Genomic DNA, 144,179 nt, shown 5'->3' on the forward strand with positions numbered 1-144,179 from the left:
AGCTGAAGATGATGAGGATGACATGCTGACAGCACGAAGCAGAATACTGATGAGTATGAGTAGGCAGGAAAAAAGGAAAAGTTAAACTAAAAAAAAAAAAAGGCTGCCACTACCTATTCACCTTCCACTTCTCACCTCAGAATCTAAACGTGGTTACCTTTGAGTAGAGAGTCCCACTCGCCTGGCTGCCCCACGCAGGCAGCGTCACCAGCAGATAACATGCACTCTCTCCCACCCAACTGAAACCACAACATGAATTTGCAACAGGGGAGGAAACAAAAAAACCTTCCAAGTCCCTGCTTTTTTTTTTAAAAGAACTTTCAAAAGGATTTTTTTTTGTATTTTTATTTACATTTTATATTTTGTACCTGTTGTTAGGGGTCAGCCATTTTTAATGATCTCAGGATGATCAAACCAGTCTTTGGAGCATTCTCTGTCCTACATTGGACTTTTCTTGTGGTGTGACCATGTTCATTATAATCTCAAAGGAGACAAAAACCTTATAAAAAAACAAAAACAACAACAACAAAATATTATTCCAAACATTCCAGTAACTTTTTGTGTATGTACTTAGCTGTACTATAAGTAGTTGGTTTGAATGAGATGGTTAAAAAGGCCAAAGGTAAAAGGTTGCTTCTGTTTCCTTTTTTTTTGTCTATGGAGTTGCTGTTTATTTATTTATTTATTTATTTGGTCTGTTTGATCTATGTGTGAAACAATGTTGTCCAACAATAAACCAGAATTTCATTTTGCTGAGTTGTTCTAACAACAACAACAACAAAATCAAAATAGGGTACTTACATGTTTAACTTTGATCTCTCTCCTCTATTTGTCCTCTCTTTTCCTTCTCCCAGCCCTATGGCTTATGGGAGTGTAAAATATGTATAGAGATGCATAAAGAATTTCCTTTTCCCCAGGAGGCAGTTTATTGAGAAATACAACCTTTCAACCATGAATGTAACATAAACAAACAGATGTATACCTATAGGTGTCTATTTGGGAATTAACGTCCATGTAAACCTGGTACCTGCCTTTTCCTTCTGTTAATGGGTGAGAAGTGAACTCTTTCCTGGTACCATCTCCATTCCCTACTCCTCCCCACTAAACCATTTAAACCGTACTGCCATCTGTGAATATTTTACATGGAAACTGAACAAAGGACAAAAAGAGGTAAGCCATGCTTATATCTGAGGAAAAAGTTCTAAAAACATGTACAAAGTTCTGGGCTGGAGACAAGTCCACAGGTCATATTCTGTGCGTCTTAAACACCTAAATCTCTCTTGCAATCACACTTAACATTAGTAGATTTTTGTCACCTAGTTCTTAGGCCTTTATATTTTTCTCTGGGATTTCTGATCCCTCCACCCTTTCCTTTCCTTTTCTTTTTTGAGAGAAGAGCATTACAGAGACTATCAAATGGTCAAGATTTCTAGTACAAGGCACATTTTTACTTTTTTTTTTTTAGAAAATTATTGTACAATACCTCTTCACAGAACAAACTCATTTGGACAAAGCCCAGTGCTGGTCTGAGGAGGGACTGGCTATATCTTTCCTCAAAGAGGCCAATTTAATTCTCTAGCTTAAAATGGCTTTAGCTTGTCGGCTCTGAGGCAGCCTCTTCTTATTCCCCAACTAAATACCTATGAAAAATGGAGAAAAATGTGAAAACTTACAATAGAAAGCCTAGAGGGAATAATCCTCCTGATGGAGTTGGACCAAGGGAAATCTATGTGAGATTTCCCTCAGGGCAAACTCAAACTTGGTGATGCAGCAGAGTGAGCAAAATAAAGGTGGGGCTGGAGAGTTGCTGAGAGTTTATCCCAGCCCTGCTGTAGTGTTTCAGTTACTCTGGTTACATAACAAATCCCCTCAAAACTTGGTGGTTTGAAACAATAATAATCATTTATCATCATTCATGATTTTTGTAGGTCAGGAATTCAGACAGGATGCAGTAAGCACAGCTTACTCTGTGAGCTCTAGAGCCTCAGAAGAAAGACTGGAAGACAGGTATTAGAATCAGTGAAAGGCCCATTTGTGTCATGTCTCTCACATCTGATGGCTGATGCTGGCTTTTGACTGGAGGCTTCTCTGGGGCTGTCAGCCAGACCACCCCACAAGGCTTGTCCACGTGGCATGGGCTTCCTTTCAACATGGTGTCTGAATTCTAAGGGGAGATGTCCCAAGACAGAAAGAGAGCTAGGCAAAATTTGTATTGTCTTTTAAAAGTCTGGACTTGAAACTCACACAATGTTACATTCAGCGCATTTTATTGGTCACGACAGGTATAAAGGTTTGTTCAGGTCCAAGGTAAGGAACACAGATCCCCCACTCCTTGGAGTATCATCATGTGTTCTAAGAAACCATGTGAGATGAGAAATATGTTGGTGCTGCTATCTTTGGAAAATAATGCAACTTGCCAAGATGGGTCCAGGTTAGAAGGCCTGGGTTAGGATTCATATTCTGCCACTTACTGAGTATGTGACAGTAGCAGTTTATAGGATTGAAGACAAAGCTGAAATCCCATTAGGAGGAGGGCATGGGGAAAGCAGAAAGAAGACTTCCCACATTTCTGAACCTGATTTTACATGCACCAAAAGGCAACATAGTAAAACTCTGCATTCATAATATCCTACTAATGAGATGGGATTTTCATGGACCCAATGGCTGTACTTCATACTTTTTAGACACTACAGACATAGGAAAGTTGCCTATTTGTTCACTTCTCTTTCTAGAAGAAAAGAGAGCAAAATACTAACACTGGTTTTCCTAAGTGGTGATACTAAAAGTGATTTTTTTTATTTTTTAAAAGACCTTTCCCAAATCTTCTATCATTTCATAATTCAAATAAATGTTGGGGAACATGACCTCCTGAGACAATTGTCCTTTTACATCAATAATGCTGATGAGTACCATTCTCACCAGCACACTCGCCCCAGCACTTCAATGGGAAGAAATGGTCTGAACCAAACTCTGGAGCTTTTTTTCCGAGAGATAGAGAGAGAGAGAGAGAGAGAGAGAGATTGTTGGGTTTCTCTGGAGATTAAATCTACAGAATTCCTAACATGCAATAGTGAAGAGGTCAGTGTCATGGCCCAGGTTGGAGTGACCCTAGTGACTGACCCCCTCAAAAACCCCAAGCCCCTCCACATTCACCTGATGATGTTTGCTGGAGAAACCAGTGAATTTCCCAGTGACCTAGCTCCTGTAACTTAAATATGGCTTCTGTAATTTCAAAAAAAATCACTGTAGCCCATAAAAAAATGCAGGGCTGGGGAGGAAGGAGTGTGTGCAAGACCTCAGAGCACAACCAAATGGCTGAGCCAAGCTGCACCCCAGCCCTCCTCCCTATTTCTAACTGCACAACCAGAGGTCTTCAGTGAGGGGGAAGTACAATAAGAAAACACCTGTGAATTCCTTGCAGAACTCCCCCCGGAGCTACATTCCACCCTCTGCTCTTTTATAAAAGTTCCATTTGTTCCATCTCTAACCTCAGGGCATGGACAAATGTATGGCAGCAGCGGCCTGATGCAGCTTCTCTGCTCTTGGCTGTGTTCCCTGCACCAATTAATCACCAGACCCCAGACTGACAGGCCCAGCTCTTTGCGGCTGCTCATCCTCTCAATGTCCCAATGATTCCTCTAAAGTCTCCTCCAAATGCAAGAATTTCTCAATGTTTTTATTCCAACCCAGAACTCCAACTCACATGTTGGCTACTGCACACAGAAGGGCCACAGTTCCCTCCACACTGCTGACTGTGGTTATTAAGGAACCTTGATTATCTGATCTGCATCCAGGCTCTGTTGTACACTAGCTCTGCCACCTTGGATCTGTCACTTGACTTCCCTAAGCTTCCTCTCCCTTATAAGGAGGGTAATAGTAACTGCACTGAAGACTCCCATCTTCAGGGAGTCATTGTCATAACCCAAGCAGGGATTCTTAACCTTCCTTTTTTCTTTTTCTTTTTCTTTTTGTCAAAGATCACTTTGGAAGTCCAGGAAGCTACATATCCCTTATGTGTTTCTACTATAGAAAGCAGAATGGAGTTACCTTAAAAAATTAAAAACAGAACTTCCTTTTGACCCAGTGATTCTACTTCTAATAATTTATCTGAAAAAAACACTGAAAATTCAAAACACTAATTTGAAAGAACATATGCACCCCTGTGATAATTGCAACATTATTTATAGTAGCCAAGATTTGGAAGCAGCCCAAGTGTCCATCAGTAGATGAGTGGATAGAAAAGCTGTGGTACATTTACATGATGGAATATTATGTGGATGTAAAAAAGAAGAAATCTTACTCTTTGTGATACTATGGATGGACCTGGAGAGCATTGAGCTAAGGGAAATAAAACAGTCAGAGAAAGATAAGTACCATATGATTTCACTCATATGTGGAATCTACTAAATGAAATGAACTAACAAGCAAAATAGAGACAGACTCATAGTTGGAAAGCAGGTTGACAGCTGTAGGGAAAGTTGGAGGACTGGGTGGGGGTGGAGGGACTTAGGGAAAAAGGAAGAAAAGAGAAAGAACTCAGGGACATGGACAACAGTGTGGTGATTGCTGGGAATTGCTGGGCCAGGTGAGGTGGGGGAGGGTATGGGGGTATAAATGGTGATGGAAGGAGACTTCACTTAGGGTGGTGAACACACAATACAGTGTATAGATGATTTGTGGTAGAACTGTATACCTGAAACCTGTATAATTTTGTCAACCAATGTCATCCCAATAAATTCAATAACAAGGAAATAATAAATGTATAAAATACATAGAACTGAAAAGAAAACGAACCATATTAAAGTATAATTATTAAAGTATTAAAGGCAGTTAATATAGAAATAAAGGTGTTTTTCTTAGTGCCTTAAACGACAACGTATAGCAGTTAATCTAAAGACTATGGTGATTTCAGGAAATCAAGATGGCAGAGGAGTGAATGGAAGTCATAGTGACCCCCTCCCAGGACCAATATGGAATTACAACTAAATTGAGGAGATATCACCTGGAACAAACAACTGAATAATAGTGAGAGAGGAGCTGTATAACTTCAGACAGACAGAAGAATTAGCTTTAGCACAACCTAACTGGTAAGGAGTGTGGTAGAGACTCAAGAAGGTGGGCAGGGGTGCCCATGGGCAGCAGACCAGAAGGAGAGTGAAACGGCCAGTTGGATCCCCCTGAGAAGAGTGGGGTCTAAACCATAAGTGGGGATCTCCAGCCTACAGCACCAGAGCCCAAAAAGTACACAGATAACAACCAGCTGTGAAAAGTGGAAGGACTGCTCTCTGCCAGAGACAGGTGACTGGAGACACAAAGAGCCTTTTACACAGGCAACGCACACATTTTTTATTTGCAGCCACTTACTCTAGTCTCCGGCAATGGCAGGGGCAGAGTGGGCTAGAGATGCCTGAGGAGAGACTGGGGAAGGAGAATTTAGGGAGAGAACTGAGAGAGAAGCTGGTGGGATCCTGATGCTGACTCATCCCCCATACTGCAGCAGCCATCTTGCTCAGGCAAACCACTCCTCTGAGCAGCAGCAACATGAGAGGATACAATAGCCCCACCCCCAGGAGGGACGTGGCCCTGGCCTGGTGATGCTAAAGCCTGACTTCTGCGTACAGAGTGGCAGCCACGGATAGTAGATCCCTGGCTAAAGGGGGTGCAGAGTGGGCTAGAGACACATGAGGAGAGACTGGAGATGGAGGCTTTAGGGAGAGAACAGAGAGAATAGCTGGCAGGATCCTGGTGCTGACTCCTCCCACATATGGCAGCATCCATCTGGCTCAGGCAGACCACTCCCCTGAGCAGCAGCAACATGAGAAGACCCAATGACCCTACCTCGAGGAGGGACTCTGCCCTGCCCTGTGGAGTCTAGGCCTGACTACTGAGTGCAGAGTGACTAGATTAACAACTGAAGGAGACAGCCACAGGTAGTAGATTCCTGGAAGTCTCAAACACACTGCCTAAGGTCAGAGAGGGTCAACATCTGACATCAGCAGAGGCAGATTCAGAAAGAAAACACAGGAGTCTCCTACCATAGAAATTCACACCACAAAGTCAGTAAATCAAGACAGATCAATTTAAGAAGCAGAAGCAAAAAAGAAGAATCTCACAAATAATGGGAAGACAAAGAAACACCTCCAATTGAAAAGAAAGGAAGAATCTTTCCAGAAAAGAGAACTAAATGAAATAGAGGCAAGTAAACTATCAGATATTAAGTTCAAAACAATGGTTCTAAGGAAGCTCAATGAGCTCAGTGAGCTCACAGAGAGTTACAAAAAACTACAGGGAAACTATGTCCTGCAAACTATATCAGCATGAAAAAGGACATAGAAACTATTAATAAGAGACAAGAGGAAATGAAGAATACAATTTCTGAATTGAAGAACACAGTAGAAGGAAACAAAATCAGGCTAGATGAAGCAGAGGATAGAACCAGTGAGCTATAGGATAAGGTAGAAAAAAGCTTCCAGAGAGAGCAAGAAAATGAAAAAAGACTCAAAAAGAATGAAGAGTCATGTAGGGAAATGCAAGATAACCTGAAAGGTAATAATTTCTGTATAAAAGGGATACTAGCAAGATAAGAGGGTGAGGTAGGGATAGAGAACATGTTTGAAAAAGTAATTATGGAAAACTCCCCAAATTTGAGGAGAGAAAAAGTCCCACAAGTCCAGGAACCACAAGTCCGGGACCCTCTGGTCCCATTCAAGAGGAACCCAGTGAGGCCCACTCCAAGACACATCATCATTAAAATGGCAAATATCAAAGACTAAAAGAATCCTAAAGGCAGCAAGGGAGAAAGAGGTAGTAACATACAAGGGAGTCCCAAGATGGCTAGCAGCTGACTTCTCAACAGAAACACTACAAGCCAGAAGGGAGTGGCAAGAAATATTCCAAGGAATGAAAAACAATGGCCTACAACCAAGACTGATCTACCCAGCAAGGCTCTCAATTAAAATGGAAGGCAAAATAAGGAGTTTCCCAGACAAAAGAAGACTAAAAGAATACATCTCCACCAAACCAGCACTGCAAAATATGCTAAAGGGATTAACTTTAAGAAGATGAAAAAGAGTCTATGAATACCTTCTTCCTTTCACAGTCACCAATACTTGATATTACCAATATTTTAATACTTATTAATCTGATTGTGACAATGATGTGTTATTTTAATCGTTCCTTTATTATTTGTTGAAACTAAACCTGTTTTGTGTATTTCTTGCCTATTTCTATTATGTTTTAAATGCTTTAAATGACTTTTGGTATTCTTTATCCATTTTTTGATGAAAGGTTTGTAGAATTTTCCTAAAAAAACCCCTAAAACTATTAACCCTTTTTTAGATGTGTTGCAAATACTCTCCTATTCTATTACTTGTCCTTTAACTTATTTTATGTATATTACTGTATAGTCTTAAATGTTTAATATAGTCATACTGTCAATATTTTACTTTATAGCTTCTGGGTTTGAATATTTTACTTCAGAATAAGAAAAATATTATTTTTTATTTTCTCCTAAAACTCCTTAGATTTTAAATATTGATTTTTAACTCACCTGAATATTTCTTGTATAATGTGTGAAATAGGGCTCTATATTTGTTTTATTTCCAGTAATAGTGGTCCATGCACCTTATTTGTTGAATAAACCTTATTTTTGCCATTGATTTGAAATATCAGTTTAATCATATAATACATTGTTAGACATTTATATATGTTTGTTTCTAGAATGCTCATTTTATTTCATTAATCTCCTTGATTATTTCTGTGCTGATGTCATGTTTTTAATTGCTGAGACTTTATAATGGATTTAAATTTTTTAATATTTTATAATGGATTTTGACATTTAAAAATAAATAAATAAAATCAATCTGCATTTAAAAATAAAAAAGGAAGAAGGAACTCCTACCTTTTGTGACAACATGGATGGAACTGGAGAATATTATGCTAAGTGAAATAAGCCAGTCGGTGAAAGACAAATACCATATGATCTCACCTATAAGTGGACTCTATTCAATAAACTAAACTATAAAATAAACTAATGAATAATATAAACCACAGGCAGGGTAAAATGGAGCCTACTGTAAAGGACCAGAGGGGATGGGGGATGAGGACAATGGTGAAAAGAAAGGAAAATGACTAGACAAAGAACATGTACGGATGACCTATGGACATGGACAATAGTGTGGGAATTGAGTGTAGGTGCAGAGCGGGGGGTTTGGGATGGGTAGAGGATGGCAAAGGGGGAAAAACTGAGACAACTGCAATAGAATAAACATGATTTTTAAAAAAAATTAAAAAAATAAAAAGAAGAACAACAACAAAAAGACTATGATGATTTCAAACTAGTTATGAGCCTAAATGATATGTTCAGATACTCATAAGAATTATGATGTGATAAGGAAATACCTGTGATTTTGTTAGGTGATTAAGTCACAGGTGACTTTGGGACTGTGGTTTGTCACTTGAATTCATATTTGAAGAAAATGCTAAATTTTAGTTTTTAGTGAAAAAAATTTTCCATTCAAGTTCATAGTAATTGGAAAACATATCTACATGTTTGTGGGGGTCCATAGAGTTCAGCTCAAGAAGCTCTGATAGAAATAAATAAAATATTATATGTGAAAATTCTTTGAAAACTGGTTTGATGCATGTAAAAGATGGAGAAATATCACACATCCCCCAAGAAAAAAGAAAATCCAACCAGGTTTGAATTTTCTTGAATCTTTGTATTTCTTCTCTATTGGTTTCCTTGAAGAATTTTTTTAGAGGTTGGTTTGGAGTTGGCTGGGAGAAAATGACCCTTCAAACACACAGGTCATTAACATCCACCTGAGGTCTGAGGAATCACATCTCAGAATTAGTCCATGATACGCCTTATTGTCAGGTTAAGCAAGTATGTCTCTCACAATAGTTTCTAACTCACCCACTTCAGAATGACCCAGGAGGGGGTAAGGTTGGGCAACGTACAGTTAAAGACAGATCTTTCAGGCCATGCCCCAGTCCTACTGAACCAGAGGAGTGCCCAGCTGATTTCCTTTTTCTTTCTTTCTTTTAAAATGAATTCTTGATAAGTCTAAGGCACATTCAGTCTGAGGACCTCTGATTAAGGAAAATAGCATCTTTTTTATTATTTTTCTTGCCTGGAGAAGGAGAGCTCTTATCTGGACAGTATGGAGGATGGGCAGATGATCTTCTGGAAATTTCTCAGTGTAATTATTACACAAGTCCACAAACCAGAATCTATGCTCCAAGGGAACCCTGTAATATTCTTCTCAAACATCTACCTCAGTTAGGATGGTTGTAAAATTAACATCTCCATTCATGGTGGAGTCCCAGTGCCATTATCAGTCTAGCACTGTGGGGACCCTCCCAAGAGTCAAAGGGGAAAAAAAAAAGCAAATCCTCCTTCACCATAAGTAAGCAAACCACCAATAGCCTGTGCCCAGCATCCTACAATTAAGGTATATTTTAAAGTGTCAGGAGAGATGCCTCAATCCTGAGATATGCCAGGTATTAAGTGTTGGTTAGGGGGAAGCAGAGGGGACTGAGAATTGAAGGCAGGTACACCCTACCATGAGAAACCTGGATCCATTTCGGTGGCCCTTTTCCAATACAAAGAGTCCATTGCGAGGACTGTTCCACACCACGTGTACAGAGCCTCCAGATGTCTTCCTGGTCTCAGAGATAGGGCAGGCAGAGCAGAAAGGAGAATATTAAAGGTAGAGCATTTTCTAAGGCATTGTTGCTGGGTTCATTCTATGCAAGCATTTTGTTTTCTACTTAAGGACCTTATGTGGAAGAGAAGAAAGATTTTTCTACTTCCAGAGAACGATGGAGATAGAGAGGCACTGCTTGTTTGAGAACATCATTTCCCCTTGAAGGAGTTACTGGGGAAATTGAATATGGATCCTTTGTAGGAACCATAGCAGAAAATGTTGGTAGGAGAGTGCTAGACAGTATTCTTCTCTGATGCCACCTTCTTGAAGATTTCAGCAAGCTCTTGGGAATGCTGCCTTCTTGTGGGCACAACCAAGAGTACCTTGATGTGATGGTTAGGGATGGTATGTCCAAGCTCTTGATAGCACAGACATTTGCAGGCTCCTCTAATTGCCAGGCATTTTGAACACTGAGACCCATGGCAACAGGGGGAAGGAGCTCTGAGCAGAGCCTGCTTCTTGGCATGCAATGCTGCATCCACACAGGTTCCACCCTCCACTTCATCCCAGCAACCTTGTTCTTCTACTTAGAGGCTGTCTGTTTTGGAAAGAGAATCTGGGTGACATATTGGAGGTGGGGCTCAATTTTGCCTGTTTCCCTTAAATTCACATAAATCTGGGCTCCTTTACCTCATTCCCTCTGAAGGATGAATGCTAAATACTTGGGCCTCCCAGTGGCTTCCTGCCTGGTTAGTCACACCCATTCACTTACTTATTGTCTATAACTGCTTTCTAGCTACAGAGATAGAGTTGACCAGTGGTGATAAAGACACTATGGTCTGCAAAGGGGAGTGTTATTTTCTACCTAGCCCTTTGCAGAAAAAGGTTTCCAACCCAAGGTTTACATAATGAAGACATGGGTCAGAGCAGATGAAATATAGGGGATTCAAAGAGTTAAAAGAGGACAACTGAATTTATGGTCTTAGCATAAAAGCAAGGGAAATAGCTTGTTTGCAATGCAATAATAACACGCACTGTACATTTTCTTGATGTGCAACTACTGGTCACACACTTTAAATGCATTCTTTCTTTGCAATTCCACAAAGGGGTGCTAATTGTGATTGCCGTTGCACAATGGAGAAACTGAAGCTGAGAGATGTTGAGTTATTGTGGTAATCCAGCTAGTAAATGGTAGGGTGGGAATTAGAACTCAAGGAGTGATTCCACAGCCTGCAGTCTTGAACATGAGGTCATCCTGTCAGCTGGGCCTTTGTCATATGACTGCCTAGGAATGGCTGTTTCCTCAACTTCCCAGCTCAATGACATCCTAAAGCATTAGCACTGACTAGTAGTAGCAGCAGTTTTACAGGAAAGTTGGATTCCTTAGATCTTAAGTGGGTCCCTGAAAATGCACTGGTAAGTGATGGTATGGGGAGGCCTTCCATGCCTAATGGTAATTGCTTCCATCCCCATATCATTACTAGCTCTTACAAAGAAGGAAACCAAGTGTCAGTGACACTGCTTTTTGTTATTTTGAAAACTTGTTAGGGGATGAGGTGGAAATATCAAAAATTTAACCCCAAATTGGCATAATAAATAACACTTTATAAAAATATTTTTGCATCTAAAAATCTCAGCCAACTTCGCAAGCAGTTACTATTTACTATGACATTTTTCCCTTGGTGATCATAATGGAGTGTGGCTGCTTCGAGACTTGAAGAGTCCCTTTAAGTTGTGTAATTTTTTTCTGGTTCTTTCTGGCTAATGCAAGCACTTTATTGGTACTTGAAAACAAATGTTGTGCACCCATTTCTCTTTGTGTAGATTGACATTAACCTATGTTAATATTTCAGGCACAGACTAGTTTCAAAAGGCTGTTGTTTGTGCTACTGGGCATAATTAAAAGAAAGAAAAAATAACCCCCAAAGGCAAAGTAATAGCATAATAGCACTTAATTCACAATCTCCTCGTAAGGATTGATGAGCTCAGATACACAAGACATTTAGCTTAGTGTTGGCTACACATGGTGGTTCCATGCTCAGCTTTTCTTTAACAAGGAAGTTGGAGGACTTCGGGCCAAGATGGAGGTGTAGGTAAATACACTTTGCCTCCTCACACAACCAAAACAAGGACAACAACACATTTAAAAACAAAATATAACCAGAACTGCCAGAAAATTGAACTGTATGGAAGCCCAGCAACCAAGGAGCTAAAGACAAAACATTTATCCAGACCAACAGGAAGAGCAGAGACTGGCTGCTGGGGCAAAGTGAATACGCCACAAGGTGGTTGCTAGCAGACCGGGTAGTCCCACAACTGCATCAGATAAACCATGTGGAACAGCTGGGGAGCAAGACAGACCGTGCAATCCAGGGTTCCAGTGGAGGAAAAGAAAGCCTCAAAACCTCTGGAGGTAAAAACTTGTGGGGGTTGCAGTGGTGGAAGAAACTCCCAGACTCACAGGAGAGTCCATTATAGAGACCCATGCGGTCCTAGCACATACACAAACCCACCCACCTGGGAATTAGCACCAGAGGGCCCACTTTGCCTTTGGGTAGCAGGGGAATTAACTGAGAGCCTGCAAGAGCCAAGCAAGCAGCATTGTTCCAAGACTCCTCTCCCACACACAGCATCACAATGCAGTGACCTGGGTTGCCCTGACCTGGCGAATACCTAAGGGTCCGCCCTTCCAATGTAACAGGCATGCTAAGACAAAGAAATATGGCCAAATGAAAGAGATCAAAGCTCCAAAAATAGAACAGATAACCAGCCTATCAGATGCACAGTTCAAAACACTGGTAATCTGGATGCTCACTGAATTGGTTGAGTACAGTTGTAAAATGGAGGAAAAAGTAAAGGCTACACAAAGTGAAATAAAGAAAAATATACAAGGAACCAACAGTAAAGGGAAGGAAACTATGACTCAAATCAATGATTGGGAGAAGGACGAGAAAAACATGCAACCAGAACAGAATGAAGAAACAAGAATTCAAAAAAAATGAGGAGAGGCTTAGGAACCTCTGGGACAACTTAAGCATTCCATCATCTGAATCATAAGAGTGCCAGAAGGAAAAGAGGAAGAGCAAGAAATTGAAAAAATAATGAAAGAGAACTTCCCCAATCTGGCCAAGGAAACACATGTCCAGGAGACCCAGGGAGCTCAGAGAGTCCCAAAGAAGTTAGATGCAAGGAAGCACACACCAAGGCATATCATAATTACATTACCCAAGATTAAAGATAAGAAGAACATCTTAAAAGGAGCAAGAGAAAAGGAGACAGTTACCTACAAAGGAGTTCCCATAAGACCATCAGCTGATTTCTCAAAAGAAACCTTGCAGGCAAGAAGGGGCTGGCAAGAAGTATTCAAAGTCATGAAAGCCAAGGCTCTACATCCAAGATCACTCTATGCAGCATAGCTATCATTTAGAATGGAAGGGCAGATAAAGTGCTCCCCAGATAAAGTAAAGTTAAAGGACTTCATTATCACCAAACCCTTATTATATGAAATGTTAAGGGAACTTATCTAAGAAAAAGAAGACCAAAACTATGAACATTAAAATGACAACAAACTCACAACTATCAACTACTGAACCTAAAAAACAAAAACAAAAGCAAAAACAAACTAAGCAAACAACTAGAACAGGAACAGAACCATAGAAATGGAGATCAGAGGGAAGGGGGAGGGGGAAGAATGGGGGAAAAGGTACAGGAAATAAGCAGCATAAATAGTAGGTACAAAATAGGCAGGGGGAGGTTAAGAATAGTATGGGAAATGGAGAAACCAAAGAACTAATAAGTATGACCCATGGACATGAACTAAGGGCAGGAGGGAATGCTGAGGGGTGGGGCGGTGCAGGGTGGAGGGGAATAGAGGGGAGAAAATATAAAAAATAAATAAAATTTAGGGGTTAACCTGAGATCAATCTGTCATGGGTTCAATCTTATTTTACCTCCATTTTTTCTCATTAACATATTTCTTTTCTTATACAAATAATAACAGCTGAAACTGAATTTAAAGATTTTATATCATCTATAAGAAATAACATATTTTTGATATTGCAAGCACAACTACTTAAATGTAACTGGATTCTGACCCTTGATATCAGATTATATAGTCAGCTTCTTACAACTTTAAATGGAAAGCAAAACAACTCTCTTATATATGGTGACTCTAGGGAAAATAAATGATAGTAATTATGCCTCAGGCCAGTGATTTTACAGACTCAAGGTAGAGATATAATAAAGTGAGCAACTAGGCCAGAATCCTCAACTAGGCAAGTCACCTTGGTTTTACTCCAGAGCTGTGCTCAAACACAGGGGGTTATTTATCCTATACGGATAATAAAGACAGGCATAAAAATCTACTCCTGTGATTTAGACAAAAAAAACAAACAAACAAACAACGAAAACTTCACATAACAGGCATCAGAAATGCCAGACCAGGATTGCTACCCTTGAAATGAAAGAAAGGGTTGGGGATAAAAAAACGAACTCACTGAAGAAAATAATAATAACAATTAGGATCCTGTTTAGCTCCATGTAGCAGAAGGAAGCACAAGTAATGTACCTTAACTGAATACAAGGGGGACCCCCCAAAAAAACTAATTATATTCTGGAGAGTGGGCCCCTTGTACTACAGGCTTTCCTGGCTAGATGTGTTCTAGAAACCCATGTCCATCAGTGCATCAGCTGGCATTGTTGTGAGAGGCTGTGTTCAGCTTCAGTTAACTTTTTTTGAAGACTCTTTCAAGGCTTTTGCCTATTTCATGATGGGTGATTTACAAGCGCACCTGCCTACACTGCACTGAGTGTTGAGCAGATTTTTACCAAAAACAGCATGACTCCTGTGCCCCTCCCTCCCTGCTTACCCAATCTTGCCCTGAGCAACTTTGTTTCCTGGACAAAAAGAAGTCTTCCAAGGGGAATATTTTGCTGATGTGGAAGAAGTGAAACAAAATGGCAAAAATACTAACAAGCATCAAAATTGACCAGCTCAAAAACTGTTTTTAGCAGTGGAAAATATGTCTCTATAGGTGTATTACATTAAATGGAGAGTACTTTGAAGTTGACTGAAGTTTTTGAAGATGCAAGAATAAAAACACAATAAAATTTTTTTTAAAAAACAAGAAAGTTGGACACCTTCACATCCCATCAACTGATAATTATGACCATGACTGACCATGACTGAGCCCCAACTTGGTGCTAACTCTGCATGAGGAGCTGTGGCCTCCACATGGTAAAAAGGGGAGAGAAAAACTCCTCATCTATATTTATTTTTAATCTCATTCTGTTAAATTATTCTTGGCATGTGCTTTCTAATGTACATATTATATTATCCAGTAATTATGAATATTTATATTAATAAGCAGATGTTCCACAACTTTATAATGAAAGGGCATATGGACAAAACTCACCATTTTACATTGCTTATCCCAGCATTTAAGTAGCACTAGACAGTTCAGGGGTCCCAGAAAGGAATGCCTTGGGGACCAGTGACACAGTGAAGAGCACACACCTCTGCCTAAAGTGACAGCTCTGCAGAGCTCCCACCACTTGTTCAGGCCGAGTGTCACCAAGTAGAAATGAGAACCCAGCTTGGCCTGATCTATATACTTTTCAAGAGAAGCTGAAAAGTTAATTTTTATGTGAAATCTTGCTATTTATGAGTGAAATTTCACTATACGTAAATATAGGAAACTTTTTAAAGCAACACAGTGCTGGCCAAAAAACTACATCTGTTGGCCAGATCTGGACCGCCAGTTTGCAAACTTTACCCTTGATGTTAAATCCAAAAATTTCCATGGTTAAATAAATTTGCAAAATGCAACAGAAAGAGGTTCTTCTTAAATATTCTTATGCAGATGAGCACATTAAATGCTCTGAGTAGTGCAAGAATGGATCCTGTTTAAGCTTTGTTAAAGCCACTTCACTCCCACGTTACAATGACCTACAGAAGCGTGGTTGCCAAGAATACACACTGAGAAATGCTGTACTGTCTCATTTAACCCTGCCAATAATTGTGCAAAGAAAGTATTACTATTTAAATTCTTCCTTTATATACAAAAATAATTGAGGGTATGAAGAAAAATTTTAGCAGTCATAAAGCTAGTGAGAGACAGATTCTGTCTCTGACTTTAAAGCTAAATCTGTTTCCTTACATTTCATAACTAAAGTCCCCCCCAAAAGAGCCTGTGGACTTTGTGTTTTTTCTATGACTAGTAAAATAACAATTTCAAGAGTCGGGATCTGTTCTTTGGTAAGATTGTTTATAAAAAAAACCCATAGCCTGTAGAAATATATCAAATGACACTGGTTCCATAAGTCACACAAGCACAGAGGTCTCAATTAAAAGCCATGTGTTCTGATTAACATCACCTCCCCTGGGGAGGTTTAGTGGATCCCCTCCTCAACACCCTACCCTTGCCTGGGTGTTTTGAAATGACTCTTCTGGCCCTCTCTTCTCCCTCCCTCCCTGAACTCCATCACCTTTCTCCCGAACCAGCTTGCCAGCCCTGGTTCAGCTGGCCTTGCCCAGCTCCCTCTGCAGAAACCCAAGTAGGAGCCAGAGGGAGGGGTAGGTCAGAGCCTGGGTTGAAGAGGGAGGAGGCCCGGGAGGTCCTGCTGTGTGGGGCAGGGGTCTAGAAACAGGCAAGGATGGCTGGGGTGGGGTTGGGCTGAAAAGGGGTGAAGGAGGCCTGAATTTCAGCCTCGACTCTGTTACACCATTTGGACACCAGATGCAGAATGAGGGCTGCCATTTGGACAGCCTTAAACCAAATCCCATTCCCAGGAGTGAGACATCTATCCCTGCTATGTTTTAAAGATCCCCACAGAGGATCCTTCATCTCAAAAGGGGAATTCACTCCTCCCTTGGCAATGGCTCCCAGGCTTAACCAACCAGTGTTAAGAGGAGAAAGTTCACACTCAGCTTGCACACTCTTCCTGCTATGTTTCTTTTCAGTGTCCCTAAAGGACATGAGTCTCTACACTCCACATAATTAATCTTTGATAAACTTGAGGGCAACAGAGCATCAGACAGAACTGAGTTGAGTCTCAGAGCAGTATTATCTTAGGTAAGTTATTTAACATTTCTGTGCCTCAGTTTCTCCTATAAAATAGGATAAAAACACAGCACCTCTGAGAAAAATGAAAGCATACATCCATGCAAAAACTTGCACATTAATTGCCCCAAAGTAGAAACAACCCAAGTGTCTATCAACATATGACTGATGGTATATCCATACGATAAATACAATCATAAAAGCAATGAAGTACTGTTACATGCTCCAACATGGATGACCCTTGAAAACTTGCTCAGTTAAAGAAGCCAGTCACAAAAGACTATATATGGTATGATTCCATTTATGTGAAATGTCCAGAATATATAAAGACAGCAAATAAATTCATGGTTGCTTAGTGCTGGTGGGAAGGGGGATGAGGAGTCACTGCTAATAGGTATGGAGTTTCCTTTTGGGGTGATGAAAATGTAAATTGATTGTGGTTATGATTGTAAACTCTACAAATATACTAAAAACCACTGAATTATATACTGTCAATGAATGAATATATGGTACATGAATTATACCTCAATGAAATGGTAATTTAAAGAAGAAAAAACCATAGTACTTACATCATAGGGTTATTGTAAGAATTAAATAATATAATGCCCAGTAAGCACAATGCCTGGTAAGCAATCAATAAATGCCATCTTCAATAATAATAACAATATCAACAATAATAATATGTTTCTATTCTATGTTATAGTATCATATAAAACAATGATCATATGGAATATATAATTATACTAAATATAAATTATCATAAAATAATTATAATAAATTATTTTCATCCTCTGTTGTCTCCTCCTCTTAAAACTTTCTGATTTTGGAATGGTCCTCCAATTTTTTTTAACCTTATTAAAATTATTTGTGAATATTTTGAATATTATGTTATATAAAACATACTATCATAACTATGAGTATTACTCTTTGAGATTGCATGAGAATACATACTTCATGCTATATGAAGGTATATAATACATAACGTTGTATACAATATAATTATTATGAAATGTTATATAAGTATTAGTAGTGTTCACCCTGTGACTTTCTCTTTAACCTTTCTGATTTTAGAATGGTTTCCCCAGTTCTTTGAACATTTTCTGGCCCCTGACATATTTGGAGAGAAAATAACTCTAAATTTGCAGAAATTAAATTACAATCATGACTCTAATTCAACTGCCTCGTGTACTTTCAGCCAGAAAACAGGAAAAAAAAAACCCAAAAAAACACCCTAACAAAAACCCAGCGGCGACCTCCTTCAGCTAGGAGCGCAGAGGGAAACGATAGCGAAGACCAGCGCTGGGCATCCGGGAGAAGCAACCTATCTTGTCTGACCCGGTTGCCCGCCACAGCGATCCCGGCGAAGGGCCCTCTCCTCCCGGTTCCCTCCCGACTCCCCGAGTACCCTCGGTAAGGGGATCTTGCAGTCTGCGTGTCTGGATCCCCGCCTGCGCTCTCCTACTCCGGTACTGGGAGGCGCTGAGGTGTGGGCGTGCAGGTGTTCCATTTTCATTAAAATGGCCAACCCGGGCCCCTACTTGGTCTGATAACAAAAACATCCTTGAAGCTGCGTGTTGGTCTTGCGTGGCCACGCTGGGGACAAGACAACGCTCTACCCAGGGGAAGCTGGCCGCCTGACATCCCCACCGAGCTGGGCCACTATTCATTCGGTCACGGGTGAGCGCAGGACTTCTGAGAAATCCCCGCTGGTCCAAACTGCAGCAACTTCGGCACTTTCCGAAAGTGCGATGGGGCCTTTGGAAGGCGGCAGCAGCAGCCCCTCCTCCGTGAGCCTGGTGGAAGGAGACGTCAGTGTGTTTTCAGAAACGGTGGCACAAGGGCGTTCTGCAGAACAGACACTAGCTGGACCTGAAATTTCCCCGCCGTCTAGTTTTGCTTTAATTCCTGCTAACCAGAGACCTGGCAAGAATTAGTTTTCAAACTTGATGAACAAATTAATCTGGGTGGAAAAAGGAAACATCCTTCTTTTGCAGATATCTTTGGGGTTCTTGGAGGCTGTGCCTGACACAGTAACAACTTTCTGATACAGATATTCTCTCTATATTTAAAAGTGTTTTTGAGGGGGAAAAGAATATATTTATGAAAGCCCCCGCCCCCACCCTTCCCCGCCGAAAGGCTGCTAGAAGCAAAATAGTGTAGAGGAAAAGGTTTGAAAAATTGGAATCACAGAACATCGGAGCTGGGTTATGCAGTTAGGATGAGGCCCCAAGTAGCTCTTGCCGCTTCTCTTTGTGGATGCGGAACAACCAACACAGCCAGGACACAGGGCACAGGGCAAAGGGCTGATGATTGGTGGGTGGCACTTAGTTCCTTTTTTGCATTCTTAGCTGGGCATCTTTAAACAAGGCACCGTCTTCCCAGCCATTCATGGGAGCTCTGGATGGGGTTCACTCCTCCTCCACCCTACTCCCCGACTTAATTTTAAATGTGAGGCTCAGAGATATAAACTGACCTCCTCAAGGTCACACAGCCAGACAGTCATAACATTTTTCAGGGTGAGTGGAATCCTGACAGCTCTCCCTAACAGTGCACCTTGAACCCAAGGAGGAGCTGTGGTTGCCTAATCCCTACCAGACAGCAGCATCTACAGAAGTTCCACAGTGAAAACCCTTGAGTTCTCAGATAAAAAGAGAAAAACAATGGGAGGAATCATTTCAACATTCTTTGATGTTATATAGTTTTGAAAAGAGGAGAAATAAAAGTATTGGACAAGAAAATGGGGAAATTTTAATGAAGATTTAGAAAGAATGAAGGATTGTAAATATTGTGATGTATATAGTGAGTATGGATTCAGTCCATATATTTGGAGTTCCTGAAGCATTATCTGTCTTGATATAACTAAGCCAATTCAAGTATAATTTTATGCCCCTGTCCCCTCATATGGCAGGAGTCTTATTCTCAGTCATTTTGGGGATTCATCATTCTTGATTCCTAGGTCTCACTCTGTGCTAAGAGGTGGCTTGGTGGGGGAACTCTGGCTGCTGGACCACAGAGGTGGTCTTGGGGGCACCACTGTCACTGTCCACAGAGGTTGGTTCCAGAGCTTGTGAATGCTTCATTATGAAGCTTGGAAAATAGGGCTCATTTGCTGGGCTGTCTAAGATGCTCCATTGAGCCATTTTTCTCTGGGACTCTGCCATTTCCTCAGGAAACTGCCAAGAAGCTGAACCCTGGTTGTTGTTGCTACTGACTCCACAGGACCCTTTCCTTAGCGCCTCTCCAAGACCCCTCTCCAACCCCATCCTCTTTGCCTCTACCCTCAAAAAAGATAGGCTCAGTCTACTTTCTGCCTTGCCACAAAATTTTGTTAGGGGCTTAGTAGTCTAGAACCTGCTATCTGCTTAAATGAAGAAAAGAGTAAAGGAAAAATATATAGAGAGAAAAAAAATGAGTATGTCACACTATTTATGTTCCAGTCCCATGAACACAGGATTTTGTTCCTGGACAAGACTCTGAAATTATTCATCTTAAGTCCCTTATTTTGCAAACCAAGAGACAAAATAATTGAGCTGGTCAGTGTGAAAGGCAGGATATAAAAAGAAAATTTTCCACGAGGATAAGTTCACATCTTAAATGTGTCTCAGTAGTTTATACTTCAACTAATTCCAGGCAAAATTGCTTTTAAGTTAAAAATAAAAATCCTTTTGTCAAGTGAATAAACATCCCCAATCTTACCTGTTTCATGTGCTTAGATTTAGGGATGAGGGATTTCTCAGAGTAGTTCACTTGTTTCCTAAAGAATTATCTTTGTTGGCTATAACATGCTCTTTGAGATTGTTTTCCTCAGTAACGTTGCCATAAGGAAGGGTTTATGTGATTGTTGGTAGTGCAAGCAGATACTGAAACATGTCTCTCTGGGGAGTTGTTTTCTTAACTGGTTTCACCACTCAGATATCAGCATCCCTCAGCAATAAGATAAAAACACTATAAGCTCCACCCCTGCCCTAGGTTGGCAATTAATATCTGAATATTCTTCAATTAATCATATTTGATTCACTTACAAATTTAGTGAACTGAATGAAAATGTGGACTTATTTGATACTGAAGGTAGCAGTCAGCTTACAAATTCTTGGGTGTGCATCTCCTCTGCAGCCGAGATGGAATCTAAGGCAGGTGTCCCATACAGCTAAGAGATCTTGTGAATATCATCAAACACCTCAAAGTGGACATTTTGTGGCGTCCATTTGGCTTAAGAAGTGGGAAGCATTCCATAACAGGGCTTGTGAAGCCAAGGGAGGAGGGAGAGAGGTAAGAGATGGTGCTAAGAATGATCTCGTTGCCCCTTCTCCATGCTCACAGCTGGACTGTGAGAACCAGAGCAAATTCTAGGCAAAGAACTTACTATGTAGGAACTTATTATGTAGGCCTGATATGACTAGCTTTCTCCTAAGTGAGAATCAAATATAAAAATAATGGATGCCTGCTTTTATTTGGCATTATATTTGGCCAAGTACTGATAAAAACCTTATCTTGTCAGCCCTCACAATCATTCTATGAAGTCAGCATTGCTGCTATACCCATTTCACAAATGGGGGAGCTAAGCACAAAGGAGTTGGTACTAGCTTTAGGTCAAAGAGCAGCTGTTACTAGGACTCATGTCTCTCTGACTATCCAGGCAGCAGCCTTCCCATGCAGGAGACATTATACCTGCACATTGTGCCCTCCATGGTAGAGAACATCTCATGACAAATTCAGCTGATAATAGACTCAATATGAATTTGGGACTATTTGGCCTCCTTGGACTTCAGACTTAACTACATGTGCCAATTTGCTCGGGGCATTGTGAAAGAGTATTTCTCAATTCCACTTAATAACAGTTTAAGTCTTAAAAACACCCCTCAGGAATTATTTTAATGACTTCCAAAAACAACATATGAGATGATGTCCAGAAGAATGGAGGGAAAATTAAAATATGTGTGGAGAATGGAGGAAAGCATACAGATAACATATACCTGGCATGCATGAGGATGTTGTGGCCACCCTGTATAAAAATGAACACAAGACATGTGAGAACCCACATTTATAGACCCATCTTATCATTCACTCACTTATTTATTGATTCAACAATTTCTTATTGAGCACTTATCACATGCAATTAAAAGCATGAATTCAAGCCAGACTGCTTGGATTGGAAATCCGGCTCTGCATCTTACTGTCTGCATGATCTTGGGTACATTACTTAGTCTTTTACTGCCTTAGTTTTCTCATCTACAAAATGGGAATTACTCTCTCTATAATTCTCAGGTTCCTAAATCATAGTGAGGATTACATGAGTTAAATATTAAGTGAGCTCATATACGTTGCTGGGGCCAAAATCTTACGAGCATTTTTCATTTTACTCTTTCCCCTTTCTCCCTGCCACCCATACATAATCCTAAATCCATCTACTTTTCTCAGTTCCACTGCTACTTTGTCCTTGCCTCCACTTTTACTTTCCTGGACCATCACGATGACCATGCTTTTGCTTCTTTCTCATCTATTCTTCACAGTAATCAGATAAACTTTAGTAAAACATAGATCATCACATTGTGCCTTTCAAAACCCTCCCATTGGTTTTCCATTGTATGCAGAAGAAAGTCCAAACTTCTTACCATGTTCGAGGTAGAGAGTTACCAGGTAAAAAACACTTCCCAGTTAAATCTGAATTCCAGGAAAACAGAATAAATGTTTACTGTAAGTGTGCCCCAAATATTGCATGGGGCATAGTTATAGTATTAATACTACAAATTATTCACTGCTTACCTGAAATTCCAATTTAACTGAGTGTCTGGAATTTATTTATTTATTTCCAAATCTGATAGCCTTACTGAGGAGGGCATCTGAGATGGAGCTCTGCTCATCAAATCGCACTCACTCTCCCAGGCTTATAGGCTTTTCCTCCATATCTCTTCCTCTCTCCTGTCTAAAGGATTTCTCCTTGCTCTTCTGCTTAGAATCTTCTGCTCCTATGTATTCCCATGACTGACTGCATCTTGTTACTCAGGTCTTCCCTCAAATGTCATTTCCTCCAAAAGACCTTACCTGACCACTCAACCTTTACTTGAGGAGTGCAGGGGAAAGGTGATTCTTTCTTTCTTTCTTTTATTATTTCAGTCAGGTTTATTGAGGTATAAGTGTCTTGGCGAGCTTGGGCTGCTATAACAAAATAGCATGGCCTAGATGGCTTATTAACAAAGAAATTTAATTCTCACAATATTTTTTTGTTTTTATATTTATTTTTATTTATTTTTAATATATTTTTAATTAATTAATTTATTTTTCCAAACATTTGTCTCTGCCTTCCCCCCAACACTTTCCCCTGCCCCTCCCCCCTTTCCCTCCCTCAATCCTTCCCCATTTTGGTTTTGTCCATGTCTTTGCTATATGTTCCTTGACTTGCCCCTTCCCTTCCTTTTCCCCTGCCCACCCCTCCCTCCTTCCCTCTTGTCTCTGTTGGTTTCTTTTCCTTTTGGTGGTGCTGGTCTTATTTTCCTTGCACCTTTGTTTTGTTAGTTAGGTTCTGCTTATAGGTGAGATCATATGGTATTTGTCTTTTGCCCCCTGGCTTATTTTGTTTAGCACAATGCTCTCTAGTTCCATCCATGCTGTCGTGAAGTTTAGTAGTTCTTTTTTTCTTTCTGCTGCATAGTATTTCATTGTGTAAATGTACCATAGTTTTTTGATCAAGTCATTTACTGATGGGCATTTAGGTTGCTTCCAACACTTGGCTATTGTAAATTGTGCTGCTATGAACATTGGGGTGCATAGGTTCTTTTGAATTGGCATTTTGGTATTCTTAGCGTATAGTCCGAGCATGGGAATCACTGGATCAAAAGGCAGTTCCATTTTCAGCTTTTTGAGGAAATTCCACACTGCTTTCCACAGTGGGTGCACCAGTCTGCATTCCCACCAACAGTGGACTAGGGTTCCCTTTTCTCCACAGCCTCGCCAGCACCTGTTGTGTGTTGATCTTTTTATGATGGCCATTCTGACCAGTGTGAGGTGGTATCTCATTGTGGTTTTGATCTGCATTTCTCTGATGTCTAGTGATGCCGAGCACCTTTTCAAATGTCTCTGCACCCTCTGTATATCTTCCTTGGAAAAGCGTCTGCCCAGGTCCTTTGCCCATTTTTTGATTGGATCATTTGTCTTCTTGTAGTGGAGTCATGTGAGTTCTTTATATATCTTGAAGATCAAACCTCTATCTGATGTATCATTAGCAAATACATTTTCCCATGCGGTTGGCTCGCTTTTCATTTTGCTGATGTTTTCTTTAGCCATGCAGAAGCTTCTTATTTTGATGAGGTCCTACTTGTTTATTCTTTCCTTTATGTCCCTTCCTTTAGGAGACATATCAGTGAAAAAATTGTTGCGTGGGATATCTGAAAGTTTCCTGCCAATATTTTCCTCTAGGACTTTGATGGTGTTGCAACTTATATTTAAGTCTTCTATCCATCTTGAGTTTATTTTTGTGTATGGTGTCAGCTGATGATCCAATTTCAATTCTTTGCATGTAGCTGTCCAGCTCTCCCAACACCATTTGTTGAAGAGGCTACTATTGCTCCATTTTATGCTTCTGCCCCCTTTATCAAATATTGGTTGCCCAGATAGACCTGGGCTTATTTCTGGGCTTTCTATTCTGTTCCACTGGTCTATGGGTCTTTTCTTGTGTCAGTACCAGATTGTTTTGAGTATAGTGGCTTTGTAATATAGTTTGATGTCCAGCATTGTGATCCCTCCTACTTTGTTTTTCCTTCTCAAATTTGCTGCGGCTATTTGGGGTCGTTTATGGTTCCACATAAATTTTTGAAATGTCTGTTCTATTTCTGTGAAATACGTCATTGGTATCTTAATAGTGATTGCATTGAATCTATAAATTGCTTTGGGTAGTATGGACATTTTGATGATATTAATTATTCCAATCCATGAGCATAGTATATGCTTCCATTTATTTGTGTCTTCCTTAATTTCTTTCTTCAATGTTGTATAGTTTTCCTCATACAGTTCTTTTACCTCCTTGATTACATTTATTCCTAGCTGCTTTATTTTTCTTGCTGCTATATCGAATGATATTTTTTTTCTGATTTCTTCTTCTTCTATTTCATTGCTGGTGTACAAAAATGCCTTTGATCTCTGAATATTGACTTTGTATTCTGCTGTTTTGCCAAATTCACTAATTAGATTGCGTAGTTTTTTGGCAGAGTACAGCATTTTCTATGTACACTATCATGTCATCTGCAAACAATGATAGCTTTACTTCCTCCTTTCCTATTTGAATGCCTTTTACTTCTTTTTCTTGTCTGACCGCTGTGACTAGGACTTCTGATACCATGTTGAAAAGAAATAGTGAAAGCAGACATCCTTATATTCCTGATCTTAGTGGGAAAGCTTTTAGTTTTTGCTCATTGAGTATGATGTTGGCTGTAGGTTTTTCATATATGGTCTTTATTACATTGAGGAATGCCCCATTTACTCCCATTTTGCTGAGTGTTTTGATCATAAATGGGTGCTGTACCTTATCAAATGTGTTTTCTGCATCTATCGAGATGATCATGTGGTTTTTGTCTTTTCTTTTATTTATGTGATGTATTACATTTATTGATTTTCATATATTGAACAATCCCTGCATGCCTGGGATGAATCCCACTGGATCATGGTGGATAATCTTTTTAATGTGTTGCTGGATGAGGTTTGCCAATATTTTTTTGAGGATTTTAGCATCTATGTTCATCAGCGAAATTGGCCTGTAGTTTTCTTTCTTTGTAGTGTCTTTATCTGGTTTTGGGATTACGGTGATGCTGGCCTCATAAAGAGTCTGAGAGTCTTCCCTCCTCTTGGATGTTTTGGAATAGTCTGAGGACAGTGGTTAGCTCTTCCTTAAATGTTTTGTAAAATTTCCCTGTGAAACCATCCGGCCCAGGGCTTTTGAGTGTCAGGAGATTCTTGATTACTGCTTCAATTTCCCCAGCTGTTATTGGTGTGTCAAGCTTTCTGTTTCTTCCTCCTTCAGTGTTGGAAGATTATACTTTTGTAGAAATATGTCTATTTCATCAAGGTTTTCAAATTTATTGGTATATAATTTTTCATAGTAGTTTCTGACAATCCTTTGTATTTCTGTGGTATCAGTTGTTACTTCTCCTCTTTCGTTTCTGATATTATTTATTTGGGTCTCTCCCTTTTTTTTCTTGATGAGTCTTCTTAAAGGCTTGTTGATTTTATTTATCTTTTCAAAGAACCAGCTTCTGGATTGGTTACCCTTTGAATTTTTCTTTTCGTCTCTATGTCATTCAGTTCTGCTCTAATCTTGACTATCTCCTTCCCTCTACTTGCTCTGGGATTTATTTGTTGTTGTTTCTCTAGTTCTTGAAGTTGTAGTGTTAGGTCTTTTATTTGAAATGTTTCTATCTTTTTTCAGTAGGCCTGTATTGCTATGAACTTCCCTCTCAGGACTGCCTTTGCTGTGTCCCATAGATTTTGGACTGCTGTCTGTTCATTTTCATTTGTTTCCAGAAACTTTTTGATTTCTTCTCTTATCGCATTATTGACTCACTCATTGTTTAATAGTCTACTGTTCAGTCTCCATGAGTTTGCAAGTTTTTGAAGTTTCTCTTTGAGGTTGATTTCCAGTTTCAATCCCTTGTGGTATGAGAAAAAGCTTGGTATTATTTCAATTTTCCTGAATTTGCTGAGGCTTGCTTTGTGTCCTATCATGTGGTCTATCTTTGAAAAACTTCCATGAGCATTTCAAAAGAATGTGTATTTTGCTTCTTTGGGATGAAAATTTCTATATATGTCATAAGTCTATTTGATTCAGTGCGTCATTCAGCTCCATAATATTATTGTTTATGTTTTGTTTGAAAGATCTGTCCATTTTTGACAATGGGGTGTTGAAATCCCCTACTATCAGTGTGTTGCTGTCTATATCTTTTTTGAAGTCGTCAAAGATTTTCCTTATATATTTGGGTGCTCCTATATTGGGTGCATATAAGTTTACAATGTTAATGTCTTCTTGATAGATTCTTCCTTTAAATAGAATAAAGTGTCCTTCTGGTCTCTTTTTATGGCCTTTGTGTTGAAATCTAGTTTGTCTGATATATGTATTGCTACCCCTGCATTCTTCTCTTGCCCATTTGCCTGGAATATTTTTTTCCTTCCCTTTACTTTCAGTCTGTGTAGGTCTTTTGCTCTGAGGTGAGTCTCTGGTAGGTAGCATATGGGTGGGTTATGTTTTCTTATACATTCAGCTGTCCTGTGTCTTTTGATTGGGGCATTTAGTCCATTTACATTGAGAGTTATTATTGATAGAAACTTATTCATTTCTTCTCTTTTTACCTGTGTTTTTCTTCTTCTCACTTTTTTCCTTCATCTCCTTAAACCAGTCCCTTTAGCATATCTTGTAGTGCTGGTTTGGTGGAGACATATTCTTTTAGCCTTCTTTTGTCTGGGAAACTCCTTATTTCCCCTTCTATTTTAATTGAGAGCCTTGCTGGGTAGAGCAGCCTTGGTTGTAGGCCCTTGCTTTTCATTCCTTGGAATATTTGTTGCCATTCCTTTCTGGCTTGTAGTGTTTCAGTTGAGAAGTTAGGTGCTAGCCATATCAGGACTCCCTTGTACGTTACTCCCTGTTTCTCCCTTGCTGCCTTGAGGATTCTCTCTTTGTCTTTGGTATTTGCCATTTTAATGATGATGTGTCTTGGAGTGGGCCTCATTGGGTCCCTCTTGAGTGGGGCCCTCTGTGCTTCCTGGATCCATGAGACATTTTCTCTCCTTAAATTGGGGAAATTTTCCATCTTACTTTTTCAAAGAAGTTCTTTATCCCTTGCTCCTCTTCTTCTCCTCGTATTCCTATTATGCAGATATTGTGTTTCTGGTTGTCCTGCATTTCCCTAAATGTCTCTTCATTCTTTTTGAGTCTTTTTTCCATTTCTTATTCTTTCTGGGAGCTTTTTTCTACCTTATCCTCCATCTCGCTGATCTGATCCTCAACTTCATCGAGCCTGCTTTTTATTCCTTCTACTGTGTTCCTCAATTAGAAATGGTATTCTTCATATCCTCTTGTGTCTTCTTGATAGTTTCTATGTCTTTTTCCAGGTTGATATAATTTTCTGTAAGATCCTGATAGTTCCTCTGCAGTTTCTCATAGTTATCTTTGAGCTGGCTGAGCTCATTGAGCTTCCTTAGAGCCGTTGTTTTGAATTCAATATCTGATAGTTCCCTTGCCTCTATTTCATTTAGCTCTCTATGTGGGGATTCCTTCTTTCCCCTCATTTGGTGGGAACTTCTTTTTATTCCCATTTTTGTGAGAGTCTATTATTTTTTATTTATTTATCTATTTATTTTTGCTTCTGCTTCAATTGATCCATCTAGATTTCCTGACTTTGTGGATTAAACTTCTAAGGTAAGTAGGCGGGTCTTTTTATTTATTTATTTATTTATTTATTTATTTATTTATTTATTTATTCTTTACTTTTCTTTCTGGGTCTGCCTCTGATGATGTCAGTTGTGGACCCTATCTGTCCTTGGGTCATTTGTTTGTGTCTTCCAGGAATCTACTGTCTGTGTCTGACTCCTGCTTTTGGCAGCTGTGTGATCCCTTCAGCCAGGGATCCATTATTTCTGCAGATGACTCTGCACTCTCAAGTAGGCTCACTTGAGCACATTTGCAGGCCTGGGCAGGATCCCCCACCGGCTGGGCACACCCGTGCTCTGGCCTGGGCCGGTGGCCTCGCCATCCGCGGGCTGGCGTACTCGCCCGACCTCATATGCTTGTCTGCCACTGGGCACATGCCCCAGCACTGGTCAGTTTAGGGTTTTCTGTTGTGTGCTTTCCCCACTTTTGGCTCTTCAGGGGCGTGGCCTGCCTGCTCAAAATGGAGACTATGGAAACAGGAAGAAGTCAGCTCCAAACTCTCTGGTTAATCTTGTCTCCAGTCTCTCCCCAAGGGTCTCTGGGCAGCTCTGTGACCCCTTAGGCTAGGGATCCACTATTTCTGTGGACTGTAATCACACACCTTCTGGCTCCTCTGCTGCTTCTGCTTCTTTGGGGGCATGACCTGCACAGATGGGGACTATGGAATAGGGAGGGACTCTGCTCCAGGGATTTCAGATAATCCTCCAGTTCTTTCCCCAACCCCTCCGCCTCCATTCTCTCCTCAAGGGTCTCTATGCAGCTGTGTGTCCTCTTTGTCCAGGGATCCTCTATTTCTTCCAGCCAGTCTGCACTCAGCCCCTAGACCACACACACACATGCAAGCTGTGTGAGGAGCATGCAAAAGGCAGGTTAATTGATTCTCTTATGTCTGGGCGAGGTGGTAGCTGCAGAGTGGGAGGTGAGTTATGACTGGGGCTCTGCTGGCCACCATCTCTGTTCTCTTCACAAAGTTTTCCTCGCCAATCTTTTCTCAGGCACCAGCCCACTCTGCTGCTGCCTCTACCCAGAGATCAAGGAAGGTGGCTGCCACTGCAAATTTTTGCATGGCCCTTTAAATGTCTCTTTACATCTCCAGCCTCCTGTCTGTCAGAGAGCGCCCCTAAGCTTTTTGGGGTTGCATTTTGTCTGTGCGTTTTCCTGGTTTCAGCTGCTGTAGTCTAGGGGTCTCTCTTTATGGTTCCGATGCTGTTCTTCTCAGGGAGATCCAACTGGCTGTTTCAATGTCCCTCTGGTGCTGGTGCCCGTGGGCACCCAGCCCACCCTCTCAAGCCTCCACCACAATTCTCACCTGTTTCGATGTGTGAAAGTTGATCCCACTCTCCGTCTGAGGCTCCAAGGCTCCTCTACCTCTATTGTTCCATTGTTTTCCAGGTAATTTCTCTACTATTTAGTCGCAATTCCAGTTTGGTCTTGGGAGGTCTGCATGACTCCCATTCACTCCTCCGGCATCTTTTTTCCTACTTCTCACAATTCTTAAGACTAGAAGTCCGAGACCAAGGCATCAGCAAATTCCATGTCTGGTGAGGACTTGCTTCCTTGTTCCTGTCTTCTTGCTGTGTCCTCAACATGCTGGGAGGAATAGGGAGAATTCTGGGGACTTTTTGATAAGGGCACTAATCCCATTCATGAGGGCTCCACCCTCATGATCCAATTGCCTCCCAAAAGTCCAACCTCTAAATACTATTACATTGGGAATTAGGTTTTAACATATTAATTTGCCAGGGGCACAAATATTCTGTTTATGGCCTTCATATACAATAAAATTCTTTCTTTTTTGGTGTACGATTCTATCAGCTTTGACAAATGCAAATGCTCATGTAACCATCAACACTATCAAGATATAGAACAGTTTCTTCACCCCCCAAAATTGCTCATGCTCCTTTCCAGTCAACCATTGCCCCTATTCTCAAACCCTGGCAACCACTGACCCCTTGTCTGCTGCCTGTCCAGTTTTGCCTTTTCAGGAATGACATCATAATGGAATCATACAAAATATAGCCTTTTGAATCTGGATTCACCCATTTAGCACAGTGCATTTGAGGTTTATTCATGTTGTTGCCTGTGTGAAACTTAGTTCCTTTTTATTGCAGAATGACGCTTCATTGTATAGATAAACCACTGCTTGTTTATCTGTTTACCAGATGAAGAAAATTTGGGGTTATTTTCAGTTTTATGAATAAAGCCACATGAACAAAGCAAATGGTTATGACACATGTTTATTTGTACACAGGTTTTTGTGTGAGTCTAAGTTTTTATTTCTCTAAGTACCTAGGAATGGAATTGCTGGTTCGTAAGGTGAGTATGCTTTTAACCCCATAAAAAACTATCAAAATATTTTCCAAAGTGGTAGTGCTATTTAGCATTCCCATCAGCCACATGAGGTTACAGTCATTCTGTAACCTCATCAGCCATATTGTTAGCTTTTTAAAAAGGCATTTTAATACTTGCATTGTAGAGTCGCATTGTGGTTTTCATTTTTATTTTCCCTAATTGGTTAACTTTTTACTTGACCATCTTTTTTTGTGCTTAATCACTATCTGCATATCTTCTTTGATGGACTGTTCAATTTTTTGGTCCACTTTAAAAATAGGTCACTTGTTTTCTTGTAATGAGTTTTGAGAGAACTTTCTATATTCTGAATACAAGTCTTTAATAGATACAGATTTTGCGAGTACTTTCTCCTTGTCTGTGGCTTTATTCATTTTCTTCTTGGCTGACCACTGAATCTTCAGTAACTTCTTCGCTATAACATTCAAGTGCAGGATGGTTTTATCAGGTCCACACTGCTTACCCCTTTCTGAAATGATCTTGTTCGTTATGGGGCACTGATCACAACACAAGTGTCACAGGGACAGGGACCTCTATCTGAATCACCACTGTATTTTCAGGACTTAGATCTGTACCTGGCACATAATAGGTACACAAAAAATACTTGTTGAATAAATAGTAATTACATCCACTAATACTTCCTGAGTACTTACTAGGTTCTTGGCACTCTGCTAATTACTTCTTATGAATTATCTCATTTAAACCTCAAAATAATGCTGTGAGATATGTTCTATTATTGCCTCCATTTAATAAGGATGTGCTAAAAAATAATGACAAATAATATGGTGGTCATTAAGCTATCTTAGCTCCAAGTCTTCCATACTCTGCTTTGTGATGTTGGGGCTAGGACTCTTTCAAGCCCCACCCGTGTTTGACCATCCACTTCCTGTTAGGTATGCAAGTAGGAGACACTAGAGGGACCTGGGAAGATGGAGGAGGGAGAAGGACATGCTGATGCTGGTTTTGCTTGCTGTTGCTGCTCGCATCTCTCCAGTATGGGCTTTAAACTTGGCACAGTCCATTGGTTCCAGTAGCAGGAGTTGGTTCTACGTAGCATATATTTCCATTACCAGAACCAGGTGTGCCAAACTCTCTCAGAGACACCAGAACCTGCAGGTATCCCCTCTTCAAAAGACAGTTCCAGTGATGTGGGTCTCCTCCCACAAGCCTCTATGTTCCCTACCTCCCCTTCTTTCTCTTAATTGGTTCTTAATAGAACCTCTTTCTTCCCCCAACACTTGGGGTGGTAGCAAGCTTCCTTCAGTACTACTTCTGTACTAGTACTAGTGTTCCTTTTCTGCCTTTCTGTTTTCTTATACAGGTTAATAATACTTTCTGTTGAAATGATTGATATCTAACTGATGCTGGAAACTGGGTACAAACAATCAATGAGCATCAGATTGATAGCCAAGCAGGAGTGTGATGTTTACTAAATTAGCTTCAATGGAAGGAAGAAAGAAATGCCTCTAGAGAGAAAAAAAATAAAGCAAAGACCAATTTGGCAGTTATTATTAAAATCTACTACAGTACATTCCCAGAAGACTGGAACATATTATATGACTTTGGCAACTCCCACATGGAGCCGAGAAGGGACCATTCTTAGAAAAGTGATGTTGGAATAAACAATCCAATAAATGTTCTTTGCATTATTGTTTCAGATCCAACCCGAGTACGGCTTCTTGCATGAAACCTACTGTGGCAGACGCCATCAGATGCTCTCTAGAACTGCAAAGCTCCTTATTTCTAGTCAGGGTTCCATGAGAGATTATGGAAGAGCCAGAATTATAGTCTCACAGTGTGGCTATGTAAGGGAACAGGGGGTGTGTACTTATGACCTAGTTCTGGCCAATGAACTAGAAGAAAGCATTTCTAGAAGAGATGTCTGGAGAAAAGTTTGTTGAGAGATGCAAAGACACTGCTCATTAAAAGCATCCTTCTTTTCTTTGCTGTTCTATATACCTCCTGCTTCCTGGTCTTGAGTGTAGCTGAGATGCTTGGAGCTGTGGTTGCCATTTTGGACAACAATGTGACATGCCCAAAGATGAAGAACAACTGAGGATGACAGGAAGAAACTATGTCGTTGATGACATTGTTGGGATGCTAAATCAACCTAGGAATAGACAGATTCAGACTTCTTGCTAAGAAAGTAAACCACTGTTCAGGTTTCTGTTTCTTGTATCTAACTGCATTTTACCTGGTACACCACTGAGCGCCCCCCCCCCCCACCAGCTGGAAGTACATTTATCTTGAATCATTAATCCTTTTTATGAATTTCTCTATAATTTTACTATAGGGTCTGATTAACTTTTATATATTAAAAAGTTTTATAAATGTACCTATTTTTTCTTATTACACATACATGCAATCATTCTACATGCATGCTTCTGTTGATCTTTTCACATGTGTTTTGAAGATCTTTTTTTTGTTCTACACACAGATATACCTTATCTACTTAGCCTTTAATAGTATAGATTTATCAGAATTTATTTAATTATTCATTACTAAAGAACATTTGTGTTGTTCCAGTTTCTGCACATTACATAAATTCCACAATTAGTGTACATACTTCTTTCTACCAATGTGCAAGTGGGATAGACACCAAGATGTAGACTGTCTGGCTAAATAAATTAACACATTTAGAAATTTAATAGGCTATACCAAATGACCTCTAATTAGGTAGTAATAATCAATAGAAGTTAAAATCTTGCAACTGCTCTTTCTTTGACTTCGTTTATCTTCTCAGGTATGGAAAATAGCAGTAAGGAGCCTTCCAGCTGGTCAGAACAGTGCATTGCCCTGGTTTGTTACCTGCCACATTCTATCCCATGTATGGGACAGTGAGACGATGAGTGGCAAGAGCACAAGTTTAACCAGCCAACCAGTGGCTCTGGCATAGTCCAGCTGTGTGACCAAAGCAATGGTACTAGGCTTCTTTGAGCTTTTGTTTCCTTAGTTGTGAAACTGGATAAGAAAACTTCCAGGATACTGAGGCAGCAGATATTGTTTAACCAACCTATTCACCTTACAATGTTCTCCTCCCTCTATCCTTTCCTGTCTTTCTTCAGTCCTTAGAGATCTATGGGAAACTTACTGTATTTATACCCCACATAGGACTGGTGTGGTGAGTTTGAAATAAAAATGAGCATTGATCTTCTGTAAAGAATTTCATCCTCTGCTACTGTTTGCTTCTACACATTGGTGGATGTGTCAAATTCTTCTCTGAATCAGGCCAGCATTCTGAGCAAATCCTACCCATATTAGGTTCCCAATTAGTAACTGTTGAACAGATATATCAAATCTACTTCAACTATAGCAGTTCTAGAATGAGACTCTTTTGGGAATCAGGGGTTTCCAAAAACAAACAAACAAAAACAAAACAAAAAAACCAACAAATCCCTGATTGCCATTTTAACAATATGATAATTGAGGTGTTATAATTTCAGTCCAGGATATAGAGTTCTCCATAAAACAAAAGAAAATTGGTGTGGCTCAGTAGATTAAAGCATAATTCCATGAACAGGAAGGTTGCGGGTATGATCCTTGGTCAGGACACATGCCTAGATTGCAGGTTAAAACACCAGTTGGGGTGTATGGGAGGCAACTGATTGATGTTTCTCTTTCACTCTCTCTGTCTCCCCCTGTCTCCGTTCCTCACTCTCTAAAAAGCAATAAAAAAGTCCTTTTTCTTTTTTATTATTAATAAAAATAATAATAATAATAAAAAGAAAAAAGAAAAGAAAATGTCTAACATCAGCACTAAGAAAAGGCGGAGTGTGTTAAAGTTCATAAGAATCCTTTGCAGTGCCAGGGAGAAAGAAGTGCAGCAAAAATGTAATGCCATTTTCAGAGAGGTCAGATTCAGGAAAAAAACTGACTAATGGATCTACTGAAGAAAAACACACAGGGGCCTTCAGAAATGCAAGAACAGAGTAACCTAAGTGTCATGTGCCATCCTAAGATCAAGTAAAAGGGCTTGGATAAAAAGATGACTTTATAGCTCCAACTTTGTGGAAAATGCAACTTGTCCAGGGAAGCATTATATTCAGGCAGATGAAATGGACAGATTCTTCATGAAAAACACCATGACATTTAGAAAAAAATGTCAACATTTCAACGAGGTGAAGAATGCACGGATAAAGGATGGAAAATTTAGCATATTATGAAAAACTCCATGTTGGCATTTTAATAGTTTGAATTTTAAAATTTACTTCCCTCAAAATAAACTTTTCAGCACAGATTTAAAAAGAAATCAAAGGTACAAACTTAAAAACTTAAAAACAATCAAACAGAAACCTCATAATATAAACTGGAATTAAGCTTACACTTTGAGAAACAGCTAAATTCCATTAAACATTTATTTTATTGAATGCTTTTATTATAATGATACATACAATGCAAACATATAACTTATATAACAGATATATAATACATAGTAAAGCATATAATTATATCATTGATATATGATACATGATATGAACATAACAGGAAATAATGTAATTTAATCTTGTTACATTAGTAATAGCTAATACTTATGAAGTGCCTTCCATGTATCAGACCCTGTTTTCAGCATTAAAACCAGTAGGTACCCGTAAGTTTACTAGAGAAAACAGATTTAGAAATGTTGTTACATGTCCAAGGTCATGCAATTGGCAAAGGGGAAACCTGGCATGTTAACCATGGTGATATGAACCCAGATTTGTAACTGTTAAATTTTATTTTATTTTTTAGTGATTTTTATTTTATTTTTATATATATACATATTTTATGGACTATGTTATTACAGTTGTCCCTTTTTTTCTCCCCTTTATTTCCCTTTGCCCTGCACCCCACCTCCTGCCAGTATTCCCTGCCTCTTAGTTCATGTCCATGGGTCATACATATAAGTTCTTTGGCTTCTCCATTTCGTATACTATTCTTAACCTCCCCCCTATCTATTTTGTATCAACTATTTATGCTTCTTCTTCCCTGTACCTTTCCTCATACTCTCTCCCCTCCACCTCCCCACTGATAACCCTCCATGTGATCTCCATTTCTGTGATTCTGTTCCCATTCTAGTTGTTTGCTTAGTTTGTTTTTGTTCTTTTTTCTTAGGTTCAGTGTTGATAGTTGTGAGTTTGTTGTCATTTTAGTGTTCATAGTTTTGATCTTCTTCTTTTTCTTAGATAAGTTCCCTTAACATTTCATAAAAGGGCTTGGTGATGATGAACTCCTTTAACTTCACCTTATCTGGGGAGCACTTTATCTGCCTTTCCATTCTAAATGATAGCTTTTCTGGATAGAGTAATCTTGGATGTAGAGCCTTGGCTTTCATGACTTTGAATACTTCTTGCCAGCCCCCTCTTGCCTGCAAGGTTTCTTTTGAGAAATCAGCTGATGGTCTTATGGGAACTCCTTTGTAGGTAACTGTCTCCTTTTCTCTTACTGCTTTTAAGATTCTCTCCGTATCTTTAATCTTGAGTAATGTAATTATGATGTGCCTTGGTGTGTGCTTCCTTAGGTCCAACTTCTTTGGGACTCTCTGAGCTCCCTGGGTCTCCTGGAAATGTGTTTCCTTGGCCAGATTGGGGAAGTTCTCCTCCATTATTTTTCCAAATAAGTTTTCAATTTCATGCTCTTCCTCTTTCCCTTCTGACACCCCTATGATTCGGATGTTGGAATGTTTAAAGTTGTCCCAGAGGTTCCTAAGCCTCTCCTCATTTTTTTGAATTCTTGTTCCTTCATCCTGTTGTGGTTGCATGTTTCTCTCTTCCTTCTGCTCCAAATGGTTGATTTGAATCCTGGTTTCCTTCCCCTCACTGTTGGCTCCCTGTATATTTTTCTTTATTTCATTTTGCATAGTCTTCACTTTTTCCTCCATCTTGAGACCACACTCAATCATTTCTGTGAACAACCTGATTAGCAGGGTTTTGAACTGTGCATTTCATAGGTTGGCTATCTCTTCATCACTTAGTTATATCTTTTCTAGAGTTTTGATCTGTTCTTTCATTTGGGCCATATTTCTTTGTCTCAGCAGGCCTGTTACTTTATAAGGGGCAGAGCCTTAAGTTTTCGCCAGGGTGGGGCAACCCAGGATGCTGCATTGTGACTCTATATATGGGGGAGGGGTCCAAGAGGGAACAGTGCCACTTGTTTGGTTCTCAGCTGGCTTTCAGTCACTTCTCCTGCTATCCACAAGCAAATTGGGTAGCAATTTGGGTGGTGATTCTTGGGTGTGTGGGTCTCTCCAATGAACTCTCCTGTGAGACTGGGAGTTTCTCCCACTGCTGCAACCCCTATAGATTTTTACAGCCAGAGGTTTTGAGGCTTTCTTTTCTCACGATGGAACCCTGGATTACATGGTCTGTCTCACTCCCTGGCTGTTCCTCCCAGTTTATCAGCACGCAAATGTGGGACCACCCAGTCAGCCAGCTGCCGCCTCACCGACCTGGCTCTCTCGCCACCACCTTGTTGCGGGTCCTCTCCACCTCAGCTGCTGGTCTCCGCCCCTCCTACAGGTCTGGATGAATGTTTCTTCTTTACTCCTTTGTGGTTGGACTTCCATACAGTTATATTTTCTGGCTGTTCTGGTTATTTTTTGTTTTTAAATTCGTTGTTATACTTCTTTTGTTTGTGCAAGGAGGCAAAGTGTATCTAACTCAGCCTCCATCTTGGCTGGAAGTCCTCTATCTGTTAAATTTTAAATGTGAAGTTCTATGCTGGGCATTATGATGCATGCCGGACTTTATGCTAACGCATCCTGAAAGATGTTACAGTTTCGTTGGGCAGAATTATCTATTCTGCCTAGTGTTACAGCAGCACTAGGCAGAATAGATAATGTACCAAGCAGAAATTCTGGTGGGTGGCAAGCAACAGGAACTAACTGGCTGATTTAGGTAGTAAAGGAAGTTACTATAAGAATGTTGATAGCATCACAGAATCACTGGAAAGACTGATAAGAAGCCTTAGAAAGTGGGTATAGCTTAAGTGAAACTATCTGAAAACAAATTCGCATCATAGAATCTTCCTTTAACCAGATATAACAATATCTAATTTTGAAAGAAGAAAAAAGCTGAAAATGTAAGGAAAGTCTTAGTTTGTTAAACAGATAGTATTCAGTGTTTGACCTCACTGAATATATGGTTTGAAAGTTTCATGACTGTGTAGTGTGATTGAGAATAAAAAGGAATTATAAGGGTTTGGTTGATTTTCACTTGAGGATATTGAGAGACTATATTTGAAATGTTTTATTGTTATCATACAGCTGTTAGAGATTTCTGGATTTGGGAAATATGTAAAGCACAGGATTGATGAAGGACCATCACAGTCTCCCAAAAGTGTGAGTCTCCCTGACTTTATTGAATATCTAAGAAATGCCTCTCAATATTGATAAATGTCATAGGACAAACATGTGATCTTTCTGATAAAAGAATTATTTCTTTACAGAAATTATTGTGGCACTAAGACATAGGCACATAAGACTAGTATCAGCTCATGGAACTTTTGAAGATGACCTAGGCACAATGATGACATAAAGGAATGATTCTCTTCCTGGCTTTTGGTCTCTGCCACCCTAACCATCATACATATTTTATGGACCTGCCAAGAGCATTTTTCTCCTTTTTCAAATAGTACAAAGATTAAATTCACTTCTCATTATTTTTAGCACACACAGATGGCTTATCTGCTCTGGGGATTTGATTGTATTTTCAAGCCCCTACTTGCAACTTCTCAGAACTTAACTAAAAATAATCACCAAGCTTCAAATCAAGATTTTCATATCAGGAAATATTCCCTGACTTATGGGCTGTTCATGTTGGATGTAACTGACAAAATTTCATCACTCATCATAGGCTGGCTACTCTCTTCCCCTTTCCCTGTGCAGGGCTCAGAAATCCATTTCAGATGAGATTATAACAACATAGCTTTGTTAAACTTGGCAGTCAGGAGCTAGCACTAACCTTCAGTCTCTTAGACCAGTCAGTGAGCCCCAATGCCTGGCTATATTAATTGACATGGTGTCCCTCTGAACATAGAGCTATAGCCTGAATTGCTTTTGGTGAAATTCTGTTCTGGGCAAACACTGGGATTCACACCACTAATTGGACCCATGCAGAAAATTGCCTCTCTTCTGAGAATTATTCTTCAAATGCTGGAAGACATCAGGGTATCTCCAAAATCCAAAATAAAAAATGCATTCTAGTATATATGCTATGAATTTAAAAGTCCTTACTATTTCTCTTACCAGTGAGTCCCTTAATCAGAATAATTGAGTTTCCACCATCCCTTTCTCTTTTGCTTGTCTTCACATTCTGTTTCAAAGTATCCACATCAACAATATAAGCAACACAACTGAGAACAACTTCCTGCTCCTGACAGGAAGAGGAAAAAATCCCCTTCTTCTCTAGCAACAGGAGGAGTAATCTTCAAAGAAAAGAAAATCCTCTGGATACACTTCTCTGGCTCGGAAAGAGCAGAACTAGAACACAGATCATCTGATGTTGGATCTATTGCATATGCTGCATGTACAGCAGCCAGATGGGTAATATAAAAAGTGAGCCAGATGATATTTGCCCTATAATGGTACCTGTGGCCAAAACAGTTACTATTCTCCAGATATTCTGTGTAGTCCCTTATATTTCCCAGGCTCTTTGGCAGTTAGGTTAAGGCCATGTGACTAGTTCTGGCCAACAGGCTATACATGAAAGCTGTTGCATCACTTCTGGGTCAAGGTCATTAATCGCTGGGAGACCACCTCTATTTCCTTTTTCCTCAGCTGTGGAGACTTTGGAGGTCCTGTCTTCCATGTAAAAGTGAGATGGTTCCTGATCTACATTGTACAATATGTAAAGTAGGAAGAAATCTTTATTGTTGGGCTACTGAGATTTTCAAGTTTTGCTCAGAGTGGCAGCTAATGTTAATTACCTAAGTGAGCATCTGAAATTATATATTTAAACACAGACATACTTTGTTTTTTAAACATATAAGACATGTTCCTCATTGTCCCAACAAAATAGGCTTTTTCTCAAAAGAACTAATATTTGTTTTGGATAACAAATCATATATTGGATAAGGAATTAATATCCAAAACATATAAAGAATTCATACAACTCAATAACAACAACAACAAAACGCCCTCAAAATTCAATTCAAAGTGGACAAGGCCCTGACTGGTGTGGCTCAGTTGGTTGGAGCGTCATTAAGTAAACCCAACGGTTGTGGGTTCAATTCCTGGTCAGGACACATATTTAAGTTGAGGGTTTAGTCCCTGGTTAGGGTGCATGTGCGAGGCAACTGATCAATGTTTTCTCTCACATAGATGTTTCTCTTCTTCTTCTTTTTCTCCCTTCACCTGTCTCTAATAATCAATAAGCATGTCCTCAGGTGAACATAAAAAAAATTTTTTTAAAGTGAGTGAGGAACTAAATAGGCACTTTCCCTAAGACATCCAAATGGCCAAGGGGTAGATGAAAAGATGCTCAGCATCATTAATCATCAGAGAAATATAAATCAAATCACAATAAAATATTATTTCACATCTGTTATGATGGTTGTCCTTAAGAAGACAAGAGATAACAAGTGTTAGCAAGAATGTGAAGAAAAGGAAATGCTTGGGCATTGTTGGTGGGAATGTAAATTAGTACAGCCACTATGAAAAACAGTGTGGATGTTCTGCAAAGAATTAAAAATGGAACTATCTTATGATCTATCAATTCCACTTCTAGTGTATATCCAAAGGAAATGAAAACAGGATCTTGGAGAAATACTGGCACTTTTGTATTCATTGAAGCATTGTTCACAATAGCCAAGATACAGAAACAACCTAAGTTTTGTCCATTAATGGATAAATGGATAAAGACGATGTGATATGTGTGTGTGTGTGTGTGTGTGTGTGTACATGTTATTATTCAGCCATGAGAAAGATGGAAATCCTGCCATTCATAACAACATGGATGACACTTGAGGACATTATGCTAAATAAGAGAAGTCAGACAGAGAAAAATGAATATTGTATAATTTCACTTATATGTGGAATCTAAAAAAGCTGAACTCACCATTCCAATCAAGATGGCAGAGTAGGTAAATGTTGTGCTTGCTCTATCCCATGACCACATGAAAATTACAACAAAATTATAGAACAATTAACCTGGAGAACCACCCAAAGACTAGCTGAACTAAAGTCCTGTAACTAAAGATATAAAAAAGAAACTACATCAAGACTGGTTGGAGGGGTAGGATTTATTCTTGGGATGCAAGCTTGGTTCAATACCCACAAGTCAATTAATATGATATACCACACAAACAAAAATCATATGATCAAATCATTAAATACAGAAAAAGCACTTGACAAAATCCCATATCCATTTATGATAAAAACTCTCAGCAAAGTTGGAATAGAGGGAACATACCTCAACATAATAAAGGCCATATATGACAAACCCACAGCCAACATCATACTCAGTGGAGAAAAGCTAAAGGCATTTTCTTTAATATCAGGAATAAAACAAAGCTGTCAAATATCACCAGTCTTGTTAAAAATAATTTTGGAAGTCCTAGCTAAAGTAATCTGATTTAAAAAAATAAACAAAAAGCATAAACCTGGGAAGGAAGAAATAAAACTCTCATAATTTGCAAATGACATGATACTATATATAGGGAACCCTAAAGATTCCACTTAAAAAACTACACTACATTAGAACTGATTAATGAATTCAGTAAAGTAGCAGGATATAAAGTTAATATTCAGAAATTAGTTTCATTTTTATACATATTGTATACATTATATACAATAATGAACTATCAGAAAGAGAAATTAAGAAAACAATCCCATTTATAATTGCATCAAAAAATTCCTAGGAATAAATTTAACCAAGGAGATAAATGACTTGTACTTGAAAATTATGTCATTGAGGAAAGAAATTGAAAATACAAATAACCGCAAGTATACAACATGTCATGGATAGGAAGAATTAACATTGATCAGATGTCTATATACCCAAAGCAAACTATAGGTTCAGAGTAATCCCTATCAAAACATCAATGATATTTTTCACAAAACTAGAACAAATAATCCTAAAATGTACATGGAATCAAAAAAGACCCCAATTAGCTAATGCAATCTTGAGAAATAAAATAAAATTGGAGGTATCACACTACCTGATATCAAATAACAGTGCAATGATATAGTAATCAAAACAGCTTAGTACTGGAATAATAAAAACAGACATGTAGATCAATGGAACAGAATAGAAAACCCAGAAATAAACCCACACATATATGGTCAAACTAAACTATGACAAAGGAGGCAAAAATATATAATGGGCTAAACACAGTGTCTGCAGTAAATGATGTTGGGAAAACTGGACAGATGCATGCAAAAAAAGAAACTAGACTTCCTTCTTACACTGTATATAAGAATCAACTCAAAATGTATTAAAGATTTAAATATAAGACCTGAAACCATAAAAGTCCTAGAAGAAAACATAAGCAGTTATTCTCTGACATTGTTCTTAGTAATATATTTTTTCTGATATAAATTCTTGGGCTGTGGAAACATATGAAAACAATAAACAAATGGGAGTACATGAAACTAAAAAGTTTTTGCACAGCAAAGGAAGCTGCTAACAAAATACAAAGACTATTGATGAGGAAAAGATATTCTTTAGTGAGACATTCCATTAGGAGTTAATATCCAAAATGTATAAAAAATTCACACAATTTAATAGCAAAAAACCCAAAAAATACAATTTAAAAAATGGGCAGAGGACATGAATAAACATTTCTTCAAAGAGGACATGCAGATGGCCAATAGACATATGAAGACACTCAACATTACTAATCATCAGAGAATGCAAATTGAAACTACAATGACATATCACTTCACACCCATCACTATGGCTATCATCAATAAATCAACAAACAAGTGTTGGTAAGGATGTGGAGAAAAGAAAGCCCTTGCACTTGTTGGTGGGATTGCTAATTGATGCAACCATTGTAGAAAGCAGTATGGAGGTTTTTCAAAAATTTTAAAATAAAACTACCTTATGACCCAGCAATTCCATATCTAGGAATTTATCTGAAGAAATTCAAAAAACTAATTAAAAAAGATACATGCAAACTTATGTTCATTGCAGTATTATTAACAACAGTGAAGATGTGAAAGCAACGTAAGTGCTCATTAACAGAGGAGTGGATAAAGAAGTGATCATATATACAATGGAGTATTACTTGGCCATATAAAAGAATAAAATTTTACCATTTGTGATAGCATGGATAGATCTAAGAGATCTTATGCTAAATGAAATAATTCAGACAAAGAAAGACAATACCATATGATTTCACTTATATGTGAGATCCAACGAACAAACAAAACAGAAATAGACACATAAATATAGAGAACAAACTGATGTTTGTTAGATGAGAGGGTGGTTGGGGGTCTAGGTGAAGAAGATTAAGAAGTACAAATTGGTAATTACAAAATAGTCATGGGGATATAAATTACAGCAAAGAGAATATACTCAATAATATTTTTAACAAATATATATAGTGCCAAGTGGGTACTAGACTTACTGAGGAAGTCACTTTGTAAATAATATAAATGTCAAATCACTATGCTGTACACCAGAAACTAATTTAAAAAAAATTGAATGCCAAATGTAATTGACAAATAAGTAAATTAAAAAAATTAAAAAGCTGACCTCACAAAAATCATAGAATGGTGGGCACTAGGTGATGAAGGTAGGAGAATTAGGAAGATGTTGTTTAATGGTACAAACTTATAACTAACAGATAAATTAAGTTCTGGAGATCTAATGCACAGCATAGTGATGATAGTTAGCAATACTGTATTATAAGCTTCAAAGTTGCCAAGAGATTAAATCTTAAATTCTCTCACCACAAAAAGGAAATGATAATTATTGTGATGTGGTGAAGGTCTTACCTAATGCTACAGTGATGATCATATTGCAATATATACAGGGTGAGGCAAAAGTAGGTTTATAGTTGTTCATATGGAAAGTAATACATTAATTAATAAATAATAATACAAGAATAAACTCTGTTTTGTATACTCACAATTGTAAATATACTTTTCCCTCACACTGTATGTGTTAAATCAACATACTATACATTTTAAACTTATACAATATTATATTATGTCAATTATATCTCAATTAAAAATTTTTAACAAGAACTAATAATGATAGCTGATAATATTTATTTTATCATCACAATATCACTTATTATCCCCAATTTACAAACCAGGAAACTGAGATGTAGTGAAGCTAACTTGTACATGTCAAACAGCAAGTTGAAGAAGGGTTGTCAGACTTGACAAACACAAATATGTGAGATATACTTATATTAAAAGTTATTCAATGTTTATCTCAAATACATATTTAATTGGGTTTCCTGTATTTTACCTGGCAACCCTAAGAAAGAGGGGCTACAAGAATTTGAACCCAGATAGTCTAACTCCCAAGTCCATAAACTTAATCATAAGCTGCTCTCCTTCTCAGGCTATTTTCAGTTTTATTTAAAGCATAGGTAAAAGAAATATTTCATTTTCTTCTCAAATCTATTTTTGACAGTGAATAGATAAGAGTAGAACAAGTAGAATGATAAATGGTCAGTGCCTTAGAGCCACACGTCAGACACACAACAAGGAGTGGTGGGATTGTGATAAGTTTGAGATCATGTGCTCTATCTAAAGATAGTGTATTTCAGACTTCTGTCCAAGATGGAGGCATAGGCACATACATGTTGCCTCCTCGCACAACCAAAAGAAGGACAACAACGAATTTAAACACAAAAATCAACTAGAACTCCCAGAAACTCAACTGTATGGAAGGAAGCTTGACAACCAAAAAGTTAAAGAAGAAATATTCATCCAGACTGATAGGAGGAGCAGAGATAGGACAGCTGGGGCAGAGAAGATGAGTGGCTAGGCAATGGCTGGAGGACATATGCCTGCGGATAAACCAGGAGGAACAAGAGTGGAGTGAGACAGACCATGCAACCCAGGGTTCCATCGTGAGAAAAGAAAGCCTCAAAACCTCTGGCTGTAAAAATCTGTGGGGGCTGAGGTGGCTGGAGAAACTCCCAGCCTTACAGGAGCATTCATGGGAGAGACCCTAGAATGTACACAAACCCACCCACACAGGAATCTGCACCAAAAGGGCCCAATTTGCTTGTGGATAGCAGGAGAAGTGACTGAAAGCCAGCTGAGAACCAAACAAGTGGCACTGTTCCCTCTTGGACCCCTCCCCCATATATAGAGTCACAATGCAGCATCCTGGGTTGCCCCACCCTGGCGAAAACTTAAGGCTCTGCCCCTTATAAAGTAACAGGCCTGCTGAGACAAAGAAATATGGCCCAAATGAAAGAACAGATCAAAACTCTAGAAAAGATATAACTAAGTGATGAAGAGATAGCCAACCTATGAAATGCACAGTTCAAAACCCTGCTAATCAGGTTGTTCACAGAAATGATTGAGTGTGGTCTCAAGATGGAGGAAAAAGTGAAGACTATGCAAAATGAAATAAAGAAAAATATACAGGGAGCCAACAGTGAGGGGAAGGAAACCAGGATTCAAATCAACCATTTGGAGCAGAAGGAAGAGAGAAACATGCAACCACAACAGGATGAAGGAACAAGAATTCAAAAAAATGAGGAGAGGCTTAGGAACCTCTGGGACAACTTTAAACATTCCAACATCCGAATCATAGGGGTGTCAGAAGGGAAAGAGGAAGAGCATGAAATTGAAAACTTATTTGGAAAAATAATGGAGGAGAACTTCCCCAATCTGGCCAAGGAAACACATTTCCAGGAGACCCAGGGAGCTCAGAGAGTCCCAAAGAAGTTGGACCTAAGGAAGCACACACCAAGGCACATCATAATTACATTACTCAAGATTAAAGATACGGAGAGAATCTTAAAAGCAGTAAGAGAAAAGGAGACAGTTACCTACAAAGGAGTTCCCATAAGACCATCAGCTGATTTCTCAAAAGAAACCTTGCAGGCAAGAGGGGGCTGGCAAGAAGTATTCAAAGTCATGAAAGCCAAGGCTCTACATCCAAGATTACTCTATCCAGAAAAGCTATCATTTAGAATGGAAAGGCAGATAAAGTGCTCCCCAGATAAGGTGAAGTTAAAGGAGTTCATCATCACCAAGCCCTTTTATGAAATGTTAAGGGAACTTATCTAAGAAAAAGAAGAAGATCAAAACTATGAACACTAAAATGACAACAAACTCACAACTATCAACACTGAACCTAAGAAAAAAGAACAAAAACAAACTAAGCAAACAACTAGAATGGGAACAGAATCACAGAAATGGAGATCACATGGAGGGTTATCAGTGGGGAGGTGGAGGGGAGAGAGTATGAGGAAAGGTACAGGGAAGAAGAAGCATAAATAGTTGATACAAAATAGATAGGGGGGAGGTTAAGAATAGTATACGAAATGGAGAAGCCAAAGAACTTATATGTATGACCCATGGACATGAACTAAGAGGCAGGGAATACTGGCAGGAGGTGGGGTGCAGGGCAAAGGGAAATAAAGGGGAGAAAAAAAGGGACAACTGTAATAGCATAATTAATAAAATATACTTTTAAAAACAAATAAATATATTCCATTGTATACTACTCAGCTATATGAAATGATAAAATACTGCTATTTGTGACAACACAGATGACCTTTAGAATATTATGCTAAGCAAAATAAGTCAGACAGAAATAGTTAAGAACCATATGATTTCACTCATATGTGAGATATAAAACTGAAAGCAACAAATAAACAAAGAAGAAAACATAAACAAAAACTCACAGACACAGATAACAGTTATCAGAGGGAAGAGGGTGAGATGGTAATAAAAGATAAAGTAGCCAAATATATGGTGGTAAAAGATGATTTGACTTTGGGTAGTGGGAACACAGTGCAATCCACTGATGACATATTATAGAATTGTATACTTGAAACCTATGTAGTTTTATATACCAATGTCAGTCTAATAAACTAAATTTGAAAAATAAAAAATGAAAAGTAAAATAAATATAGTGTAGATTATTGTCATGTAAGAATGCAGGCTTCTTCTAAAAGAAGGAATAAATTTAGAAATTTTGGTAAAATATTCTCATTTTAAGATGTTGGTATATCAATTAAAATAATTATAATCCTGTCTGAGTCCACATAGTTCAAGCCATAGAGCAGGTCTGTAGGCTGAAATCAACCTGTGAGTCACCAGGTGTGACTTTTGCGTTTATGTGGAGAATCTTTCCAAGCCATTGTTGCATTTGTCTTTAAGTTGCTGGGAAGCCTCACCTTCCACAGACTTCCTTTGCAGGGGCTAGTTTTAGGACTACACTCTAAAATGTGAAATCATTATTAGGTATGTATTTAATTTAAGTCAATAGCTAGTTGTTAAACATTGGGACAAGGCATTGTGTAAAAATACTACAGTACTGCAGCCACCAGCAAGCTACAATTCCCTCTTCCTTTCTACCTCATACATAATAACCAGACAAATAAGTAGAATCCCAGGCCAAATTGGGGCAAGCCTTTAAGAGATGAACAGAGCCAGCATAAGGCGCATTTGATCAAAGGAGAGAAATCTGGCTGAGTCAATTTGGAAAGATTTCATTAAGAAGGTGACACGTATCAAAGACCTTGGATGGGCAGGATTTCAGTAAACTCTTGGAAAGATACTTAAAGGAAAGGGAAGAGCATAAAGGAGGCCATGGACTTCAGAAAGTTCTCAGTTGCTAGAGCAGAAAATGCCCTTAGAAGTTGGAGTGAGATCAGGTTGGAAAAGTAGGTTGAGGAGGACCAGGCAATGAAAGGTTAGAATCCAAATAATACATTCTCATGATATATCCTACATCATGTATCTTGTACCTTATATAATCTGAAGCAGTCACTGAGAATTTCTCAATTTTCCCATGTCGGTACAATAGCTACTCTGCATCTGGCAAAACTGTGTCAGAGAGGTTAACTAGTTTTCTCTAAGGTAACAAATCAGAGGAAAAGGTAAGATCAACATACAGCTGATCTATGTTAGTGGTTGGCAAACTTTCTATCATGGGCCAGAAAGCAAATGCTTTCAGCATTTTGGGTCACACTGTCTCTGTTGCAACTGCTTGGCTCTGCCGTTGCTGGGTGAAAACAGTTACAGATGATATATAAAAAAATGAGTGTGGCTGTATTTCAATAAAACTTAACTTATAAAAATAAGCAGCACACTGGATTTGGCCATGGCTGTAGTTTGCTGACAACTGGTTTAAATTTTTTCATAATGTTGTTTTGTTAGTACTTTGGGAATTTGTTTTGTTCACTGTGGTATTACCTGTGCCTAGAACAGGGCCTGAACTATAACAAGGGTTTAATGTTTGCTAACTGAAGAACGACACATTCCCTGAAAGTTAATATACTGATAAACATCAACAACCTGATTTAATACATTTGGCCTAGAAGTCGTCCTTTCTACTGCCCTCCCCCTCTAGCAATATTCAGCTGCATCATGTCCTATTGCTATAATTTTTTAAAGGTTTTCTTTTTCTTTTTTTATCATTCATTTATTTATTTAAAAATATTTTATTATTCTATTACAATTGTCCCAATTTTTTCCCCCTTTGCTCTCCTCTGCCCAGCCCACACCCTGTTATCAGTTAATCCTCTATTGTCGGTGTCTGTGGGTCATTCAGACATGTTCCTTGACTAGTCCCTTCCCCTTCTATTATTTTATAAATATCTTTCTTCACATTCACTGTCCCCATCATCATTTATTGCCTTAATTGTTTCAGTAAACTCTTATCTCCACATATATCCACTCTATCACCATCTAATTCAGCCTCAACATGCAAGCCCAATCTGAACAGCAGATGCACCCTACTTACAACTCAGTGGAACCTCACGTAATTTGGAATAAAAGCCAATCTACTAGCCTGAAGCGTTCACTCATAATCCAGAGGCCCCTGATTACTCTCTAATCTCATCTGTGACATCCCCTGTACCCTTTTCACTCTAGTCAATAGTGCTCTCTTCTCAGATGACATGAGGCTCTTTTGTGCCACAGGACCTTTTCATAGTTTCTGACTCTCTATCTCTCTATTCCCCTTACTTCCACCTATCTAGTTTAAAGCTTTTTCAGCTTTGAAAGCTCAGTTTCCTGGCTCTCTGAACCACATCAGCTACCCTGCCTGCTTTCTTACAATAACATCATAGTCTTTGCTACATTTGTACCCAAGGAATGAATTCTCTGGCTTACTATTTAATGCCTGTATTCCTGCTGCTTTTGTTCTTTGTGGATATCCTTGTACCCAGCACAGTGTCTTTCATGTAGTAGGTGCTTATAAGTAATTGTCTAATAAAGGCATAACATCATGGAATCAGTTTTGGAAAGGATCTTGGAAGTTTATCTAGTTGAATCTTCTGCCCAATGCTACATTCTCAACAATTTAAGTGGATTGAAAAGGTGCTGAGCCTGTTCCTTGGCTTCTGCCATTGAAAGCAGCCCTATTTTATTTATTTTCTGCACTCTAACATGTACCTTTGTGGAAAATGCTTATCACAGTCCCCAGAAGTTAAGGCTATGGCAGCTGTGGATGTCTCTCCTAGAGTCAGTGATATCCTCCCTCCATTTTCATAATTTTCAATTTTTCTATAGATAGGTATCACTCTTATGATAAGTAAAAATCTAATAACATTATCTTAAATTTATATATTGCTTTTCCTTCCAAACACGGTGATGCTTGTTCAAAGTTAATTATTCAATGTCTAGTTATGAAATATCACAAGCATAAAAAACAGAGTGAAAAATAAAACTATCCACTGCTCATACCTGGTACTTGAAAAATAAGGGGCTTTTATCATAAACAGATCGACAATCAATGGTTGCTGGAGAGGCTGTGGAGAAAAGGGAACCCTAGTACACTGTTGGAGGGAATGCAGACTGGTGCAGCCACTGTGGAAAACAGTGTGGAATTTCCTCAAAAAGCTAAAAGTGGAACTGCCTGTTCATCAAGTGCTTCCACTGCTGGGATTATACCCTAAGAATCCCAAAACGCCAATTCAAAAGAACCTATGCACCCCAATGTTCATAGCAGCACAATTTACAATAGCCAAGTGCTGGAAGCAACCAAGTGCCCATCAGTAAATGAGTGGATCAAAAAATTATGGTACATTTACACAATGGAATACTATGCAGCAGAAAGAAAGAAGGAGCTACTGTACTTCATGACAGCATGGATGGAACTGGAGAGCATTATGCTAAGTGAAATAAGCCAGGGGGTTATATGATCTCACCTATAAGTGGAACCTAATCAACAAAACAAACAAACAAGGAAAATATAACCAGCAACATTGAAAGAAAAAAGAAACCAACAGAATCAAGAGGAAAGGAGGGAGGTGGGGGCGGGGAAAGGGAAAGTAAGGGCCAAGTCATGGAACATGTATAAAGGACCCATGGACAAAGCCAAAGTGGGAAAGGATTGAGGGAGGGAGGGGGGAGGAGAGGGCAGGAGAAAGTGGTGGCGTGAAAATGGAGACAAATGTATTTGAATAATAAAAAAATTAAAAAAATATAGGACTTTTGTTACCCTTAAGTAATAAAGGAGCAAAAATTATTTTATTCAATTTCATTTTGCAGACGGGTTAATTCGAAAATATAGTTTAGATGACACTTCTGTGGTGATATAGTTAGAAAGTGAAGGAACTGGGATTATATTCCACATGATTCAAGTGTCCACACACTGCCTCATCTTGCATTCTCCCAGATTCACTGATACACAAAGAGTAGCTCTCAATTTCTGTTTATACTATTGCTGAAAAGTGGTGAAAATTAAAGTCTTCTTGAGAATATAACATAAATTGAGCTCAAATAGACAGTAACCTTTTCTCTTGAGACATCATCAAATATAATGATCCTTTGGGAGAAGCCACTATTTCCTGCACCTCGCAAAAGGAAAACCTGAAACAAGCACAGTGCATGGCTTTCTCTGGCCACTCATGGCAAGCCTGCATTTCGAGGTGATTTTGCTGCCAGTTAGACTTTTGCTGTGTTTTGCTGTATATAAAAGGAAAATCTCAATCCTAGCTTTTAAGTTTCAGATTTTAATATTACTTTAAATGAACTAAAGGACAAAGAAAATGCTCTTCATGGGTAATCTATTCTTTCTTGTGTGATCTTATTTATCACAAGGTGAGGGCCAGTTCCTGAAATGCTCATTAGGGTATCTTGCAACCCTGTTTGAGGTGTCAGAAGTCAAGACAGTCTCTAACAGTGTGAGAGAGTCTTGTTGATGAAAGGTTAAGTACAGTTACTTTAAAGCATACCATTTCCCCTCACTGGGGATGTGTTAACCCTAGCTAAACTCACTAGTGCCACCTATTGGAAATGTATGTTTTAACAAAAATGAGATTCTAGGCTTATGGTCTGCATTATTAGAAAATGTCTCCCTGGATGGCAATTTTCCTGCCGAAGAAAAACAAAATTAAGCCAGCTTGCTGAAAGAAACTTAGGTGAACTGTAGGTATTTTGTTTTGGGGGAAAAAAGGCTTTCATTTTTTCAGCTTGATAGCAAAGAAAATATTAAATAATAATGAAATTTGAGGCCAACAAATATATAGTTCAGGAATAGGCTTTTCTACAAGAGGGTAGATGACCACCCCAGTGGAAACTGTTTCTGGGGGTGGGAGCATACAGAGCGCCTCTCATAGGCTGGAGGCTTTGTTTTCTGAGCTCTCTTATAGAAGGACCCATAAATCTGGAAAAGAGGCAGGAATCACCGCTGGAGAATTTATCTACCCTTTTACAGAAAGTAGAAAGTGCTCCTTTTTTTTTTCTTCCCTCCTACTAATCAACACAATTTCTTGTTCAAATTATGAAATGTCCTGTCTCACCCTTGTCCCCACTCTCTTCTACCAATGAAGTATTTTTAACATGTGGCATGAAATCTGTACAAACATACTTCAGAGGAGGGAAATGGTATGAAGAAAATAAGCAAAAAATAGAACAATATGTACATATGATCTGTGTGTGTTAATAAAAGAATAAGGAGGAAAGAAAATAATTCCGGCAAGTGGCATAAACATTTTCCTGAAAGAAATAAAGTATAAAACAAAACAAATAACTATCAACAGAAGTTATGTTTAGAGAGAAGGGTAGGGAGAGAGGATTTTGCTTTTCTTGTATGTTTTTGTACTTAAAATTTTTCTAATATACCTATATTACTTTTTTTTATTAAAGAAAAATGCCAAGGCAAAGCTAATCTATGCTGCAGGAATTCCTGATCAAGACTGCCCTTGGACGTGGGTAGCGCTGAGTAGGGGCCAAGGAGGCTCTGGGAGGTTGACGATGTGTTTCATGATCTGGAAGCTAGTACCAGTAACAAAGGTGTGTTTGATTTGTGAAAATTCATCAAGCTCTGTATTTCTGATTTGTACACTTTCCTTCATGTGTGCTCAGCTGGAATAAAAGTTTGAAAACTGATGTCCAGCCCTAGCTGGCGTGGCTCAATGGACTGAGCGCTGGCCTGTTAAGCAAAGGGTCACCAGTTTGATTCCCAGTCTAGGGCACATGCCTGGGTTTCAGGCCAGGTCCCCAGTAGGGGGCACATGAGAGGCAACACACACATTGATATTTCTCTCCCTCTCTTTCTCCCTCCCTTCCTCTCTCGAAAAATTAATACATTTAAAAAATTTTTAAAAAGTGATATCTAGAGGAATTCTTGGGTAGTATGATTATTTTTTCTATTTTTACCTTTTTTTTCTTTCTAGTTCCCTGTATTAAACTAATAGATATTATCAATATCAATGAAAATAAACTCAATTTTGATTTTCTTTTTCTAAATGTATGTTTCAAATACATCTGTTTACACATTGTTATACTTAATGGAATTAGAAAAAGACTCCTTACCACCTGTGCTGAAAGTTCCCATATAGAAATAGGAGCTCTCCTTTGAGGAAGCCTTGCTGGTGTCATTTGGTCTCATGTCCTGACAGGGACACATGGTGGGGCCCTCAGCTGACATGCTCAGGCTTTCCATCCCCAGTGCAAAAGCTCTGTGTGCTGTAATGGGAGGCTGCTTAGCGACCAGCAAGGCACAGTAACCACACTCTGAATCAGGCAAACTCTCCTGTTCCTCAATGGCTGCCTGTCTGCTGGCATCCACAAATTCAGATGACCTCTTTATCAGCGAACATTTGATGAGCTTGAAGGTATTCTGACAGATAAGTTTTCAAATGACTATGGCTGCCATGCCTTTATTTGTAGCAGCCACATATACCCTGCAGTTGGGGAATACATGCGTTGTTTTCTATCAGCTTCTGATTAGATGAGGAACACTGAAGACCCACATAGGCTTACAAGGGAACCGCGTGCTTGACAAACATCACATTCACCTGTTGTTTGCTGAAAACCTGCATGTGCCATGTGCTGGAGTTGCACTGTCCTATGCAGGAGGGCATTTGATTTCTACTCCACATTATTCTTGTTACAAGAAAGGAGATAGGTCCTCAGACAGTTGATAACCTGCCCAACGTCACACAGGTGGTATGTAAGCAGCAGAGGTGGGATTTGACTTCAGATCTTTGTTATTCTGAATGCCTGCTTTCTTTCTTAATGGGATACTAATGTATTGTGCTTGCCTTTGCCACTTTTGGAAGATTTGTAGTGAAACAATTTGGAGGTAACAATTGGTATATTAAGTACATATGGGAAACATAGGAACTGACTACTTCACAATCAACTATAGAAGGTTGAGAGCTTAGGAGGCAAACTCTCTTTACTCTAGTTTAAGGTGACTAGATGGGTCATTGTGATGAGTACATCATTTGAGATTCCTAGGGGCAGAAAGAGGCTGAAAAATGTGTTCTAATAAAATTGAGTCTGCTGGTCTCTGCAGTGGTGGTAGTGGGATGATTTTGTAGAATAGAGATCTATTGGCTAAGGTTGGAAGAGCCGGCTCAAGCCATGTCAAAGATGCTAGGGAACCATATGGAGAGAAAACCTCCTTTGGGGGGGTGGGCTGTGAGGTGGTGATGCTGGTAGGAGCCCACTTTATTTGCTTCGTAAATATCCAATCTAAAAGCACAAAGTCCTAGGCCAAAATATCTTTCCAATGGGCGAAATTTGTGTACATACAAGAGCTGGGTATCTAATGTGAACAGAACATATTAATCTAGAAATGGTTTATTTTCAGGGTTGTGGTCATTGGTAGAGGTTGGCTATCTAAGATGCCAGAAAGTGAAAGGAGAAATAGGAAAACAAATATTCATTCTGCTTAATCATTTCTTGGGGAATGGGACTTGTGTGTGTACATATTTTACAGTATTTTCATCGTTGCTTGGCTTGGCATCTAACTCAGTGGCGGTACGAACATTAGTAACTTCAAGGTCAAGAGGTAGTTTGGTTCTAGAAGTTGCCAAAGGAATCCTGATGCCCACAGAAAGATGACAGTTTTGAATAGCGTATTTCTCAATGCAAGAGGTAATATTAGGTAGACTTTACGGAGTTTACATAACGAAGAGCAATTCTATTAACTAAAATGATTAATTCTCATCAAACAGAACTGTTACAAAACATTACTGTCTGGGTTCATATGACATAGTCAAGGTTTTTCACAACTTCTATTTCCAATCACTCTTTTGACAAAGCCAGAGGTTTTGTTTATTTGTTTGTTTTTTGAGGGGGTGGTGGTAAGCAGACATTAATATCCAGAAGAATTCATGAATGGAGACTGAGTAGGCGGCCATCCTAAGTGTGAGATATGTGGCACTGATGTGTGGCAGGAAAAAGACAACAGCCCTTCTGAGGAGTGGAGGCCTCCCAGTGATCTGGATTGACAAGAAACACCCTGGCAGTACAAAGCCTGGCTTGTCCTCTTCAGAGACAATAGTGCATTTAAGAGGCTTACTGCATCAAAATTCTAACTTACTCCTTTAAGACATTTTCAAATTTTGCCTTATAGATGACAGGAAAAGTGAGTAGAATAAGCCCATTTTATGAACTCCCTTGCAAAGAAACAAGCCAATTTACTTTGAACATGCTATCTGCCTCATGTATATTCTTGAAAGGCGTAACAATTTAGTGAGACCATTTTCTGATTATTAAAAAAATAGTGATAGGAATATTAATAAAGCAATGAAATCCCAAACTGAAAGGTCTAGATTTGATTTCTGATCCTGCCAGTTACCTCATGATTCTAAATATGACACCTATACTTTCCTCATTTGTAAAAAGAAAAAATAGTAACTATCTCTGAGCCTATTTCTCAGGGTTGCTGTGAAAATCAAAACAATAATGTATGCAAAAGCAATTTATTACAAAGAGTTTCAGAAATAGAAATGACCATTATTACTAACATTCCTATATGGACATTTTTGCCTTAGAAGATTATTTTGGGGAGGAAGGTTGAATCAGTAAGTCAAGATCTTTTGTTTCCAATTAATCTCCTTGTTGGGTTATTGAATCTCTTCAGCTTTCTAATCACTTGGTTAAATTATCTGCTTCAAAATGACTGCAAGAATATTAATAATAGTTAATCTTAGGGTGGCAGAGAGGGGATCCATAATATTTAACTAGATTCTTAAATCATCTTCATTTTCCAAAATGAGTACATTGCACACTGATACGCTTTTTTTTTTCCCTCCCCTCTTTGGCCAACTTAGTGAAAATTAATTGTCAAGATTGCTGTAATTTTCTACACAAAAATGAATTGCATTGGCTTTAGCACCAAGGACCTAAGACCTCAGTTGCAAACAAATAAAATTCTAAAACGGGAAGAAAAATGCCATGTTAACATTTAACAGCTGCAGTTTTCTTTGAATGCCAGAATACATACGATCAGGTATATGGCAGCCAAAACAAACGGCACATTAAATTTGGGTACAGATTCCATGTATGTTATATGAATTCATGTTTACAGAGCTTTGTTGGAGAAGAGGGCAGACATTGAAGGGAGGAGGTGCAGACAGCAAAGTTCCTCATTAATTGTTTTTTTCCTCTTTCTTCGGCTTGGCATCATTCAGAATTAAGTGGAAATATCACAGTGGACCCTAAACTTATTTCCAGCAGAAATGCACCATCCTCACACTAGTCATAAATGGGAAAATGAGAGTGTCCCATTTAAGATTTCAAGAACGGATTATGATAGATGCCTAGGAAAGGTTTAAAAAATTGGTCAATGTCCTTGCTCTTGTAGAAATGATTTTGGGGAGTCACTTGGTCAGCATCAGAAAGGGAACTTGTCTCTAAGGCCTGAAAGGTAGACACTGCCCTTTCTAAAGTTTGCAGGCATTTAAGGCAGTCCCCCTTAGGAGATTAGACAGCACACTCCAACATTCAGGGAAGGGAGCATAAGAAAACATTTTGTTTGAGAATCTTCCAGATCCCTAGAAGTGACAGGATGAAAAGTTGGTTGGGATCTTAAACAGTAATAGATGTTTGTGACCACCTTGACCTAGAGTGGGAGGACTAGCTTCTAACCTGGGTAAGGGCTGACCATATGAATGGTGGCTATTTTGCTGTGAATGGTCAGCTTTGTGCCCTGCCCCTATAACATCCAAGCTAGGTCCACCTGACACCCCCCCCCCCTGCACTCACCATGTCAATGCTTCCCCCTGAGGTGGTTTCTGGAGCTCCTATCACAGGAAGTGGGGGCTAGGGAGGGTTTAGAACACGTGGCCTGGAAATGAAACTTGGAGCCTCCCAAACTGAAGAAGGGGATGGTGAAATCATAGTTACATGCTTTTTCTAATTATTACATATGGCCCTCTCTAACTTTTAGGCTTTTGAGACAACTCTTATACTGGCCCCTTTTAAATTCTATTGCTTTCAAACTCTTCCCTGAAATTCTCCCACCTCACAAGGCAAGTGGACTTGAAGTGATGCCCAGGCTGATGGACTACAATGTAGTGTCTGCACAAGGTGGTATATTAAATAGCTTGACATGTTTTCACAAAACCAAACTGTAACCACCCCTCCACCAAAACTTAACTCGTTTATTGTAATGCAGTGTTACTTACCCACATATTTTAAATGGCTGTTGTGTATAGTTTAAAAGATCATGGCTTATAGTTACTCAAAGAGCACCTATTTCGTGTTTAACTAACCACAGAAGTGGCTTCCTTTGACAATGCAATCAATTATCAAATATATCGTTTATGGACCAATTCCTCCAGGTACTTATTCTGTTTAACCTTAAGCTGTCTCTGCCAATAGTCAAAATAGTTTTTCTAAGCAGCACCAAGACCTTAGTAGATAAAAGGTAGAGCATGTATTTGGTCTATGACCTTGATTACAACATGTTTTGATGTGATGATATGGGTTTTACCTTGACTGACATTTGTTTGACCATGACCACAGATGATGGTTTCACATCAGAAGAAAATCATTTACAAGGGGAAAACATCCCTTGAGTTTAAGTCAACACATTGGGAACCTAGACTATAACTAAGTTTTTGGGAACTCCATAGTAATAAGTCTCATGGGACAAACATGTAATATCAAGGCTAATGTATATTTAAATCAAGCCAAAATCACTTCTAAGCATCCACTTTGAGTAGGAGAAATCTAAGAACCTTGGTAAACACTGTTTCTTACTCTGTATACCACAGTTTTAACAAGGTCTAATCAATATTTGTATTCCATTTATCAAATGTTGAAAGTTCTTTCAGGGCGCCATGCAATCACACCTAAGTGTTTGCCCTTCTCCAGGTTTAACAAAATGTTTCAGACACAGACTATCAAAGAATGAGGTCTATACAAATGTCTCCCTCTGATAACAGGACTCATGGCGTTGTTAGTGGCTCCAAGTCCCGGGAAAGTTTCCATAGCCTCTCACTGCCCTCTACTACATGACTGCAGGAGGTTGGAGACGCTCCAAAGAGATCAAGGTGACCACTCTTGCCCTTCCAGCATGAGTCCTTGAGAAGCCTTTGTGCTAGCATTTTTCAATCCTTGATGGTGACTGCCAAAGGAGGTTCTTGTTCCAAAGGACTACCATAGTGCAGTTCACACAAGAAAGAGAAGGATATTCTTGTGCTAACACAACTCAGGTGCCATGGGGTTCCAAGGGTGGGTAGCTTAGAGTCTTAGCAGAAGCATGGACTTTGAAGGGTGCTTTATGGAGCCAGAACAGCAGTCTCATGCAGCTTTTCTGGCAGAACTCTGGCCTTGGGGGTTGGACAGTGGTTTTCTGCTGTGTCTGGAGCAGGTACCTTGTTACAGAGGCAGTAAATCTGGGCTTTGATGTTCTGAGAGCAATCAGCTCTTGCCCTGCTGGTGGACTTTTCTGCATTGGTTATTCTACCATGCATGATGGTTCTCCTTGAAACCTGGAGCGCAGCTTGAAATTCTAGGGCTACAGCTGGATTCATTGATATAGGACTGTTAATTATTACTGTTGCTTTAGAAAAAAATGCAATTGTTTATCCATCCCCTAATATACTTCACTTTTAGCATCAGTTTTCTTAACTGTAAAAGAGCAGATTTGAATGAAGTCATCTTTATTCCATCTTACTTCTAATTTTCTTTGATTTTATATTTAGAGTCCCTATCTCCCCTCTCATAATATTTTCTCTAAATTCTAGTTTACCAACCTGTGCAGACATGCCAGGATGTTCCAGAGGAGCAGGTCCTGAAAGCTCAAACTTACTGGCCATAGGTCTTGTTATCCTGGAGTAAATGTCATCTTTTGCAATACAAACAACTCAGTCTCTGAGCCTCACTTTTATTCACACAGAACCTCCATTTGCCAAAGTTCTCCCTGCAATTATTTGAGGAGATACATTCACCTCCATGGTATGTGAGTAGCTTCAAACTCTAGTCTTTCCTGAGCTGGGAGCTTTGGGTGGTTGGTGGCTGCCTTACTTCAAGGCCCTGTGAAGAATCTGGTCTGCTCCTCAGGGAACAGGCTCTCACCTTGTTCTGCTACAAACAGGGATCCCTGCCTGCCAAGAGCCACACTGAGCCCTCAACACACAAAAGCTGTACAAGAGCCTGGGGTAAGAAGAGAAGGCGTTTGTTCATTCGTGATGCTCTGTTAGTATTAGGGAGGCCCCAAGCAGGGATCCTCAACTGCTAATTTGACCCAAAAGTTAGTGAAATAGTATGTTCAGTATTTACTCACAGCCCTCCTCCTTTTTCTAAAAAAATTAATTAATTTATTTTTTCAAATACATTTGTCTCTGCCTTCCCCCCACCACTTTCTCCTTTCCCCCTCCACCCTCTCCCTCCCTCAGTCCTTCCCCATTTTGGTTGTGTCCATGAGTCCTTGCTATATGTTTCTTGACTTGCCCCTTCCCTTCCTTTCCCCCCACCCACCTCTCCTTCCTTCCCTCTTGATTCTGTTGGTTTCTTTTTTCTTTCAGTGTTGCTGGTCTTATTTTCCTTGCATCTTTGTTTTGTTGGTTAGGTTCCCCTTATAGGTGAGATCATATGGTATTTGTCTTTTGCCCCCTGGCTTATTTCACTTAGCATAAGTTTCTCCAGTTCCATCCATGCTGTCGCAAAGTGCAGTAGTTCTTTTTTTCTTTCTGCTGCGTAGTATTCCATTGTGTAAATGTACCATAATTTTTTGATCCAATCATCTACTGATGGACAGCTCTTCTTTTTTAAGACCTGGACATTTACTCCGAGAGCTCCTCCAGGGATGTTGCTGGAGGAGTGGTCAACATGTCCTACCTTGAACCTCTTTGTCCTGCTGATGGCTTGGTTTGTTATTCAGTTTGTTATGCCACTTTCATTTTTACACTGACATGAGTCCTCTTGGTTGTAGGTTAAAAGACCATATTCAAAGAAAATGTGGGGCTCCTTCCTTTGTTTGCCAGAGAGGTCCTATCATGTTGGGATACCAGTAGTGGACATGGGCATGACCCAGGCCTAAAAGAGAGCCTGGCTACATAAAGACTTTGGAAACATTGGTAGCTCTGTGGTCATTTTGTTACAGGGGTATCTGGTGAAATTGCTGGGGAGAAGTGAGGGATCCCTGAGGTGGTGCAAGAGCCTGCCTAGGCCCTGGGGAAGGAAGGAGTTGGAGAGGGCCTGGAGATGGCGGGATTGAAGCTGGAGCCTGGGGCCTGATAGATTTCTATACCCCTGGGCAAAGGGTAAACAAACACCAGCAAATAACACAGCAGAAAGAAGTTTGCACAAAGTTTGTACCAGGCTAGTAGAAATGTTTAGAGAGAGAGAGGAAAAAAACATCCTATTTGCTTCTAGAGTGCATAGGATTTGAGGCCTGAAGATTTCAATGGAGGGCAGGCAGAGTCTTGTCCCTTTTCCTTCCCTTTGCTCACCCTGTTGGGGATGGGAACCAGAGTGTTCGTGGGCCAGCAGGTCCTGGCAGCTATGTGGCCAGAAAACAAGCCCTGGAGCCCATCTAGGCCAACTGATACTGTGTGGTACTGCTCAGCCAGGGACATAGGCACACCAGCAAACCCATGGCCAAAGGGACAAGGCACAGGTACTGGGCCATCAAGCATGAATGGAGAAAAGGCAGTGCACAGCAAGTAGGACTCTGGAGAGCATGTAGACTCCAGAAAGATTCCTGAAGCTGGACTGTGACTGAAACCAGGTAAGCTGCCTAGATAATTATACTGCAGCTGCCTGCATTTCCCAAAGGACGATTTTAAATGAAAGAAGGGATTCCAGGTACAGCTTTAAACTAATCTGGCAAAGGGTGGCAGTGTTATTTTTCTTTGGGTGTTTTAAAATGAACAGACTCTGAGACAAAAACCTGCCATTCTCCCAAAATTGTGTAATTTTTGAATAAACAATTGCTTTCTTTTTTTCACCAAACCTCTGCCTCTGAAGTTTGTCTATTAGGTGACAGGCAGTAGAACCCCAATTACTGTTCAGTAAGAATTTTTCTACTCAACATTCTTTGTTCCATTCTTCTAATAAATCTTTTAGTTTGCATAGCAGTTTTCCTTTTAGTGACTGATGGACCAAGAACCAGTTTTATTTGGCCACAGGCCTCAGCTGGGTGCACACATACAATTTTCTATGGGTCCTTAGAGAAGATCTTGACATTGTCCCTGCCCCAGAGCAACAGGGGTTAGTGTTTGGTATGTGGCCACAGGTTAGTCCTAGAATGGAAGGGTAAGGAAAGGAATAGGCATGGTTTCAATGGGTCGATCACAGAGATGCTCTACTCTAAGGAGCCTTATAAGTGTGGTCATTGTTTAGCTTTCTGCCTACTTCACTCTTCCAACATCAATCCTATTAAATTCCCACTATGTGCTATAGTGGGCTACATTATTCTTCTGGGCACCAGGATGGTGGTGAATGAGTTGTAGTGGCAAAAATGGGAAACCTAATGGTGTGCAAGTACAGGGAGATCTTGATTTTGGACCTCAGAGCAGCTTAATCATTTACGAAGGAATATCTTACATTGAAATGTTGAAAGACTACCAATATGCAGCATGTCACAACTCAGTAGTTCCAGAACTGCAAAAATGAGGCCTTCGGATGTATTGCTCTTGGTGACCACCTATAATAAAGAGCGCACTAGAAAGAAATCTCTGATTTAGGAGAAAGATGAGATAACATCTTTTAGGAAAGGAGACTAGGGAATCACCTTTGATGGGGACCCTTAAGGAGAGAGTAGGCATCAGTCTGGAACTGCCACACTGGTGCCCTGTTTGGCTTATGCCAGACAGTTGTGTGGATCAGCATGGAATGGACTCTGAGAAGCAGGACTGAGGGCACTCAAGTTCCTGTCACTGATGACCAAGGGCCCGACTTTAAAAGATGAGGGTGAAGGATAAACTTATCTAACTGACCGCTACAGACATTAAACTTAACTCCAGAGCATTCAGGATCACTTATTACAAACTCAAAGTGTGCCCTCTCTGAGGAGCTGCTCAGTAAGAGGTGTAAGTGGTTCCAAGTAAAAGCTGGGGGATAGCCTAGGGACAAATAAACTTGAAACATGCTGTGCTGATAAAGTCAACTGAGTTTCCACAGAACTCAGAGTTTTCAGTGTGAATGAATACGTAGTTTCTGAAGCACTAGCGTAGGGGCAGGAGAGAGAGACTGGAGCAATTTGTAAACATTTGGAAAAATAGAAGTTTTCCCTAGAGGCACCTACCCAAGGGCAGGTATTCTTGGCAAATGTTTTGGAAAACACTGGCTTAGGACTATGGGGTCATCAGGCTTTAGTTGTCTTTTAGAGCAAAATTAATGGAGAGAAAAATGCCATTTTCTCTTGTTACTGAGACTTGCATTTTCATTTGAAGAAATTTCTTTTCTTTAGTACTTTAACATTTTTGAAACTGCCATGCTGCACATTAGAGAAAATGTCTTTAGTAAAGTGAAACAGAAATTCAAAAAACAAGTAAAATTAACAACAACAGCAGCAGCAACTCCATTAGTACCTTGTAATTAAAAAATACATGTTCTTATTAAGCTTAATGGGAGTCACCAAAAAATAAAAAACAATCTTAATTTTGGATAATGTAGTAGTTTTCTTTTTAAAAATATTTCTTATTTGCATTGTGAGTAAATTTTTTAAGTAAGCTAGACATAAAGAACTCTATCCATCTGTATTTACAGCTATCTATCTCTCTATGTATATCTATCAATCAATCATGTGTGTGTACTCCACAGACAATATACTTGTATGTAACACTAAAAAAGAATTAACAGTAAAATATAATTTTGGTGGAGACATGTAAAAACAAAATAGTGTAAAATACCTTTAGAAAGGAGGAAATATACAGTACAAATTAATCAATTAAAACATAAATATGATTTTATGATATTTAAACCGTAATTATTAATATATTATTAAAGGTTTGGTGAGACTGCAGCAATTCAGAAGCTACCTGGAGCCCTGGCTAATGATGTGATTTCCTGGGCACCAGTCCCAGAGATTCTGATTCCGTAGTCTGGGGTGAGGCCTGGGCACCTGCATCTTTAACAAGTTCCCAGGTATTTCAGATGTGAGGGTGCTACTTTGAGAGAAATTAGATTGGAGGTTAAGAAACAATATGGGTACAGGAAGTGTACAACTAAGACTTTGTATATGACACTCAACTGCATGCAAATTAAAGTGGCCAACATAATTTTGAAACACATTTAAAAATATGTATGCTTTATTATAAAATGTTTCTAGGTAACTTTGATTTTCAATTTTTATTTATTTTTAGAGAGGGGAAGGGAGGGGGGCGGAGAGAGAGAAGAGAAACATGGAGAGGTTGCCTCTCACACACTCCCAACCGGGGACCTGGCCTGCAATCCAGGCATGTGCCTTGACTGGGAATTGAACTGGCAAGCTTTCGGTTTGCGGGATGATGCCCCACACACTGAGCCACACCAGCAAGGACTAGGCAGCTTTGGCTTTGTGAAGGGCATTGCACAATTAGTGGTTGTGGTAGGAAGAACAATCTGAACACGTGTTCTTCTATTATTCTCTTCCGATGACAGCTGATGTGTTTCTTGTGTCCCAAGTTTATCTCCATGGGAAGGAAAAGAGATTGGTCAACATTTTCAGTTTCAGGAACATTTTACATCGGCTTTATGTGTTGAGTTTTATGATATCTAATGTTGCAAAACATTTTCCTCCATAAACTCAGTTAATAGGGCAGATTATATTGGCACTTCTGACAGATTAGATAGGTTTTTCTCTTAGCCTTCAAAGAAATGCAGCAAGAGCACATGGAATGAAGCTTTTTAAATGTCATCCTAACAGCAGGTTCTGGGATTTGCCCCTAACTTTACAGCAGCAATATGAAAGTGGACAAGTTGCTGGGGCAATACTAGCTTTCAATAGCAGTAACTCTTGTGTACACTATCAATGAAAAAGCAGTCCCTTTTCTCTGAGAATAAATATGGCCATTGCTGCCTTGTATGAAGCCATCACTCTATCAACCAAAAAGGAAGATGCTTACATGAACCCTGAGATTATTCACCACACAGAGTGAATCCTGGGCTTCTTTAATGAAAACAAAAAAAAAACCCTTTAGAAGCAGCATCTTTCTACCCAATCAGTTATATATTTTTTCTTTGCTCTGAACCTGATAATATTGTGAGAAAAAAAGTGGTAACAGAAGGACATAAGAGCTTAGAATATATAAGATAAAAAAAATTGATGGTGGTGCTCTCCCCCCAAAAATAAATGGACATACTGATTAGGGACTCCATTTTGTGTCTCATCCATCCTGCCTGATAAAATCTGATGAAAAGTATGATAGTTGAGGGAAGATTTGTACTTTCCCAGCATTATAATTTTCCTTCTCCAATACTGTAATTTTTGTGGAAATTGTTCAAATAACCATCTATTTTGGAAAATACTTTTTTTCTTTGTCTTAAGAAACTGTTATCTTGGATTATTTTGATCCACTCTTCTCCCATCATAGTGCAGATATTGTCATAGGAAATCAAAGTCTGCACAAGCAGAAAACAATGGCTAAGTGTCTGAAGACCTATCTAAATTTCCTCGGACTGACTAAGCTGCATTGTTTGAATCATCTAACCATTGTTTTATATATTTTTAATTGAAATTTTATTTTGAGATAAATAAAGATACATGTTTGGCTGTAAGAAATAATACAATAATACCAATTCTATGTACCCTTTATCCAGCTTTCCCCAATCTTACATTTTGCAAAACTCTGGTATAATATCATAATAGACCATTGACATAGATTCAATTCAGCAACTGTACTCAGAATTCTCCACTTTTCCTTGGACTCATTTGTGTCTCTGTGTGTATATTTAGTCTTATACAATCTTATCACCTGCTTAGGTTCATATGTCCATCTCCACAGTCAAGATACTGAACTGTTCCATCACCACAAGGGTTCATCCAGTTATCTTCTTACAATGCTCTTATCTTTCTTCTCCCTTCCTCCTGCAGTTCCTAATCCCCCTGGAAACCACTAATATGTTCTAAGTTTTTAAAGTTTTGTCCATTCACAAATTTTATGTAAATGGAATCATTAATTTGTAAACTTTAGGGATTAATGTTTTTTCCACTTAGCGTAAACCCCTCAAGATTCACCCTGGTTGTTGCTGTATCAATCATTTGCTCCTTTTTATTGCTGAGTAGCATTCCCTGTAATGTATGTACCACAGGCTGTTTCATCAGCCATCTGCTGAAGGATGCCTGGGTTGTTTCCAGTTTGGGGCTATTATGAATTAAGTTACATGAACATACAGGTACCAGTTTTTGCATGAAGGTAAGTGTCTTAGTTTTTCCAGGCTGTCATAACAAAGCACCATAGACTGGATGGTTTATAAACAACAAATACTTATTTCTCACAGTTTTGGAGGCTCTAAGTCAGGAATCGGGGTGTCAGCGTGGTTAGGTGAAGGCTTACTTCCAGGTTGCAGACTGCCATATTCTCACTATGTTCTCATGTGGACAGCAAAGAGGGATAAGAATTAACCTTAGGTATTGATAATTACCTTCCAAATTTCCAACCTCCTAATACACTAGGGGAGTAGAACTTCAGCATATGAATCTGGGGGGACATGAACATTTAGTCTGTAACAATAAGTTTTCATTTCTCTGGGATGTATGCCTAAAAATTCAATGTCTGGGACACATGGTAACTGCAAGTTTCATTACATCAGATGTTACCAAACTGTTTACCAGAGGGAGGGGAACATTCCCACTAGCAAAGTGTGAGTGATCCCATTTCTTCTTGTGCTCATGTAGCATTTGGCGTTGACACTATTTTTTATTTTAGCCATCCTGACAGATATGTAATGATAGCTAATTGTGATTTTTTAATGAAAAATAGAGGCATTTATTGGGGAAGATATGAGATATAAGATACAGAGGGCAATGACTTCTCAGTCCCCTTCAAAATAGGTACCTTGGGATCTCACACAGTTCTCCCAATCACCATCAGCTGCACTATCATATTTTCCTGAGTCTCATCTAGGTCTGAAATCTCTTCCCTTTCAAAGGTGATGTTAGTTTTGGGAAGAGTCAGAAGTTGCAGTCAGTAGCTAAATCTGGGCTGTAAGGGGACAGGTAATTTGATGTTTTGCCAGAAAACTCTGCACAAGATGTGATGTGTGAGCAGGTGTATTGTCATGTTGAAGCTGCCAATCATTACTTGCCCATAACTGCAGCCTTCTGAATCATCTGAATAGTTTCTGCAGAGGAATGTTCAAGCATAATGTAAAATTTGATGCAGATTTGTTGCTGTACTCACTCAGTCATTTTGAATGCAATAGCCACACAGTACACAATCTCACTCAATGATGTCTACCATCACTACTGACTAGTACAGTGAAGTTGTCATTGTTACACCCAGTCCACTCATCCCAGTTCTCTCTCCTTGGCTTCCAGGTTACATCAATATGGTGCAAAAAATTCTCATTATATTAATAATGGCTGGGCTTTTTTCCAGACAGAATATATATATATATATATATATATATATATATATATATATATATATATATATTTTCATGGAGATAACCAAGTGGCTATATCTGTTCACTTTCACAATGGATCTGCAATAGCAAAGCTATGAAGTACAACTGTTGTTATATATGTAGGTCTTTTAGTAGTCTCCTTTTGGTTTCATTGATCTATTTGTGTATTCTTATTTCAATAACAAAATTAATAATTCTGGCTTATAATAATAATTAGCATAAGGTAAGGCAAATACTTCCATCTTGTCCTGATTCTTTAGAAATGTTTTGACTATTCTGGATCTTTCCCTTCTGTAGAAGTTCCTTTTTTAATTTTTTATTGTTGCTTAATGCTAACTGTGATTTTAATTTGCATTTCTTTAATGGCTAACTATATCAAATATCTTTTTGTATGCTATCAAAAGATCCTCTTCAGAAAGAGATAAAAGGCATCCAAACAGGAAAGGAGGAAGTAAAACGATCATTGTTTGCAGATGACATGATAGTGTACATAGAGAACCCTGTAGACTCCACGAAAAAACTCCTCAACCTAATAAATGAATTTGGCAGAACAGCAGGATACAAAGTCAACATTCAGAAATCAAAGGCGTTTTTGTATACCAGCAATGCAATAGAAGAAGAAGAAATCAGAAAAAAAAATACCATTCGATATAGCAAGAAAAAAAATAAAGTACCTAGGCATAAATTTAACCAAAGACACAAAAGACCTGTATGCAGAAAACTATACAACATTGAAAAAAGAAATTAAGGAAGACACAAATAAATGGAAGCATATACCGTGCTCATGGATTGGAAGAATTAATATCCTCAAAATGTCCATACTACCCAAAGCAATTTATAGATTCAATGCAATCCCTATTAAGATACCAATGACGTATTTCACAGAAATAGAACAGACATTTCAAAAATTTATATGGAACCATAAACAACCCCGAATAGCTGCAGCAATTTTGAGAAAGAATCACAAAGTAGGAGGGATCACAATACCGGACATCAAACTCTACTACAAAGCCACCATACTCAAAACAATCTGGTACTGGCACAAGAACAGACCCATAGACCAGTGGAACAGAATAGAAAGCCCAGAAATAAGCCCAGGTCTCTATGGACATCTAATATTCGACAAAGGGGGCAGAAGCATAAAATGGAGCAATAACAGCCTCTTCAACAAATGTTGTTGGGAGAGCTGGGCGGCTACATGCCAAAAATTGAAATTGGATCATCAGCTGACACCATACACAAAAATAAACTCAAGATGGATAAAAGACTTAAATATAAGTCGCAATACCATCAAAGTCCTAGAGGAGAACATTGGTGGGAAACTCTCAGATATCCCACGCAGCAATTTTTTCACTTATATGTCTCCTAAAGCAAGGGACATAAAGGAAAGAATAAACAAGTGGGACCTCATAAAAATAAGAAGTTTCTGCACGGCGAAAGAAAACATCAGCAAAATGAAAAGGGAGCCAACCGTGTGGGAAAATATATTCGCTAATGATACATCAGATAGAGGTTTGATCTCCAAGATATATAAAGAACTCACTCGACTCCACTCCAAGAAGACAAACGATCCAATCAAAAAACGGGCAAAGGACCTGGGCAGATGCTTTTCTAAGGAGGAGATACAGAGGGCCCAGAGGCATTTGAAAGGATTCTCAGCATCACTAGCCATCAGAGAAATGCAGATCAAAACCACTATGAGGTACCACCTCACATGGGTCAGAATGGCCATCATAAACAGATCAACAAACAACAGGTGCTGGCGAGGCTGTGGAGGAAAGGGAACCCTAGTCCACTGTTGGTGGGAATGCAGACTGGTGCACCCACTGTGGAAAGCAGTGTAGAATTTCCTCAGAAAGCTGAAAATGGAACTGCCTTTTGATCCAGCGATTCCCCTGCTGGGACTATACCCTAAGAACACCAAAACGCCAATTCAAAAGAACCTATGCACCCCAATGTTCATAGCAGCACAATTTACAATAGCGAAGTGTTGGAAGCAACCTAAATGCCCATCAGTAGATGATTGGATCAAAAAACCCTGGTACATATACACAATGGAATACTATGCAGCAGAAAGGAAAAAAGAACTACTAAACTTCGAGACAGCATGGATGGAAATGGAGAGCATCATGCTAAGCGAAATAAGCCAGGGGGCAAAAGACAAATACCATATGATCTCAGCTATAAGCGGAACCTAACCAACAATGCAAAGATGCAAGGAAAATATGACCAGCAACACTGAAAGGAAAATGAATCAACAGAGACAAGAGGGAAGGGGGGACGGCAGGGAAAGGGAAGGGAAGGGGAAAGTCAAGGAACATATAGCAAGGACTCATGGACAAAACCAAAGGGGAAGAGCTGAGGGAGGGAAGGAGGGAGGGGGCAAGGGAAAGTGGTGGGGGGGAGGCAGAGACAAATGTATTTAAAAAGTAAATAAATTAAAAAAAAAAAGAAAACTATTATATAAAAAAAAAAGAAAAAAAATCCTCTTCAGTGAAATGTTTGTTCATATCTTGACCCATTTTCTAATTGAAGTGCTTATTTTTTTAATCATCTAGTTTTGAGAGGTCTTATATAGTCCAGATATCAGTCCTGTGTTAGATGTCTTCCAGTCTGTAGCTTCTCTTTTTACCTGCTTTACAGGGGCCTTTGCAGAGCAAAGTTTACCTTCTATTTTAAAGGCATCTCTCTAAGGAATTAAAGTAACTGTTATGCTAATTTTTAAGGTGTTTTTTTTATTTTTTAATCCTCATCTGGGATTATGTTTTTTTTTTTTTTATTTGCTGAGAGACAGAGAGAGAGAGAGAGAGAGAGACATCAATCGGTTGCTTCCCAAATGCACACCAATGAGGGGTTGAACCAGCAACCTTCTGATGCACAGGATCATGTTCCAACCAAGTCACCTGGCCACACCTACACTAATTTTTTTCTTGTCCTAATTAATATTGCTGTTTACAGTATTCTGTGTTTCTTTTTATGATCTATACCTATAGAATAGAGAGAATGCTTTTTCTTCAAGGGAGATTATTGAGGAAATAGTTTTAGAACACAATGAGAAATTTCTTTGAGTGAATTTAACATGCTGTCTCAGCTTTAGCAGAACTAACCATAAAGATTCTTCTGGTCTAGAAAAAGAAAATGGACATGATTTCAATAGAGAAAACATGCTAGTGTCTGAGATGTTGGTGTGCTGGTAGGTGTCATCTGTATAGAGAGAAGAAAATGCTTTGTGGAGTAATATAAGATCAAACAGAGTGTTCAGAGAGAGAAAAATCTGGTGATGCACAAATAACTGGGAAAGGGCTGATTATCTAGACACTTAGAAGTCCAGAACCTCAGTCCATCACAGACATTACTCAGAGAGGAAAACTAGTTCCAGGGAAGCAGGAGGCAAGCCAGTCCCTGCTGGAGCATTCACTTGCTCTGGATTTGGGGTTGTATGTTGGCAGAGGATTTAATTAATCTACTTAGATTTAGATTTCAATATCCTGTCCCCTATTCTAAGTTCAAAACTGCTAAAGGATATCATATTAGATATTCTTTTAGTTACTAAAACTATTTTAATAAAATCAAATTTGTGGTGTATTTCTTACCATACACTCTATGAAAATGTAAACATATATAGTGCATATCTAGATAACTTTACCACTTCTTAGCTGCATTAATAATATAAATTAGATAAAATATGTGAATATTATTCTAATAAGACTTTCTCACTCTTTAAAATGCTATTGAGAAGTGTGTTAGTCTGTCTTAAGTCAGGTGCTATAATTTTCCATTCTTTCTCAATGTGAAGACTGACCTCTAGTGTTCCATTCTTTTAAGAAATAGTAGACTAAGTCTGGTTATGAGTAGGTATGTGGATAAGAATTGCTTCAGAGATCAATTCCACAAACATTTGTGACACACTGACCATGCACTGATCCCCAATGATGAAATTCTGCCTGATTTTAGAACTGCTTCAGATAGTGCCAGTCATTTCCAATGACCTCTGTTTTATACACATTATCAAACTGAAATACAATATTATGGAACTAAGACTGTAAAGCAATAGCTGGTATGTCACTAAGTCAAATCAAGATGTAAAGGAAAATCTGGACTGTCCTGTTCACATATTTTAAAGTTATTTCCTAAAATGTTCACTTTTATAATAAACCATTCTATTCAGGGATCAGTTCCCAACAAAAAGAGTTTCAAAGATATCATTTCTAAAAAAACCCAAATATTTAGTAACATGGATGGCAGTTTTTCAAGAGAATGGTCTAATGAGCTTTTAAGTCTTTTATTCGAGAAGATTTCAAACACTCACAGAAGTGGAGAGAATGGCACACTAAACCTTCTTGTGCCCACCACCCAGCTCCAGCCATTATCATGATTCTGCCGATCTAATTTCATCTGTACTTCCCTTTTTTACTCCAAGTGATGTTTTAATCAGCTTAATGAATTGTCATGTTTGGAACATTAAAATGCATCTTTCAGTGCTTAAAACCTTCTTTAAGACATCATCCAATGTACTGAACTCTATTTGAGTGGGAGGAAAGAAAGAGGTATAGCAGATAACTTTTACAGGCCAGTAAAAGAAAGGAGCTGTAAAGCTGATATAAAAGTTAGTGTTCAGCTAACTACTAACTATTACTAAGGCAAAAAAAAAATGATGCCATCAAAAGACAGACAATAAAAGAAAGAGACATATGGAGAGATGGAGAGAGGTAAGAAGGAAGAGAAAGAGGAGGGAATGAGGGAGATCTAAAGAATAAACAGAGCTCTGGCCAGTGTGGCTCATTCAGTTGGTTGGGTGTTTTACTGCAAAATGAAAGGTCACTGGTTTGACTCCTGGTAGGGTGTGGGACATGGACAAGAGGCAACTGATTGATGTTTCTCTCTCACATCAATGTTGCTCTCTCTCTTTTTCTCCCTCTCTTCCTCTCTCTCTTAAAAAAAGTTAAAAACAGGAATGAACAGAGAAATGTCTTTTATATAGCCATTTCCTCCAAGACACCTTCCCTAATAGAATTAATCACTTTTTTCTCAGCTTGCTTTTTATTATTCCATTCTGCTTTATTTCAAATAAAATGCTGTGAAGATTTGTTTTCCCCAGCAGTTACATGCTTCTGGAGGGCTAGACTTATGTCTCCTCTCTGTGTATTGCCTTCTTCCCCTGGATAATTCCAACAGACTTCCATTGTGTCTCCCTATGTCTATATTGACCATTATTATTTCTCAGACAGCAGTCAGGCAGATCCTGGAAAAACCTGACTTGGACCACATCACTCCTTTATTCAAACTCTACAAAGGCTTCCCATTTCACTCAGACTCCTTACGATGGACTCAAGCCATCATGTATCCTTTGCCACGGGACCTTTGTACAACCTGTTTCCCTGCCAGGAACATTCTTCCCCCAAATGCTCACTTGTTTAATTTACCCAGCATTTTCTAGTTTTTGCTTAAATATTTTTTTTCACTTCCCTAATCCAACACATCTCACCCTTCCCTTATCTACTGTACTTTCTCCACAGCAAGTATCACCAAACGGTCTTTCTACCCCCTTGGAATGTATGCTCCATGAACAGAACCTGTCTTCAGTGCCTTGCTTAGAACTTTCATATAGTAGATATTCCAGAATGATCCATGCGATGAAAATTAAATGAATCATGTCTCACATAGTGTGCTGTATATAATAGGCACATCATAACTGTTTGTTGAATGAGCCAATGAGTGAATTCTGACCCAAACTTATTCTGAATAACAAAGCTGCCTAAGAAAACAGGGGAGAAATACTCAAAAAGTGAGGTCAAATGAAAGTAAATTTTAGAACACAGAGCAAGGCAGTGACTTCGTCAACTCCGCAAAATTGAGTTGTAAACCTACAGTATAAATCCTGAGAAATCAGTAAAATGTTTGACCTTATTCTTTTCCAGTGTCCACTTCTAATGCTGAAAGTTGCATTCTATGATTTTCCTTAAACTTGTTCTTGTACAAATCCATCCCAAAACTGTCATACCCTCAAGTAGGGGTTTCAAAGCAGGCTTCTCCCTTACTAGATGTTTTCTGTTTGTTTCTCCTGTTAAGTGGCAACAGGCACTTAATGTTTTCATCTTGGTCACCCTGTGGCAATTGCCTTGGGAACAAAATAACAAGTGTAGAAACATCCAGGAAAAATCACAAAGGCCCTTCTTCAGTGGGTGGCCCCTATCGCTTTAATTCTTCCTTGTAATCCTTACAAACCCAAAGCCCTGTGAACTATTAAATTACTGTGGGGATTTCCTCTGGGCTCGTCACCCCAGCTGGTCTCAGGATGTTCTCAACAATAGACAGCTTGGGTAATATTCTCTGAACACCTGTCACCTACTTCATACAATAATTTACATAGAATGTAAATGCAATGGCCTATAATCAATTATGCAATGATCAGTTTGGCACAGGCCTCCTTTAGAGCGAGTTGAATATTCCCTTTGCAGGCACATCAGAACAGAGCAGACAAGAAAGGGCTTGAGAGATGGTTGCTGGCTCTGTACTTCCAGGTTCAGCTAAATGAGTCTGGGAAAATGGAGGTGATCAGTGGGTGGAGGAAAGATTTGTGTGATGCTACAGGCAGGGGCTTTGGGCAAGGCCTATGATAATCATGCTCTGAAATGAGAGTGCATGTCTGTGCATGTGTGTGTACACTCAGTGAGCAGTTTTGTTCTCCTCTGATGTTATACTAAGTGATATAGACTCTTGGTAACCTTCCTCATTGTCTTTACTTAATGCCTGGCTTGTCCAGGATAATCAGCTGTCCCTGTTACACAAGACTGATGGGACATAGGACGTTCATGGGTAAAGTCCTGGGCAAACAGTACAAGTTGGTCACCCTGTGTCATAGAAGTCGATACTTATATGAAGTCTATTTTCAACACATCAGTATGTGTACAACTGACCTGTGATGTCAAGAAGGACTAAAGCCAATGTTATGGATATTCAGGTCTCCAGAGGGATAATTCTAGAGCCGGTTGTGTTTCAGGGCTAGGGGCAGACATCATGACAGAGGACAGCATCTGTTGAGAAATTTAAAACAATAATACAACTGACTGAAAGCCAGCTTGCTTTGAATTACCAGCCTGCACAAGCAATTCTCAAAAAAGTCAGTTGACTCCTATTGCACCCTTATCTGGTTGTACAGGAGGGGTTTTCTTTTCAATTGAGGGCTTGCTATATTTATGTTAAACCCTTTACATGCTTTTATCATTTAACCCTCCCACCAATTTATAAGGAAGTACTCTTATTTTCCCAACTTTGTAGGTAAGGTACTAAGAATTGAGGAGTCTCTTGCTTAGGACACACAAACAGTGGTGGATTATCTGAATCCCAGGTCCCTTTGAGGTAATTCTCCTAACTGCATGCTCTGCTGCCTTTGCATTTAGTTCCCACACACAGACCAGGCTGAAAGCTAACCCTACATTCCATACCCAAATGGTGGGCAAGGAGGTGTCACTGGTGATTTGGACATAGGGGTTGCTTAACAAATATTTATTTAGTAAGTGAGTGCATGGAGAAATATACTGGATGAAAACTCTGGTGGCTTCACAAAGTTACCAGTTTCCAGGGAGCTTCATATTCAAGAAGGACAGAATCTTCTTTGCTTTTCCGTCAGTTGAGGGTTGCCACAGTGCTAAGGGTTTAGAACATGAAGACTGACCTGGTTCCTGTCCCTGTCACCCCTCTTTCTAGGAGAGAGGCTTATACTACAACTTTGTGTAGTTCTGGGGATGAGCTGGACCAGGAAACGCTAATGCCTTTGCAAGGTTCTTCTGCAACTACCTTATTTCATATTATAAACATATGGAATCGAGGTCCCAAAACAGGCAGCCTCTAAAGATTGGATGTAGGCACTGAGGCCATCATGAATGGGGTTCTCAAAAAGTAACACTTCCTGCAAATATGACCTAATATACAACAAGGTTGATGTTCCCTGTTCTTCCTTTGGACAGTCTAATTTTTGGAGACTTTTCCATGATTTTAGAGGTGGGCTTTAAACGGGAGATTGCATATTGATGTTCTGTGTCTTACATCTGCTTAGTACACATGTTTGGCCTAAAGTGTTCCAAAATTTTTAGAATTAATTGATACTTTAAAGAATAAGAAGACTGCATGAAAACTTGCATTTCTGACTTCTCCTGAAACATTAGAAGAGCTAGACATACACCTACCAAGCACTACTGGCTGAGGCTACTACTGGCTAATTCCTGTAGACAGGGATGTGTCTGTAGTTTCCATGGGTCCCACCATGCCCTCTCATTGACTCAACTCACTTCACTCATTTTTGTCACCTCTCTACTCCTGAGCTTGTAACCTTTGCTCCAGATTTGTACTATTCTAGCCACTAACCACCTATGACTAGTTAAATTTGTATTTAAATTAGTTAAATTTAAATAAGATTTAAAATTTAGTTCCTCTGTTACACTAACTACACTTCTAGTGCCCCTTAGCCGTATGTGGTTAGTGGTTCCCATATTGGGCAGCATAGGTTAGAACATTCCCATCGTTAAGTGAAGTCTGTGAGACAGTGCTGCTCTAGACGTGAACTATTTCAGAGTCGTGGCTGGCACCACTTACCCAACAGAAGTTAGACCAAACAGATTTTACACCTTGAAAAAGTCCATTATGGCAAGAGCAGAAAGAACAAGGAAGGGGAGAAGGAGGAGGAGCAGGAACTGTTTGTAGATTGTTAATCTCTGTTAAGCACTATAATAAGGACATTCTATGAATTGTCTCATTTAATTCTCTCAACAGTCCTATGACATAAGGGAGATTATAACTTCTCCTGATTCTAAAGATGAAAAAACAGAGGCTTAGGAGTTAATTAAATTGCCAAAGGTCACATCACTAATATATGATAGAGACAGGATTTAAGCCAAGGTGTGTTTGGGCTGGGATTCATGTTTCTAATTATCATTCAATGCAGAGTTTGTAGAAATGGACCCATATCTCCATTAGCAGTGATCCCACTGAAAAGCCAGGGGAAGGGGTGGATACTGTTGGTCCTCTGGGATCTTGCTGGGTCCTCTGGGAAGCCTTCACCAAATTAGGACAGTTAAATAACATGTTATTGGCCAATCTAAATGCCCACGTCAATTAAAAACCAGGAAATGTTCTTTTAATATTGACATTTATTTTCCAATTTCTGTAGTAATTTCATTTCTGCTTTTCCCCCTTGATTTGAGAATTCATAGCTGCCAATTATTAGCTGATTTTTAAATATTGATAGCTACTCCATCTATTTACTAAGAAAGGAATTTATTTTGACATTCAAATAAAAATGATATTTTTCTTCTTAAAAGGGGTTGATTATTTTCTTAGCTGGATAGCTCAGTTGGTTAGAGCACCATCCCAATATGCCAAAGTTGTAGATTCAATCCCAAGTCAGGGCACATACAAGAAGTAACCAAATGAATGCATAAATAAGAGGAACAACAAATGGATGTTTCTCTTTCTCTCTCCCATCCCCTCTCTCAAATCAATAAAAATTAAAACAATAAAAATAATGAAAATAAAAAGGGTTTATTATCAAATGTGTTGTTCCATTCTTATTTAGAAGTGTCACACAAATCACCACTTATTTAATGACATTACATGACCAGAATAGACAAAAAAATAAACATTTTAGCTTTTACTTACTATGTGGTAATAGGAATCACTGACCACTTGGAAGGAGGGAAGATGTTGGACTTGTTTCATTATGGGTAAGAATTTTGATATATTTTAATGTCTGTGGATGAAATAACTATCATGGTCCAGATGGACAAACATGTTTTTGTTGCTTTTCTGTGTATGTGTTAAAAGTTGTTCTTGATGATATTTTTTCCTGCTTTATTTGTAACTCTTTATTATTTGATAGTACTTTTGCTCACTAGATTTCTTTTTCTTTTTTTCATATTTTTTTTGATTATGCTATTACATTTGTACCAATTTCCACCCCCCACCCCCACCGGCCAAATACTCCCCTGTCCTCCAGCAATCACCCCACTTAGTTCATGTCCATGGATCATACTTTTTAAGTTCTTTGGCTTGTCCATTTCCTGTGCTATTCTCAGCATCCCCGTGTCTATTTGCCTCCTCAATTTGGTGGCCTCCCTGTTTCTGTTTCCGTGTATTAGGTAGAGCTGCTTTTACTACTGTCTTAGTAGCATGGCCTTTGTAAAAAAGGTACCTGTACACAGTGTGGGGCAGAGACTTAGGTAAATGCGAGGGCAGGGCAACCTGTTTCACTGTTGTGGCTCTGTGTAGGGGGAGGGTTCAGAGAGGGAGCAATGCCACTGCATGTCTTCTGGAAGTTTGACCAGCACTTGCCCCTTTTCTAGTCACTTCACCCACTTCCAGTAGCTGCTGCCCTGACAGTGAAACCTAAAGTGGGTGGTTTTGGTACACTCTAGGTCCAAGACACCCTTCAAATGGAGAAAACCTGGCAGTTTCTTCTGCTGCTCCATGCAGGCCTTGTAAGTGGTGAAATTGCAGCTGTTTCTTCTGCCACCCCAGCCACCACTGGTTTTTATAGCCAGAGATAAAATGCCCACTAGGGCATTTAAAACTAGGGTTTTATCTTTCTGATGCTGGATCCCTGGGCTATGTGGTCTGGCCTGAAGCTGGGATCACTAACTCCCAAGATGTCCCTCCCAATTTTTATCCACCCCATGTGAATGTGGGGCTGTCTGTTCCACTGCCACCACCGCCTCTCTGCACCACTCCACCTCTCCTCCCACCTCCATAACTCTGTCTCTCCTACCCATCTGGATGAATGTGGCTCCCTTAAATCCTTGGTTGTCAGACTTACACAAAGTTAGATCTTCTGATGGTTCTGGGTGTTTAGTTTTGAGATCTGTTTGTAATTCTTTCTATGGCTGTGCAAAGAGGTAAAGTGTGCTACCTACACCTCCATCTTCACTTGCATTGTTTTTCACATGATGCTTTAAAGTTATGATTTGCCTTTAAAGAATGCCATCTATAAAATTGCATCAAGAGTTACCATTAAGTGACAAAGACTGGAAAAATTTTCATCAGGTAGAATTATTTATAAATGTAAAAGGAATACATTTATGTGGCTTGTGTTGTTTTTTTATGTTCTATATTTGAAAATTATTTTGTAGCTTTCTAAATTATGAACATTTATCAGAAATATTTTTATGACAGAATCTGCTTTGCCAGGGCCCATAAATAACATCAGCTTTGCTTGCCAATGAATAAGAATGCTTTCATCTGGAGGAATTTATGCATGGATGGGGTGGGAGATTCTTTTTGCAGGGAGATTTACATCTGTTGACTAGAAGCTGGGGGGAAATCTTTTTATAAAAATACATGAGATTGATTCATAAAGTTTCTCGTTTCAATTATACTGCACATGATGCTGGTTCTCCTATAAATGCAATGACTGACATTGATCATACTTTCTATTTTTTGATGGAGCTTTAAAATATCTCTGCTTCACTGTTCAGATGCATATTGACCAACCAAATCTCTCAGTAGTTTAGGAAGAGTTCTCTTAGGGGGAAAATATTTTAAAACAGATTTTGATATTAAAATCAGAGAGGAAAATGGTTTCTCAATGCAAATATATCTGCTTAATAGTAAATGTTGAGCTGACCAATTTATTTATTTACTCTTCCAGTTGGCATTTGCCAAGTATCCATGATGTGGCCCTCAGTGTGCTCTATGCCAGTGCTTATCAAATTTAATGTGCCTGGAATATTGTTATGGTACAGATTCTGGTTAATCAGATCTTGGATAGGGCCTGAGAATTTGTATTTCTATCCCAGGTGAGGCCAGTGTTGCTGGCCCAGGAATCACACAGCGTGTAGCAAAGCACTTGACAAAGAAATACAGCCCTGCAGTGTGCTCTTGAACATATGGAAGAGAGAGAAGTAACTGAAGACACAAGAAGAGTGGTGGGTTTTCACTTTTGGTAATGTTTGAGTAATTCTTTTTGACTAACATTCCTGGAGAAAACAACTATAAACTCTAAACAAACCAAAGAAAACTACTATGTAAGGACATGGGAAAACAAGAAGAAAGCAGATAACTGCAGAGGAGTTGACACGATAAAAATGAGAATGAGGCCTGAGGAGTTTTCCATTTTTTATGTCTTTTAGCCTGAGGGCAGTCACTAGTCTGCTACGGGAGTAAAATCAAACCCAGAGAGAAAGCCCTGCAGAGTATTGGCTTAAAAATCAGATGTCAGAGTTCAGGATAAGTGTAACACCTTTGCCTTTGCCATTGTCCTTTTCTTCTTTCATTGATCAAGTTGGAGTGAGGCTATTCTAGGCCCATTGCTGCAGGGAAAGGATATGTTCCCTGGAAGATAGAGAAAAAGGTAATTCTTCCTTGGGTCTTGAGGGGAAGGTCAACAATTCAGGACCTAGTCCACAGATATGGGAGACTACATGATCATCAAAGAGCAAGACTTTTATACCTTTAATCTATAAAATAATATTTGAGCTGAGAAAAGAGAAAAACTTTAAAGGAGAAATAAGGGAACCTTGGAAATTGTGAGGCCTAACACTTCTTAACCTCTCTGTTATTGTCACCTTGAGACCTTGAGTCTGAATGCCTTGCTAGATTATTTTGATAGTTTCCCAACAGGTGTACCTGCTTCTGCTTCCCCCCCCCCCCCCCATCATTGAACCTGCTTCTACTCTTGACCTTTCCCAACCTCACCTGCCCCAGGCTCAAAGTGATTCCTGTTGTAACCTATGCCAGATCAGGCCAACTTCTCTGCTCAAAACCTTACGAAGTTTCCACCAAAGCCAAAAAATCCATAGCAAGGGTTACTAGATGTTACACACATCTTCTCTCAATCTGATCACATTTTCCATTTTTACTATTCCTTTCTGTTGACTGAATATGTCAGCATAGCGTTGCCTTCAGTAGATTGCATACTCTTCTGGATATCTACTTGGTTCATTTGCTCTCCTCCTTCAGGTTTTTATTCAAAATCACATCCTCAGTAAGGCTTGAGTAAGACTCTCTATCCCCAACTTATTGCTCTTCCTCTGTTTATTTGATCTTTTCCTATTACACTTTTAGTATACAGATGCCTTAGTTATTTAATTTTTTTCTATTGTTTACTGTCTGCCTCCTTTTAGAATTATAGAAGAGATCTTTCTTTTCTTCACTGGTGTATCTGAAGTGTCTAGCACAATGCTGGCCATTTCATTGAGTCCCAATAAATAATAAGTGCATTTTGAATATCTTCACTTTCTTGTCCAGGAGTGAGTCCAGGGGGAAAAGAGGACTGGTAGATAAGATGAAGGATGTATGGGTAGAGGAGACCCATACCCCTTCCCAGACAGGACATGGTACTGGCAGCATATTCTAAAAAAGAAATGCAACGTGTAGGCAGGGAGTGTGTGATGTAGCTCCATAGGGTTTCTGGGAATAATATCTGTGGGCCTGAGAAGGACTGAAGTGGCAGAGGGCTTCATCCAAGAGTTTCCTATGTGTGGAGCAGAAAGAGCTAGATGATTGCCCTTGTGGGCAGCAACAGCAAGGAAAACTGCAAGACCGAAGGAAACTTGTAGATGGGAAAAGGGTATATTGTATATCCACTGGTGCCTGTTATCTAAGCAGGAGGGTAAATAGTTCAGAGGTTGAAACATAGAAAAAGATGAACAGCTGAAGATTATGTGATCTCCCAATGCTTTTCTTTACTAAAGGTTGGCAAACTTTTTTCTGTAAAAGTTGAGATACCAAATAGTTTAGACTTTGCAGGCCATATTTTTGTCTCTGTAGCATGTTACTTTTTGTTGCTTTCAAAAACAGTCATTTGAAGATGTAAAAAACATTATAAGCTTTCAGGACATACAAAAGCAGGCAGTCCAGAGGCCATAGTTCACTGATCCCAGGAAAAAGGAAGGATTCTCTGATGACACAGGTAGTGGATTAAAACCTTAAAGCAGAAGGTGCTTGGGAAAAATAAGAAATTTAAATTTTTTCACATTGAATTTTGAACTGAGGTCCTGATTATGTGGACTAGTTTCAGGCTAAGAGGAATATTATTATCCTTTGGCTAAGTGAGCAAGAAGAAATACGGTCAGTTGCTTCTCTGGCTCTAAGTTGGCCCAAGGGAAGAAATGCATCTTGTCTGATGGTCCCTCCAGGCCCACCAGCCCATGGTAAAGTCTGGCAACATTAATGACATTCCAGTTATTAACTGCTGTATAACAAATCACTCTAAACACAGAGTCTCAGAGCAACGGCCATTCTATTATACTCCAGAATTGTATGGGTCAGGAACTTGGGATGGTTTGGCAGGCTGGTTCTTCTGCTCCTGATGGCTTTGACTGAGATCACTTCATGGTACTGGCTGGCAGGAGGCTAATCTGGAAGTCCATGCTGGCTTCAGTCTGTGTGCTTAGAACTTGGCAGGAAGGCTGAACTTAGCTGGGACTATTGCAAGCAACACCTGCATGTGGCTTTCCAGCATGGTGAAGGCTAATTGGACTTTTTCATGGTGACTTAGGGCTCTTAGAGTGAGTGTTCCAAGGTAGAGCAGAAAGAGTGGCCAGTCTACTCAGTCTGGCCCCTCAAACTGGCATAGCCAAACTTCAAAGCAGTCACAGAGCCCACCCAGGTTCAAGAGAGAGGAGCTTCTTCTACTCAATAGATGGGAGAATTATCACACAATTTTGACTATCTTTAATTTATCATCAAGTGAAATTTGCAATATTTACCAAGAATAAGATCATTGTGAGTGTAGTTTTGTGGAATGACATTCATCTTCCCCAATGCTAACAAGGCATGGGGGAAATATCACCCTAATAAGAAATATACATTTTAATTTCTTAGTAAACAAACTAAATATTTTGTCATTCTATATTCTTTTGTCAGTCTTGGCACCAACTGCCAGTGGGGTAAAAGCAAGTAGAATTGATTTGGATTATGATAGAAATTGGAAAGAAAAAGGTAAAAAAAATAAAGAATTGGGAAATAGGGTTATATTTCTGAATAGGAAGGCAGAACAAAGCAATTTATTTCAAAGAAGAGGGAAACTGAGATGTCTCTAGAAAGAGATGGAAGGCAGCAAACTCAGATTAGGAGGCAAACAGCAGTAGAAAGAAGCAGGGAATAGAAAAATAATTGCAAAGTCATTTGAATATGGGAAAAGAATGAATCAGGATGCTCAAATGTATGCTCAAAGCCAAAGAGGGAAAAAAAAGACTAAACTTTAGTTCTAATGATTTCAATAGATGTTAGAGTTCTAAGGAACTCAGAGAGCATAAGAGAATAGATTACTGCAAGACATAAAACTAAAATTTGAGTAATGTTCCCTTTAGTATGACTTAGTAGGAAAAATGTTTAATTTTTCATTTGTAGTTATTTTTTGTACACTCGAGAAAGAACAACACAGGAGCACCTATGTTTCCAATCGAATTTTGAAATACAAAAAATACAAAAACAAAAGGATGAAATGCAAACAATACCTCCCATCCCAGACATTCCAGCAGTATTTTTTTTTTCAATTAGAGTTTACATTCATTATTCTGTATTAGTTTCAGGTTTACAGCATACTGGTTAGACAATCTCATACTTTACAAAATTATCCTCCCTCTATTTCCAGTACCCACCTGGCTCCATACATAATTATTACAATATTATTGACTATGTTCCCTATGTAGTAATTTACATCCCTGTTACTATTCTGTAACTACCAATTTGGACTTCCTAATCCCTTCCCCTTTTTCACCTAGCCCCCAAACACGCCCCCTCTGGCAACCATCAGTCTGTTCTCTGTATCTATGAATCTGTTTCTATTTTCCGCCAGTATCTATGCTGCCTCCTACTTTCCTCACAGACTTCACCCACTGTGGGGAAAAAATGAGAAAAATCTATTTTTGTCTGCCCTACATTTGCTGCTGCATTTCCTTGTAGATGGAAGTGATTTGTTCTCTGGTGTTACTGAATATGCATTTGAGTAGGGCATCCAGAGAAGGCTGTGACCAAAGGACTTTTCCTTAGAAACAGTGCCTAACAGAAACAACAGGCCCAACACAATTAATCTTGGAGCAGCAGGGGTGAAGAGGGCAGTGGCTGGAGCAGCTCCAGAGAGGATAATACATAAGCAGACAGGCAGTCACAAAGAAAATTCATCCTGTTTTCAGAACCCTGAAAAGACGGCCCAGGCTGAGAGTATGTATTCATTTTACAAACAACAATGCACCATCTGAAATAATCAAAGTACTTCTTCCCTATGTGCCCTTTCTCACCCCAATTTTCTCCCTTGTCTTACTCCAGTCCCCTGATCTTTTCCCTCAGATCAATATTCAGAGCTCAGCATTTAAAAAAACCTGTAATAATCTTGGTTTTTCACTTCAAAAGTCAAGAGTTTGCACCTTCTTTTTCAAAGGAGGATGGAAACTATTACTGTCTACTGCAGCCAAAGTTTTGTAGCTTAAAATCTGACATATCAAAGGCAAGATAAGAAAAGAAAAGGTAGTGGGTACCTGCGTGGAGAGACTGGATGTCATAGCAATAGCAATAAATGACAAACTTGGTGGCCCCCCCAAAAAATCCACACATAAGTAATTTACTAAGTGGCACCCTGCAGCCCCAAAGGGTCAAAATAACTCCTGAGAGTCCAGAGAGAATAAGTTTCTCAGCTGCAATATGCCTTGGTCTCCAGTATTCCAGAGGATATTAGACTGAGGTTAAACCCAGAAGGAAACTTATCTATTTAATGATAGCAAAAACTGTTCAGTTTCATAGGACTGATTTTGGCGGGCAGACCCCTCAATGTGGCAACGATGGCTTCTTTGAAAGACTCAGTTGTGAATCAGGCAGATGGCTAAATCAAGCGTGGCCTTGTAAATATTGCTTATGTATAGCAGAAATTCATAAAAAATGCTGTATTTTTATAGGCATGAACTGATTCCATGACATTTTATAAAGAATAGCTTTGTAAGATTTGCATAATGTATGCACTGAGATTTAAAGAGTTTATCATTTACAATAATTAGGCAAGATATAAGATATGGGAAGGGGAGGAGATTTACACTAACAGGAGGAAACAGGAGGGCTTCAAAGGGTTATAGAATGCTGAAGTTGATAAAAAAGGATCTTAGAGATTATGTAGCTCAATCTAATTTTACTTAATACTAGAGTTAATTAATGATTTTCCTAATCTTACACACCTAGTAAGTGTTGGAGTCAAGACTTGAATCTGGGTCTTCTGTCTCCAAGTTAACTGATCTTAGACTATGTTAATATTTTCGCTCCCAAACTTCCATAATATTGATTGCTTATGTTGTATTAATCAGGGTAATTGTAAGATTCTACAAAAGACCAACTCCGAAAACTCAGTGGTTGAGCAAACAAATACATGTGAAGTCAAGTACAGGTAAGTGGGTACCTGTCTAGTGAACTGAGGAACCAGATTTTCTTCAACTTGAACCATTATCATATCAACAGGAGGTGTTAAATGACCCCATCAGCAAAAAAGAAAGTGAGGGTTCTCACACTCATTAATAAATGCTTCCACCTGGAAGTTTTATGCATTACTTCCACTCACATTTCATTGACTAGAATTAATCATATGCCCCATCTAAACCATGTAACCAGGAAGGAAACAAGAAATGAACATGGATGAGCACTTAAAACCTCTTCTACAAATGCATACCCTGTTTTCAAAAAGCACACAGTAGAGAAATGCTGTTATAAAAGTTATGAATGTGGCAGATTGCAGCGGCACCAGAGTTGCCTGATGAGGGGGGCCAGGGGTGCTGTGGAGCAGGCCAGGCATGGACCACTTTGGCTGAGTTGGACTGCACTAGAGCATGCACCAGAGGTGGATATCCTGGTCAAATGTAGGACAGCCTCTCCAAACACCCAAGAATGTCAGGTGTAGCCGAGGCGAACTCAGCAGCAGTAAGGAAGTTCCTGTGGTGGACTTCCATGTGGAACTGAGACAGGCTTTCTTAGCTGAGACACCATGAAGAGTTGAAAGCAGTCTTGGAACATCCCAGGCTTCACCTACTACTTGAAACTTCTGCCCCAACTTGTATTGTTTGTAGCACAACCTGCGTCACTCTTTTATCTGTAGCCTTCCCCTAGTTCTTAAGGATCCTGAAACTTTACTGTGGATATGGGATTTCTGGAACAGCCATCATAATTGTGGGAAAGAGCAGCAAGGTGCTGCAGCACACCCACTATAGAAAGAGCCACATCCTTCAATACAGCCGGATTTTCACTGGCACCTTTAAGCCTTTTGACAAACATATGAACGTGATCCTCTGTGATTGCAATGAGTTCAGGAAGATAAGCCAAAGAATGTGAAGCAGCCAGAATGAAAAGTAAAGCAATTCTTGGGGCTGGTATTGCTGTGTAGGGAGAACTTAGTTTCTATGATTGCGGAAGTACCTCCCCCTGCAAAATACTGGCATTGCTCCAATACCACTTGCAGAGCTGCAGGGAGTCCTGGGGTTGGAAGGGCTGCTGGCAGAGGAGGCTTATGAGCTTATTTAAGCTGGTGTTCCAATTCCACAGGCTCCTGTGAGATCAGCAGATCCTGCTTGAGGCGTAAGGGGACCCTCCCAGCAGGAAATGACTCCACAGGAACAAGGCACTCTTACAGTTCCTGCAGTTGCTGCCACGGCCAGCATTGTTGGAGCCCCAACTCAGTATCAGGTCCGGGTACTACTTCCACACCTATGGGCCAAACAACCCCCTTCTCCAGGCATTATGGCTCTTCCACCTGGTATGAGACCACCCTGCTTGAGGGACACCGACTGGCATGCCTCCTCCAGGAATGAGACCCCATCCACCAGGAATTAGAAGTCCACTTCTCCCTCTCCAGCAGGAATGCATCCACCAAGACAAGACCCTGGGATATCATTGATCTTTAGTCACTTTTTCTTGCAATATGTCTTGTGAAATTGTGTGGCATGTTAATGAGCTTTTGTTCCCTTTTTGCTGCACTAATATTTGCTAATAAATGTGTAGAACAATTAAAAGATGTGTGGCGGCATTCTGGGTGATTAGAAGGTAAGAATTAGACAAATACTCTTTCCACTAAATTCTCATTGACGTATGAGGGCTTACAAATTTATCTGTTTTAGTCCTCTCTAAATCTCCAAGTCAGACCTCAGAAACATTATAATCCAAAATATCGGCCACTTGCTTTGTTTCTAAAATTCTATGGATCACCACTCCAAACTGGATCTCTTTCCAGGTAATTTTGTAGCTTAGTTAGCTCAATGTCAGGGGGATTTGTGTCTCCTATAAAATGGATACAAATATTTATGAAGCTCATGGACAGCTGCTCCATAGCTGGACTAGAGTTAGACCCTAGAGAGCTTTGCTGACACATGGCATGTCTTATTCACATGGTCCAGTGAGGCCCTCAAGACTATATAGAAAAACAGCAAAGTTAGCTATGAACTATTATAGCTAGTCATCTGCTTCTTGTTTTCCTATTTGTAGTTTTTAAGACAATACTTTTTGCCTCATTCATTTTATTTTTAAAAGGAACACTGCAGTTGTGGTTTATTACATACTATAATACTAGAAAAACAAGAATTTAAACTTTCTGATAGAAATGTTAACTGAGTTGGAAGTAATATTGAAGACTTTCATTCATACCTGCATACATTCACATACATACTCAACTTCTTTAAAATAGGCTTCTCAATCTTAAATATGCAAATACACAGGGTCTTGGCTAATTATAGATTCCGATACAGAAGGTCTGAGATGGGTCCTGCAATGGTCTTTTCAACAAGCTCACAGAAGATGCCAATGCTGCTGACCTTCCACCGGGTTATCCTGCTGGAGGTGACTCTCTCAGGTCCTGTGCATTCCTTTTCAGTGTATCTAGTTCCTGTTTTGGTGTTAAAGCCTCTAAAGGATTCTCCCTGTGCTGTTGTTTATGCCTGCCTACCCTCATTCTCTGCAGTCAGGTGTCCAGTGACTCACAGATATGTAGGAACAGAAGGCAGGGCAAACTCTGGGTGTAAGTTCTGCTTCAGAGATCCTCAGCAAAATGGGATCAGGCTGGAGCCAGTCTTTAGCTGAAACCACATCCTTACCCAATCCTGTGTCAGCATAATATCCAAACTTTTAGAGAATTTTTATGAGTTTATTTAAGCCAAAATAATGACAATTTCTGGGAAGTTATTGATCCTTAATAAATTGAGGAAATGCTCCAAAGAGTGCTGGTGAGGATGTGGAGAAAAAGGAACCCTCAAGCACTGTTGGTGGGAACGCAGACTGGTGCAGCCACTATGGAAAGCAACATGGAGTTTTCTCCAAAATTAAAAAAGGAAGTGCCTTATGACCCAGCAATTCCACTTTTGGAAATTTATCTGAAGAAACTCAAAACACTAATTTGAAAGAATATATGCACTCCTATGTTCAACATTATTTACAATAACCAAGATTTGGAAGCAGCCCAAGCATCTATCAGTAGATGAGTGGATAAAACAGCTATGGTATAGTTACATAATGGAATACACTTGGTCATGAAAAAGAAGAAAAATTTTACCCTTTGAGGCAGCATGGATGGACCTGGAGAACATTATGCTAAGTGAAACAAGCCAGTGAGAGAAAGACAAATACCATATGATTTTATTTATATGTGGAATCTAATGAACAAAATGAACTGACAAACAAAATACACAGATAGAGAGCAAGCTGACAGCTGTTTGGGTGGGGACATGCTGAGGGGATGGAAGGATTGAGCAAAAACAAAAAAAAAAGGACAAAGAATGGCAGGGTTTGGTTTTTTTTTTTGTATCAATAGTGCATTTATTTTTATAGCTGAGTCATATCCCATGATATGGATATATCTTAGTTTGTTAACTATTTGCCTGTTGTAGAACATTTTTAGTATTTCTAGTTTGGGGCCATTACAAATAAGCTGACATGAACAATCATGTGCAGACTTCTATGTGGATTTAAATATACATTTCTGTGGGATGAATGCTCAGTGGTGTAATTGCTGGGTCATACTGTACACGTATATTCCTACTTCAATGTTTATTTTCCTTAGGTCATCCCATTTTCCTTTACGTAAAAGTCTGTTTAAATCCCTTCTTACTCAAGAATTAGCTATTCATGTGAAATAATCTAATGTGGGCCCATGAAAAATAATAAAATAAAAAGCAAAAAGAGATTGACTAGCAAGATTTGCAAACATAAAGTCCATAATCTTTGTCTTGGAATTTATGATCGTCCGTAATTATTTCTAATTTTGGAAAGCTGGATTTCAATCTCAGCTCTCCCCTTAGTTCTTTGGTTGACTATCTCGGTAGTTTATGTTTCAGCTAGCTAATATACATAATACTACATATACATGAGCTTGGATAGTTTGAAATGTCACCCTCCTCTCTTGATTATACCCTGTTTCTTCTCCAGTCTAATTTCTAATTCTTGATTTAGTTTTTCATGAATTGTTTACCCCCTTTCTTTTAGATTTGGCCTTGTGTCTGTTACTTTGGCTTCTAAAGTTAAGTTTACACTCAAAATTCTGGTTTGGCTCACAAAGTTCTATTACCGATTCAAGCTAACTTGGAAAGGCAACCTAGTAAATCAGTCTCTTAAAGACTGTTCCAGGGATATGAATCAGGACCCAGAAAGTTAAGACAGGGTCAGATTCTGCACCACCTTAAGCAATTTAATTAATATTTCTGGATTGCAATTTCCTTCTCTGTACGTCGTCTCCTCAGTTAAGAATGGCAGCAATTTTGCAGCTTATTTTACACATTAGAATCAAAGGAGGAGATGTGGCAGGGAGGGAGTTTACCTGAAATCCATTGGTGGTAAACTAAGAAGCAGGGGAAAGCAAAGCAGGGAAATCTCTGGGATTAGGTAAAAACGTAAAACAGAGACAAATACGTCTTTTACATAAGTGAGCATAAGATAGTTCATAATTAACTTTTATAGCACATAGAGATGGTATTCAGGGAACAAGGTAACAATGCAGGGTCCTGTGGTCTCTGCTCTGGATATGCCCTGGGGGGTCTGGAAAAGGAAATTACACTGACATTCCAAAGGTATGTTACCTTAGATGAAAAAAGACAATACACAGGCTTGCTTAGGGTAAATACTGACCTTTGTCAAGGAAACTACAGGCCTAGGGTGTGACTACTCATCATGACCCAATTTTAGTTAGGAATTCTGATGTCCAGGCCATCCTATGTGGTTACTTTTGGTCTTTTAGTTTGTAGGGCCCACCATATTGGCCTCCTCTGAGCTTGTCAGGTTTAGGATATGTCTCCTTTCCCATCCACACCTGTTTCTCTCTCTTCCTTAAGTGTTTCTTCAGAGAGCATTGCCCTGCACTTACACATAAACCCACCTTCAGCTCTGCTTCCAGGAAACTCACCTAAGATATTTGTAGGGCCCACTTTGAGAAGAAAGTCTAGAGAGCTTTGGAACAGCTGGAGAAGGTGTAGAGGACTTGTGATCAGCAGATTGGGTTTTAAGAAATTAACCAACAGTTTTTTTAGCTATTATTCTACATTAGGAACTGTTACATGTACTTAGTAAGATTAACTCATTGAATCTTTGTGACAATTCTCTGGAGTAGAAACTGTAATTAACTCCATTTTGCAAATAAAAATAACAGAGATCAAATAAAGTGAGATCAAGTAAAGTGTCCACAGTCATCCACCTGGAAAGTGGCAGAGCTGGTAACGAAGATACATAGCTCCACAGTCTATGCTGCCAACAGCTAATTGCCCACTTCCCTCTTCTGTGACTGTGACCTGTACTTTTCCAGCCCTTCCACACCTCATCTGTAGAACAGAAATTGTAATTTGTACACGTGAGATCATTTAAGGATTGAAGGAGGTAACTATACAAAGTACCAGTAGAGGGCAGGGCACATTTGAAGTGTGTTCTTGACCTCATTAAGCTAATCTTATTGGTACTAGGCTGGAATAATGAAGCACACGGTACAAGCACAATGAAGGACATCTAACATGGAAAAAAAATTATTAGATTATAAAAAGAGATGTTGGCAAAAAAAAAAAAAGAGATGGAAGATTTGAAAAGAGGATAGTGAGACAACCCAGGAATCAGTAAAAGTGGAAGCAACCACCACCCCTAGGGCTGAAGGACAAAGTGAGGTCAGAAGCCAGGAAACAACCTAGCTGTAGGTGGGACCATGAAGGAGATAATTTCTGAATGAGAGAGAGAAAGGAGGATGAGGAGGGGGAGGAGAAGGGGGAGAAGAAAGGCAAGAGAGGCAGACAGACAGACAGATAGACAGACAAACATTCTGATGTCCCCCTTTCTCTATTTACTGTCTTGTCAGTGCTGATCATGGGCTAATGTAGCCAGAGGACAGTTGAGAGGGAGCCTAGAGAATGTCGTGAGCAGAAGCAAGCCTGTGCATTGCAAAGCAGTACAGGGGAGGCATGGTGAACACAAACCTACATGATACCCCTGCTAAATTTACTAACAGTGACAAGGAAAAGCTCATTAAACAGGGGAACCCAGGGATACTCTTGCTTCTCTAGTTTTCAACCTAAGTATGCGACCCACTAAGCTAAAGAGTCAACAAATACAGCTACTTACCTGTTATAATAGAATAATTATTTTATTTTATAAAAAGATTTTATTTATTTAGTTTTAGACAGAAGGGAAGGGAGGGAGAAAGCGAAGGAGAGAAACATCAATGTGCGGTTGCTCCCTACTGGGGACCTGACCTGCAACCCAGGCATGTGCCCTGACTGGGAATCAAACTGGTGACCCTTTGGTTCACAGGCCAGTGCTCAATCCACCAAGCCACACTAGCCAGAGATAGAATAATTATTTTAAAGCCACTATGTTCTGTTTCATGTGCCAGATTAGACCCGATGACATCTAAGTTTTTATCACCCTGTGATTTACCTCCAAGATTCTATGAATTAAAGAAAAATTTACCCTTAACAGACTAAATGAGATTTTAAAACCCAATTCATGTTTATCCATGGTGGACAATTTTAAAACAGAATCAATCACTATTTTGAGGAGAGATTATTCAAAGGAACTATATAGTAGTAGAAAGAAAAAGACGTTATATTTATTAAAAAATAATTTCAATGTTAGCTACATGTAGAACATTTATTGAATTTGATGATTAATAAGAGAAAAGGAAATTTGTATTTATGATGACAGTGGCTTTATTTATTTATTTACACAAACATATGAATTTTTATTTTTTATTTTTTTCAGTTTTATTGAGAAATAATTGACATACATCATGGTATAAGTTTAAGTTGTACAGCGTGGTGGTTTGATTACACATATTATGAAACCACACTAGGTTCAGCTAACATCCATTATCTCATATAGATGCAATAAAAATAAAAGAAAGAAAAAAAGAAAAAGTTTTCTTGCTGTGATGAGAACTCAGGATTTACTCTTTTAACAACCTTCCTATATATCATAGAACAGGGTTAACTGTAGTCATCATGTTGCACATTACATACCTAGTACTTATCTTATAACTGGAAGTTTGTATGTTTTGATCACCTTCCTTATCACATTTTTAGTTTATAAATCACGTTTATTCTATTACAGTTGTCTCAATTTTTCCCCCATTACCCCCTTCTACCAACCCCTCCCCCACTCGCTGATCCCACAGTCAATTCCCAATGTCCCTGTCCATGGGTCATTCGTACATGTTCTTTGTCTAGTCCTTTCCCCTTCTTTCCACCATTGTCCTCTTTCTCCATCCCTTCTGGTCACTTTCAGCCTGCTCCATGTTTCCATGCCTGTGGTTTATATTGTTCATTCGATTATTTTGTTGAATAGAGTCCACTTATAGGTGAGATCCTATGGTATTTGTCTTTCATCAACTGGCTTATTTCACTTAGCATAATATTCTCCAGTTCCATCTATGTTGTTGCTAAAGGTAGGAGTTCCATCCCTCTCTCTTTCTTTCTTTCTTAAATGCGGATTGATTTTATTTATTTTTTTAATGTTGAAGTTAATTATAAAATATTAAAAAATTTAAAACCCATATAAAGTCTCAGCCATTAAACCAACATGACACCAGCAGAGAAATAATCAAGTAGATCAATGAAATATAGTGAGCATCATAGAGACAAATGTATATATCTGTCTAACAGTATAATATATGATTAAGTTGATATTTCACATCAATGGGTAAAACAAGGCTTATTCAACAAATAAGGTGAATGGACAACTATTACTTGAAATAAAACAAATATAGAGCCCTATTTCTCACATCACACAAGAAATATTCAGGTGAGTTAAAAATCAATATGTAGAATCTAAGGAGTTTTAGGGGAAAATACAAGCTAATATTTTTCATGACCCAAAGTAAAATATTCAAACCCAGAAGCTATAAAGTAAAATATTGACAATATGACTATATTAAACATTTAAAACTATACAGTAATATACTTATAGCAAAAGTTAAAGGACAAGTAATAGAATAGGAAAGTATAACACATATAAAAAAGAGTTAATGGTTTGTTTTGTTTTGTTTTTAGGGAAAAAAATTCTACAAACATTTAATCAAAAAACAGATAAAGAACACCAAAACATCATTTAAAGCTTTCTTTCAAAATAATAGAAATAGGCAAGAAATAAACAAAAACAGGTTTATTTTCATCAAATAATAAAGGAACAATTAAAAATAACACATCATTGTCACAATCAGATTAATACGTATTAAAAAATATTGGTAATATCAACTATTGGCAACTATGAAAGGAAATGGGTATTCATAGACTCTTGCAGTGCTGGTTTGGTGGTGGTATATTCTTTTAGCCTATTTTGTCTGGGAAACTCCTTATTTCATCTTCCATTTTAACTGAGAGGCTTGCTGGGTAGAGCAGTCTTGGTTGCAGACCTTTGCGTTTCATGACTTGAAATATTTCTTGCCACTCCATTCTGGCTTGCAGTGTTTCTGTTGAGAAGTCAGCTGCTAGCTGTACTGGGGCGCCCCTAAATGTTACTATTTCTTTCTCCCTTGTTGCCTTTAGGATTCTCTGCTTGTCTTTGATAGTTGACATTTTAATGATGATGTGTCTTGGAGTGGGCCTCATTGGGTTCCTCTTGAATGGGATACTCTGTGCTTCTTGGACATGTGTGACTTTTTCTCTCCTCCAATTAGAGAAGTTTTCCATCATTACTTTTTCAAACAGGTTCTCTATCCCTTGCTCCTCTTCTCCTTCTGGTATCCCTATTATATGGATATTATTATGTTTCAGGTTGTCCTGCATTTCCCCCAATGCCTCTTCATTCTTTTTGATTCTTTTTTCATTTTCTTGCTCTTTCTGGGAACTTTTTTTACCTTGTCCTCCAGCTCACTGATTCAATCCTCTGCTTTAACTAGGTTGTTTTTGTTTCCTTCTACTGTGTTCTTCAATTCAGAAATTGTATTTTTCATTTCCTCTTGCCTTTTGTTGATGGTTTCTATGTCCTTTTTCATGCTGATTTAGTTTGCAGTAAGTTTCTTGTAGTTTCCCTGTAGTATTTTGTAATTCTCTCTAAGCTCACTGCGCTCATTGAGTTTCCCTAGAACTGTTGTTTGGAACTCAATATCTGATGGTTTACTTGCCTCTATTTCATTCAGTTCTCTTTGTGGGGATTGCTCCTTTACCTTCAACTGAGGCGTATTTCTTTGTCTTCTCATTATTTGTAAGAATCTTCTTTTTTGCTTCTGCTTCTTAAGTTGATCTGTCTTGATTTCTTGACTTTGTGGTGTGAACTTCTATGGTAGGAGACCACTGTTTTTACTTTCTGGACCTGCGTCTGTATGATCTTAGGCAGTCTGTTTGAGACTCCCAGGAATCTATTGTCTGTGGCTGTCTCCTTCAGCTGTTAATATATTCACTCTGCATTCAGCAGACTGCCTTAGCCAGCACAGGGTGGGGTGGAATCCCACCTCAGGGTGAGGCAATTGGGTCCTCTGATGCTGGTGCCGCTCAGGGAGAGCAGTCTCTGCTTGAGCAAGATGGCTGCTGTCACACGGGGGATGAGTCAGCACTGAGATCCCACTGGCTCTCTCTGTTCTCTCCCCAAAGCCTCCTTCCCCCAATCTCTTCTCAGGCATCTCTAGCCCATTCTGCCCCCACGTTTGCCAGAGACCAGGGTAAGTGGCTGCAAATAAAAATTTATTCATTTTCCCTTTAAACGGTTCTTTGAGTCTCCAGCCACCAATCTCTAGCAGAGAGCAACCCTGATTCTTTTTGCAGCTGGTTGTTAACTGTGTACTTTCTGGGCTTTGGTGCTGTAGGCTAGAGATCCTCGCTTTTGGTTTAGACCCCGTTCTTGTCAGGGGAATCCAACTGGCCCTTTCAATATCATTTTGGTGTTGCTACCCGTGGGCGCCCCACCTGCCTTCTCGAGTCTGTACTGCACTCCTTACCAGTCAGATTGAGCTAAAGCCAATTCTCCTTTCTCGAAGCTTACAAGCCTCCTCTCTTTCTATTGTTCAGTTGTTCATTCCAGGTGATTTCTACACAATTTAGTTGTAATTCCAGGTTGGTCCTGGGAGGAGGTCAGTGTGACTTCCACTCACTTCTCTGCCATCTTGACTTTTCCTATTTCTTTATTGCTCAAATACATTTGTCTCCACCTTCCTGCCACCACTTTCTCCTGCCCTCTTCCCCCACTTCCCTCTCTCAATCCTTCCCCACTTTGGCTGTGTCCATGGGTCCTTTATACATGTTCCTTAACTTGGCCCTTCCCTTCCCTTTTTCTGTGCCCCTCTCCTTCCCTCTTGATTCTGTTAGTTTATTTTTTTTCCAATGTTGCTGTTGTATTTTCCTTGCTTGTTTGTTTTGTTGATTAAGTTCCACTTATAGGTGAGATCATATGGTATTTGTCTTTCACCTCCTGGCTTATTTCATTTAGCATAATGCTCTCCAGTTCCATCTATGCTGTCGTGAAGGGTATTAGCTCTTTCTTTCTTTCTGCTGTGTAATATTTAATTGTATAAATATACCATAGTTTTTTGATGACAGTGGCTTTATTTAAATGAAACAAACCAAAATGATAATAGTAATGATTCAGGGAGTATTTTATATGTGTAAGAGCTGTGCTAATTGCTCTAGACCACAGTTTCTCAACTCCTACAGTTGACACTTTGGGTTGTATAATTACTTGGAATGAGGGTTGTCCTGTGCAGTGTAAAATGTTTACCATCATCCCTGGCCTCTATTCACTTGATGTACCCTTCTCTGAATTGTGACATCAGAATTGTCCACAGAGACTGCAAAATGTCCCTTTGGGAGCAAAAACGTCCTCGGTTGAGAACTAGTGCTCTAGTGGCATTAACCCATTATTATGTCCAGAGCACAAATGAGCAAAATGAGGCTTACAGAGGTTAAATTTCTCACCTCATGCAGAGAGTGACTGGTACCATTAGCTTTCAAACTCAGGTTCAACTCTAGACCTGCTACTGAATCTCAGCATTGTGCTTTCTTCTTTTGTTTTACTCCTCCTGATTTTTTGAGATGTACTTATGGATGAATTTTTTAATTGAGAGAAAAATATCAGGAGAAGAGCAGCCATTTTTGAGATTTGAATCTATGGCAAATGATTAAATAGATTTCTGATGAGATGGTGGTTATATGGTGCTTAGATCACAGAAATTCAAAAGTATAAGAAGCCTCAGAGCTCATCTGTTTCAGAAAATGCTATCGTGGACAAGCAAGTCCTTAAAAACAGTACCTGGCAGCACCTAGTTCATTTAAAGTGAAGAAAAATGTGCTGAAAAGCCTCCCTATTTTTTGTGTGTGTCTTGATTCTCATTGAATCTCCTTTCTCTAATGTTGTTCCACTGCAGTAAACAATCAATTTCAACTAATGCAACCAAGGTCAGTTGTGAGGGAATAACAGGTTCTCTACTAACACCATGTAGAAATGATTTATTGCTCTTCCAGAGAGGATTCTTGACATTTTGAAAATGTAATGTAGTGCAAGAGTAATTAAGCCAAAGGTAGACTGCTGAACAATTGATTAGCATTGTCAGAGAAGCCTGATTAGCTTAGATACTTCAAGAGCTGATTTTGCCAGCTATGGATTAAAGGTTAGTAATTAAGTTTATGGGCCATGGCCACTGTCTCCAGGTGGCATTTCACACAGAAACATTTGTGTTTGAGAAGACAGGCAAATAAAGCAAACTTCAGTTGCCTCTTTCTAACAGCCTTTGGTTAAAATGACTCATCAGAGAAAAAGGGAAAAAAAATATTGAGTCAAACTTGTTCATAAGTAAAGGTATTGCTTGTTACCTGCAATGTTTTTAAGAAGCAAGTTCTATCTTCTAAATGGACCAGATCAAGGAGAGTTTAATAAAAAGACTTCATATCAGAAGGGAGGGGGTTGGGACTGGGTAAAAATGGTGAAGGGATTCAGAAGTACCAATTGATAGTTACAGCCATGTCCAGGTGGCTTGGTTGGTTGGAGCAATGTGCTATACACCAAAAGCTTGGGGGTTTGATTTCTGGTCAGGGCACACATCTAGATTGCAGGTTTGACCCCAGTTGGGGCACATATGGAAGGCAACTAATTGATGTTTTTCTCTCACATTCATGTTTCTCTCACTCACTTCCTCTCTGTCTAAAATCAATTCCAGTGCTGGAAATATACCCTAAGAATCCTGAAACACCAATTCAAAAGGACTTACGAACCCCTATTTTTATAGCAGAGCTATTTAAATAGCCAAGTGTTGGAAACAGCCTAAGTGACCATCAGTAGATGAGCAGATTAAAAAACTATGGTACATTTACACAGTGGAATACTACGCAGCAGAAAAAAGAAGGAATTCTTACCTTTTGAGACAGAATGGATGGAACTGGAGACTATTATGCTATGTGAAATGAGGCAGCTGGTGAAAGACAAACATAGGATCTCACTTATAACTGAAATCTAATGAACAGGACAAACTGATGAGCGAACTAGAACCAGAGTCATGAGAACATGGAACAGACTGACAACTGTAAGAGGCAAGGAGAGAGGGGGCGAATGGCAGAAGGAAGGGGAAGGGATTAGTCAAAGACCATGTATAAGAGACTCATGGACATGTACAACAGAGTGGGGGTTGACTGAGGGAGTGAGGGCTGCATTGAGTGGAGGGAGGCAAAGGGAAAAAATTGGGACAACTGTAATAGAATAAACAAAAAAATAAATAAACAAAAAATAATAATGACAATAACATTTATTAAATGCCTACTCTGTGCCAAACCCTTAAAAAAATCAATAAACACTTTTTAAAAAAATTGGTAGTTACAGAATAGTCACAGGGATAAAACATAAGGAATACAGTGAATAATATTGCAATAAGTATGTATGGGGCCAGATGGGTACTTGAAATATTGGGAGCACCACTTGGTAAAGTACATGATTATCTAACTACTATGCTGTACATCTGAAACTAATACAGAATAATATTGAATGTAAACTGTAATTGAAAAAATAAAAAATAATTCATATTTATCATACATGAAGGAATATTTAGTTATGAGTCACCTGTTGTTTTCTCCATCCAGCCAGGCAGCTTTTTTTGAAAGCTGCCCTTTTCCCTTCCTCATCCTTCTATTTATGTACTTATGGAAGAAGATACATTCACAAAAATCATTTTTCTCCTCTGGACATGGCTAATGGGTCTAGTGGTACATACATAGCCCAAACTAATGCATTCATTCTTCCCTGGGAAATTCTTTTTCATTCCATGTTTTTTAGTATATTCACAGAGTGTACAACCATGATCATAATCAATTTTAGAACATTTTTAATCACTCAAAAAAAAAACCCAACCCATATCCATTAGCATCCCCCGCCCTTTCTCTCTCCTTCTCCCTCACCCCAGGCCTAGGCAATTGCTCTGCTACCTTCTGTTTCAATAGATTTTCCTATTCTGGACATTTCATTAAAATGTAATCAAATGGTATGTGGTCTTTTGTGGCTGCTTTATTTCAATTAGCATAATGTTTATGAGGTTCATTCTTGATGTAGCATATATCAATAATTCATTCATTTTATGGCTAAATAATATTCCACTATATGCATACACCATATCTTGTTTATCTATTCATCAAATTGATAAACATTTGGGTTGTTTCCACTTTTGAGCTATTGTGAGTAATGCTACTTGTGATGAACATTCATGTATACTTTTTTGGATGTGTATTTTTATTTGTCTGGGTACATACCTAAGGAGTAGAATTGGTGGGTCATATGTTTTGAGGAACTGCCAAACTGGTTTCCGAAGTGGATGCACCATTCTACACTCCCATCAGCAATGAATGAGGGTTCTAGTTTCTCTACAATCTCACCATCACTTATTATTGTCCATCTTTTTTGTTTTAGCTATCTTAGTGGATGTGAAGTGGCTTCTTATTGTGGTATTAATTTGCATTGCCTTAAGAGCTAATGATGTTGATCACCTTTTCATGTGCTTATTGGCCGTTTGTACATCTTTGGAGAAATGTTTATTTAAATTATTTGCCCATTTTTTGATTGAGTCTTTCTTGTTGAGTTGTAAGAGTTATTTATATATTCTTGATAACAGTTTCTTATCAGGTATATAATTTGCAGATAGTTTCTCTCATTCATTAGGTTGTTTTTTTCACATTCTTTCAGTAGAGAAGCTTGTTTTAATTTAGTCCAATTTATTTTTTTTCATTTTTTAATTGTGTTTTTTGTGTCTTCTAAAGAAACCATTGCCTAACTAAGTGTCACAAAGATGTACTCATGCATTTTCCTCTAAGAGTTTCATAGTCTTAGCTCTTACGTTTAACTCTTTGATTAATTTTTTAGTTAATTTTTGTGTTTGTGTGATGTAGGAGTCTAACTTCATTCTTTTGTATGTGGGTGTCCCAGTACGATTTGTTGAAAAGACTTTTTTCCCCATCAAATTATTTTGGCACCTTGGTAGAAAGTCAACTAATTATAAATGTAGGCATTTATTTCTGAATTCTCAATTCTGTTCCATTAATCTACATGTCTGACTTATGCCAGTACAATACTGTCTTAATTACTGTAGGTATGTAGTAAGATATGAAATCAGAAAAGGCAGTCCTCTTTGTTCTCCCATTTCAAGATTGTTTTTGGCTATAATGGGTCAGTTGCATTTCATTATGAGTTTTAGGATGAGCTTGTCAATATCTGCAAAGATAGCATCTAGAATTTTGTCAGGGTTGTGATGAATCTGTAGCTCCACTTGGGACTACCACCTTAACAAATATTGCCTCGAATATCTGAAGATAAAGAGAAAGATGAGATATTTTTCCATTTATTTTGATCTTTTAAAATTACTTTCAGAATGTTTTATAATTTTCTGAGGACAAGTTTATACATCTTTTGTCAAGTTTATTGCTAAGTAGGTTATTCTTATGCTATTGTAAACTGCATCTTGGAAACTTAAAATAAGGATTAAGCAATCTCAGCCTCAGTTTATCTAGTGTCTTGGATGGCAGAAATGTAAATTTAGCTAATGTTAGTGCCCTTTTTCCACTTAGGCCAGAAATACAAAGCGCTGCAACATAAATCTAAAACATGAAATAGACATAGAAATGAAAGATGGATAAGACTCTCAGGATTTCTTCTGGTCTTGGAGACTCTGATTTTAGCTCAAATTTTAGGCCACCTGTATCTCTATCCTTCATGATATTGTTATTTTTTTAAATTTTTTAATTTTTTAAATTTTATTTATTTACTTACAGCTGTTTTATTTATTTGTTTATTTAAAATCATGTGTATTCTATTACACCTTTCTCAGTTTTCCCCCTTTTGCCCTCCTCCACCCATCCCATTCTGCCCCCTGCTCCCGCAGTCAATTTCCCACACTGTTGTCCATGTCCATGGGTCATTTATCCATGTTCTTGGGCCGCTTCTCCTTCTTTCCACCATTGTCCTCCTTCCCCATCCCCTCTGGTCACTTTCATTCTGCTCTGTTTCCATTCCTGTGGTTTATGTTCATTAGTTTATTTTGTTGAATAGACTCCACTTATAGGTGAGATCATATGGTATTTTGTCTTTCACCCCCTGGCTTATTTCACTTAGTATAATGCTTTCCACTTATATCCATGCTGTCACGAGGGGTTGTAGCTCTTTCTTTCTTTCTGCTGCATAGTATTCTATTGCATAAATGTGCCATAGTTTTTTGATCCACTCATTAATTGATGGGGACTTAGGTTGCTTCCAGCACTTGACTATTGTAAATTGTGCTGCTATGAACATTGGGGTGCATAGGTTCTTTTGAATTGGTGTTTTGGGATTCTTAGGGTATAATCCCAGCAGTGGAGGCACTGGATGAACAGGCAGTGCCACTTTTAGCTTTTTGAGGAAATTCCACACTGTTTTCCACAGTGGCTGCACCAGCCTGCATTCCCACCAACAGTGTACTAGGGTTTCCTTTTCTCCACAGCCTCTCCAGCACTCGCTATTTGTTGATTTGTTCTTGATGGCCCTTCTAATAGGTGTGAAGTGGTATCATATGGTGATTTTAACTTGCATTTGTCTGATGGATGGTGATGCTGAGCATCCTTTCATAGGACTCTGGGCCTTCTGTATGTCCTCCTTGGAGAAGTGTCTCTTCAGATCCTTTGCCCTTTTTTAATTGGGTTGTTTGTTTTCCTGGAGACATGTGAGTTCTTTATAGATTTTGGAGATCAAACCCTTGTACAAGGTATCACTGGCAAATATATTTTCCCATATGGTTGGTTCCCTTTTCATTTTGCTGATGTTTCCTTTAGCTGAGCAGAATCTTACTTTGATGAGGTCCCATTTGTTTCTTTTTTCCTTTATGTTCCTTGCTCTAGGGGTCATCTCAGTGAAAATATTGCTGTGTGGAATATTTGAGTTTCCTGCCTATGTTCTCCTCTAGGACTTTTATAGTGTCACAACTTATATTTAAGTCCTTTATCCATCTTGAGTTTATTTTTGTGTATGGTGTAAGTTGGTGGTCAAATTTCATTATTTTGCATGTAGCCATCCAGATCTCCCAACACCATTTGTTGAAGAGGCTATTTTTAATCCATTTTTGCTTCTGCCCCCTTTGTCAAATATTAATTGACCATAGAGACATCAGTTTATTTCTGGGATCTCTATTCTCTTTCATTGATCTATGTGTCTGTTCTTGTGCCACTACCAGATTGTTTTGTTTCCAGTGACCTTGTAATATAGTTTGATGTCAGGTATTGTGATCCCTCCTACATTGCTCTTTTTTTCTCAAAATTGCTGCAACTATTTGGGGTTGTTTATGGCTCCACATACATTTTGAAATGTTTGTTCTATATCTATAAATGTTTGTGAAATACATCATTGTTATTTTAATAGGGATTGCATTGAATCTATGAATTGCTTTAAGTAGTATGGACATTTTGATGGTGCTGATTCTTCCAATCCATGACCATGGTATATGCTTCCATTTATTTGTGTCTTCCTTAATTTCTTTCTTCAATGTTGTATATTTTTCTGCATGTAGGTCTTTTACCTCCTTGGTTAAGTTTATTCCTAGGTACTTTATTTTTGCTGTTGCTATAGCAAATGGAATTTTTTCTTCTGATGTCTGATTCTGATATTTCATTTTTGGTGTACAAAAATGCCTTTGATTTCTGAATATTGTCTTTGTATCCTGCTGTTTTGCCAAATTCACTTATTAGGTCAAGTAGTTTTTTGGTGGAGTCTATGAGGTTTTCTATGTAAACTATCATATCATCTGTAAACAATGATAGTTTTACCTCCTTCTTTCCAATTTGGATGCCTTTTATTTCTTTTTCTGTCTGATCACTGTGGCTAGGACTTCCAATACTATGTTGAATAGAAGTGGTGAAAGTAGACAACCTTGTCTTGTTCCCGGTCTTAGGGGGAAAGCTTATAATTTTTGCTATTGTGTATGATGTTGGCTGTAGGTTTTTCATATATGGTCTTTATTGAGATATGCCCCTTTACTGTCACTTTGCTGAGTGTTTTTATCGTAAATGGATACTATACCTTATCAAATGCTTTTTTCACATCTATTGATATAATCATGTGTTTTTTTGTCTTTCTTTTTATTTATGTGATGTATTATTTTTATTGATTTTTGAATATTGAACCATTCTTGAATTCCTGAGATGAATTCCATTTGATAATGGTGGATGGTCTTTTTAATGTATTGCTGGATGCAGTTTGCCAATATTTTGTTGAGTATTTTAGTGTCTATGTTCATCAGCAATATTCATCTGTAGTTTTCTTTCTTTGCTGGGTCTTGGGATTAGGGTGATGCTGTCCTCATAAAAAGAGTTTGGGAGTCTTCCCTCTTCTTGGATTTTTTGGAATAGTCTGAGAAGGACAGGTGTTAGCTCTTCCTTAAATGTTTTGTAAAATTCTCATGTGAAACCATCTGGTTCACGGCTTTAGTGTGCTGGGAGTTTTTTTATTACTGCTTCTATTTCACCAGCTGTTATTTGTCTGTTCAGCCTTTCTGCTTCTCTTTGATTTAGTGTTGGAAGGTTATATTTTTCTAGAAATTTGTCCATTTCACCCTGGTTTTCAAATTTCTTGGCACATAATTGTTCATAGTACTTTCTTACAACTCTTTGTATTTCTGAGGTATGAATTGTAATTTCTCTTCTTTCATTTCTGATATTATTTATTTGGGTCCTCTCCTATTTTTTCTTGATGAGTCTGCTTAAAGGCTTGACAATATTGTTTATCTTTTCAAAGAACCAGCTCCTGAATTGGTTGATCCTTTGAATTTTTCTTTTAGTCTCTGTGACATTCAATTCTGCTCTGATCTTGATTATTTCCTTCCTTCTACTCACTCTGGGTTCTGTTTGTTGCTATTTCTCCAGGTCTTGAAGATGTAGGACAGGTTGTTTATTTGAAAGGTTTCTATCTTTTTTAGGTAAGCCTGTATTACTATGAACTTCCCTCTCAGGACTGCCTTCTCTGTGTCCCATAGGTTTTGGACTGTTGCGTGTTCATTTTCTTTTGTTTCTAGAAATTTTTGATTTCTTCTTTGATCTCATTATTGACCCATTCATTGTTTAATAGCAGCTATTCAGTCTCCATGAGTTTGAATATTTCTGAGTTATTTTTTTCTTGAGGTAGGATTCTAGTTTCATGGCCTTTTGGTCCATGAAAATCCTTGTTATGATTTCAATATTCTTGAATTTGTTGAGGCTTGTTTTGTGTCTTATCTTGTGGTCTCTCTTTGAATATGTCCCATGTGCATTTGAAGAGTGTGTGTATTTTGCTTCTTTGCAATGAAAAGTTATATATATGTCAGTAATGTCTATTTGATCCAAAGTATCATTCATTCCAGAATATCCTTGTTTATATTTTGTTTGGAAGATTTATCCATTGCTGAATGTGGGGTTTTAAAATCTCGTACTATCAGTGTGTTGCTATCTATATCCTTCTGAAGTCCTCCAAGGTTTTCCTTATATATTTGGGTGCTCCTTTTTTGGGTACATATAGATTTACAATGTTTATGTCTTCTTGATGGATTCTTCCTTTGAGTATGGTGAAGTGTCCTTCTGTATCTCTTTTTATGGCCTTTTGTTTGGAAATCTATTTTGTATGATATAAGTATTGACAGTCCAGCTTTTCTTTTCTGTCCATTTGCTTAGAATATATATTTTTTCCATCTCTTTACTTTCAGTCTGTGTAGGTCTGTTGTTCTGAGGTGGGTCTCTTGTAGACAGGTATGTGCAGGTCATGTTTTCTTATCCTATCAGCGACCCTATGTCTCTTGATTGGAGCATTTAATCCAATTTAGATTTAAAGTTATTATTGATAAGCACTTATTCATTTTTTCCCTTTGTACTTGAGTTCCTCTCTTTCTCATTCTTTTTCTTCATCTTCTTAAAGCAACCCCTTTAGCTTATCTTACAATGATGGTTTAGTGGAGGTGTATTCTTTTAGCCACATTTTGTCTGGGAAACTCCTTATTTCACCTTCCATTTTAATAGAGAACCTTGCTAGACAGAGCAGTCTTGGTTGCAGGCTTTTGCTTTTCATTCCTTGGAATATATTTCTTGCTATTCCCCCACGGTTTGTAGTGTTTCTGTTGAGAAGTCAGCTGCTAGCCATATTGGGGCTCCCTTGTATGTTACTACCTGTTTCTCCTTTGCTGCCTTTAGGATTCTCTGTTTGTCTTTGATATTTGCCATTTTAACGATGATGTGTCTTGGATTGGGCCTCATTGGGTTCCTCTTGAATGGGACCCTCTGTGCTTCCTGGACTTGTGTGACTTTTTCCCTCCTCCAGTTAGGGATATTTTCCATCATTACTTTTTCAAACAGGTTCTCTATCCCTTGCTCCTCTTCTTCTCCTTCTGGTATCTCTATTATATGGATATTATTATGTTTCAAGTTGTCCTGCATTTCCCTAAATGCCTCTTCATTCTTTTTGATTCTTTTTTCATTTTCTTGCTCTTTCTGGGAACTTTTTTCTACCTTGTCCTCCAGCTCACTGATTCAATCCTCTGCTTTAACTAGCTTGTTTTTGATTCCTTCTACTGTGTTCTTCAATTCAGAAATTGTATTTTTCATTTCCTCTTGCCTCTTGTTGATAGTTTTTATGTCCTTTTTCATGGTGCTTTAGTTTGCAGTAAGTTCCTCGTAGTTCCCTGTATAATTTGGTAATTCTCTCTGAGCTCACTGAGCTCATTGAGCTTCCTTAGAACCATTGTTTTGTACTCAATATCTGATAGTTTACTTGCCTCTATTTCATATAGGTCTCTTTCTGACATCCTTTCTTTCCCTTCATTTTGGGGGTGTTTATTTTTCTTCCCATTATTTGTGAGAATCTTCTTTTTTGCTTCTGCTTCTTAAATTGATATGTCTTGATTTCCTGACTTTGTGGTGTGAACTTCTATGTAGGAGACCTGTGAGATTCAGTGGTGTTGTCTTCTTGATATTCTGATCTGTCTGTTCTTTGGTTGTCTTTTATGCCATTTATGGTTACTCTCTAGAAGTAATTGTGTTTTGATTGTTGTTTGGCTGTTCTTTGTTGGATCCTACCCTCCAGCTAGTTGACTGTGGGTCACTCTGCCCACCACGTCTTACATGTTTTTGTGCAGCTGTTGCCAGGACAAAACTACAAAGCTCAGAAAACAAACCCACGTCCTTAAAAATAACTCTGCCCTACAATCCTACTATCAACAGCAAGTGAATGAGTATTAATTAGGCTGTAAAAAGATGAAGGCTGTTATAAGAAAGGAGAGAAATAAACTATTAGTATGAAATCTAATGACTTAATGTGCACAAATTTGATGGACCCAAAATGAACGTTAAAAAGCTGTGTAGTAAAGAAAATATTGCAATTCATGGAGAAGGCCACAGTGGACTTCCTCTTGGTAGCCTTTATTATTTACTGCTGTGTTTTCTTTCTGGATCTGCCTCTGGTGATTTCAGATATTGATCCCATCTGACTTAAGACAGTCTGTTCAGGACTTCCAGGATTCTACTGCCTCTGGCTGTCTCCTTCAGTTGTTAATCTAGTCATTCTCTACTCAGCAGTCAGGCTTAAACACCATAGGGTGGGGCAGAGTCCCTCCTTCAGGATGGGCTAATTTGTCCTTTCAAGCTGGTGCCGCTCAGGGAGTGGTCTGCCTGAGTCAGATGACCGCTGCTGTATGGAAGAGGAGTTAGCCTTGGGATTTCGCAGGCTACTCTCTCAGTTCTCTCCCCAAAGCCTCTGTCTCCACTGTCTCCTCAAATTTCTCTAGACCACTCTGTGCCCCCTTTAGCTGGAGATCTAATATCTGTAGCTGCCACTCTGTAGTCAGCAGTCAGGCTTAAGCAGCATTGGGCCAGGGCAGAATCCCTCCTGGGGGCAGATCTATGGTTTCCTATCATGCTGCTGCCACTTAGGGGAGTGGTCTGCCTCAGCAAGATGGCTGATGCCATATGGGGGATGAGTCAGCATTGGGATCCCACCAGCCATTCCTTCAGTTCTCTCTGCAAGGCATCCCTCCCCAGTCTCTCCTCAGGCATCTCTAGCCCACTCTGACTCCGCCTTTCCCAGAGACCAAGTAAAGGGGGGGGGGGCGCTGCAAATAAACATTTATCCATTGGCCCTTTAAATGGCTCTTTGCATCTTCAGCTACCCATCTCTGGCAGAGAACAACCTTGCTGCTTTTTGCAGCTGGCTGTTATCTGTGTACTTTTTGGGTTCTGGTGCTGTAGGCTGGAGATCCCTGCTTATGATTTAGACCCCACACTTCTCAGGGGGATCCAACTGGCCATTCTAATACCCTTCCTGCGCTGGTGGCTATGGGTGCCCCGCCCACCTTCTCAAGTCAGTACTGTACTCTTTAACAGTCAGGTTGCACTAAAGATGATTTTTCTCTTTGTCCAAGGTTATAAGGCTCCTCTCTTGCTATTGTTCAGTTTTTTTGTCCAGGTAATTTCTCTACAATTTAGTTATAATTCCAGATTGGTCCTGGGAGGAGGTCAGCATGACTTCCATTCACTCGTCCACCATCTTGCCTCCCCCCATTGGTGACATTCTTTTGATTTTGCCTAAAGTATAGTGCATTTCTGCTCTACTCAACTAAGAGTCCCAAATAATACACTATTAACATGCAGAAAACAGATCATGCTCTTGTTGGTAGAGAAGTGAGTCATTTCCATGTCATCTCCCTCAGCTCTCAGTTAATCATTCATTTTTTTTTATCTCAAGTGAAATAAACAACATGATGTTTTAATGGTTACCATCTATCCTGTGAAATTACCCAGCCACATTAAGCTTTTTGGCACTCTCATCATTTTAATGTACCCAAGTTATAACAGAAATATCTAATCTATAAAAACTAGCTCTAGACATATAATTGAACAGAGTGTTCAGTGCTTACCTCTATTGGGCGGATAGTTAACCAAAATATGATAGTTGTTGGAAAATAACAATATAAAGTGAAACAGTTTTTAAAATCTTTTAGCAAAGTCAGAAGCCTAAATCCTCTGGTTATATTTGGGTCTTAAGGCAATAATTCTCAAAATTGGTTTTGATGCATGCTTATCACCAATTATCTCAAAGAATATTTAAAAAATTTAAAACACATTTAGGTTCAATTTAATGATTTGAATGTACATTTGTGATGTGTAGATGATACTTGAGGTTATGTCATGTACATCCTTACCCTACCATGTGAATAATATTACTGCAAAATTAGCATTCTAGTCAATGTATTTTATAAATGCTTGGGAAGGCCACAATCTTGTCATTAGTAAACTCTTCAAATCTTTGTGTATTAATAAAGCCATATAAGATAGTATTAAAATTGTACAAACAACTCTGATATGGTTATCTAACGTCAATAAAATTATGCTAAGGACGTTATCAGAGATGTGTATTGAGAATGTTCAATACCACATTACTAATAATAGCAAAAACATACTGAGAAAATAAAAGTACAATAGAGATTACATGTGTTAATTTTAGTCCATTTATGTAATGAAATATTAAGGAGCCATTAAGAGTCATGTTTAGAATTTTTAATGGCATGGAAAAGTTTTCTCAATACAGTAAGTGAAAAAAGGTAGTACTATATAATTCTCCGATTTACTAAAAAATTTTTATATGCTTCTCTATTTGTGCACCAAAGTAAAACATAGCATACTAACAAATTATCTTGGGTAATCAGAGGGTTCTGTATTCTTGTGTTTGTTTGAATTTTCTACATACAATCTATTATCTTTCCCATAGAAAAAAATGAATGCTAGCTCATAAATTTATAGAATAGCAAATAATGTAGATGACAAGGATCTCTTGGGGAGATAAAACACTGTGCTTAATTCTACCTGAATTGAAGGAGACAGTGTCTGGGACTGGCTCAACTACTGAGTCCCCTCTATAAATTAGTTGGTGGGGTGAGAAGACTTGTCTCCTTATATGTCAGTTTATAATAACTGTCCTATCTACTTTTCAAGGTTTTAAGGAGGAGCTAACTTCAGAAGCTACTTTGGAAAGTATAATAAAAGTGTAAGGCATGATTATTAATGATTATTTATGAAAGAACAGGTTGTAATAAAAATGTAACATTGTTGTTAGGTAGACATGCAGCCTATTATAACTGCTCCCTTTTAAAAGAGGCAATGTGAAATGTATAGTAATTAATGCTACATACAGCCAGAAATTAGTTATTTGATTTAGTGCTTAAATATTTTATGAAAATATTGACCATGATATGGGAAAGCACATAGGGTAATTCTAAGTATTCTGTTTTTTGTAATAATACCAACAGCTGTCTCTAGCTTCCAGAGAGGCCCAATTTGTCATTTAGACTTCCAAGACTAGTGTCTTCTCCAGCTTCTCAGAATAACTTTGGCCTCGACAACCCAAACAAAACATACCAATCTTCTTTGTCCACTGATTTGGCCCTTCACCACTGAGAAAGGAGGTATTAGAGAGCCTACAGATCCCTTCCTTTTGATCCCCAGTGAAAGATTAAATTAAACCACTTCCAAAGGGGAGAACCAATTTATTTTCTTTTTTGTAATAATATATCATCATATCATATCATGTATATACCATGATATAACATCAAATCTCTTCCAATGAACCAGCAGTCAAGAATTCAGTGTATGGCAGAGTCTGAATTCAGATCATCACATAATTCAGTTATCCTCACTATGCCAAATTCATCAGTGTAATCAAGCTACAGCTATACATACCATTAACACTTAAAAATAGCATACTAAGTGCTAAAAACCATTAAGTGCTTTTCCTTTTGCAGATGAGAAAACTGAGGAGCACTTGATCAAGTTCATACAACTTATAGAAATAGAACCCAAATAAAGATTAGCATTATCTTCATGTGTATTTCATACTACTCTTTACAATGATTTGGGGAATCTGACAGCCTAGTATGGAGAGAGATTTATTTCCATAAGAAGTAGATGAGGTGATTATACCCTCCAGCTAGCCAACAAAACAAGACCACACATACACTTAATACATTATCAGGAAAAAAAGCTATCTGAATATACACTTCTAAAGTTCAGTTGGTGAGTATAACAATATTTCATTGGGCTTCTTGGAATTTAGCAGTTGTTCCATGGGATATGGTGATGGTTAGAGAAAAAAAATTAAAGAATGTACCACAAGAGGTAAATGTGGTATATTATATATAGATTCTCAGCACAATGATATGTGAATACATAAGAGTAAATAAAAAGGTATCAAGAGTAAATAAAAAGATTCTAATTTTAGTAATAACTAAGTAGCTTCCCACAGACAAACCCTCATGCATAAATATAAACATAAAAAGCAAAAATCTGGAGGCACTGGAGGTATTAGCAGAGAACCACCAGAGAATGTTGGCAGAGAATCACCACTTGGAAGAAAGGAATGATACTAGGAAAAGAATTCTGATCTTTTACTTCTTTCAGCTTGATGGCAAGCTTTATTCTGCTTTTCTGGGTGGTTAGAATTTAGATAAAACATCTGTTGTCTTGTTGGCTTGAAGAACTAGAAGACAAAGTTCAGAGCAACTACAGGTGATGGAAAATGATATAGAAAATTTTGAAAGGAGAGGTTCAGAGAGGGAGAGGACCAGTTTCTATGTGTAAATTCTGCCCAAATCTCTGATTGATGCCTGAAATCTGCACATATGAGGCATACTTCAAGAAGCCCAAGGGAGGCTACAAAAGAGTTTACTAGGATTTCAGTGGCAACATACTGCAGAGGAGACAGACATTACAGGTAGTGCTGAGTCAAAACAAACACTACTTTAGGAAAAAAATTCAAAAGTCTGCAGAAGTACATAACAGAAAGAATAGTTTCTCATACTAACTAACAATGTTTACAATCAAGAGAAAAACAATCTATAAAGAGACAGAAATAAATCTGTGCATATATGGTCAATTAATTTACAACCAAGGAGCCAAGAATATACAATGGGGGAAAGGATTGTCTTGTATTTTTCTAAATATTGTTAAAATTTTTATTTATTTATTTATTTAAGAAATAAAGTTTGTTTTCACATTGGTTTTTATTTAGTGAATATAGCATCCAAACTAGGGTTTTATTTTGACATTTTAAGAGATAATTTTATCCCACTAAGGTAACTTGACACGTCATTTATCCTCAAAGGGTTTACCAGTCACAAGGGTTGATAATGGGAGTTTATATTCCCATTATATAAGCTTATACGTAGGACTCTTCCCTGAATAGTCAGCAACAACACTGTATGTTTTGCCTTTACATCCCCTTATTCCCACTTACTTGTTAGATTTTTAAAAATTTTTTTCTAATACATTTGTCTCTGCCTACCCTCCACCACTTTCCCCTGCCTCCCTCCCCTCTTTCCCTCTCCCTTCCCCACCTTGGCTTTGTCCATAAGTCCTTCTTGTATGTTCCTTGACTTCACCCTTCCCATCCTTTTCCCCTGCTCACCCCTTCCTTCTCCCATCTTGTCTCTGTTGGTTTCTTTTTTCTTTCAGTGTTGCTGGTCTAATTTTCCTTGCATCTTTGTTTTGTTGGTTAGGTTCCACTTATAGGTGAGATCATATAGTATTTGTCCTCCACCCCCTGGCTTATTTTGCTTAGCATAATGCTCTCTAGTTCCATCCATGCTGTCACGAAGTTTAGTAGTTCTTTTCTTCTTTCTGCTGTGTAGTATTCCATTGTATAAATGTACCAAAATTTTTAATCCAGTCATGTACTGATGGACATTTAGGTTGCTTCCAACACTTGGCTATTGTAAATTGTGCTTCTATGAACATTGGGGTACATAGGTTCTTTTGAATTGGCATTTTGGGATTCTTAGGGTATAATCCCAGCAGAGGAATAACTGGATCAAAAGGCAGTTCCATTTTCAGCTTTTTGAAGAAATTCCACACTGCTTTCCACAATGGCTGCACCAGTCTGCATTCCCAGAAACAGTGTACTAGTGTTCCCTTTTGTCCACAGCCTCACCAGCACCTGTTGTTTGTTGATCTGTTTATGATGGCCATTCTGACCAGTGTGAGGTGGTATCTCATTGTGGTTTTGATCTGCATTTCTCTGATGGCTAGTGATGTTAAGCAACTTTTCAAATGTCTCTGGGCTCTGTGTATCTCTTCCTTGGAAAAGCATCTGCCCAGGTCCTTTGCTCATTTTTTGATTGGATCGTTTGTCTTCTTGGAGTGGAGTCATGTGAGTTCTTCATATATTTTGGAGATCAAACCTCTATCTCATGTATCACTAGAAAATATATTTTCCCATGCGGTTGACTTCCTTTCCATTTTGCTGATGTTTTCTTTAGCCATGCAGAAGCTTCTTATTTTGACGAGGTCCCACCTGTTTATTCTTTTCTTTATGTCCCTTGCTTTAGGAGACATATTGGTGAATATATTGCCACATGGGATATCTGAGAGTTTCCTGCCAATGTTCTCCTCTAGGACTTTTATGGTGTTGTGACTTATATTTAAATCTTTTATCCATCTTGAGAATATTTTTATGTATCGTGTCAGCTGATGATCGAATTTCAATTTTTTGCATGTAGCCATCCAGATCTCCCAACACCATTTGTTGAAGAGGCTATTTTTAATCCACTTTATGCTTCTGCCCCCTTTGCCAAATATTAGTTGCCCATATAGACATGGGCTTATTTCTGGGCTTTCTATTCTGTTCCAATGGTCTATGGGTCTGTTCTTGTGCCAGTACCAGATTGTTTTGAGTATAGTGGCTTTGTAATATAGTTGATGTCTGGTATTGTGATCCCTCCTACTTTGTTTTTCTTTCTCAAATTGTTGCAGCTGTTCAGGGTCATTTATGGTTTCATATAAGTTTTTGAAATGTCTCTTCTATTTCTGTGAAATACATCATTGATATCTTAATAGGGGTTGGGTTGAATCTGTAAATTGCTTTGGGTAATATGGACATTTTTATGATATTAATTCTTCCAATCCATGAGCATGGTATATGCTTCCATTTATTTGTGTCTTCCTTAATTTCTTTCTTCAATGTACTATAGTTTTCTGCATGTAGGTCTTTTACCTCCTTGGTTAAGTTTATTCCTAGGTGCTTTATTTTTCTTGTTGTTATATCAAATGGTTTTTTTTTTTTTCTGATTTCTTCTTCTATTTCATTGCTGGTGTACAAAAATGCCTTTGATTTTTGAATATTGACTTTGTATCCCGTTGTTTTGCCAAATTAACTTATTAGGTTGAGGAGTTTTTGGTGGAGTCTACAGGGTTTTCTATGTACACTATCATGTCATCTGTAAACAATGATAGCTTTACTTCCTCCTTTCCTATTTGGATGCCTTTTATTTCCTTTTTTTGTCTGACCCCTGTGGCTGGGACTTCCAATACTATGTTGAATAGAATTGGTGAAAGCAGACATCCTTGTTGTGTTCCTGATCATAGTGGGAAAGCTTTTAGTTTTTGCCTGCTGAGTATAATGTTGGCTGTAGGTTTTTCATATATGGCCTTTATTACGTTGAGGAATGCCCCATTGATTCCCATTTTGCTGAGTGTTTTGATCATAAATGGGTGCTGTACCATATCAAATGCTTTTTCTGCATCTATCGAGATGATCATGTGGTTTTGTCTTTCCTTTTGTTTATGTGATGTATTCCGTTTCTTGATTTGCATATATTGAACCATCCTTGCATCCTTGGGATGAATCCCACTTGATAATGGTGGATAATCTTTTTAATGTGCTGATGGATGCAGTTTGCCAATATTTTGCTGAGGATTTTAGCGTCTATGTTCATCAGTGATATTGGCCTGTAATTGTCTTTCTTTGCAGGGTCTTTATCTGGTTTTGGGATTACGGTGATGCTGGCCTCATAAAGAGTCTGAGAGTCTTCCCTCCTCTTGGATGTTTTGGAATAGTCTGAGAAGGACAGGTGTTATCTCTTCCTTAAATGTTTTGTAAAATTTCCCTGTGAAACCATCCAGCCCAGGGCTTTTCTGTGTCAGGAGATTCTTGATTACTGCTTCAATTTCCCCAGCTGTTATTGGTCTGTTCAAGCTTTCTGTTTCTTCCTCCTTCAGTGTTGGAAGACTATACGTTTCTAGAAATATGTCCATTTCATTGAGGTTTTCAAATTTCTTGACATTTAATTGTTCATAGTAGTTTCTGACGATCCTTTGTATTTCTGTGGTATCAGTTGTTATTTCTCTTCTTTCATTTCTGATATTATTTATTTGGGTCCTCTCCTATATTTTCTTGATGAGTCTGCTTAAAGGCTTGTCGATTTTATTTATCTTTTCGAAGAAACAGCTTCTGGATTGGTTGATCCTCTGAATTGTTCTTTTTGTCTCTATGTCATTCAGTTCCGCTCTAATCTTGACTATTTCCTTCCTTCTACTTGCTCTGGGATTTATTTGTTGTTGTTTCTCTAGTTCTTGAAGTTGTAGTGTTAGGTCTTTTATTTGAAATGTTTCTATCTTTTTTCAGTAGGCCTGTATTGCTATGAACTTCCCTCTCAGGACTGCCTTTGCTGTGTCCCATAGGTTTTGGATTGTTGTCTGTCCATTTTCATTTGTTTCCAGAAATTTTTTGATTTCTTCTCTTATCTCATTATTGACCTATTCATTGTCTACTGTTCAGTCTCCATGAGTTTGCAAGTTTTTGAAGTTTCTCTTTGAGGTTGATTTCCAGTTTCAATCCCTTGTGGTCTGAGTAAAAGTTTGGTATTATTTCAATTTTCCTGAATTTGCTGAGGCTTGCTTTGTGTCCTATCATGTGGTCTATCTTTGAAAAACTTCCATGAGCATTTCAAAAGAATGTGTATTTTGCTTCTTTGGGATGAAAATTTCTATATATGTCATTTAAGTCCATTTGATTCAGTGCATCATTCAGCTCCACAATATCCTTATTGATGTTTTGTTTGGAAGATCTGTCCATTTTTGACAGTGGGGTGTTGAAATCCCCTACTATCCGTGTGTTACTGTCTATCTTTTTTGAAGTCGTCCAACAATTTCTTTATATACTTGGGGGCTCCTATATTGGGAGCATATAAGTTTACAATGTTTATGTGTTCTTGATAGATTCTTCCTTTAAGTATTATAAAGTGCCCCTCTGGGTCTCTTTTTATGGCCTTTGTTTTGAAATCTACTTTGTCTGATATAAGTATTACAACCCCTGTTTTTTTCTCTTGCCCATTTGCTTGAATATTTTTTTCCATCCCTTTGTTTGATCTGTGTAGGTCTTTTGCTCTGAGGTGGGTCTCCTGTAGGCAGCATATGTGTGGGTCATGTTTTCTTATCCATTCAGGTATCCTGTGTGTTTTGATTGGGGCATTTAGTCCATTTACATTCTTCAGTCCACCTGGGTGCTTATTTTCCCAAGCTCGTGCACTTCTCTAGCACCAGTGCGCCCAGTGGGCGCCCCGGACTTGTCAGTTTAGGGTCTTCTATTGTGTGCTTTCCCTGCTTTTGGCTCTTTGGGGCATCGCCTGTCCTTGTCAAATGGAGATTGCGGAAATGGGAGGAAGTCAGCTCCAGGATTCTCTGGTTAATCCTGTCTCCAGTCACTCCTCCAGGGACTCTGGACAGCTCTTCGACCCCTTCGGCGGGGTATCCACTATTTCTGCAGACCACTCTGCACTCGCGGGTCCGCGCGGGTCGGTTTATGCCTGCCCTCACCGATCTGCGCACTCCCTCGCAGGCCCCATCAGTGTCCACCCTGCAGGAGGCCTTGCTAGCCCGCACAGGTCCACACACACATGCTCGCCAACCCATGCCAGCCACTCGTCGTGAATGTGTGCCCCCGCACTGGGTGGTTTTGGGCTGTCTATTGTGTGCTTTTCAGCTTTTGGCTCTTTGGGGGTGTGGCCTGTTCCCGCACAATGGAGACTAGGGAAAGGAGAAGGAGTTGGGCAACTCCCCGGTTCCTCCTCCTGTTCTTTCCCCAATGCCTCTGTTTCCAGTCTCTCCTCAGTGGTCTCTGGGCAGTTCTGTGACCCCTTCGTCCAAGGATCCACTATTTGTGCAAACCGCGTTGTAATCGCGGGCATTCTTGTTCATGCACTCCCTGCTTCTGCCTCTTTGGGGGAGCACCCTGCCTGCCCAAAATGGAGACTATGGAATGGGGAGGGAGTCGGGACTCCCCGGTTCCTCCTCCTGTTCTTTCCCCAACGCCTCCGTCTCCAGTCTCTCCTCAAGGCTCTCAATGCAGCTGTGTGACCCCTTTGGCCAGGGATCCTCTATTTCTTCCAGCTTGTCTGCACTTAGCCCCCCAGCTCACACACGCACAAGCTGCGTGCAGAGTGCACAAAAGGCAGGTTAACTGTTTCCCTTATGCCTGAGCTAGATGGTAGCTGCAGAGTGGGAGGTGAGTTATCACCAGGGCTCCGCCGGCTGCCATCTCAGTTCTCTTCACAAAGTTTTCCTCACCAATCTTTTCCTAGGCACCAGCCCACTCTGCTGCCATCTCTGCCTAGAGATCAAGGAGGGTGGCTGCCACTGCAATTTTTGTGTTGGCCCTTTAATGTCTCTTTGCATCCCCAGCCACCTGTCTCTGGCAGAGAGCTCCCCTAAGCTTTTCAGGGTTGCGTTTTTTCTTTGTGTTTTCCTGGTTTTAGCAGCTGTAGTCTAGAGTTCCCTGTTTATGATAAAGACCCTGTTCTTCTCAGGGGGAGCTAACTGGCTGTTTCAATGTCCCTCTGGTGCTGGTGCCTGTGGGCACCCAGCCCACCCTCTCGAGCCTCCACCACACTTCTCACCCATTGGGATATGTGAAAGTTGATTCCACTGTCTGTCCATGGCTCCAAGTCTCCTCTCCCTCTATCATTCCATTGTTTTCTAGGTGATTTCTCCACTCTTTAGTCACAATTCCAGTTTGGAGCAGGTCAGCGTGACTCCTATTCACTCCTCCGCCATCTTCCATTCCTCAACATTTTTATTTATTGATTTCAGAGAAAGCAAAAGTGGAAAGAGAAACATCACTTTGTTGTTACACTTACTTATGCCTTCATTGGTTGATTCTTCTATGTGCCTAACTGGGGGGTTGAACCTGCAACCTTGGCCTATGGGGATGATGCTCTAACCAACTGAACTACCTGGCTATGACCAGGATTTTCTTTTCAGTAAATGCTGTTAGGAAAACTGGATTGGCATAAGCAAAAGAATAAAACTGGGTCACTATCTTACACCAGCATAAACATCAGTTTAAATGGATTAAAGCTTTGAACATAAGATCTGAAACTAAAATTCTTACTAGAAAACATAAGGGGTAAGCTCATCAACATTGGTCTTGGCAATGGTTTTTTCCTTAGATTTGATACCAAAAGCAAAGGCAGCAAAAACAAAAATAGATAAGTAGGACTACATCACACTAAAAAGCTTCTGCTCAGCAAAGGAAATCATTAACAAAATGAAAAGACAGACTATGGAGTGAAAGAAAATATTTCCAAACCAGACATCTGATGAGGGGTTATTCCCAAAATATACAAATAAAACATACAATGCCATAGGAAAAAACCTCAAATTAATCCAATTTAAAAACGGGCAAAGGACCTGAATAAATATTTTTCCAAAGAAGACATGTATTCCTGACTGGTGTGGCTCAGTGGATTGAGTGTTGGCCTGTGAACCAAAGGGTCACTGGTTCGATTCCCAGTCAGGGCACCTTCCTGGGTTGTGGGGCCGATCCCCAGTAGGAAGTGTGCAAAGGGCAACCACATATTGATGTTTCTCTCCCTCTCTTTCTCCCTCCCTTCTGCTCTTTCTAAAAATAAATATATAAAATCTTTAAAAAAAAACAAAGAAGACATACAGATGGCCAACAAGAACATAAAAAGATTTTCAACATCACTAATTATCAAAAAAATGAAAATTAAATGTGAGATATCATCTCACACATGTTACATTGGCTGTCATAAAGAAAACAAGAGATACCAAATACTGGCAAGGTTGTGGAGAAATAGGAACTGTTGTACATAGTTGGGAATGTAAACTGATATAGCCACTATGGTAAACAGTCTGGAAGTTCTTCAAGAAATTAAAAATAGAACTACCACATAATCCAGTGATCCCACTTCTAAGTATAAATACAAAGGAAATAAAACCATTATCTCAAAGAAATATCTGTAATACCATGTTCATTGCAACGTTATTTTCAATAGCCGACATAGGGAAACAATCAAAGTACCTGTCAATGTATTAATGGATCAAGCAAATGTGATATACATGTATGTTTTTATATATGTAAATACATATATACATACATATGTATTTATAATGGAATATTATTCACTGTTAGAAAAGAAAAAATCTTGCCATTTGTGACTATATATATAAACATAGAGGGCATTGTGCAAAGTGAAATAAGCCAAACAAGGACAAATACTGCATGATATCTCTTATATATGGAATCTAAAGAGAAAAAAGTCAAATATATAGAAACAGAGTGTAGAAGAGTGGTGCTGGGGGTGAGGAATACAGGGAGAGGTTGGTAAAAGGCCATAAACTTTCCATTGTAAGATAAATAGGTCTGAGGATCAATGTACAACATTGTGACCTAGTTGATAACATTGTATTGTGTAATTTAAATTTGCTAAGAGAATAGAAGTTAAATGTTTTCACAAAAAAAGTAAATATATGAGGTGATAAATATGTTAATAAACTCTGTGGGGGAGATGTCTTTCACATTGTATATATATGTCAAATCATCATGTTGTACACTTCAAATATCTTACAATTTTGTCAATTATAATACCTCAAGAAAGTTAAACAAGAATGAAATATAAATTCTATTACTGAAGAATATAATATTCAAAATAAAATTCACTATTAAAGCTTAGGACCATGTTAGAGATGACAGAAGAAAAACCAAATGAACTTGCTCAAGTTAGCCCTGGCTGGCGTGGCTCAGTTGGTTGGAGTGTTGTCCTATAAATAGAAACATCGCGGGTTTGATTCCCAGTCATGGCTGTTACCAAGTTTGTAGGTTTGATCCCTGGCCAATGTATATATGAGAGACAACCAATTGATGATTCTCTCCCACATCAATGTTTCTCTCATTCTCTCCCTCTTTTCCCCTCTCCCTAAAGAAAAAAAAGACAACTCACATCCAAATACTAGTTTTGTGGCCTGCAATATATAATTCCACTATGTGGCTTAGCAAAATTATAAGCAATTATATTCATATGCTCACTGCAACCTTTTGAATTTTTGAAACTGGGATGATCAAGATTGTAAATTCTGAAAATCCTGTATGCAGCAAGTCAAATTCTAGTGCATATTTCATGGGAAGATTTTAAAATGTCAATTTCCAGCTCTGACAATGGTACACTCAACTAAAATGAACACCAGGAATCAAATCCTGACTCTGGAAAAACAAATGAACCTGGGAAACATATTTCTCTTTTTGTGTGCTTCTCTGCATGAGCAATATGAGAGGACTAAACTCAGTAAAGTTTGTCTTCCTTTCTTGCTTATGGCATTATGTAATTCTATGAGTCCATACATATTTGAGCACTATGTTATAACTTCCATGGAGTTCAAAGAAATATAACTTATAGTCTTCCTTCCTAAACAGGAAGAAAATAATTTAAACACTATGAAGTCTAAATAACAATACCAAACAAGAATTTATGATTACACATTTCTTGTATATTTGGATGTAAATCTTTCCTTCTACATTTAATGTTTTTAGAAATTGAGATGTGTATTTCTCCTGATGTTAAAAGAAACCTTCAAGGAAGAGGAATAAATTGTGATATAGTTATCCTCTCTTGTGTATTAAGTGAATCATTTTTAGAAGGTACACCTTAGTTAGGGTGATTGTGTGACTCTTCCAGAAACATGGACACCTAACAGTTGCCTAAACTGTCTTTTGAAATGATAATACTGTGTCACAATACTGAAACAAATATTTATTGGGTAAAGAGAAGATTGTTGTCAACATAGTAAGCAACACAAATAATGGCAGTAGAGTCTGCTGAATTTGACAGGATAATTCAAAGGAGTTCAAAGTGATGAGAGGTTGGCATGTTTGATTTATTGATCTTGAAAGATGATTATGCAGAAAGCCGACCCTTCAAAAACCTCACCCCTTTTTTAAGAGAAGCTAAATATGTAGTTAAACTTAAGAGGAGAGAAAAATGATGTGCTCAGTCAAGTAGAAAATACAGAAGAAACACCAGTATACTTCGTTATGCCTTAAGGTTATTTTTTGAGGAAGCAGGGCAGTGGTTACCTGGGGAGATTGATTGGTGGGGGAGAAGGCAGGAGGGATAGCCAAGGGGCACAGGGAACTTTTGGGGGTGATGGATATGTTCATCTTCTTGATTGTGGTGATAGTTTCATGGGCATACACATATTTCAAAACTCATCAACGTATTCACCTTAAATATGTACATTTCGGTGTACTTCAATTATACCACCAAACACTTAAAAGAAGCTTCTTCTGTCAATAATAAAGATACTACAGAGGTCATGGCTAGGGGATGAATTACCAAAGGCAGCATGGCATGAGATGCCATACCAAAGTGATTCAGGTGAATCTCCAGACTCTTAATAACCTCTGAGATCATCATAGCTTTTATCACCAACATCAGCATTTACTAAGCATTGACTCTGCATAAAGAGGGCATTCTACAAAATAGCTTGCTTATATTATTTTGTTTAAGCCTCCCACCACAGAAGGTTTATCTTACTATCATTCCCATTTTACAGATGTGGAGAAACAAAGCCAGAAAGAAGTTAAAAACTACACTGAATTATAGAACTAGTATCTATAGAAGATGCAAGGTTTGACCCAGTCAGGGCCGTGCCCTTGAACCACTACTCTAGGGAGCCCTTAGTACTAGGAATAGGAGACTTCCAGGTTGCTATGTGACAGGATTTTTCATATTGGTAATTAAGGATAGAATAAGGAACAATGATATTTCTTAAAAACTTTGATACCTTGCAAGGCCTCCATGAGTATCTCAAGACTGTGGCATATGGGAGAGTAACCGTCAGCTGAGGGTCTACCTTGACAACAGTGTGCAGGGACTTGGGTGGGTCTGTGGCATGAGCAGCATGCAGTTAGGGTTTCCACATGTGGTGAACAAAGGGCAGAACTGCCTAAATTTTGGTTTGGTTATTTCATTACTTTTTTAGAAAAAGAAATGATGGATCAAAGATGTAGAGGGACTTGCAAACATTGAACATTTCCAAATATCTTGTTCTGTGTGAGACATATATTTTTGGTTGTTGCTATTTTATTTTTAATGTGATAAAATACATATAACATAAAATTTAGCATTTTAACTATTTTTTAAAAAGATTTATTTATTTATTTTTAGACAAAGGGGAAGGGAGGGAGAAAGAGAGGGAGAGAAACATTAATGTGTTTGCCTTTCACATCTCCCCTACTGGGGACCTGGCCCACAACCCAGCCATGTGTCCTGATTGGGAATTGAACTAATGACCCTTTGGTTTACAGGCCAGCACTCAATCCACTGAGCTACACCAGCCAGGGCAACATTTTAACTATTTTAAAGTATACGGTTTAGTGCATTAATTACATCTGTTGTCTTATTTTTAAGGTATTTCATTCTAGGGAGACAGCATGCATTATGGCTGACGGTGTGGGTTAGACATGTAGGCATTTGGTTTTCACCACTAGTGTATGACCTTGGACAATTTAATAGCCTCTCTATCTTTCAGTTTCCTCACTTGTAAAATGGTGATGATAAAGACCTACCAGATAGTACTGCTGCAAAGAGTTAAGTAATATATGTAAATTGCTCAGCATAATTCTTGAAATATAATAAAACTTTTCACTATGGTATAGAAAATGTAGTTATAATTTTATCTAGCATTTCTGTGAGTCAGATTTTCTTAATCTGGGGCATGTAAACATTAGGGTGTCATGGATTGGGCTTGAGGAGAGCTGTGATTCTCTCAATGATGTGCAGATTCATTTGTCTTGTCCTTGTGAGTGTTTAGGAACCAGGTACATGGCTTTCATCTGATTCTCAAAGTTAGGGCAAAGTTAGTTGTAAGGCAAAATCAGAAAACTAATCAGAGAAATGCATATAATCAGATCAATCTTGCTTCACCTGCTGCTCTGAGGACTTTGATCATTGGCCTAAATTTCATCTTCCTTCTGAAGAAGAAAAAAATGCTTATTCTTTGTCTCAGGGCCATGGTGCTGAACTTGAGGTGGCACAATTAATATTCCCTACAGTTTTGGCTTGAAGTCTGCATAACTTTGTCCTTCACTTTAGCATGACATAACTGCAAACTGAGTGTCCCATGGACCAGTGGGGTTGCTGTGAAAGTGTGAAAAGCAAGGCAAGGGCTCACAGAGCCCACAGGCTCTGCCTCCCTGTGCCGCACATGACTCTCTGTACCCTATCTTCATGTGATATATCACATATACCTCAAACACCATTCTAATGTGCTTGCAAATAACTTGGGGATATTGTAAAAACATTCACTCTCATTCAGTAGGCCCTGGTGGGACTGAGATTCTGTATTTACAAGTTCCCAAGGGATCATTCTTGGAATATTGAGGCTCTAATGTCTTCATGTTGTAATTATTATTTTACGTGCCTGTTTCTGGGCAAACTGAAGGCAGGAGGAGGATATTATTTGATTTTATTTCCCAGGGACTTAGTACAGAGAGGACATAGAAGTTGAAAGTAAATGTTTATTAAGCAAATGAAAGGAAGGAAGGAGAGAAAGAAAGGAAGAAGAGAAAGAAAGAATGAAAGAAAGAAAGAAGGAAGGAAGGAAAGAAAAAGAAGGGAAGGAAGAGAAAGAAATAGAGAAAGAGAGGATGGAAGGATGGAGGAAAGAGAAAGAAAGAAAGAGAGAAAGAAAGAAAGAAAGGAAGGAAGAAAGGAAGAAAAGAAAGGAAGGAAGGGAAGGAGGGAAGGAGCGGGGGAGAGAGAGAGCGAGAGAGAGAAAGAGAAAGGTACAAACTAGAGGACAAAGGGTCTTTTCTCTGAAGGTGTGAAGGTGTTTTTCCAGGTACCTTTTCCAGGGAATTTTCACAGATATATTCCAGGTACTTTTCTGCCTCAAAAGATGAAAATTTCATTTCTCTGTAGGGTTCCAGGAAAGCTCTCTCTCCTGAGCCAGAAAAAGGGGAGGAAACAGAAGTCCCCACACCAACAACTAGTAAACTTCAATTTGTCAAACACTGATTCTGAAAGAATGAGAACATTTACTATGTAATGACATTTAGGCATAACAATCTATAGGACATAGAGATGCACAAAACCATTTTACACACCTTATTTTAGAGCAGGCTGTTCTTTGACATGGAATACAGGTTTAATTTAGGCAACTACTGCAGCCTTTACTGCTAAAGCATGAAAAGGGGATACTAGGGAAGAAGGAGGAAGGTCTTGGGAAGGTACTTCATGGACACAGACACAGAATAGGGTTGAAAAGCCCAATCAACTTCTGTTACTCAGGTTACGCCAGGTGGAGGCAGCTGTAACCCCAGGTGTGACCACGTGTTACCTTTTCTGCTCAGAGTCACTGCTGCATTACTTGTGAGTGAATCATTTCCGAGACAGAGAATGCGAGTGCCATCAGTGGGAACGCTGTGCCCCAATGTCACACCACTTCCTCAGGCAATGATGAATCACCCTGGGGCCCTCACATCCACTTTCCCATGACCTTGGAGAAACAAATGGCAGCTGAAGAACAATTCCAGGCATTTGCTTTCCCTAACAAAGCAACAGAGGGCCTAGATTAATCTGGCCTCTTTGAAATTTAAAAGGAACCACCATTTGTCACTTTTTAAGGAGGCAAACTGATTAATGGGCAGTGAATAATCACAAGACAATTCACTGATTAAGTGTGTGGCCATTGTAAATGCAGGTTCAAACCCTTAGAAAGAAATAAATGCAGACCTTTCTTGAGTTTTGTTGAGTCTGCTTGTAAGTTTCATATTTTTAAAGAAAGTAAAATTGCAAAGGCAATATTTAAAGAAGCACTTAGGAGAAACATGGGAAAAAAGAAGCCTTCAGCACAAGTTCTGAATGCAGTTAACTGACTAAACATGGTCTTGGTTGTTACAATCCATCTTTTACAACCATTTCAGCAGAGGTCAGAAAAGCTGGAAAAAGCAACCCATCTTCACCAAAACTTCAATACTGCCTGAAAGTTTCTGGGATGATGATAATGGTGATGATAACAGCTAAGCTGCCATCAAGTGGATGTTCTAAGTATTCCTCATATATTAAGTTGTTTACTTCTCATATAATATTTACTCCTCATATAATTGATGATTATTTAAACTCATTTTATAGATGAGGATTCTGAATTTAAGTAATTTGCCCAAAGTTACACAGCTGTTTAGTGGAACAATTTACTAAAACTTAAGGAATCTGGTTGGAGGACACCAGCTTCCCCTCAACACCAGCTTTACTGAGATATAATTGCCATATAACATTGTATACATTTAAGGTGTAAAATTTATTGATTTCATATGTTTGTATATTGCAGTCTGATTACCACCATACCATTAATTAATGCCTCCATTACATCACATAACCATGTCTTTTTTTGGTGTGTGATGAAAACATTTAAAACCTATTCTTAGCAACTTTCAAACATGTAATACAGTGTCAAGTATAATCAACAACTATTATCACCATACTGTTCATAGGATCTCTAGGACTTACTCATCTTCTAAACAATTTCCTCCACCCATATGCTCCTGGAAACCAACATTCTAGTCTCTGTTTATATCACTTTGGCTTTTTTTAGGTTCTACATGTAAGTGAGATTGTATAATATCTGTCTTTCTCTGTATGGCTTAATACCCTCTAGGTACGTCCATGTTGCAAATGGCAGGATTTTCTTTTTTCTTATGGCTGCATAATATTCTGTTGTGTGCGTATGTATATATATATATATATATATATATATATATATATATATGTATATCACATATTCTTTATCCATTCACCCATTGATTGACACTTGCATTGCTTCCATATCTTGGCTGTTGTGAATGATTCTTCCATGAATGTGTGCTTTGAATTCCTCCTCGCACTGACAATGGTGATGCTAGCACACGAAATGCTGTGCTTACATGGCATTGCAGAATATACAGTATTTCCATCAACCATCTAGGAGGTGGCATTCTCACCTTAATTATTACATAAGAATATGAGATAACCATTGCTTCAACAGATGGATGAATTTAGTTGAAATGGTTCAGTCTAAGTCAATCAAATAGTGAGTGCCTAGTAAGTGCCTATTGTGGTACCAGAGAGGAGAAAGGATGATGCGAAAGGACATAATAGACACACATGCCATATCCTATAAAAGATGTGTTTGAACTAAAGATGCTTCAGCCTAGAGAGACCTTACCAGGAGGATGTATCCCACCAAAAATGGTGTCCCAGCCTCCTTTAACCCTTCCACTGTTAATGGCACCCCAAACTTCTCCTGAAGATCTAATCTCCCATTCTCCCAAGATGCACATTTTTGTTTTGATGTAATTGGGCAGATTAGTGACTGGAGCTATGTCACTTGGAGTCAGCTTCTTGGGAATTCAAATCTGAGCAGAGTAATACAAGGATAAAAATACAAGAACAAAAATAAAAAAATATTAAGATCAACACAACTGTATATCACTTGGAGAAGGTGTTGATTTGATTATTACCTGGATCTCCAGATCCTAGAGCTAACTTGCTGTGTCCCCTCTGGGTCTTGTATTTTACTGGTGCTTGGATTCTGTGTGAGCTCCTGCATGTCTCAACAAATTCACTTTAGGCCAAAGGTGCCCAGTTTCTGCTGCTTATAACCCTATAACCCTAACTGGTATATCAAAATTATATATTCAGTTATTCAATAGACAAATTAATATTGAATAAGTCACTTTAAAGAAGATCTCTGTTGGTCACAAAAAGGAGTGATCAGGCAGGATTCAAATAAACTTGCTGATGAAAAGCAATGTGACCATAGTTTTTAAAGAAACATAGCATATTAGAAATGTCCCCCAAACTCTCTATTTAGTCATTTCATTAACTGAACTGAGCTCTGAATTGAGAATCAAAAGACTTTACTGTGTCCTTAGGGAAGTTTATTTTCTCTCTCTGAGCTTATTTCATATCTGTAAAATTAAGGCAGAGAAGTTCCTTGAGTATTTCTTTTCTGTCAGAGGTTCTGAGGTTCTAAGGATCTAAATCAAAAAGATATGCTTCAGAAATTACTGAGGAATTTACTGAGGAGTAGATGCATCTTAGGATTTTTTTTTTAACTGAAAGCAGACATTTTTCTCACATGAATAGGTAAGATGGAGTTGAGTTCCAACTTGACTCCTTGAAGTAGAAATCTAAGCTATGCATATTATAGAGGACCCAGTGTCTTTCTTGTGCCTATAATGATCTTTGGAGAAGAGCTCCAAAGGTAAAGATTATTAAATAGCTCTTCTGTCATTTAACTGGTATCTAGTTATGGATTAGCCCTAATGAGGTCAGCAACAAATGTAATTTAATTTTTTCCTATTAATAAACAAGTTTTAGATTAATTTAAATCTTCAAAGGAACTTTGTTAAAGCAAAATTTGTCATAAAGTTTATTGGGTTATTTTGTTGGCAATTATTCAAATTTTATACTTTCAACCTTAAAGCATATCATTACAGAGGAACAAAAAATTACATCTCTCATTTGAAATAAACAGTTTGAGTCCTGAAATGTATTTATCTTTTCATCATATTTCCCCAGGTTATACTCCTCTGACCTCCAAAAGCCACCCAAACCACATGTTTCCCAAAGCTACTCCTGACCTGTTTCTGTTTGTACTAGAGTTCATTCCTTTTGCAATTTAATGACATCATTTCCCAGCTCTGTGGTCAGTGGCCTTGAGCTGAGCAAAACAGTCAGTTCACACAGTGAAAAGCTAAGTATCAAAGGATTCAGATCAATTCCATCTAGAGCTAAATCCACTAGACAGGATGAGAGAATGTGATGAGAAAAGTTTATTTCTTCCAGGTATCATGAAAACTTAGAATACAAACATAAATTTACTGATATATATTCTTATACCAATGTAGTTTTTCTTCCCAAAACAATTTTAGAAGACATAATTTCCTCAATTTTTTTAAAAATTTATTTCATTGGCATCAAGACTAAGATTAAGATTAAATAAAATATGTGGAAACCCATTAGCACAACTTTGGGGCTTTACAATAGCTGTCAAATCTTGAGCTTTGACATTGAACCAGGTATGATCAAGAACTGTACTTAAACTCAATCATTTGATCTTACTCCTCTTTAAATCAGATGCTATAGTATTGCATTTAAGATAAGGAAATTGAGCTTCAGAGAAGTACAGTACATGCCCAAGGTCACATAGGAAGGGAGTGGCAGAGCTAGGGTTCATATCTCAGCCTATTCAGGTTCATTATTTTAGTTACTCTGCCATGTTAACAAATTCAAGGAGAATCTGAAGGAAGAAAAAAGCAGACTTTGCATTTTTTGATAAATTAACTGAATATTATTCCAAAGCTGGGGGGTGGGGGAACATTTGCTCCTTTTAAATGGCATTGTCAACAATCATTCCTGATGTCTTATCCAAGAGCCACTCCTGATTTTGCATTTACCCAATAGTCTGGAATCTTCCTGGTTTAAAAGGGAAGGAAGATTACATCAATAATGTTGGCTCCTTGTCATTGGAGGTAAAAGCTACAGGTGTTGTGACCTAATCAGAGATCCTTGGGACAGCAACCGCTGTTGGCTTTGAGTGGAGATTGCATTTGTAAGAGAATCCACCTGTGCAGTCTTCTCAGGAGGGGTCACATTTATTTCCAGAGAAATTTGACACTAGCCACTTGTCAGCCATGGTCACACATGCTTGCTGTTGCCATGCTTTATCCTTTTAGTCAAAGCAATAATTCCTCATTGTGAGAGAGCAACTGTGGGATGCCAGGTGTTGATATTTTAGAAACACGCAGTGGTAGCAACAGCTGTGGTGGCAGATTACAATTTTTTCAGCCAAGCTGGTAATAGCACAGTATGCAAGATATGAAGTCTTTCCATCTCCACCATTTGTGATGACCTTTCTCTGAAAGATTCCCCATGGAATTTACTATTATTCTGAGGCAGGACATGCCAAAAAGTGGCTGCACCTCCTGATTGCTGTTAAAGAGATTCCAAGGTTTTCCTGTGCTGAGGCTCTCCACCACTGTGCCTGTTCTCATTGTCATCATTCATCAATCTGCCCACCTTTGTGTCAATCCAAATTCAAAGTGAAATTTGCTTTTGCTTTCACTTTCCTGTGGTGGGTTGGGGGCATCCTGAGCCTTACAAGTGCTGGTTATGGCATAAATATTACTGCTTTGGGTTATAATCATTGGTATGTTCTGATTTAATTCAGGGAGAAATAACAATTTAAAGAGATTTTTTTTTCAGAATCTTGTTTCTCAGGTGAAAGCAGGGCAGAGTCAACAAAAATAAGTCTTACAGATATTTCAATAGGTAGTAAAATCAAGTCATCAAATAAAATGAAAATTCAGTTTAAGACTAGCAAGACGTTACTTTAATATTTAATAGTTTATCTTAATGCTGTGCTCACACTGGTACTTAACCTCTTTGAGAACATTATGAAAGCCATGCACTTCTTTCCACAAAAAGATGCAAATATGCTCAAAGATTGTGTACAATTTCAGGTTTTCATGGATCCAGTGAAAGCTTTACAATGCATGCTCTAGACCAGTGTTGTCTAAAAATAACTTTCTGTAATGGAAATGTTCTATATCTGCACTGTCCAATATGATAGCCATGAGCCACAGGTGGCTATGGAGCAGCTGAAATATGAGGAGGAGTGTCCAGAAAGTATACAGCCATGTATGGTGATATGAAAAATAATGACACTTATTGAAGAAGATATAAGATACAGAAAACATCGTACATAGGACAATGATCCTTCAAAGTAGGCAAATTGGGATCTCGCACAGTTCTCCCATTTGCCATCAGCTACTTCATCATATTTTTCTAAATCTCATTGATGGTCTGAAAGCTCTTCCCTTTCAAAGGTGATTTTAGTTTTAGAAAAAGCCTAAAGTCACAGGGTGCAAAGCCTAAAGTCTCTGGGCTGTAGGGGGGCAGGGTCACCTGGGTGATTTGATATTTCACCAAAAACTGCATGAGACAGTGATGCACAACCAGGCACGCTGTCTTGATGAAGGTGCCAGTCATCAGTTGCCCATAGCTGTAGTCTTCTGAATCATCCAAATAGTTTTTGCATAGGAATGTTCAAGCTTAACACAAAATTTGATGCAGATCCATTGCTCTACTTGATCAATTATTTTGAATGTGATGGCCACACAGTACACAAGCTCACTCAATGGCATCTACTGCCCCTACTGACTAGTACAGTGAAGTTATCATTGCTCATGCATATGTATTCCAGTTCATTCTCTTTGGCTTCCAGGTTACATCAATATCATGGAAACCATTCCTGTATATTAACAATGGCTGAACTTTTTCTGGGCAGACCTCATATGACAGGTGCAAATGAGGAACTCAATTTTTTATTTAATTTATTTAAATTTAAAAATCCCATGAGTCCTTTTTCCTTTTTGGGCATGGACATGGACAACAGTTTAGTGATTGCTGGCGGGCAGAGGGAATAAAGGGACCTCTTTGTAAATGGTAATGGCAAAAATGTACAATAAAGGTTAAATTTTTTAAAATACCAAAATATAAAGTCACATGTGGCTCACGGCTATTCTACAGGATAAATAGCTCTAGACTTGAGGTTCACAGACATCAAATTAAGAACCTGTTTCACATAGATTTATTTTAAAAACAGCTTCAGTGAGATAAAATTCATATATGATATAATATGTTCATGTAAAGATATAATTGAATGGTACTTAGTATATTCACAGTTATGCAACCATCACCACAATCAGTCTTAAAACATTTTTGTAATCCCCCAAAACCCCAAAATCCATTGGCAGACATTCCTCATTCCCCCTAGTCCCAATCTCCTCTAGTTCTAGGAAACCAGTAATTTACTTTTTGTCTTCATATATTTATTTATTCTGGACATTGAATATTAATGCAATCATACAGTATGTGGTCTTTTGTGACTGGCTTCTTTATATAACTCTATAAAAGATTCTTTATAATGTTTTTAAGGTTCATCCATGATGTAGTTTCATTGATCATGATCAAGCTGTATTTGTGATCATGATGTCTCGGAACTTAATTCCTTCATACTATTGAATAATGTTCCCTTGTATGGATAGACCACAATTTGTTTATCCTTTCATCAACTGACCAACATTTGAATTGTTTCCACTTCTTGATTATTATAAATAATGCTGCAATTAACATTCATGTACAAGTATTTGTGTTCGTGCATATTTTCATTCACTTGGGTGTATGCCTAGGAGTGGGATTGCTGGGTTACATGGTAACTCCATCTATAACATTTTGAGAAACTGCCAAACTTTTTTTTGTAAGTGGCTAACTATTTTATTTTCCCAAAAGCAAAGTATGAGGGTTCCAATTGATCCACATCTTTACAAACACTTTGTTATTATCTACCTTTTTTATTTTAGCCATTGTAGTGGGGATAAATAGAATCTGATTATAGTTTTGGTTTGTATATCCCTAGTAGGTAATAACTTTGTGTATCTTTCCATATGCCCATTGGCCCTCTGTACCTTTTCTTTGGAACAATATCTGTTCAAATCCTTTGTCCATTTTTGGGCTGTCTTTTTATTGTTGAGTTGCAAAAGTTCTTTATATATTTTGGACAAATATATATACAGTATGGCCAGAAGGTATCCAGCCATGTAATATAAAAAATAGAGACATTTATTGAAAAAGATACTAGAAACATTGTATATAGGCAATGATGACTAAGTCCCCTTGAAAGTATGCACATTGGGACCTCACGCAGTTCTCCCAATCACCATCAGCTGCCCTGTTGTATTTTCCTGAATCTCATGGATGGTCTGACATCTGTTCCCTTTCAAAGGTAATTTAGTTTTGAGAAAAGCCAGAAGTCATAGGGTGCCAAATCTGGGCTGTAGTGGGGCTTATGTGCTTGGGTGATTTGATGTTTTGCAAAAAAACACTGCACAAGAAATGATATATGAGTAGGCACATTGTCTTGATGAATCTGCCAATCACCAGTTGCCGATATCTGGGGTCTTCTGAATCATCCAAATAGTTTCCGCAGATGAATGTTCAAGCTTAACACAAAATTTGATGCAAATTCATTTCTCTACTTACTCAGTCATATAAAACATGACAGCCACACAATGCACATACTTACTCAATGGCATCCACAGCTCCCACTGACTAGTACAGTGAAGTCATCATTGTTCACATATGCACATTCCAGTCCACTCTCTTTGGCTGTGAGATTACATTGATATTGCACAAACCATTCTCATTATATTAACAATGGCTGGATATATATATTTTCTTTCTTGACTCTGAGTTCTAGTCTATTAACCTATGTCTATCCTTAGGCTGCTACCACCCTACTGTGGTTTTCTAGTGAGCTTTGAAATTGAAAAGTATGACTTCTACAGTTTTGTTCTTTTTCAAGATTGTTCTGACTATTCTGAGTACCTTTCATTTCCATAGGAATTTTAGAATGAGTCTGTCAATTTCAGTAAAAAAAAAAAAAATCCTGCGAGGCCTTTTATAGTAATTCTGTTTAATCAGAAGATCAATTTGTGGATACTGCCATCTTAACAAAATTTCTTTAAATCTTCTGCCCAGAAATAAGGATTTGCATTCCTAAATATATTCATTTGAAATTATTTTCCAATGATCCTGTTTCATAGCATTTGTCTTTAATTTATCTCAAATTTTTTTACATTCATCTGCTAACAGAATCACTTTCAAACTTTAATATAATGGTAATCACTCTAATATTTTTATGATGACTCAAATTATTTCTCATTCATTTATTTAACAATATTTTGGTGTCCCTGCTATGTTCCCTGCACTTTTCTGAGCATTCTAATTTTAGTAATTTGAATCTTCTCTTTTTTTCTCATAATTCTAACTAAAGGCTTGTCAGTTTTGCTTGTCTTTTCAAAGAAACAACTTTGTTTTATTGATGTTGGTGTATTTTTATTTTATTAATTTCTACTCTAATGTTTATTTTCTTCTTTTGTTTGCTCTAGATTTAGTTATCTCTTCTTTTCCCAGTGTCTTAATATGGAAGATTAGGTTATTGATTTGAGACCTTTATTCTCTTTTAACATAGGCAATTACAGCTATAAAATTTCTTCTGAGAATTATTTTGGCTTGCATCTTATAAGTTTGATATGAATGTTTCATTTTTATTCCTCTCAAAGTATTTTCTAATTTCCCTTGCAACTTGTTCTTTGATTCATTGGTAAGTTATACATATAGGCTCATTTTTGTAGTGTAACTTAGTTCAATTATTATGGAAGGAAAACATACCTATTTCTCACCTGTTTTATTTTAATATTTAAAAATTAGTCATTTAAATTCAGAAAATAAACATATTCTGTAATTATCATGTAAATTTTCATTGTCACATCTTCGTACAGGGCCTCAAGATTTCACAGGGGTACAAGACACCTGGCATTGGGCCCAAGATTCTGCCTCTCTAACAAGTTCCCTGCTGGTTCAGAGAACACTTTCCATAGGGAGGCTCTTGGCAACTACCTGGAATGCCCTTTCTATTTATTAATTGTGGTCAGGTGCAAATGGCCCTTTCCATGAAAACTCCTGCCCTTGCTCTTGTAATTGTCTTTAGGAGTGCATAACTTTTTCTTTAACTTCTAGCACCCTCCTTATACTGTTTATTTCCACTGGCCCATTCTTGTAATTATTTCTTTATATATTGCTTTCTCCCAAAGGGCTATGAGACTAATGAGAGCAGAATCTCTGCTCTCTTTATGACTTCATTGTGTGGTTTAGTATTGATGGCTCAGACTAGACACTTATTAACTATCCATTGAACCAGTAATGATAACTAACACTTAATGTGTACCTGCTATTAAGCCAGTGCAGTGTCAAATGATTTGCAGATATCATTTAACTGTCAGACCAGCACTATGAAGAAGATACTATTGTTTTATCCATTTTGCAGATGAGAAATAGAAGCCTTACCTTGTCAGTGCTCATGGTTAGTTGAGTTTGATTCTGATTTCCTTAGAGAATTAATTCACTCCAATTTAACCACACTGAGAAATTCTCTGAGAAATCTAACATATGCAACATTTTGTGTATATTATAACCAGTTTAGAAAAAGAAAAACAGCAAAACCTTTTCTTCTCATGCTTTTCCTGGACAGTAAAATAAGATGAGCAGCAACATTGCAGTTGCTACTCTAGCCCCCACCCCACCTCTTCTTGCTTGGTTGGTGCATTCACCTGCATCTTTGTCTCTTGCCTCCAGATCCTTCTCTTCTATGCTTCATCCAAAATGTGGACCTGATCATGTCCCTGGATGAAGTTTTGAGTTACTCATAGTTGCCCAATAAGACAATGTACAAATTCCTTAAGTCAGCTTGCAATCTTCCTGAAAGCAACTTGTCTAGCATCTCGAAAAGGATACTTCTGGAATCACTCTTCCCACTGCTCTCAATGTTCTTATCAGCCTGTCCTTTGCCAACTTATACTTCAGATCCAGTTCCTACAAACTCTATTAAGAAATGACTTCAGGTCCACCCTGCCCAAGGTTTCTTCCTGATGTTGTAGTTGCCACATTTTATCATAGTAATCTATTCAGGTTTTCATTACTGGACTGTGAGCTCCTCAAGGTCAGGAAATGTCTCATATTCCTATTTCCAGCACATAGGACCAGACTCAGCACTCAACAGATATTGTCAAGTAAATAGATTTGGTCAAAATATAAGTGGTTTGGGCCTAAAACACCTTACTATTAACATTACCTCAAACAGAGTTCTTTCATTCGTTCCCAAAGCTCTCCATGTGTCTGATGTGGAGTACGTATCACATCTGCTGTCAATTAGTTAGAATGAGCATGGAGTTGTGAGTTCCTCAAAAATGTGCACATTCATTCATCTCTGCATCTCTTGGCTCACATAGGACAGTGTATTGAACATAGAAACTATCCCATAAAGATTTGCAGAACTGAAATGAGCTTAACTACCTTCTCGGGTTTTAGCCAAGTTATTATAAAGCCTTCTACTACTCTAGGGAAACAATTATCTCCTAAAACAGGGATGAAATGTCTATTGCAATGCTTTGATGTTTCACACTCTCACATTCCTATGGTAGCAGACATGCTCAGAACAGGTGGGCATACTGTCTACTCTGATTACATTGTTCTGTACATGACCCAGATCATGGCAATAGAGCAAGTGTGAAAGAGGGAGTCATTTTAAAAAGCAAAAATCAGTTGAAGAAGCAGTAATGATTCACAAAAGGAAATATATTTCAGTCTGAAACATGCTCATAGCTCCACTCTCTTTTTCTTTTGTTGCATTAGAAATGAATTTGTGGGTGAATATCATAACATGGCCCTCTTAATTACTTCTTCACAGAGTGGCCTCTGGCAACCTCAAGCTCACTCTTTTTCTCACTCACCATTCTGCAAACATTTATAGAGCTTCAACTACCCATGAAGTACTGTGAAAAGCACCAGTAGGACAGAAAATTAGGTAGAGAAAATATAGAATCATAAAACATAGGGTTTTTTAAAATAATATTTTCAATATCAAGTGCAAGAAACGTCATACACAAACAACAAGAATAACGCCAGTAACTACTGTAAGCCATATGGGTTTTGAAATTCAGACTACCTGTTGGATATTGCAAAATCAATATTTGAGATAATGATTCTAATGGTTGTATATTATCAATATTTGCCACTCTAAGACAGTGGTAAATAAAATTAATGCAACTTCTCCTAGGACGAAGACAAATATTAATATGGCCATTGCTTTCTTCACCAACATCATCTCCTACCATACTCCCTCCTCCTCCATGTACCCATGTACTTCAGCCATACTGGCTTTGGTTCAAAGGTGTTTTTTAAAATATTTTTTTTATTTATTGATTTGAGAGAAAGAGATTGAAAGAGATCAATTTGTTGTTCCACTTGTCTATGCACCTACTGGTTTGAAGTTTGAAGTGAAAGTGAAAGCTATAGAATATGACTACTGGAGAAGATATTCAAATGAATATACTCAAAGAGGTGGGTTCAACTGTGTGGATTCTAAAAACATGAAGAATACGAGAGAATCAAGATGGTGGAATGAGTGGAAGTCACATTGACCTCATCCTAGGACCAATCTGGAGTTACAACTAAATTGTGGAGATGTCACCTGGAACAAACAACTGAACAATAGCCAGAGAGGAGCCTTATAACCTTGGACAGACAGAAGAATCAGCTTCAGCACAACTTAACTGGTAAGGGGGGCAGTAGAGACTTGAGAAGGTAGACAGGGCACCCACAGGCAGCAGAACCTGAAGGATATTGAAATGGCCATTTGGATCCCCCTGAGAAGACCAGAGTTTAAACCATAAGCAGGGATCTCCAGCCTACAGCACCAGAGCAAAAAGCAGCAGGGTTGCTCTCTGCCAGAGACAGATGGCTGGGGACCCAAAGAGCCATTTAAAGGGCCAATGCACAAATTTTTATTTACAGTCACCCTGGTCTCTGGCAAGGGCAGGGGCAGGGTGGGCTGGAGATGCTTGTGGAGAAACTGGAAAGGAGGCTTTGGAGAAGGGACTGAGAGAGTAGCAGGCAGGATCCTGATGCTGACTCATTCCTCATATCGCAGCAGCCATCTTGCCGAGGCAGACCACTCCCCTGAACAGCAACAAAGTGAGAGGACACAATAGCCTACCCATAGGAAGGACTCTTCCCTGGCCCAGTAGTGCTAAAGCCTGACTGCTGAATACAGAATGGCAGCCACAGATAGTAGATCCCTGGCTAAAGGGGATGCAGAGTGGGCTAGAGACAGTTGAGGAGAAACTGGAGACTGAGGCTTTAGGGAGAGAACAGAGAGAGTAGATGGCAGAATACCAGTGCTGACTCCTCCTCCATATGGTAGCCGCCATCTGGCTCAGGCAGTCCACTCACCTGAGTGGCAGCAGTGTGAGAGGACCCAATGATCCCACCCCCATGAGGGACTCTGCCTTGTCCTGTGCTGCCTAAGCCTGATTGCTGAGTGCAGAGTGACTAGATTAACAGCCGAAGGAGATGGCCATAGAAAGTACATTCCTACAAGTCTCAAACAGACTGCATAAGGTCAGAAAGTGTCAACATCTGACATCAGCAGAAGCAGATCCAGAAAGAAAAAACACCAGCCTCCTACCATAGAAGTTCACACCACAAACTCAGGTAGTCAAGACAGATCAATTTAAGAAGCAGAAGCTAAAAAGAAGAGTCTCACAAATAATTGCTAGACAAAGAAACAACCATCAATTGAAGGGAAAGGAGGCATCCCCAGGAAGAGAACTAAATGAAATAGAGGCAAGTAAACTATCTGATATTGAGTTCAAAACAATGGTTGTAAGGAAGCTCAATGAGCTCAGTGAGCTCACAGAGAATTACAGAAAACTACAGGGAAACTATGAGGAACTTACTGCAAACTATATCAGCATGAAAAAAAGACATGGAAACTATCAATAAGAGGCAAGAGGAAATGAAGAATACAACTTCTGAATTGAAGAACACAGTAGAAGGAATCAAAAGCAGACCAGATAAAGCAGAGGGTCAGATCAGCTGGAGGACAAGGTAGAAAAAAAGCTCCCAGAAAGAGCAAGAAAATGAAAAAAGACCAAAAAGAAATAAGAGGCATTTAGGGAAATGCAGGACAGCCTGAAAAATGATAATATCCATATAATAGGGATACCAGAAGGAGAAGAGGAGGAACAAGGGGTAGAGAACCTGTTTGAAAAAGTAATGATGGAAAACTTCTCTAATTGGAGGAGAGAAAAAGTCACACAAGTCCAGGAAACCCAGATGGTCCCACTCAGGAGGAACCCAGTGAAGCCCACGCCAAGACACGTCATCATTAAAATGGCAAATATCAAAGACAAACAGAGAATCCTAAAGACAGCAAGAGAGAAAAAAGTAGTAACATGTAAGGGAGCCCCAGTACAGCTAGCAGCTGACTCTCAAAAGAAACACTATAAAGGAGAAGGGAATGGCAAGAAATATTCCAAGGAATGAAAAGTAAAGGCCTGCAACCAAGACTGCTCCACCTAGCAAGGCTCTTGATTAAAATGGAAGGTGAAATAAAGGGTTTCACAGACAAAAGAAGGCTAAAAGAATACACCTCCACCAAACCAGTATTGAAAGATACGCTTGACAAAGATGTAGTAAAAGAGTCTATGAATACCCAGTTCCTTTCTCAGTCACAAATACTTGATATTACCAATATTTTAATACTTATTAATCTGTTTGTGACAATGATGGGTTATTTTAGTTGTTACTTTATTATTTGTTGAAACTAAACCTGTTTTTGTATATTTCTTGCCTATTTCTATTATGTTTAAAAAGCTTTAAATGACTTTTTGGTATTCTTTATCTATTTTTTTGATTAAATGTTTGTAGAATTTTTGCCCTAAAAAAAGAAAATTATTAACCTTTTTTAAGTGTGTTGCAAATACTTTCCTATTCTATTCCTTTAAATTTTTTGTATTTATATTACCATATAGTCTTAAATGTTTAATCTGTTCATATTGTCAATATTTTACTTTATACCTTCTGGGTTTGAATATTTTACTTCAGGTTAAGAAAAATATTTTTTTGTATATTCCCCTAAAACTCCTTAAATTTTACATATTGATTTTTGACTCACCTGAATATTTTTTGTATAATGTGTGAAATAGGGCTCTATATTTGTTTTATTTCAAATAATAGTGCTACATGCACCTTATTTGTTGAATAAGCCTCACTTTCCCCTTTGATTTAAAATGTCAGTTTCATCATATATTACAATGTTAGATGTATAGGGTTGTTTCTAGAATGCTCGTTTTATTTCATTGATATACTTGATTATTTCTGTGCTGGTGTCATGTTTTAATTGCTGAAACTTTATAATGGATTTAAATTGTTTAATATTTGATAATCGATTTTGGCACTTAAAAAATAAATAAATAAAATCAACCTGCATTTAGAAAGAAAGAAAGAAAGAAAGAAAGAAAGAAAGAAAGAAAGAAAGAAAGAAAGAAAGAAAGAAAGAAAGCAAAACTACTGCCTTTTGCAACAACACTGATGGAACTGGAGAATATTATGCTAAGTGAAATAAGCCAGTGAGTGAAAGAAAAATACCATATGATCTCACCTATATTTGGAATCTATTCAACAAAATAAACTAATGAACAAAATAAACCACAGGCATGGAAAAGGAGCAGACTGTAAGTGACCAGAGGGGATGGGGAAGGAGGACAATGGTGGAAATAAGGGGAAGGGACTAGACAAAGAACATGAATGAATGACCCATGGACATGGACAACAGAGTGGAAGTGGGGGGTGGGGATGGGATGAGTGAAAGAGGGCAAAGGGGGAAAAAATTGACACAACTGTAATAGAATATACATGATTTAAAAATAAAAGAAAGAAAAACATGAAGAATGCCAGAGATGTATATTATAAATACAGGGAATGAACAGATGAAGTATAAGAACTTTCCAAAAAGCTATCATGATAAGAAAAATATGAACTATAATTCTTTCAAACTAAAATTAAAAGGAAGCAGTGACAGGCAGAGCATCTCATTCATGGTAGAAATGTAGACTCCTCCTAAACTGAGTCTTAAAGATGTATGAGAATATAAGTACTTTGGAGTCAATCAAAACTCTAACTGAATCTACCCTGGACTTTTAACCAATGTGAACCATGAAATAAGCACATAAATTATGTATGTAAGAGTGAAGTGAGGGTGTGGATATATGGAAATTAAAAATTGAGATTATTATATCTGTCAGAAATTAGAACTCTATGCCAGTTGGTGATTTGCCTTAAGCTCCTCTCCCTGAGAACTCATGTAGCAAAAGAGGCCAGTTGTTCATTTTGACACCACCATTTGCTTTTGGTGGACCATCTAGAACAGGGTTTTAGACTCAGTTCTACATTGAAAGAAGTAAGAAAATGGCTTATCTCTTATCCTTGAAGAAGCCTGTGGGTCACCAGGTGATATGTACAGCCAGGAAAACTTAGTTCAATAACCAAATTCTCCTTTATGAAAGCAGCTTGCAGAAAACTCTCTGCTAGGGGTGATGTGAGTATTTTATAGGGGTGGCTTCCAAAGTCTACAGGGAACTGGCACAAAGGAACCTGGCTTCCTCAGTAACTACAAGGTCCCTTAAAAGAATAGACTTGTGCTTGAATGATTTAAATGATTAGACAGGAATCAGTTCAGGCAATTTTCATGGTGTCAAAGGCCTAGGCGCACAGGAACAGACTTGCTCCAAAATGACATTCTCATCTGTTTTCTCCATCTCTGATCATCTTTAACCCCCATCCTTTCCTAATTCCTGGCACCATGTGCTTTCCTGACTTTCTAAGTGGTGGGCTTCTCTACAACATGGCTCTTGTAAAGAGCCTGTGATTCATTACAGAAGAGACTGAAATTTGGATAATTCTGCAATGCACCTGTTCTTAACCAATTTCATGCTTTGCTTTCACCCACTTAATGTGCATGGACAATTTCTTGAAGGTCTGGGGTGAATTTGCATATGTTGGGGCTGCAGAAAATCCTCTGGGCGTAATATCAGTGACAACAAACATTTACCTGGCTACCCAATACTTAATGGAATGACAGATAAACTGTTTTGGAAGAAAATTTGGCAACATTCACCAGCATCAGGAAATGTTCATAACACTTGACACAGCATTAACGCTTTGCTTTTTAAACACTACTTTAAGGAAATCATCCATGTACTGAGAAAAACTATATACAAAAAGATATATATTGCCACATTTTTATGATAGCAAAGAAATGGAAATATATCAAATTGCAAATAGAGAAACTGGTAAGTAAAAGCTGATATATCCATTTGTGGAAATGAAGTGGTTTTTGTCAATGCTAGTTATTAAGACCAGGAAGAAAAATGAATAAAATCACTTAGACAAATGTAAAGTGAAAATTTCAAAATAAAAAGTTAATTGTATGTATAAATTATAAATATTAATAAGTACACATGATAAACTACAAACGGGAACACATTAAATCATTCCTATAAGAGTTTTTAAATTGTGAGGAGTTGTGAAGCTGCTTTTATCTTCATCTTTTATTTTCTAAATGTACAGTCTTGTGAGTGTGATTTTTTAAAGAGGGCTTTATGGAAATATAATTCACATGCCATGAAATTCATTTTTTAAGCCATATGATTCAGTGATTTTCAGCACAGTCACAGAATTGTACAATTATTATTACCCAGAACATTTTCATAATCCCTAAAAGAAATGTGGTACCTTCATTAGCCACTCCTCGTTTTGCCCTTCCTCTAATGCACAGCAACCACTCACTGACTTTCAGTCTGTAAGGATTTGGCTATTCCAGAGATTCCATATAAATGGATTCAAACAATACAGCCTTTGAAATTTAGTTTCTTTCATTTAGCCTAAGGTTTTCAAGGTGCATTCATGTTAGAGCACATATCAGTACTTAATTCCTTTCATAGTCATAGAATATTTTATTCTATGACTATTCCATATTTTATTTATTCTTTTGTTACTTGATGAACATTGTGTTGTTTTCACTTTTTGGCTATTATGATTAGCTTCTATTCAACTACAGGTGATAGTCTTCATTTATTCTGGGTATATATCTAGAAATGGAATTGCTAGGTCATGTAGAAACTATGATTAACATTTTTCAAAAAGTTTTAAAAAATTGTTTAATTACAGTTGACATTCAATTATATTTTATATTAGTTTCAGGTGTATAGCATAGTGTTTATACATTATAATTTATAAAGTAATCCTTCAATAAGTCTAGTACCCACCTGAAACCATACGTAGTTATTACAATATAATTGACTATATTCTCTCTGCTGAACTTCACATCCCCATGACTATTTTATAACTACCAATTTGTACTTCTTAATTGTTTCACTTTTTTCATCTGTATTCCCACCCCTTTTCATCTGGCAACCATCAGTTTGTTTCCTGTGTCTATGAGTCTGTTTCTGTTTTGTTTGTTTACATTGTTCTTCAGATTCTTCATATAAGTGATATCTTATATGTGGAAATTCTACCTGGTGGGAGCTACAAAGTGATCCATGGTTGGTAGCTACCTGTGCGGGGCCTGGAAACATGTGGGAGAGGTCACACTACAAACCAAGCCTGGTTGCCACCAATATCAGGCCTGAGACCACTCAACAAAAGGGCACCTTGAGATTAGCTGCTGCCATCCAACTACCTTTAAGGCTCAGCCTGAAAGAGCATTGGACGGTATCTGAGTTGGTTGATGTGGAGTCTTGGGTAATCCCCAGGGTGGGTTGAGTGGTGGTCAGAAAGTTAATGCAGATTCAGATTTGGCTGTGTGAGAGGATGCCTCAACACAGGGAAAATAGAGACTGTCCCTCCGGTCCTTGATCTGAAGCAACGTGACTCAGTTTCTCTTTGTATGTCTCTGGTACCCACTGAGCCACTGTCCCTCCACCAGAGCCCAGAGTGAGTGCCTATAAACAAGTGAGTCTGTGCATGCGCTCTTTAAGAGGATGTTTAGGTTTCCAGCAGCCTTCTGTCTCACTCGGATGGAATTCCTGCTGATCTTCACAGCCAGCTTCCTGGGAGCTCCTCTTCCCTTCACCAGTGCCCTGAGCTGAGGAGCCCAGTGTATGGATGGGACCCCTTCCTCCTCTGGGGGAACCTCTACAGCTGAGATATCTCTTGCAATTCTCAACCAGCATTCTTGGGTTTAGGGCCAACCTTTTTGTATCTTTACCTTTTCTGCCAGTCTTAATGTGGTTTCTTCTTTATATACTTAGTTTAGAACTTATGTTCAGCCAATCTTCAGGTGGCTCTTCAGGTTGGTTGTTCTATAGTTTAGTTGTAATTATAATGTTGTCATGGGAGGGGTGAGCACAGTATTTACTTACTTCACCATCTTAACCAGACCTTTCTAGGCCTAACTTTTTTGGTAATCTGCCAAACTCTTTTTGAAAGTGGCGGGAGCATTTTACAATCCTGCCAATGATGTGTGAAGTATTCTAATTCCTCCATATCCTTGCCAACGCCTGCTATTGTTTGTTCTTATTTTTTAGACATCTGTCTGTGTGTGAAGTGTCATCTCATTGTGGCTTTGGTTTGCATTTCCCTAATGATTAATAATGTTTAGCATTTTTTCATATGCTTATTGTTTATTTATATGTCTTATTTGGAGAAATGTCTATTCAAAACCTTTAGTCATTGGGATATTTAGTTTTATCATTGAGTTATAAAAGCTCTTTATATATTTTTTACAAGTCCCTTATCATATACGAGTTCTGCCCAGAAGAAGTCCAGCCATTATTAATATAACAAGAATGGTTTGCACAATATTCATGTAACCTGGCAGCCAAGAAGAGTGGACCGGAATGCCCATGCATGATCAATAAGGACTTCATTTATACTAGTCAGTGGGGGCAGTAATGCTGTTAAGTGAGCATGTGTATGGTGTGGCCATCACATTCAAAATGACTGAGTGACTAGAACAATGCATCAAATTTTGTGTTAAGCTTGAACATTCATCTGCGAAAAATATTCAGATGATTCAGAAAGCCACAGCTATTGGCAAATGGTGATTGGCGGCTTCATCAAGACAATGTGCCCACTCACATCATGTCTTGTGCAGTTTTTTGGCAAAAGATCAAATCACCCAGGTGACTCAGCCCTTCTACAGCCCAGATTTTGCACACTGTGACTTCTGGCTTTTCCCAAAACTAAAATCACCTTTGAAAGGGAAGAGATTTCAGACCATCGATGAGATTCAGGAAAATATGAGGTAGCTGATGGCGAATGGGAGAACTGTGTGAGATCCCAATGTGTCTACTTTGAAGGGGACTGAGGCATCATTGTCCTATGAACAATATTTTTTATATCTTGTATCTTTTTCAATAAATGTCTCTATTTTTCATATTAAATGGCTGGATACCTTCTGGACAGACTTTGATGATTTGCCATGATTTTTTCCATTCCAGGGGTTACATGCATGGTGTCCTTTGAAATCCAAATATTTCTAATGTTGATAAAGTTCTAATGAAGTTCAATTTATTTTTTTCTTTTGTTACTTGTGTTTTTGATGTCATAGTTAAGAAACCATTGCCTGATCCAAGGTCATGAAGATTTATTCCTATGTTTTTTCTAAACTTTTTATAATTTGAGCTCTTAAATTTAGGTATATCATATATATTTTTTTTGTATGGTGTGAGGAAAAGGTTGAACTTCATTATTTTGTTAGTGGATACCAAATTTTCCCAGGACAATTTTTTGAAGAGATTATCTTTTACCCATTGAATTTTCTTGGCACCCTTGTCAAAAATCAATTGACCATAAATGAAAGGGTTTATTTCTGGACCTTTGATTCTTTTTCATTGATTCCTATTTCTAGCTCTATGAAACAGCACATTGTCTTGAATACTGTAGCTTTATAGAAAGTTCTGACATTGGGAAATGTGAATTCTCTAGCTTTGATCTTTCTAAAGATTGTTTTGGCTTACTCTAGGTCCTTGCATTTTAGATGAATTTTAGAATTAGCTTTTGCAAAAATGGCAGCTAAATTTTGATAGGAATTCCATTGAGTCGGTAGGCAGTTTGGGGAAGTATTAATATTAACAATATTATTTTTTTTTTTGTGAACCTGGAATTTCTTTAGATCTTTCTTAATTTCTTAGATTGATATCTTGATACCTTTCAACATATAAGTTTTGTATTCCTTTGGTAAATATATTCCTAGGCAATTTTATTCTTTTTAATGCTATTGTAAATGCAACTGTTTTCTTAATTTAATTTTTGGGTTTCTCATTGGTAATAGAATTACAATCCACTTGAGCTTGTATTTTATAACCTTGCTGAATTTCTTGAATGTATTGTAAAATAAAAATGAATCATTGAGCCCTGGCTGGTCTGGCTCAGTGGAGTGAGTGTCAGCCTGCAAACCATAGAGTCAATGGTTTGATTCCCAGTCAGGGTACATGCCTGGGTTGTGGGCAAGGTCCCCAGTAGGATGTGTATGAGACCCAACCACACACTGATGTTTCTTTCCCCCTATTTCTCCCTCCTTTCCCCTCTCTCTAAAAATAAATAAATAAAATCTTTTTTAAAAAAATGAGCCATTTAAAAACAGGAAAGATTAGCATCTCTTGCAATTTTATACAAAGGACGTGGATACTTTGGGAATCTCCAGTGAGGTCTAAAGACATTCACTATAAATATAATGCTCACTGGCATGAGAAGAAAAATATCAGAACCCAGGAAGCTTAAGATTTTGGCAAGATGGTGCACTCAGCTGGTGTGTCTAGAGAAAGAGGGTAAAATATAATATAATTTTGTGCTATTTTTATGCCTTCACCTTAATCTGTATGTAGAAGCCCTAATCTTGAATGTGGTAGCATTTGTATGTGGGCCTTTAGTAGGTAATTAGGTTTAGATTAGATCATAAGGGCAGAATCCCTATGATGGAGTTAATACCCTTGTAAAGAGAAGAGACCAATTTTCTCTCTCTTCACCATGTGAGGACATAATGAGAAGATGGCTATCTATAAACCAGAAGGAGGACACTTACCAGACACCAAATGTGGTGGCACCTTAATCTTAGACTTCATTGCCTCTAGAATTGTGAGAAATGTTTGTTATTTAAGCCAAACAATCTATTAAATGTTGTTATAGCCTCCCCAACTGACTATGTATGACTATTTGTTGGTTTATGGTTGATATTTTAAGAAAGGCAAATCCCTGAGTACAGAATAAACAACAACACAGATTTTAGAGAATCAAAGCACTAGGCAAGTAAGTTGATCCTGCACTAACACTGAGATTTCTCAACTGGTAGCAGCTCTCATTTTCTGTTCTTATGGCATTTAGAGCCAAACTGAGAGCTGCTACCAGTTGAGAAATCTCAGTGTTAGTGCAGATTTGGTTCATGCATGGCTTCATGCATGGATTTGGTTCTCTCTCCTAAGCTGATCAGGCCCTAGGACTTATTTTCTGTTCTTATGGCATTTAGAGCCAAACTAAGTCCTAGGGCCTGATCAGCTTAGGAGAGAGAACCAAATCCATGCATGAAGCTGGGCTCTGGTAGAGTATAACTCCAGTGCAAAGAGGACTAATAATCTCTACCCACTAGCTCAGGGAAGGGATAGGGAGCTTATTTCTGTGTCCTGGCTTGAGTGAAAAAAAAGTTAAATAAAATCCCTTGGGAGAATCAAAACTCTGAACTTTCCTAGGGATCTAATGTAAGGCATGGTAATTATAGTTTTCAATACTGTATTATGTACTTGAAAGTTGCTCTGAGAGTAGAGCTTTCACTACAACAACAATGACAATATGGTAATTGTGGGAGAAGAAGAAAGTATTAACATTTATTGTGGCAGACATTTTGATATACACACACATACACACATATATGTGCGTGACAGGCATATATGTGTGTATATGAAAATTACATAGTGTTTTATGTCAATTAAATCTCAATAAAACTAGAAAAAACCCAATTCTGAATTTACAGCCCTTGTGGATTTAGAGTGTAACTGTTTGCTACTCAAGTGGAACAGGTAATTACAACCCCATTGTAAGTTTTTCAAGTAGCAGAAACTTATATGGCTCAGTGGCACCCCTGTATTATCTGAGAAGGGACCATGAAACCCACCCTGCAAGGGCATTTCAATTGCCCAGGCCACATGGGATTCACACACACATACACAAAATAAGCCATATTGAAAACCAATATATAACCATTCATAACAAAGCATAGGGGAAATTGACCCATGATGAGCAAAACTCAGCAAATAAAAACAACAACAGAAAAGAAATGGAAGAATTAGCCTCATGAAGACTTCTGGTAAATCTGTAACAGTGACAGTAAGTCAAATTTACTTATGAGTAAAGTGATAAAACAAGAAGTAGAAATCAAAAGGAAATGCACAAATAAGTAATAAGAATACTTGTAAAATAACTCAGTTAAAGATAAGAGAGCAAGCTTTAAGCAATCTGGAGAGAATGAATTTGTGGTTTGAAGGAGAGGCTAAAACAATCTGAGCTTTGAAAAATATATCTCTGTTAGCAGTCCTGTTTTAGTTATAATATATTAGGAAACACAATATATTTTTTTGGTAAATGGCATTTTACTTAAATACTGACACTCTTATTCCTTATAACTCAAACAGCTATATTTCTTTAACTGTTAGGAATGAGTTCTATAATTACAGTATCATAATAGATCCTGGATCAGAAGTCAGAAAAGAATAACCAGGTGTTATGGCCACTTAGTTCCTTATGCTTTGGCCATTCCATACTGCTGACGGCTTCTCCTCATTCACTATAATGTCCCACTTAACTTCAGCATTGAATATCATTGGCTGAATCAAATCTATTCCTTCTTGCTACTTTCTATTTA

At 38.4% G+C, this 144,179-nt stretch overlaps 2 pseudogenes; both read left to right on the forward strand.

Annotated features, from left to right (window-relative positions):
• The window catches only part of LOC129088020 (prothymosin alpha-like), a 316-nt pseudogene extending 253 nt beyond the window's left edge, over positions 1-63 (forward strand).
• A 31,355-nt stretch (positions 64-31,418) lies between these two features.
• On the forward strand, positions 31,419-84,697 carry LOC129088145 (small nuclear ribonucleoprotein-associated protein N-like; annotated as a pseudogene).
• The last annotated feature ends 59,482 nt before the right edge of the window (positions 84,698-144,179 follow it).

The sequence above is a fragment of the Pteronotus mesoamericanus genome, unplaced genomic scaffold, assembly GCF_021234165.1.
Source record: "Pteronotus mesoamericanus isolate MK-2021 breed Mesoamerican mustached bat unplaced genomic scaffold, CSHL_Meso_final scaffold_54, whole genome shotgun sequence".
In the NCBI taxonomy this organism is placed as follows: Eukaryota; Metazoa; Chordata; class Mammalia; order Chiroptera; family Mormoopidae; genus Pteronotus; species Pteronotus mesoamericanus.